This window comes from Phascolarctos cinereus, unplaced genomic scaffold, assembly GCF_003287225.1.
Source record: "Phascolarctos cinereus isolate Bilbo 61053 unplaced genomic scaffold, phaCin_HiC Scaffold_4;HRSCAF=312, whole genome shotgun sequence".
NCBI lineage: Eukaryota > Metazoa > Chordata > Mammalia > Diprotodontia > Phascolarctidae > Phascolarctos > Phascolarctos cinereus.
The window spans coordinates 456,179,251-456,323,429 of record NW_027555847.1 but is presented as its reverse complement, the minus strand read 5'-3'; the positions used below and the strand labels follow the sequence as shown (position 1 = coordinate 456,323,429).

At 35.8% G+C, this 144,179-nt stretch overlaps 1 protein-coding gene and 2 pseudogenes across 1 annotated transcript; 1 reads left to right on the top strand and 2 right to left on the bottom strand.

Annotated features, from left to right (window-relative positions):
* Window positions 1-33,351: 33,351 nt before the first annotated feature.
* On the bottom strand, window positions 33,352-33,440 carry LOC144457299 (U6 spliceosomal RNA; annotated as a pseudogene).
* Window positions 33,441-46,537: 13,097 nt separating this feature from the next.
* On the bottom strand, window positions 46,538-56,873 carry LOC144456559 (uncharacterized; annotated as a pseudogene).
* On the top strand, window positions 56,482-107,059 carry CRISPLD1 (cysteine rich secretory protein LCCL domain containing 1). The gene is made up of 15 exons (XM_020971059.2): window positions 56,482-57,007; window positions 58,410-58,735; window positions 82,471-82,589; window positions 82,909-83,041; window positions 85,254-85,369; window positions 86,041-86,141; window positions 88,474-88,617; window positions 89,759-89,819; window positions 89,917-89,983; window positions 90,347-90,477; window positions 94,213-94,256; window positions 94,348-94,420; window positions 100,675-100,750; window positions 106,046-106,176; window positions 106,797-107,059. The coding sequence occupies exons 2-15, from the start codon at window positions 58,478-58,480 to the stop codon at window positions 106,846-106,848; spliced, it is 1,506 nt and encodes a 501-aa protein (XP_020826718.1). The 5' UTR covers window positions 56,482-57,007; window positions 58,410-58,477; the 3' UTR covers window positions 106,849-107,059.
* Window positions 107,060-144,179: the final 37,120 nt, after the last annotated feature.

Here is a 144,179-nt window from a genome sequence, read left to right as displayed (position 1 = left end):
ATTGTTTTCTAATTTTTCATTCTTTTGGATTTGTTTTACAGTGTCTTGCTTTCTCATAAAGTCGCTGTTTTCCAATTGCTCTATTCTTATTTTTAAGGAAGTATTTTCTTCAGTAATCTTTTGGACTTCCTTTTCCATTTGGCCAATTTTGCTTTTTAGGGCATTCTTCTCCTCATTGGCTTTTTGGACCTCTTTTGCCATTTGGGTTAGGCTATTTTTTAAGGTGTTTTTTCTTCAGTTTTTTTGGGTCTCCTTTAGCAAGCTGTTGACTTGTTTTTTGATGATTTTCTTGCATCACTCTCATTTCTCTTCCCAGTTTTTCCTCTATTTCTCTTACTTGCTTCTCAAAATCCTTTTGAGCTCTTCCAAGACCTGGGACTGATTCATATTTTTCTTGGAGGCTTTGGATGTGAGAGCTTTGACTTTGTTGTCTTCTGGCTGTATGTTTTGATCTTCTTTGTTACCAAAAAAAGATTCTATGGTCTGATACTTCTTGCGAGGTTTGCTCACAATCCCAGCCAATTACTTGAGGTATAAACTCTTTATTAAGGTAGAGGTCTGCTTCCAATGTGAAGAATGTACTGTCCCAAGCTTTGGGGGTTTGTACAGTTGTTTTCAGAGATACTTCTAGGGACCTGTAAATTTTCAGTTCTTCCAAGGTGCGGTGTTTACTCCTTTCCTGGCCTGTGCTCTGGTCTATGAGTGACCACAACCACTCTTTCCTGTCTTGGAACTGTGAGGGAAATTGTCTCTTCTCTGCCACTATAAGCTCCACCACACCAGAGCTCCTCCTTGCCCCAGGACTGCCCCTCAGAACTGTGACCTAGATCCAAGCATGGGCAAAGCAAGAGATTCCTGCCTCAGCACTGGCAATGAGATCCCTGCACTGCAATCCCCTTCTGATCAGCCACCTGATTCCCCTTCAGTCTGTGGGCTGGAAGCTCAGGAGGCAGCCACTGCCCTGGCCATGCTCCATGCTCTGTGCTTGGGAACTGGGGCTGAGACCTAGCTTCTCTCTCTCACCACTGAAACAGACTTTTCCCATTGATCTTCTAAGTTGTCTTTGTCGTGTTCATGGGTGAAGAAGTCTGGAAACCACCACAGCTGCCTGCAATTCAGTCCTCTGCAGACTGTTCCTCGTTCACTGTGTCCTGCATGCCCATGTCAAGCTGTGCTCCTCTCCCAGCATGGTGTGACCTTTCAAACCAACCATCCAGGTTGTCTTGGGCTGGAAATTTGTTTCACTCTGTCTTTTGTGGGTTCTGCTGCTTTAGAATTTGTTTAGAGCCATTTTTTATAGTTATTTGGAGGGGTTTGGAGGACAGCTCAAGCAAGTAACGGCTTTACCCCTCCATCTTGGCTCCACCTCCAACAACAATATTTTTTAAAATGGCTTTTTGAAGTAGTGGTATTTTGGTAACCTTAAAAGCACTGATCATTTTCCCATATATGATCTGATCTAATCTAGGGGATCACAGCTTGGTGGAGTTGAAAGACTCCTAGATCTGGAGTCAGGAGACCTAAGTTCATACCCCAGCCCTGTCACTATCCTTAAGGAAATCACTTCACCACACTTGAGTCTTGGGTTCCTTATATGTAAAATGAATATTTTGTACCAAATGACTTCTGAGATCCTTTCCAGATTTTAAACTGTGATTCTACGATCCCCTCTGTCCTACTCAATGCTTGATCCAGTTAAGTATCTATCAGTAGCACCTGGTGGACCTCATTATATTCTACTTGTGTATCTCAAATTTTAGAGTCATGAAAGATCCCCACTCAGAGAATAATTCAGAGTGAAAGTTTAAATTGAAATAAAGCACTGAGTAATAATCAAGACATAGTCAGAAATCATATCTAGGTGTTAGTATTGCTTTAAGAATTCTCTTTATTGTATGCCATATTAAAATATCTTTATTAGGGATATCTGAAGTAAAAACGAAGATACCACAGTTCACCCAAATGGCAGTATATGCCAGTTGGAAAAAAGTATCTAAAGAAAATAACCAACCTTTTGAGTAGAAAATTTGAAAACCTAAACCTATAAAGGGATAGCACACATTATTAGTGACATGATCACAAAATGTGGAGCTGAAAAGGACATTAGATATAATGTAATCCAATTCCATTCCTCAAATGAGGAAAGTGAAGCTCAGAGATAATAAATGAATTTGTCAAGATCCAGGAAGAGAAATATGACAAAAATAGAAAATTTCTATCTAAAATTTTAATGTTTTCTTGCATTAAAATTTTAAAATAAAAATTTGGATTTCCAACCAGAAATATTATTAAATGCTGCTATCTGTGATGGTTAGAGGTTTCTAGGGGCAACTATAGCCAATAAAAGAAGGTATATAGTAATATTTTAAAATTTCAAATACACCTAATATTTTATATTTATATAATACCATACGGTCACAAAGTATTTTTCATGTGTTCTTATTTGATCTTAACAGCAGCCTTCTTATTTTGGTATAAAAATCATTATCCCCATTTGACAGATGAAAACACTGAGGTTTAAAGAAAAGAAGTACCCTTCCCAAGGGCACACCAATAGTATGTGGTAGAGATAGGACTTGAGCCCAATCTATGAGATGCTCTAATATTATTTCTTTTATATTACACTTCTTTATGAGACAATTATAACAAGAAGGAAGGGAGAAGTTTTGGTTGGTTTTTTTGTTTGTTTGTTTGTTTTTCCTTTTTTAAAGAGAAAGTAGAAAATGTCTCCCACCTTCTGGTAGTGAAAAGACAGCCTTGAAGGTTTATCACCATTAGTATAGAAATAGATAGTAATCTTTTCTGTTTGCAATACATGTAATAGAGATAGAAAGATAGATAGATAGATAGATAGATAGATAGATAGATAGATAGATAGATAGATAGACAGACAGACAGACAGACAGATAGACAGACAGACAGGGCAGACAGACAATTAGAGAGAGAGAGAGAGAGAGAGAGAGAGAGAGAGAGAGAGAGAGAGAGAGAAGGAGGGAATGGGAGAGAGAGAGGGACAGAGCAGAGAGAACAGCAGATCTTCCTAGTTAATAAGGAAACTAGCAAGGCAAATTAAGGTCATCCTTTTCATTTGCTTGAACAGCCTAAAGCAGATGAATAGACCACCTGTGGCTAAGGTGGATAAAACCCACTGGCAGCTCTAAGAAGTTGGAAGAGCTTTTGAAAACCACCTACATGAATGATATATCATTGTGCTGACAAAATGGCTCTTAGTACAGATTGAGTGAGGGTGAGTAGAGAACAGCAGGAAGGAGCTGTTCCTATAAAAACAGGGGACAGAATTTAGAAACTACTGTAATTTTCCTCTTCTTTCAGCCTTCCTGCTTTTTATCAAAATCAAGACTTGAACCATCTAAAAATTTCTCACTTCTCTCTGTAAGCCTCACTTTTCCATCCCCCTCATTATTAAAAGCATCCGACTCCATGTAATTCCCAACTGATTAACACTGCTCTTCTTTATTATCTCCCTTCTGCAAACACTGGAGTTCTCCCTGAACCCGTCAAACATGTGATCACAGTCAACACACTTCGATGGAGGGTAAGGAAACACCAAAAAATAAAGTACTGGCCAGCAACTGGGTGGTTTTCTGGCATTCAGTAAGTGAATAGTCAATCATGCCATGCTTTCTCTTGTTTTCCTTTGCTGAAACTACCTCCATCTTATCAAATACTTAAGTTGTTGGGGTTATTTTTTTAACTCAATTTCCTGAGAATTCAATCATTTCTGTAGCAAGTTGGGAACTCCCATCTAAGACAATGGTTACTAAAAATTGAGAGTGAAAAATAAATGTTATGAGTCATTTATACACTCATACTGTTAAAAGTAGAAATGGGTATTGGGAAGATTACTGCCAAAGAAAATAACATTTACATGAATGTTCTTTTCACACCTTTACCACTGCATGAAAGTCCTTCTTTAAGACTCAGAAATATAAAATCTTTGCAAGAGACTAAAGGGTTGTGTTGATGCAGAAATATTTGCAGTAACCCTGAACAACATGGTTTGTCACATCTGTAGCCCTGGCTTATAGTCCTTATGGAAATTATCTTCCTATGGTCAGAGCCAGTCCCCTCACTCTGAGAGAAGCCTACAGTAACAGAAAATCTACAGTCTACATTAATAGATCTCTTGTCTTTGGAAAGGGAGGGGGAAGTCTTTTGAGTTTAGCATAAAAGTTCTGCTAATCTGTGTTTATGTGGATCCTGCCTTTGGAAAGGATGTTGCCGCTTCAGCACTTGAGATAATGGGAAGATGTTCCTCAACTGTTCCATGTCTAAGAGATGATGGCTGGAGAAAAGAAAGGGAACTCCAAGCTGTTGTTACACAGTGACTACTCCACTGACTGATTTGACAATTCAACACAACATGCTTATTAATGACCTACCTGCTAGGTACAGAACAAGATCTTAAGCACTGAATCAAGTCTCAAGTTTAGATAAGACACAGTCCCCTATCTTGATAGAGCTCAACATTTAGTATCAGCAGCTGAGTATATAGTTAGTAGACAGCTATCCTTGGAGTCGGGAAGAACAGAGTTCAAATTCTGTCTCAGATGCTGTGTGTGACTCAGGGCAAGTCACCCAAATTCTCTCAGCCTCAATTACGTCCTCTGGAAAGTAAGATAACTCAAAGGGAAGTTGTGAGAATCAATTATGTAACAAATGTCACCTAGTTTTGAAGAGAAAATTTGAACAAGAAAATTTGAAGAAAATGGAACGTATTACTTATCAGACTTATGGATAAGTGAAAAAATTATGAATAAATAAGATAGCAGTGTGAGGTGTAAAATGGATAATTTCAATTACATTGAATTAAAAGGTTTTGTACAAATTAAACAAATATATCTAAGATTGGAAGGAAAGAAGAAAATTGGGGGGAATTTTATAGACAGTTTCTCAGATGGTCTCATATTCAAATATATATTAAAAAAACTTTGGCAAATCTATAAGAATATGAGGCATTCTCTAATTGATAAATAGTCAAAGGATATGAACAGACAGCTTTCCAAAGAAGAAACCAAAATAATTTATAGTCATATGAAAAAATGCTCTAAATCATTATTGATTAGAGAAAAGCAAATTAAAATATCATTTTATACCTATCAAATTCCCTAAAATTATTGAAGGGGAAAGTGACAAATGTTGGAGGGGATGTGGAAAAAATTGTGACACTAATTCACTGTTGGTGGAACTGTGAACTGATCCAGCCATTTTGGAGAACAAACTGGAATTATGCCCAAAGAGTTATTAAAATGCCCATACACTTTGACCCAGAAAATACTACTAATAGGTCTGTTCCCAAAGATGATTAGGGGGAAAATAAAAAAAAAAAAGAAACCTGTATGTTTGAGAATACTTAGGGCAATTCTCTTTGTGGTAGTAAAGAACTGGAAATTGAAGGGATGCCTGTCAATTAGGGAATAGCTGAAAAAATTGTGGCATATGATCATGATAGAATACCACATGTATATACTTGCATGGAATAATGAAAAGTGAAATGAGTGAAATGAGAATCAAGAGAATGTCGTATATAGTAACAGCAATATTGTTTTTAGAACAACTTTGAGCAACTAAGCCATTTTGACTATTTTAAACACCTAAATTAACTATAAAGGACCTGTGAGGAAAACACTATCTGCAACCAGAGAAAGAACTGATAAATAGAAGTACATATAGAATAATTATATATGTGTGTGTATTCTACATATTTGTGTTGAATGTCGAATGATAGCCATCTTTAGGGTGGGGGGGTGGGGGGGGAAAAGGGGAAAAAAAGAGTTACACAATAACTTCATTATATATTTAAAAAGGATAGAAAGTTATACATTATAGACTTGCAATTTCATATGCAGTCATCTTTTTAAATTCTATTATGTTATGGAAATGCTTGTTTTATTTCATAAATTAAAAATAAAATAAGCAAAATTTTTAAAAATTATATAACATTTTGAGTTCTTTGTAGACCTTAAAGTGCTCTATAAATGCTAGCTATTATTCTTAAAAGGATAAGCACAAAAGTAAAGGTTCATAAGTAGTGCTTTAGGGGAAATAGAAAACAAGAGTATGAGATGTCATAGGCAGTAGAGCTTCTAGGAAGGCTTCATGGAGGAAGTAACATATAAGTTGGATTTTAAAGAATGTTTAAGAAAAACAGGCAAACAGGAAGAAATAGAAATAAGTACCACAGAAATCAAGGCTATCAAAATGGGAATATGTAGACTGGTGTAAACCAATTTGATTGATAAGGCCCTAGCCCCCCAATATGCATGTTTGCCATTAGTCATTAATAATAAACATTTATTAGTCATTAATAATAAGCCTTTGTTAGTTATATACTATGTTCTAAGCACTGTGCTAAGTGTTAGAGGTATGATAAGGTTAAAAATCAAGAAACTAGGCATTACTCCTTCTTTACCCTCTTGCTGGACAGCACAGAATTAAATTCCCTATATCCTTTCACCTCTTTCTTTACTCCTTATTAAGCAATTTTAAAAATGCCCTAATTTTACTGATGTTGGCTATACTTCTATAGATAGCAGAGCATCATATTGGTGCCAAAGTGGCTTTTTGTACAAAACTCTAAAAATTTTCAGTTCTGAGGGAGTATAATCTTCAAAAATAGTACAAAAATAATTTCATGGGTCCATAATCTGAATGTTATGTGTGCTTCCCTCACCTCGGGCAATGAACACCTTACATGAAGACTGTCTGCTGTCCTCCTCAATTTGTTAGTATAATAAAATTTTATTACCTGTTATCCCTGGGTGGCTAGTCTGCTCTCCATGTGAAATCTAAATTGTTGTCAGAAATGGGATAAAGATCATAGTTAGATAATGGTTTGGAGGAAAAATTTCTTGGAAAAAGAAGGAAATGGGTATCTTCATTGTAGAATGAGAAGGCCAGGAGATCGTTACAAGGATATTCTGGGGTCAAGGATGTGCCTTGGATCCTTTAGAATTTTGAGTGATGGAATAATGATGGTGCCCTGATTTACTATAATGTAAAAACTGGGAAGAGAGGAAAGTGAAGCTGCAGCAAGAATGATAGCCTGGTAGAATAATGAGAGTTAGAGAGAATGAATGAAAGTCTTGGTGAAGATGAAGAATAGCTGTAAGAGGAGCAAGACATTGAGAGAAATGAAAGAAGAAAAAGTGATGATAGGATAAAAGAATTTTAGAGTTGTTGATCAAGGAAGTAAAACACTTGTGAGTGATGGTCATCAAAAAGGTGATTGTTCTAGTCTGTGACAGGGATATTGTGGAGGAGGTTAAAAAAGGTGAGGGTACTGAAGAACTGGGAGGCAGGAGCATTTGTTATTCTAGATTACATCTCAAAACCACTTGACAGTATTCCCTATTCTCCTCTCCTCCTTTTCTCCGATGAAGAGGAAACCCTTCTTACCAAGTCCTCAACTTGTATCCCTCTACTTGTACCCTTGACCAAAATCCTTCTTTCTCCTCGGTAGATTGTCCTCACAATCATCCCTTCTCCCTCTAATCTTCAATCTCTCTTTATTTACTGGTTTGTTACCCTCCACCTATAAACATACCAACTCTCCCCTATTTTTTGAAAAACAAAAACAAAACATCAAACAAAAAAACCCAAACCACTCACTTGACTATACCATTCCCTTCCACTCAAGTTTTTATCCTGTATCACTCTTCTCTTTCATAGATAAATTTTTAGACAAAAAGTTATCTACATACAATGTATACCTCCTCTTCCCTTACTTTTTAACTCCTTGCAATCTGACTTCTAACCTGATCACTCCACTGAAACTAACCTTCTCCAAAGATTCCAATATAGGAGTACAAAGAACATGGGCCAGGTGGTGCCAGAAGCATAGGCCATGCTCTTCATACTTACAGTACAGCAACACTAGCTTCCTTGCAGTTACCCCATCTCCCAACTCTATGGATTTTCACTGTTTGCTATGTCTGCAATGCTCTCCCTCCTCATCTCTGCCTTCTGGTTCTCCTAGCTTCCTTCTAGCATTGATGTAAATTTCACCTTCCATGAGAAGACTTTTCTGTTCTCCCTCAATTTTAGTGTCTTCCTTCTGAGATTACCTCCAATTTACCTTGTATATATCTTGTATGTACACAGTTGCTTGCAAACTATCTCCCCCAGTAGTTAGTGATCTCCTTGAAGGGAGGAATTGTTTTTGCCTTTCTTTGTATGGCCAGCATTTAGCCTGGCTCATAGTAAGCTATTGATAAATATTGATTGACTGCTTGATAAATATTTGCATGTACCTCTGGTTAACGATGATCTCCTAATTAACCAATTCAGGGGACTTTTCTCAAGTCTCATCATTTCTGACCTCTCTGTAACATTTGATTCCATTGACCATCTTCTCCTCCTATGTGTTCTCTCCTCTGTTGGTTTTAGTGAAATTACTTCTTATTTCTCTTCATCTAAGTGTGACCACTTCTTAATTTCCTTTGCTGAGTCATCATTCATGTCCCATCCTTCACTACAGGTATACCAAATCTCTACCATTGGCTTTTTCCCCCCCCTTCTTTACATACATTCTTTCTCTCTCAGTGAACTCCCGTGAGTTAAATTATTCTCTCTACACAGATGACTCCCAGATATAAACATATAACTCTCTTTTCTAAGATCTAGTCTCACGTCACTAACTGCCTATTAGATATTTTGAAGTAGATGTTCTATAAGAACCCTGAACTTAGCTCCAAAACAGAATTTATTTATCTCTCTGTCCGAAACCATACCTCTTCCAGACTTCCCTTTTTTTGTTGTTGTTGGGGGTACCATCACCATCACCACCACTCTTTCAGTCATCCAGGTTCACAATTGCAGAATGTTTTTTGTGCTCTCTTGCTCTCCCTCTTCTTTCTCCCATGTATCCAATTAAATGCCAACTTTTATTGATTTCACCTCCATAACAGCTCTCATTTCAATTCCCTTCTTTATACTCACATGGCTACTACCATAGTTCAGGCTGAAATAACATTTTGTCTAGGCTATTAAAATAATTTCCTAATTGGTTTCTCTGTCTCTGTTGTATCCCCATTCTAATCTGTCTATCTAATGATGATGATGATGACCACCAAATAAGTTGTGGTTTGTAATTGTGATAAAATGTGACTGTGCTATAAGAAATGATGAGCTAATTGATCTTAAAAAAACATGGAAAGATTTGCACAAAATAATGAAGAGCAAAATGAGTAGAACTAAAGGAACATTGTATTCAGTAATAGCAATGTTTTAAGAATGACTTCGGGGGCAGCTAGGTGGCACAGTGAATAGAGTGCTGGCCCTGGAGTCAGGAGGACTTGAGTTCAAATCCAGCCTCAGACACATAACACTCACTAGCTGTGTGACCCTGGGCAAGTAACTTTACCCCAATTGCCTCTCATAAAGACAAAAACAAACAAACAAAAAAAGAATGACTGAATGAATAAGGTTTTTTTAACTATTATAAATACCCAACAAAAGACATGTAAAGAAAGATACTATTTTCATCCAGAGAGAGAACTGACAAATAGAAGTGTGTATAGAATTATTTACATATATATATATAATACATGTGTATGTATATATGTGTGTGTAAACATACCTATTTGTGTCTAATGGTGGTCATCTCTGGGGGGAGGGAAGGGAAATAAAAGAAATTTACATGCTATTATATGTTTGTAGCAAGTAGCAAGTTATACATGGTGGATCTGGAGTTTCATGTTCAATCATCTTTTTTATTGTGCTATGTTGTGGAAATATTTGTTTTATTCCATGAATTAAAAATAAAATAAATGGGGCAGCTAGGTGGTGCAGTGGATAGAGCACTGGCCCTGGTGTCAGGAGGACCTGAGTCCAAATCCAGTCTCAGACCAGACACTTGACACTTACTAGCTGTGTGACCCTGGGCAAGTCACTTAACTCCAATTGCCCTTCAAAAAAAAATAAACTTAAAAAAAATAATAACAGCAATAATAACTAATAATAATAATGATACAACTAACATTTATAGAGAACTTTAAGTTTTGCAACATACTTTGCAAATATCTCATTGTCACAACAACCCTAGGAAGTAAGTGCTATTATCATCCCCATTTTATGGATAAGGAAACTGAGGCAGGAAGTGTTTAAGGGATATACTCAGGGTCACATAGATAGTAAGTGTCTGAGGCCAGATCTGAACTTAAGTCTGCCTGATTCTGGGGTCAATGTGCCACCTAGCTGCCTCACAAATACCAAAGTGATATTCCTAAAGCCCACATCATTCCCCTATTCAGGAAACTCTGGAAGCTTTCAATTGCCTCTAGGAACTGGTCTGTTTGTCATTTAAAGCCACCTGGCTACCACATACCTTTCCAGACTTGTAACATATAAACTCCACATTTCAGTTGAACTCTTCAACTTGTTTTACCTTCTTTCTCTGTGCCTGCATTGAAATTGTATCTTATTCTGGTACCCCATGGCAACACTTCCCCCTTTTTAGTCAATATAGTAAGTAGCCAGTATAAAGTAACAATAGCAGGAAGATTGCAAAGGGGAACACAGAAGTCACTTATAGCTTGTCCCATAGATCCAAGGAAAATGACAGCTACTTGCCCGACTGTATCATATAGTAACTAAAAATCACATCCTGAGACTATATGCTAAATTAGGGGAAGCCAACTAGGACTTACTGGCAGAGCTTTTAGTCATGCTAACTGCCTTAGTGTGTAGGCCTTGTCTAAGTTCCCTACATCCACAGTAAGACCAGCAATAACACCAGCTGTTTCTAATAACTTTGAGATGATGTGGCTCTGTTAATGAACTAATCCCATGGTGGCATATTAAGAGTTAATCTATCCCTCCACCAGAACCTTATAAAAGTGAGAACTCAAATTCCCGCCTTCTAAACAGTTTTCCATTTTCTTTTTTTCTTATTAATTCATTTATTTTTAGTTTTCAACATTCACTTCCACAAGATTTTGAGTTCCAAATTTTCTCCCCATCTTGTCCCTCTCTCCACCCCAAGATGGAATGTATTTTGAATACCCCTTCCCCTAATCTGCCCTCCCTTCTATCTCTCTCCCCTTTCTCCTAACCCCTTCCCCTTCTATTTTCCTGTGGGGCAGGATAGATTTCTATGCCCCATTGCCTATATATCTTATTTCCTAGTTGCATGTGAAAACAATTTTTAACATGTGTTTTTAAAACTTTGGGTTCCAAATTTTCTCCCTTCCTCCCTCCCCACCCACCCTCATTGAGAAGGCAAACTACTCAATAGAAGTTATACATGTGTAGCCATGCAAAACACTTCTATAGCACTCATGTTGTGAAAAACTAAATATACTTCCCTTCATCCTATCCTGCCCTCTATTTATTCTATTCTCTTTTGACCCCATCCCTTCTCAGAAGTGTTTGATTCTGATTAACCCCTCCCCCAATCTGCCATTCCCTTTATCATTCCCCTGCTCTCTTATTTCCTTCCCCCTATTTTCCTGTAGGGTAAGATAGATTTCCATACCCCATTGAGTGTATATGGTATTCCCTCCTTAAGCCAAATCCAATGAGAAGAAGATTCATTTATTTCCTCTCACCTTCCCCAACTTCCCCTCCACTGTAAAAGCCTTTTCTTGTCTGTTTTATGTGAGATAATTTACCCCATTCTACCTCTCCCTTTCTCCTTCTCCCAGTATAATCTTCCTTCACCCCTTAATTTTATTCTCTATTTTATTCCCTGTGTCCTCTATCTATCTATCTACACACATACTTATAATTTTTTCCCTTAATACTAACAAAGGTCTCATGAGTTACAAATATCATCTTTCCATGCAAGAATGTAAACAGCTCAACCTTAATAAGCTCCTTATGATTTCTCTTTCTTGTTTACCTCTTGATGCTTCTCTTGAATCTTATATTCGAAAGTCAAATTTTCTATTCACTTCTGGTCTTTTCATCAAAAATGCTTGAAAGTACTCTATTTCACTGAATACCCATTTTCCCCCTGAAGTATTATATTCATTTTGTGTTGGGTAGTTGATTTTTGGTTGTAGTCTTATCTCCTTTGCCTTCCAGAATATTATATTCCAAGTCCTCTGGTCCCTTAATGTAGAAGCTACTAAATATTGTGTTATCCTGATTGTGTTTCCACAATACTTGAAGTGTTTCTTTCTGGTTCTTTGCAATATTTTCTCCTTGACCTGGGAACTCTGGAATTTGGCTACAATATTCCTAGGAGTGTTCCTTTGGGGATCTCTTCTAGGAGGTGATTGGTGGATTTTTAAAATTTCTATTTTGCCCTTTGGTTCTAGAATATCAGGGCAGTTTTCCTTGTTAATTTCTTGAAAGATGATGTCTAAGGGGCAGCTAGGTGGTGCAGTGGATTGAGCACCAGCCTTGAAGTCAGGAGGACCTGAGTTCAAATCTGGCCTCAGACCAAACACTTGACACTTACTAGGTGTGTGACCCTGGACAAGTCACTTAACCCCAATTGCCAAAAAAAAAAGGATGACATCTAGGCTCTTTTTTTGATCATGGCTTTCAGGAAGTCCAATTATTTTTAAATTCTCTCTCCTGGATTTATTTTCCAGGTCAGTTGTTTTTCCAGTGAGATATTTCACATTGTTTTCTATTTTTTCATTCTTTTGAATTTGTTTTACAGTGTTTTGATTTCTCATAAAGTCACTAGCTTCCATTTGTTCCATTCTAATTTTTAAGGAAGTATTTTCTTCTGTAATCTTTTGGACTTCCTTTTCCATATGGCCAATTTTGCTTTTTAAGGCATTCTTCTCCTCATTGGCTTTTTGGATCTTTTTTGCCATTTGGATTAGGTTACTTTTTAAGGTATTATTTTTTTTCAGTATTTTTTGGGGTCTCCTTTAGCAAGCTATTGATTCATTTTTCATAATTTTCTTGCATCACTCCCATTTCTCTTCCCAGTTTTTTCTCTACTTCTCTTACCTGTTTCTCAAAATCCTTTTTAAGCTCTTCCATGGCATGGGACCAATTCATTTTTTTTTTTGCAGGCTGTGTTGTCTTCTGGTTGTATGTTTTGATATTCTTTGTCAACAAAGAAAGATTCTATGATATGACTACTTTTTTTTTGCGAGGTTTGCTCATGATCCCAGACAATCTCTTGAGTTATAAATTCTTTGCTAAAGTAGGGGTCTGCTTCCAGTGTGGAGAATGTACTGTCCCAAGCTTCAGGGGTTTTGTGCAGCTGTTTTCAGAGATACTTCTAGGGAACTGTAAATTTTCGGTTCTTCCAATGTTGTACAATCAGGGGCAAGGTGTTTACTCCTTTCCTGGCTTGGGCTCTGATCTGCTACTGACCATAAGTGCTCTTTTCTGTCTTGAAACTGTGAGGAGGATTCCCTCTGTACCACACCAGCACTCCTTCTCACCCCAGGACCAACACCCAGAACAGTGACCCAGGTCCAAGCACAGGCAAACCAAGAGAATCCTGCCTCAGTACCAGCAAATAGATCCCTGCAATCCCCCTCTGAATAGCCACTTTATTCCCCCTCAGTCTGTGGACCAAGAGTTCAGGAAGCAGCTGCCACCCCACAGCTGTGCCAGGGACTGGGGTTGGAACCAAGCTTCTCTCTCATTGCAGTCACAGACTTTTTCTACTGACCTTCTAAGTTGCCTTTGGTGTTTGTGGTTGAGAAGTCTGGAAACTGCCACAGCTACCCCTGATTCAGTCCTCTGAGGCTTGCTCTAGGTTAGCTGAGGCCTGGATTTTGCCTGCGCACCCACGCTAAACTATATTCCTCTCCTAGCCCAGTACGATAGACCTTTCTAATCAACCATCCAGGTTGTCTTGGGCTGGACATTTTTCCACTCTGCCTTTTTGTGGATTCTACTACTCTAGAATTAGTTTAGAGGGGGCAGCTAAGTGATGCAGTGGATAGAGCACTGGCCCTGGATTCAGGAGGACCTGAGTTCAAATCCAGCCTCAGTCACCTAACACTTACTAGCTATGTGACCCTGGGAAAGTCACTTAACCCCATTGTCCAACCAAAAAAAAAAGAATTTGTTTAGAGCCATTTTTTACAGGGTTTTGGGGGAGAGCTCAAGCAAGTCACTGCTTTTACTCCACCATCTTGGCTCTGCCTCCACTCTTCCATTTTCTAAGGGTTCATGCTGAGTTTAAGTGCTCCCAACTGTAATCTGTGGTTACATTAGTGATTCTCCTCTTTCCCATTCTCTTGCCCATGCTGCCTGCCTTTCTTTAGCACCTCATTCCCATCCACACATTGCTTGCCTTTGTAACCCTACTTCATTTGTTTTTGTACTTCCTGTGCCATTTGTCCCTGTGACATCTATGCCTTATTAAAGTGTGATTGAAGCATTACTCTCCACTGTTGTTGCGGTCTTTCCTGGCAAGTATCTGAAACACAGGCATGCCTACTCCCATTTATAATTGGACAAATTATCATTCATTGCCTTTATACAAGATAACCCCCATGCCTGAAATTCATTCCCTCCTCCTCATCCTCACCTTTTAAAATCTCAAGTTTCCTTCAAAATTAAGTTCAAGTAAAACTTCTTAAATGAGGTTTCTTGTTTTTCCAGCTACTAATTACTTCCCATACCCCCGAATTTCCATTTATTTTATATGTATATTCATTGTCTTTACCTTCAACAGAATGTATCCACTTTGACAGCTGTTGTCTGTTACATTTTTGTCTTTGTACCCCCAGTACCTACAATAATAAAAGCTTATTGATTAATTGATTGAATGGCAAAAGGGACCTCATCAAATGTTTTGCTAAAACCGAGGTAAACTTCATTTATAGCAAACAATTGAAGTTTAGTGACCCTATCAACAAAAGGAAGCTTGGTTTGCATTCTGGCATGGAAATTTATTGAAATTGTATTCCCTGTTCAAAACTACTCCTTCCTAGATGTTCACTAACTACTCTCAAATGATTTCAAGTTCCACAGAAAAGATTTCTATGGGTCAAGTAACATATTGGGATACCCTATATCAACTCCATACAAAAATCTTCCATAAATTATTAGGTGTGCTAACTCTTTTATGTGCCTTGGTTTTCCTTTCTACTCATGTTGAAATAAGTAATACTGTATCTATATGATCTGGAAACATATCTAAGTATAAATTTAAGTGACAGCTATAGTATCTAAAGGCCATTTTAGCATCTTCCTTAAATCTTGCTGCTGGGAATAAAGCAAGGTTCTCTCAAACTTTTGGGCAAAAATTTCAAAAACACAAGTCCAGTGCTGAGACAACCAAGTAATGCCAGGTAAAACATTTGTAATCTAAATGAAAATGTAGGCTGGCAGTTCAAGGGAAACAAGAATGTGTACTTACTCATAATTTATAGCTTATGCTTTTCATAGGGAGATCTTAATAATCTAAATTCCAGTTATAAAATAGAAAGTTACAGAACATACCATCAGTTTTAAGAAGATGTTCAGTAAAGAGATAACCACTGGGTAGCTATACAATACTGCCCCACTGGACTGGATGAGTTGACGGCTGGAGCTTCCCCATTTGTTGAACTTGGAAATGCTTGAAAATATCTACCTTGAAATGCTCACTTTGTATTACTAAATTTTGCAAGCTTCCCAAATGGGATCTCTGACCATCTCCCTTGATGGTTAACTTTTAGGTTTCCCAACACACTCCTGGACAGCTTACTGAACAAACTTGGCAACTTCCATTGGCAGCCTTCTGTTTGATTAGGCCTTTTTTAAAAAAAAATCAACAAAACCTTTAATTCTCACACATTTTCTCCTAAGCCCTTGCTTCTTGTGATAGTCAAAAGAAAAAGAAATGTTGAGCATTTTAGACCTTATGGTTCAGTTCCTGTCACCTACTTAATTCTAGAAAGGTTGAATATAAAGCTTTTTTTCATAAATTAAATCATATATCAAATGCATTTGGGGTAATTACTTATTTAAAGAATCCTTAAGAAGCTGTATTTGTAAAGGAAATAGCTTTTTGAGATAACAAAAAGTTCCCAATAAAATAACCATGCAAATTTAGATTTGTCTGCATAGAATTGTCTATTTTAATTCTTAACGTCATAATATGTGATAAGACCCTTATATATTATAATACCAATATTTTGCTCATACAGATAAAAATTTATGCCTGACCCTAAAATCCTCTATAGCAGATATTGTCATAAGCCCCAGTCAATTTAGCAGTCAATCTAATTAAGAGCCATTGTTCTTTTTCAATATGGTATTTACATAGGGGAAAAAATTTACATAGGAGAGAATAAAAAAAATAAGAATTTATATTAAAAAAACAAACTAATATATTCCAGGCACTGTACTAAGTGCTCTACAAGTATTATCTAATTAGATCCTCACAACAGTCCTAGGAGGTAGGTTAAATGATTTGCAGATCTCCTAACTCCAGAGTTAATGATCTTTCCATTGTACCTCACTGTGGCACCACATAGTTCTTGAAGGCTTTTCCAACAAATCTAGTATTTGCATTGATTACAGACCCATTCTGAGTTATTTTACTAGTGAAACAAAGACAGTCCTTGCCCTCAAGGAGCTTACATTCTAATGGAGAAAGATAATATATAAAAGGAAAGTGAAAGGGAGGGGGTTGGGGGTGAGAGAAGGAAAGGTATCTATAATGGGAGCATTATAGAGAAAGTCCTGGAGAAGAATGAGACATTACTGGCTTGGGCAGTCTCCTTATATGGAGGTTCTGGAAGGAGTCATCATTCAGAGGGAAAGGTGACCAAGAAGGAAGGTACTTCCAATGTTTGAATTCTAGAACTGAAGTGAGCTTTCGGATGAAGAGCTGTGGCATGAAAGGGGAAGATAAGGAATGCAACATGGGGAGAGGAATGAGAGGATAAAATTATGCAACATTATAAAGCACAAATCTCATACATATGATTGGTTTCAGTAAAGGCAAATTAATTTTTAAAAACTGAGTCCCTCATCTCATGGATGTCTATGCTGTAGACCTATTCTGCTGGCATTTATATTCTCTCAAAGGTTTGAAGAGGTTTTTATATTTGTTACCTTACTTAATCTTCACAACACTACTATGAGGTAGGCACCACACACAAAATATACATACATACATATGTGTATTATGTATGTATGTATGTGCATGTGCGTGTGTGTGTGTGTGTGTGTGTGTGTGTGTGTGTGTGTGTGTATAATCACCTTTTTACAGAAGAGGAAGCTAAAGCTTAGAGAGATTAAATGACTTTTATGTGGATAGGAAGTGTCAAAACTTGGATTAAAACCCAAATGTCATCTGACTCCAGGACTGGAGCTTTTACCCCTTCAGCTAACTGTGGATTTAGATACCAGTGTGCACCACTACAAGTTTGCACACCAGAGCTACTACTGTGCAAGCCCCACCATAAATCTTGAACGTGAGAGGTGAAAGGAGGTAGGATGAAAGGGGGCAGTGCTAGGCCTCTGTACTTTGTTGAAATAACTCCAGCAATGGCACATATGTATCAGAGTATACTAATATACTAGACCAGTGTCTTGCCTATCTCTCTGAAAAATGTTTTGCAAACTATCATGCAATCATACTAACTACATGACTGAGAACAAACTATTATCATAATTATCATCCCTCCCAAAGCTTGCACTACACATTGCAATATTATTTTTATATTTTGTAAATGCCAACACAACTTTACAAATACCTAAGTATAAAATCAGTCTCTAAGATGTACTTTTTAATTAAAAATTTCCATGTCATTTCACCTAATCACCAGTTTTTTCAGAGAAGTGCTAACTTTTATTTTTGGCATAATCTCACTCCAAAAACCACATTGTGACATATGTACCAACTGTGCTCTAAACTTTTGCTTTACTTTGTACAACATTATTTCACACTGTGGGCTGCTTTGAAATTTTCATAATAAACCAAGTTTATTTGAGGAAAGGGGATGGAGATATAATGTGAGAATAGATTCATAATGTAGACCTGATTATTGTCTCATCTGAAATATTATCATAAAGTTAAACATAATTTGCTAATTCTAGTGTACTGTGTATGGACTGCTGTAAGTACATTGTGTTGTTTTGCATTTTCTAAGGAGTAAAATAAAGGCTGTCCTATGTTTATTATGTATTGTTACCTTGAGGGCTTCCATGGGACCTAGTAATCCTTTAACCTGCATCAGTGAATACCTAGGCACTAGATTTATTCTGAGTTTCAAAGAGCAAATTATTGGTGGGAACAAAACAAAATGAAGACATAAAATTTAAGAGACCACTCTAAAAACTGAACCTAGATTCTGTCAGTAAAGGGATTGGGGTGCTAGGCCACGGCTTATATTTGTAGAGTGTTTGGGATCCCCATGTGCTGTTGGTTAATAGGGATAAGGTTCCTTGACACATTAGCAACCCCAAGTGCTTTTCCCTTTAGTGGAAAAGCTTGCAATTTTTTTTTTGGTTAATCATATTTCATCTGTGATTAATTTTTTTATTTGCTTTTCTTTAGGTCCCTTGCAAGCACCAAGGCACCTAGGAGCACAGTGTAGAAGAAGTTTGTACAATTATATTTTTGGGGTAAGCTTAAGCATCAGTCTCAGCTAACAATGGGAGCTACAGACTCTCACAAAAGACTGTTAAATTTGGAGACACCTAAGAATTGTGCCTCATGAACACTGCTATGTACTCAGATAGCATCTGGGGTCTTTCTAAAGAACTCTCAAAATTGATTTCCAGTATAGTTTTCTTTTTAATGTGATTAATACAAGGAAGTTAGGTCAGAGCAATGGCTGTTTAGTCTTTGGTGGCACTTTTAAACCTCTTAATAAAAGGTTTGTAAATTAGGAAAAGGGTGAAAGATGATATGAAAGCATAGGATACATGACAATTAACATTTGGATTACATGTTAAGGCCTACTAAGTATTCTTAGATTACTTGGGGAGATCAGTAGTACAAAAAAGTTGTTAGCCCTATTTCATGGATGAAGAAACAGAGACTTAGGTTTTGACTTGCCTGTTTTCACATTCTTATTAAATATATTTTAGACTCACTTTCTACTCTATAGCCATACTTCTCAGTGTAGACTAGAGAGTACATGAGGAAATAAACGCCTAAACAGTAGATTGAAAAAAAGAGAGAAAGGGAGGCTGCTTTGAATTCCTCATGGTCATATTTTTAAAAAAGAGAAAGTGAGAAGGGCAAAGACAATTAAGACAAATAGGTTTGTTTTCTAGAGAACAGGGCAGTGATGACACCCAAGATAGCTTATATCAGAATCTCTATCCAGCAGTTTCTGAAAGTTCTCAGTTGAGAGGTGGAGGGCAGAGGAGTCATGGGAGAAAGTATGAAAAAGTTTGGAAAAGAGTGATCAACACTATCAAAAGCTGCAGAGAGGTCAAGAAAGATGAGGTCTGAGAAAAGGCCTCTAGATTTGGCATATAAGAAATCACTGGTAAGTTTGGGAAGAGCAATTTCATTTGAATTATTACATCCAGAGCCAGATAGCATAAAATTAAGGGAATGAGAAGAAAAGAAAGAGAGACATCAGTTGTAGACAGCCTTCTCAGAGAGTTTATCCAGAAAAAGGAAAAGTGTAGGACAATAGCTAACAGAGTATGGCTGTAACAAGTGAAGTTATTTTGAGGATGGGGAAAACATGGACATGTCTTTAGGTAGCAGGGAGGCAGCCAGTACATAAGAAGAGATTGGATTTAAGTGAAAGAATGTGGATGATGGAAGGGACTATCTAGTGGAAAAGACAAAATGGAATGGGATCACTTATACATATAGAGGGTTTAGCCTTGGCCAGGAGAAGGACCACTGCTTCATATGAAATGAGGGAATGAGGAGAAAATGGTAGAAGGCATCTTAGTGATGTAAGGTGAATAGGAGGGAAGAAGAAGGAGCTGTTACGAATAATCTCAATTGTTTCATTGAAACACAAGGAAGATTCTCAGCTGAGAGGTTGAAGGCCAGAGCAATCATGGAAGGAGGGATAAAAAGATTTGGAAAAACTTAAAGATGTGTTAGGCATTTCCTATTGAATTATTTCTTTTGTGAAAGCAGAATGGGACACCTCCTACAAAGTCATTAGAGAAATGCTCTTCTCAGGGCTTATTTTACAGAGATAATATTATTCTTGTCACTTAGCCAAAAGGGAGACACTCTTCCATCCCCAGGTCCTTGATAAATTTTGAGATGTTTCTTTTTCTCTTCTATCATAGGCAAGTTATGCAGTACCAGCTTTCAGGGAAATTTTCTCTTGGGTCCCAATCTAAGCTTCATAACCCAACTATTTTGAGAAGCCTGAGAAAATAAATTATATTCCATACATTATCTAAAAAACCCCCATGAAATATTGTAATGTTTATAGGCTTAAAGGATTCAGAGTTGGAAGGCACTTTGGAGATCATCTAGTCCATCCCTGTCTTTCCTATCATTTGAAGTGATTGTGAGGATCAAATGTGCTAAAGTGTGGAAAGTAATTTGAAAATGTTAAATCACTATACAAAGTCATTATTACCACAAGTTTTTTGGTTATCTTAGAGAAGAAGAAACTTAGAATCAAAGAAGTTAAGGGAAATATTAATATCATAAGGATAAGAGCTGGTATTGTGGCTAGAGAATCATAATCATAACTATATAGTAGGTCATCTAGCCCTTCCTGAGCTCTAAATTTATTGTTTCATCAATCTGAAGGAATGTAAGTTTCTAAAGAGATTGACATGTACCTTTATTCTTTCTGGTATTTCTTATTCCTTTCTATTTATAAGCCAGATTCCTGAAGGAAAAATATAGCTGCTAGATTGAAGAACATTTTAATAAATTTTCTACCTCCTTTTTTTTCCTGTTTTTAGTGATTAAATCTTCCAAAAGAGAAATAATACAAATTTGCAGTGGATTTAAAAAAAGTACAATATTCCGATCTACCAGAAGAGGGAGCAATTTATCTACTCACATTTTTAACAGCTCAAACTTGAGTTCATATATGATATATATTTATAGAAAAAGAAAATATCCATTTTATATAAAAATATTTCCCACAGTTTCTGTTTTGTTTTTATTTAAATCACAGTGGGGGAAAACAAAATAGATGAAAAGTAGCAATTTATGTTAAGCAACTCTAAAACATTAGGGGAATTTTATTATTATGATTACTATATTTTTACCTAGCAATGCTTGATAAAGGAAGTAAAGGGTGGTTGACATATGTAAGAGGTAATAATGATGGAAAACATGATGTTAATTAAGATGCAATCTATTGTCATGGAATTATTGCTCAAAATATCCTTTTTTTGATAGCAAAGTTAACCATTAAAAGTATATATTTCCTCCTCAACTTCTCTCAGAATTGTTAACTTCCTTTCAGGTGAGACTTGAACTCAATTCCACCGAGCATAAGTTTACTGATCTCCCTAATTTAAAGTACTATCTCCAATCTCAAAATGTATTTATTTTCCTATATTTCCTTCGTAGTACCCCATCTTGGTTTTATAATCACAATGTACAGGGCAATATTATCAAAGACAACAAAATTGAAAAAAAAAGTACTAGAGACAAGAATAAGGCCAAGTTACATTTTTAGCACATAGTCTGGGATAACCATCCTAATTACTGCTGTAATTGATGAATCTTGTCCTCAAAGTATGGCTACTTCTCTTCTTCCTTCTGGATTTTAGGGTAAGCCTAATGGGTCAGATTTCTAATGTTATATCTTAATAGCCTTCACTGGTATGTTTCTCATCATCATTATCAGTTGATATAAATTAGTCTACAAGACAATTCAGTTTTAGAAAGGAGTATTTATTGAAGGGTATAGTAAAAACATTAGTTAGAAAACATTCCTCTCTCCCTGGAAAAGACTGGGACACACTCTCCAACAAGTACATATAGAGCTCAGGGTAAGGTGGGGTCAGCTTAAAGCAGGTGTGGCAAAAGGTTATCTCAGAGCTCCTACAAGTCTTTTTAGAGTCTAAGTGGAATGCTCTCCTTCCCTTTGCTTCAATCTCCCTTGTCTAACCAGCTCAAAGGGTTCATTGAAACCCCAGAACACGTGACCACGTTTCTCCCAACAATCCAAATAAACTTTATGTTGTAGCTGGACAAGTGTTCAAAACTTGTTCAAACCTAGTGAATAATCAAGATGTGTTCTCACCTGATAAAAGAATCAGGTAGGTAGAGAGATTTTGACTCACTCTTTTACTCTTCTAAAAGGGAAAATTCTTCTTTCAGATTAGTGAATTGTATCCTGATAAGGTTATCTTTTGTACTGAATAAATGAATGAATGAAAACACAATCATACAGTGCTTATAGGGGCCAAGAACTTTGATAAGCACTAGAGATACAAATGGAAAAAGCCATAAAGTCCTTCCTCTCCAAGAGCCCACACTTTTACCAGGAAAGACAATAAATTAAAAAAAGAAGACGAAAAAGCCAGAAGTTCTCTGATTCAGCAGTAGGACAGATGGCAAGACCCAGAGGGACTCAAATTATATAAATATTTGAGATGATGACATGGGGTTGTAGAGCACAGAGACAGGGCAAATGGTAGGGTCTAGAGGATCTTAGGTTAAATGACTGTTGATCCACTATTTCATTAGAAGGAATTGAGTCTTTCACTGTCATCTCATCTAAACCCTGTAAAGAGAATAGCAAATTAGGGAAAGGGGAAAGACAAGAGGCGGAGGTGGGGGAAGGGAAAGTTGGGATTCCCTGGTAACAGTGGTTCTTCTCACAGCCAATCCTGAAGGTGTTCTGGAATGATCCAGGGTTATTCATAAAACATTATGTAACTTTTAAAATATCCAAAACAGATATATCATTATAATGGAGGGGGGGGGAAGTAATCAGAGTAGAGTAAGTTGAAGATCATTTTCTCTACACTTACATAAAACATTACATAATTTTTTAAAATCCAACAAATATATATCATTAACAGGGGTGTGTGTGTGTGTGTGTGTGTGTGTGTGTGTGTGTGTTGGTGGGGTGAGAGAGGAGGAGGAGGTTTGCTTATTAGAAAGATTTATCATGAAACTTCTTTACTAGCAAATTATCTGAGTGCATGTAAAATATAATTTCATGATGTTTTAAATAACAAATTTTTGGGAATATGCCTCAAATAAGAAAGGTTTTACAAAAGGAAAAAAAAGATACATGTTTTAGAAACCAATTATCTTGTGGATAAATTTTGTTATTCTCAGATTTGCATCTTTAGTGGTGTTTGTAAAACCTTAGGACGTTTGAATCTTTTTTCTCAGAACAACTTGAGGCCTTTTGATCCAAAAGAGATAGTCTATTCCTTCGAGATGCACACTGGGTGAGTTGATCCACAGCAATCCACAGCCATGCCATATTATTGAAGGCTACGCTTCTGTGTCCCTTTACAAAAAAGGAGCTCCTTGGCTCAGGAAGTTTCGGGAGAGAGCCGTTGGGAAGGATGGATGCAGTCCAAGGGTGTTACTGGAATTAGGATTCTACAGGGCCAGGTTAGTGTGTAGATGGTTGTGGTTTGGCTTTTTTTTTTTCCAGTTGCCTTTTTTCAAGTGTAACTGTCCCTACTTGAACCCCTGGCTCTCTGTTCTCTCTGTCAGGTAGCCTCTTGGCAAAATGGCAAAAGTGAAATGAGTTTCACATTGAAGCTAGTTTTTTCCAGTGCCCAACTTACTCTCAGATAGCAGTTTCTCACTCTTCCAAAAGTTATTCTGCATTGGCCTTACAGTTCTAACATAGACAGCATGGCACAGTGAAAATAGTACTCATCCTGGAGCCGGAGGAAATCTATTTTGATCCTGATTCTGTAATTTACTACTTAAGTCCTGTAACATCACTGGGCCTCAGTTTTCTTATATGTAAAATGAGAGAACTGGACTAAATGATCTAGGATCATAGACCTGGAGCTGGAAGGGACCTTAGATGTTATGTAATTTAACTCCTCAATTTTTTAGATTAGGAAACTGAGGACCATTGACAGTACATCACTTACCCAAGAGAGCATAGGGAGATGTACAGAGAATGGACTCCATATTTGGAACCTTATCTTCACTTAGAAATTTATAGAAGCTTTCCAAATTGTGGGGAAACCATGAGAGAAAGAAATGAGAAGTGGACACACAGTGAAGCCTCAGCTATTTTGATGCCAATTTATAATTAATTTTATTTTAATTTAATTTAATCTGACAGGAATTTTTAAGTGCCTATCATGTACTGTTCAGGTACTGGGAATAAAGAGACAAAAAAATCCACATAGTTTCTGCCCTCAAGTAGTTTACATTCTGCTGACAGAGAAAGAATATGGTCAGCAATAAGCCAATACAAACTATATACAGGTGTCCCAAAAGTCTTACCACAATTTCAAGCTTTAAAGGTGGGATTTAAACCTAGATCTTCTTAATTCAAAGTGCAATCCATTATTCTGTGGTTCTTTCTTTGAAGCTTTTGTAGCTTTACACTGAAATGAGACTTTTGGTTTACCCTGTAAAAAGTAATTTCAGGGTGGTAGGAATATAAATACCCACAACAGGGTAACCAGGAGTGACCTTACATTGGAGAATGGCACTTGAGGTGAACCTTCAATGGAGCTAGGGATTTCAAGAGGTGGAGCTGAGAAGAAAAACAATTCCAGGAATGGAAGACAGCCTATGGAAATACAAGAAAGTGGGAGATGGCATGGCATGTAAAAGCAACAATATAGTGTGTGTGTATGTGTGTGTGTGTGTGTGTGTGTGTGTAGGGGAGTAATGCAAAATAAGTTTGGAAAGATAAGTTGGAATTAGAGTATGAAGGACTTGCAAATGCTGAATAAAGGACTTTGGATTTGATCCTAGATAGTATGGAACTACTGAAGCTTTTTGAGCAGGGAAACAGTACCATTACACAAGTATTTTATGAAGAATATTATTTAAGAAGAATATCAACTGTGTGAAGGACCAATTGGACAGAAAAAGACAGGAATCAGATTAATCAGGGGGCTATAGCAGTAGTCCAGGGAAGAGGTGATGAGGACCTGAAAGGAAATGGCTGTGTGAGTAGAGAGAAGGGGACATATGTAAGGGATGTTATGAAGGTAGAATTGACCAGATTTGGTAATTAATTAGATATATAAAAGGATGACTCAGAACAAGAGATAATAAAGGGTCCGCCACGTCAAATCTTTATTTCAAAGCCAAGGATATCAATAGCATATTGTGGAGCTTCTTTTATATTCTTTAATGCAATATAATTCATCAAGTCAGTATATAAGACTAAATCCCCATCAGACTAGTCTTCCCCTTATAAGTCTATCAACAGCCTCAGTGGGTATGTAACATCCAACCCTTTGAAAAATGTGCTTCAAAGCTGAGTAGTCATAGTGCTCACAATCTTTTTTCCTTATTTTCTTGAAAGTGTGATTCTGTAACAAAAGATCACATCATCCTATGATTCATTCATTCAACTAACCTACTGTCTTCTAGACACTGTGCTAGGCACTGAGGATTATTACAAAGACAAAAATGAAACAGTCCTCACTCTCAAGGAATCTACATGCTGTTAGAAGAAAACAGGAATCAGAAAAATCTCCTACATGGGTCATCCATGTAGATTTACTCCATCAAGCTGTACTGACCACAGGCACTTCACTGTTAAACTAGGATGTGCATCTAGAATGCTTCGAGACTTTCAAGAGATCTTGACCCTAGGATGTACATAATGATTAATCCAATCTTTTAAGGGCTCTTGGCACTCTTGGAGGAAAAATCCACAGTAGGTTGACTCTGGACACTTTCAGGAAGTTGGTCATCAAGGTGGACCATCCAAGAGTTAATTTTCTATTTAAATGAATTATTGTAAAAGAGGGATGCACCTTCTTTTCCCTTGATTTAGGAAACATTCTAGTTTGGAGACTGGGCTGCTCTTTGTGAGGGTCCATCACTAAAGGTAACTATAAGCAAGCATAAAAAACACTATTGTGAATCATCTTAGTAGAACAGTCACAGAATCTCATAAGCAGAAATTAAGAGGTAGAAAACTCATAAAACCCTTAGCCATGCTTTCTGAAGACCTACCATATACATATTTTGAATATTACTTCTAAGATTATTGGGTTCTCTTTCATGATTCTGCTTTGCACAAAGTGTCTATATATGCCTATATAAGAGAGTGGTTGACTGGATAGGATGAGCTTTTTGTAATCCTTAGGATCTTTCAAAAGTTCCTAACTAAAGGGAAAACAGCCTTATTCTTATAGCTCCATTTTGATATAGATAGGAATATTATTCCACTGACTACTGAACTGATCATTAATTTATAGAATTATTCATTGTGCTTAAGGGAATGGAATTACATGGGAGTTCTGGGTTGAGTGGGGGATAGGCATGCTTAGTTCTTTGGATATTCATGGGGAAATACTGTAATAGCAAGTGAGGAGTAATGCTTCATTCACATCTTAATAAGTCACAAAGAAATCAAAGGGAAATGGTATTGGGGTACAAAGACAGTGGGGACAGGATTGGGGTGGTGGAGAGATGCAGGTAGTATGGGGAAGAAAATAGTAAAAGGAGAGGCACACTGAGTCTTTTCATAACCATGGATTGGAGTTGGGAACACTGGGGCATCATGGACTCATAGCAGACGGACGAGTGCTGGGTGTGGGTCACATTTTTATAGAGTTTTGATGGGGGATAGACTAACATATCTGGGCCACCCCTAGCATTAATTCATTAACATATCCACATAATCTCAAAGTTATTTGCAATACTTTAGGATTAATTCATTACCATAACATTTTCTAGTATGCTTCTGGCCTTAGTGTAGATACCTGGAGCTTATCTGAGGCTTACAGGCTGGTTAGTTAGCAGGACTGAGGGGCCCTTACAGTAAGTCTAATTGGTTTCCTTTGATTTAGCACATAGTCTCAGGATATGGTGTTAATTAATTTATGAGACAGTTCTTAACGACTCCTATGCTCCCCTAATTTATGACACAGTTTGCAAGTAACCATTATGCTTCCTTAAATTATGGGAGAGTCTGTAAATGACTTCCAGGTTTCCCTTTGCAATCTTACTTCCCACTATCATTACTTTATACTAGCTACTTATAAACTTACTATACTAAATACAAGGGAAGGGGTCAAATAGAGAACCAGAGCAAGATACAATTTAACACAACCAGACATAGCAATCCAAAATCCAAGAATGTGAAAGCTAACACCCTACATTCACATATTTGGAGCAAGGGAACTCCTGAACAGGGAGCAATGGTGTTACTCGTCTTGCTCTGAAGCCATTTGAGAAAAAAAAATTAAAAAGCCTTGGAGATCTTAGATCTTAGAATCATAAAATTAGATCTGAAAGGTATCTACAAGATTATCAGTTCCACTATTCTCTGTTTACAAATGAGGCAACCAAGGCTCAGATAGGTGAAATGAAATGGTTAATGAGTTACTGTGGTGGAATATGAATCTAGGTCTTCTTGACTCTAAATGCAGTTCAGTACTCTGTGGTCCCTTCTTTTGCCCAATTACTAAAATCTTCTTGATAATAAACTTATCCATTTGGACCAAGCCCATACTTAGCTACTATTCATTTAAAACACTCTCAAAATCAGATGTTACCCATCATTTGAGTGTTAGGGGATACTATAGTAGGACATAAAATGCTATATAGACTCTGGCATTTTTTAAAAGCATATACAATTCATTTATCCATTCTGGGCCCCAGTTTCCTCATCTATAAAATAGATATTAATAGTACTTACCAGAATTCATGGGATTATTATGAAGACCAAATGAGATTATTATAAGTATATATTATATTATATATATGTATATATACAATATATATACATAGCAAGTGGATTACTATAATTATATATTACATACAATATGTATTATATAATATGTAATATCTTATATATAAATATAAGATAACATAAGTTTAAAAAGTTGAAAATTCCATGGAGCAATACAAATGTAAGGGTTTTTTTTAATTTTAGAGTGGGTTCCACCTAATCTCACAATTTTGGGAGGTGCTAAGCAGATTTTGCTTATCCCAGCAAAATTCTTTTCTTCCATTATTGATTTTTAATGACTTTGTCTTAAGAGTACTTGACTTGGAGTCAAATGACACGTTTATCCCAGCTCTGTTATTTACTACGTATATGACATTGAGAAAGTAGCAACTCTCTGAAAGTCACATCAATTTCATTAGTAATATGAGTGGGTTAGGCTAGAAGATTGCTAAGGTCTCTAACAGTTCTCAGTCCTATAGAAATCCTATTCCTTCTAGCAACGAGTAAATGTAGCCAGCAAGGTCCTGGACTTGTCTTCTCTGTAGGGATTAACTTACCTCTGTTAGGGGTTAAATGTTCCTTATATTAACTCTCAGAAACAAAATAACATTCTCAGGATCAAAACCTTGTTTTTGCCCAAGTTAGTATCATAATATAAACCTGAAATTTAATTTGTATGGTGAGCCAACTCAGTGAGAAAACATCTATCAATTCAGACTGACAACAATTCTTCAGGTTAGTTTTAGAGAGTTAATTCTGGGGCACTGCGAAGTAAAAGGATGTGTCCAAAATCACACATTCATCATGTATCAGACACAGGTCTTGAACCTAGGTTATCTTGACTCTATCTTTTCTCTATCCACTATAGTGCACTTCCTTATAGTCATCATAGGCAATATTAATCCCAATATTCTCCTTCCCCTCTTTTATAAGCCTATTTTAGTCCCTATGTTGCTGTATTCCATGGATACACTCAATTAGCTATGATATTGACTCATTCAGGGCACTCTGATTGGGGCTTAGATATTTGGAGTTAGGTAGCATAGCATTGATGGTACTTTTTATTAATTTGGCTTTGAAATTTAAATAGAGAATAGGTTGAATTATAAAGAGTATGAAAAGATAAAGAACGGATCTGTGTTCAGAGACCTTAGTCTTACTAGTTCACTAATGATTCTATCAGATTTCAAAAGTAAAACAAAATCCAAGACTGCTACTGGGCATCTTCTTGTAATAGTTACAAGCTTAAAAGGAAATAGTGTTAGTGGATTGGCATAGTGGATGGAAATCATAACTCATAGTACAGAACCAATGTCCTAAGTTGTCCTTAACAGGCATTGTGATATTTGAGGTGCCATATTTAATTGAAAACATAATAATGACATTGATAGCCTAACAACTAGCTGTCCCTCAAAACTTCTACCATCTATTGTTAGATCTCAAGACCACATTGACCTTTGGCATAATACAAATTTCCATAATCATGAAAAGCATGTTTCTTAAACTTGAGAACAAACCAAAGCAAGCTAAATTATAACATGTCCTTGGCAAAAAGTTTTAAAGTTAGTAATGTTTTAATTAAAAAAATTAAATGGGCTTGCAGTGATGTTATTGTTATTATTGACACCATTGCCAACAATTTAGCTTGGTAAGTCCATTGGCCACAAAACCAACAGTAAAAAGTTATTTTCTGTTAACTGACCCTACTCCTCAGTAAATTTGAACTAATGCAGAAAGTGTCTTTTTAATATGTATTTTCATGTGCCATAAAGTCAACAAAAATGTGAAGTTGTTCATTTCTATATACAATGAAAGGTGTATTCAGTCTGTTATTATAGAACAGATGAGTAAGTGAAAATGACGTAAATGGATAAAGTACATTTCCCGAGGTCTGTTGAGATTCACTGTAGGGATTTTCATGGTGCTGATTACCAATGGAAAGTAACCAAAGTCATGTAGACTTAGGAATCAGTAAGTCATAATTACTCAGTATTCATGAAAGGACAGAGCCACTTCTGTGTAAGGGTTCTATATTCCCTGTTAGAGAGTTAAGGCAGCACACAGATGACATGATTATGCCACAGACCAAAGATCAATTGCAAGATATGTTTTATCAACCTAGATAGCAACAAAACATAGCTTCAATAAATTCACAGACTGATTCATGACTAAATATACACTTTAGATATTATATAAATGTTTACATTAAGATTAACAGAATTGACCTCTGAGAATTGCTTATGACTGGATAAGGAAGTTGATTTCATCTGGACTTTTTGAAAGATAAGTTTTCAGTTGTATTTGAAAACCACTGCAGATTACTAAGAAGAAGCACTCCAGAATACTGACAGAGTACATTGTATGACTTAAATTATTTTTTAATGCTTGAATTCCTTTAACTTTATTCCTGCCCACTTGATTTAACAAAGAGAGCCAAGGGCAAGCTTCAGACAAGTTGTAGTAAGCCAAAAGTGGATCAGGAAACTTGGTTTGATAGAGTAAAGGCAATTTGTTCAACACATGGGAGCAGTGCTTCATCGTGTTAATAGATGCTCTGTAAGCTGAATTGTTACTAACAGATAAGCTATTAATTTAAAAAAGAAATTGAATCCATCTCATGGGATTTGCAGAAGGAATAGGTTCCCTTACATATTCTCTTCCGTATGCTCTTTTTAGCCAGAGGCAGAGTCTTAATTTTCAAATATTCCAAACGTATAATTAAAGTTACAGTTTCACCTCAAATTTAAAATATTAAATCTTGAACAGACATGGGCAGGCTGCTGCTTTGGCAAAAAGAGAAATGTGTATTGAATTCCTGTGATTTCTCGTTTAGCTGTTATGTCTGCCATCTGGAGGGCTACATACTTCCTTCTCCAAATCCAGCACACCTACTTCTTCCTTCCTGGCACCATGGACCTACTGTTCAGATCCCAACTTCCTTCACACAGTGTTGTTGAGGCCAGCAACTTGTAGGTGATTTTCCTTTTCTCCAGTGTCAAGAAGTTTGTGTTACCCTGGATTTAGTACTATATACTTCCTGTTGTTCACTTTTGTGACTGAATTATTTCTTCCTATTGCATGAAATCCTTCTAGAATAAAATGTTGACACATTTACTCTAGTCTGTCTCTTATATTCATGCCCCACTTATTGAAATATAGCACATTTTAAAATACATGAAGTTAGAGATTTTTTTTTCAGTTTGGGAACCTCCTCGAAGGTAACAACTACTAAGTAGGTAAGACTTAGGGAATTGCCTGAGATTCAGTTAAGTGGTAAGTAATTTGTTCATGAACACATAGAGTGTTAAGAGGCAGAATTTGTATTCAATTCTTCCTGGCTCTAAGTCTCTATCCCCAAGGTCATGCTACCTCACTTAGTAGAACAGAATTTAGATATTAAGGGATTTATGAATTGGTGTAGGTTCACTTTAAGAAATAGCACCTTTAACGCTTAGATAATTTGGGGGTCTAAGGCTTCCACTTTTCTTTCACTTTTTTCTCCATTGCTGCTATCAGCTTGACTGTCCATTTTCTATTGCTTATGCTACCAGAATGTAAGTTCCTAGGAAGGGGCATCTTATCTCAGTCTTATTTTCACTCACAAAAATGATTATCTCCTCCAGAGCTTAGCATACAGTAAGTGCTTAGTAATGTTTACCATTTTTGTTTATTGTAGCTTGGGGAATTGTGAAATTAGCTGTAGTTTTAAAGAAAATATCAATTTATCCGACTCAAAAAAAATTTTTTATATGTCAGCAGCCACTAATTAGGATATTAGCTCTCAGTTGAATAAATGAACCATAGATAGGAACAAAATAGTTCACATAGACACAATCTACTAATTTACTATTTCTTATCAGATCTTATCTCATTGTAAAAGTTACATTAGTCCTTTGGTATATATTTTTGTTGTTGTTGTTGAGTCAAGTCTGAATCTTCATGACCTTGTATTGGCAGGCCTTTCTGTCCTCCACTTTCTCCCAAAGTCTGTCGAAGCTCACATTTGTTGCTTCCATGACACTATCTGTCTCACCCTCTGCTGTCCCTTTTTTACTTTTACCTTCAATCTTTCCCAACATTGGGGTCTTTTCCAATGAATCCTGGCTATTATGTAGCCAATGTGCTTAAGCTTCAGCTTTAGTATTTGACCTTCCAGTGAATAGCCTGAATTAAGTTCTTTAAGTATTAACTGATTTGACCTCCTTGCTATCCAAGAGACTCTCAAAAGTCTTCTCCACCACCACAATTTGAAGATGTCAATTCTGCAGCACTTGGCTTTCCTTATAGTCCAACTCACAGCCACCCATTGCTACTAGAAAAATCATAGCTTTAACTATATGGACCTTTTTCAGCATGGTGATGTCTCTGCTTTTAAGTATGCTGTCCAGATTTATCATAGCTTTTCTTTCAAGGAGCAAGCATATTTTAATTTCTTTTTTTTAACTCATTTTAAAAATTTAATATTTTATTTCCTCCAATTATATGTAAAAGTAATTTTAACCCTTTTTTTAAAAATTATGAATTCCAAATTCTCTCCCTCTTCTGCCTCCTCAAGAGGGCAAACAATTTGATATAAGTTATACATGCGTAGTCATACAAAACATATGTTCATATTAGTAATGCTGTGAAAGAAAACACAAACCAAACAAACAAGAGTAATAAAGAAAGCAAAAAAGAAAAAAAAAGTTCAATATGCATTTAAACTCCATTAGTACTTTCTCTGGAGATAGCATTTTTTATCATAAGCCCTTCAGAATTGTCTTGGATCAGTGTATTGCTGAGAATAGTTAAGTCATTCACAGTTGATCATCATACAATATTGCTGTTACTATGTGCAGTGTTCTCCTGGTTCTGCTTGTCTCACTTTGCATCAGTTCAGGTAAGTCTTTCCAGGTTTTTCTGAGACCATACTACTCATCATTTCTTATAGCATGATAGTATTATATCACAATCATATTCCATGACTTGTTCAACCATTTCCCAATTGATGGTCATCCCCTCAATTTCCAATTCTTTGACACCACAAAAAGACCTACTTTAAATATTTTTGTACATATAGGTCCTTTTCCTTTTTACTTTGTATCTCTTTGGGATAGAGACCTAGTAGTGCATTGCTGGGTCAAAGGGCATGAATGGCTTTATAGCCTTTTGGACATAGTTCAAAATTGCTCTACAGAATGGTTGAAACAGTTCACAACTCCACCAACAGTGCATTTGTGTCTTAATTTTTCCCACATCTTCTGCATCATTTGTTACTTTTCTTTTCTGTCATATTAGCCAATCTGATATGTGCGGAGTGGTACCTCAGAGTTGTTTTAATTTTCATTTCTCTAATCAATTGTGATTTAGATCCTTTTTTCATCTGGCTATAGATAGCATTGATTTCTTCATCAGAAAACTGTCTGTTCTTATCCTTTAACCATTTATCAATTGGAGAATGACTTGGTGTCCTTATAAATTTGACTCAGTTCTCTATATATTTGAGAAATGAGGCCTTCATCAGAGAAATTTGATGTAAATTTTTTCACAGTTATGTCAATATTCCAGAGAATATTGGCAATTTGGTTTCTAGTTCCTCTACCTCTTTGAAAGCCAGCCTGTTCTTCTGGTAATCTCATTTTACATATTGCTAAAATTTTCCACAGTCTTTCCCAAAAATATGGAACGTTTCACAAATTTTCATGGGCCAAGCTAATCTCTGCATCATTCCAATTTTAATGTATGTGCTGCCAAAGCAAGCACAGTGTCTTGATTTCATGGCTGAAGTTGCCATCTGCATTGATCTTTGAGCCCAAGAATATAAAATCTGACACTGGTTCCATTTCTTCTCCTTCTATTTACTAGGAAATGATAGGAATAGTTGCCAAGATTCTAGTGTGTGTGTGTGTGTGTGTGTGTGTGTGTGTGTGTGTGTGTGTGTGTATGTTAAGCTTCAAGTCAGCTTTTATACTCTCCTCTTCCTGAAAGCAGCCTTAATTCTAGCTTTTGATTTACCCAGACTGGCATTTAGCATTATAGACTCTCTATATAAGTTAAATAAATAAGGTGACAATGTTATACCCCTTTTCCAATCTTAAAACAATCAGTTGTTTCATGTTTGGTTCTCACTGTTGCTTCTTAACCTGCATACGGGTCCCTCAAGAAACAAATCAGATGATCTGATACTCCCATCTCTTTGAAAGACTTGTCATATTTGTTGTGATACAAACACTCAAAGGCTTTAGTGTTGTCAATGAAGGAGATTTTTTTTTTCTGGAACTCTCTCGCTTTCTCTATAATCCAGAGAATATTGGCAATTTGGTCTCTAGTTCCTCTGCCTCTTTGAAAGCCAGCCTGCTCTTCCGGTAATCTCATTTTACATATTGCTAAAAACCTAGCTTACAGCATCTTAAGCTGTAAAATGAGAACAATTGTTCAGTAATTTGAACATTCTTTAGCTTTGCCCTTCTTTAGGATTGGGTCATAAAATGATCTTTTGTATTCCAGTGGCCACCAGTGAGTGTTTTCCAAATTTATAAGAATATTGAGTGCTGAACTTTAACAGCATCATCTCTGAGGATTTTAAATAGCTTAGCTGGAATTCTGCTACCTCCACTAACAATTCTAATGTGAAAGCTCAAATTCATTGGCTTAATTTGAACTATGCATTGGCATATAAACAAAGTCAAAATGCATCAGCTGCAATTGTCTCATTCCTAAAAGTTGTGTCCAACTTTTAACAACAATTTAGACAAATGTTTTTTCTCATATTTTTCTTCTAACTGACCCATATTGGTGTTCCAAATGTCAGGTCCATTTACAAATATAACAAATAATGATAGCATTATGTGTTATAAATCAGACACCCTGAATGGGACTCCTTAATGGCTGTTAGAAGCCATTAAGAGGGAAACAGAATCTAGGCTTTCATTGTTCCAAGAAAACCTTATTTTAAAAAATCCTCAAAATTCAGAAGGCAGCTGAATCTAAAATATTTATCCCTCAGGAAGGATTAGGCCAACTGGAATCTCAAAAGAAAGAAAATGAAACTAAATAGAGTCTCTCAGAGATATGAAGGATCTGAGGAGCTCAAGAATTTCTATATTAGCAATGCACAGGCACACACATAAACACACACACACAAGCATGCAGGCACACATACAGGTCCTAGAATTTGATCTAAAAAAGTACTGTCTTGTGTACACACTAAATTATTTTTAAGGACACTGTAGTCTTTTGTCTAACTTTGTAGAGTGTTTATTGTTTGTATTTGTGTGTGTGTGTGTGCGTGTGACCGAATAGAACTAGTAACACAAATGAGAGTAAAATCCTATTATCAGCCCTATATTTATTATTATGTGATTCTATGTGCTTTTCAAATACCTGATTCAGCAGAAAGCCTAGCAGGATTGAGGTTTAAACCCACCTGTCCTGTTAGCAGGGGATTAAACCTCTAGGGAAGGATAAGGAAGAACACTTCCAGTAAGAACCTCTGTGTCCTTTTTATCCTATTGTTTAATTCAAACAAGCCTTTTCCCAAAGCCACTACCATACACTTTTGAGGGTTTTCTGTGTTTGTCCACTGTCTCACAGCTATCAGTGTGTTTGTGTGTTTTTCTCCCCCTGTGTTTGTGTGGTTCCCAGAGCCTGTGTCAATGTAATTGTGCACAAAGCCTTAGAAGAAAAACTTTGCCTGTAAATCTGTGTCTTGCTAACCACTCTGGAAAGCTTTAAATTTTCCAAAAAGATCCTCCCTTTCCCTTTACTTTTCTGAACTATGGCCAGGTTGATAATGTAAGGACTGGGTTAACATTCTTTAGAGTTGTTTTAAGGGAGATAAGAGCACCCCCCTCCCAGAATAACTGGTTTATGGTTTTACAACTAAAAGAGATATGTAATCTTGCTGATAAGAGAAAAGTAAGCTTAGAAGAAGTATTAGAAAATCTAATTGTATACTAGAGATTTTGACAAATGAAAGTGAAGTAGGAATCAATTTAGGAATAACTTTGTTGTGTGTTTTGAACTTAGAAATTTTGCTGTAAATTATGTGAGACTCCTACTCATTTTTATAATCCATTAAGATTTATTATTATTATAGCCAAGAAGGAAGGAGATATGGTCTCCAGCCCCCCATTAGCTTATGAAGTAGGGAGATTTATTATGTATCCTGCACCTTTAATTCTTAAAGGGCAGACCACCTACATCTCAATTGAAATTGAGGTTAACTGATAGACTCCATCCACACTAAAGAGGGATTTTTGGCCACTCAAAAAGCCAAATTAGAAATTAAACTGAAAGATTGAAGTCTAGGTCAGCTTCAGCATTTTTACATATAATAGAAACTAAGAATAACAAAAACAGCATAGCCAAAGGGATTCCCTTAAATGACTCAGAGAACATAGAAAATGGAAAGGTAACTAGGTTATCTAAAAACTTCTTCCCTTTGCTTAATCAGGATGTCAATTTTATCAGATGATACAAACCTTTCTCTTCCTCTTATCTCTCCACCTAGAGAAGGCAAGAAGAGGGTGAGAATCCTACATATACATATAAAAGTTCTAAACTATATTCAAGGCTAGACCCCTGTAGTTCACAAGATACTTACATTGTTGCAGTCGGGAGGAGTTCAGAGACCCCTCAAAGCCTGGAGTATAGGATAGGGTCATCTGGAATGAATTCACAGACTCAAGTATTCTTAAAGTGAAGGTGCAAAGATTTATTGTTATGCTATATAGCAGGCAAGGATTCTTAAGGAACCTGCTATGGTGGGCAGCACTCCTTAGGGAACTTACAACCTAACAAGAATGATTCTAAAGCTTATAGAGGAAAAGCAGTGGATTATGTGCCAAGTATGCTAATTAGGTGATAACATAACCACCTTGGTCACAGGCGTCATTCACTACCAGAACGTTGGTGGAATTGGCGGGGGTGGAGGGGGGTGGGGCGGTGGAAGGAGGAGAAGAGAGAGATACTAAAGAGTAGATTTTTGGTCTGTTATGTCTGTAACAAGATAGTTTCAGGAGTTGACATCTATAGCTTGACCTCTGGATTGTATACAGTAACTGTCGGCATCAGTACTTGATAGTTCTGCTGGTACAAGACAGTCCTGTTCATACAAGGGAAATTTGTACAGGTCAGCTTGTTCTTATACAGGGAGAGATAGTTTGCCTCACTGGGCCCACTCATGAGTTATTGCCAGAGACAGGGTCCTTGAGCTGGAGGGAAACTGCCAGGGATAGTGTTTCTGAGGCCAGGGAGAAATTAGGGTCCAAGCACAGGCACCCAAGCACCCCATCAATATAACCTATAAGCATTGTTAAGAACATTTCTATGACCCATACCAAGTTGGTATAGTGTGCCTATTGGGCACATGAAAAATGCTGCTTTATACAATTTCAGTGGGGAAAAGTAAAGTCAGGAGAAAGGAAAAGAGGGGCAGAAATTGGAGAAAGATCAGGCCCCAAAATCCTAGACCCAGCTTTTTTCCAGATGTTCCCTCCACCCTCTTTTCCCACCAATTTTAGAAGTTAAATAATTATGCAATCGATAAGGTATCCAGTAGAAACTTAATAAATGCTAACTGACTAACTGAAGCTAAGTATGGAAAGGAATTTTGTTTTAATTCAGAGAAGCAGCAACTAGAGGATAAATTTCCTTCCTGCTTTTAAGATACTCCTTTCTCATTATTCCCAAAATCACCTGTGAACTATTGGGGACAAGATTTCTTGGGCAGGCTTAGGGATACCATCCTTCGCTGTCATGGTATTCTGTTCCCTACAATTGCCCAACCAATATCTGACATCAGGGCAATGTGTTTGAAAGTGCAAAATGCATTTTTTTTTGTCCTTTAAGGCACAATTTGATCAATTTTTTTCTATAGTGGTCTTAAATGCAATCAATTTAGAATTTCAGCAATTTATGTTTAAAATGTATGTTAACATTGTAAAAGTTGTTTGTATAAGAAATGTTGGTAAGAAATGAAAAATACAAATCTCTTGACTTATGAGTTACAAATGTTAACTCTCTCCAGATTCTGAAAAGTGAAAAGTAAGTAGAAAAGAGAAAACAGTAAGTATGATTTAATTTGGAAAAACATTTTGAATTGATCTTTGTAGACAAAATGACAGATGAAGATCGTTAATTAACTATGCCAAGTTTTTTTCTATGTCATTAATGAGTGCTGGGAGAACCCATAATCCCCCTTCTGTGCTTTAATAAGAGCCTAAGCCACTTCAGGCTTCCTAGAAGTTTTTGTAATTATTAAGAACATCTTAATGGATTTTTTAAAAAAGGGATTTGTCCCACAAACTTGTTCATATACTGGGACTAGGAATAGGCAGTACAGGTTTCATCCCTGTTTAGGAGAATGAGAGAGACTTGAGATGCTTTCATTTCCTAGAGGATACCTGAATTCTAACTAATCAAGCAACAGAGAATAATTGTGATAGCTAAATTAGTAAAGAAAATCACCTGGGCTGAATTAACTACACAGCTTGTGAAAGTAAAGTTTTATTAAGTCATTGGGTATCACAATACTACGTGCTAAGATTATGAAAGAAATGTTCAGTGGAATGACTACAATCTGGAATATGGCTGAAATGTAGGATTTGAGCAAGCAAAGTTGTGTAGTCTTAGTAAAGGGTTTTGAAGACTTGGAAAGAGAGAAATAAGTAAGGTTTGAGGGAAGAATATGAAAGGTAATAAAGAAGGTTGGGTTTTCAAACCACAAGATGTATAAAAATGAAAAGAAGTTTTAAACATATTGAGAAGACTTAAAGAAGTTTGACTTTGTTTAAGTGGAAAGGTTGTGAGCTATAGTAATAATAAAAATTGCAGCTTGATTTGAAATCCAATAGAGAAAGTTATAGCGGGCTAGGAGTAAATTGATAACCACTGGGTTCTTTCTGAGATTTTAGAACCCAGATTTGAACTAAATTACTACCACTTAAAAATCTTTGGTAATAGAGTATCTGAAAATAGTGGATCCCTTATGAAATGGTTGAAGTAAATAGCCTTTGCATAAAATATAATACTAAGTAACTGAAATTATAAATTGAGATTCTGTATTATACCAATTGGAAAATGGATCCAGGTGTAATTTAATTTATTCTAGTTTCATTTTACGTGAAATATGTCTCTCCTAGAATTGATCATACTATTTGGCATTAAGATAAATTGGAAAAATGTATGGGTCAGCAAACTTTTTAACTGCGTGGTCTTAAACCAAGTTACCTCAGCTTACCAATTTGTTAACTACATGAAAATAGTGCCTATATAAATGTGATTAAAAAATATGGCTTAGGAAAGTGAACTCTTCTTTGATTCTTTAGGGTTATAGATTTAATTGTTAAAAGACTAATGTAAAAATGTTTTTTTAAATACTCTTTAGAAATACAGAAAATTGTAACAATGGTTGTTAAGTTGGTATAGCAATGATCTGTTGTCTGTGAAAAGCAGAATATTGAGATCATACCAACCCAACTAAGAGTTTCAAGTAATTAGGTTTGAGGTTTTAGTTGGGAACTAAAAATTACAAAAGGAAAACAGGGGGGAAATTAATTCTGTTTTAGGCCTTAATTTGAAATGTCTATAGAACATTCAGTACATATCATCTTACAAAAATTTGGTGAAAGTTATTTCATCTGTATAGTGAATGAGCTGTGCAATTGGGGATTTTTTTTTGTAAATTCTTTTTTTATTGATGTATTTTGTTTGTCCATCACACAAGTCTTTTTTTTTTTTTGGTGAGGCAATTGAGGTTAAGTGACTTGCCCAGGGTCACACAGCTAGTAAGTATTATGTGTCTGAGGCCAGATTTGAACTCAGGTCTTCCTGACTTCAGGGCCTGTGCTCTATCCACTGTGCCACCTAGCTGCCACCATACAGTTTCTTAATATAGCTTTACAAAACAATCTATCCCTTATAAGAAATTTTTAAAAAGAAGGGGTAGAAGAGCAGTTTAGCAAAACCAATCAACACAACAACCATGTTGGAAATCATATGCAATATTAGCTACCAGTAGTCCTCAGTCTCTTAAAAGAAGGAAAAGAGGTTCATTTTCTCAGCTCTTTTCCAAGGCCAACCTTGCTTCATTATAATTGCACAGTGGTCAGTTTCATTTTATTGTTCTTTCCACTTATATCATTGACACGGGCAATTATATTGTTTTCTGGATTCTGGTTATTTCATGCTTCATTGTCATATGTCATCATATACTATTCTGAATCCTTCTTCACTCTTTATGACACAATAATATTCCATTACATTCTTGTACCATCATTTGTTTAGCTATTGTAGGTACATAAATTATACACACAAACACATATAATTGTAAATAAATATTTTTAGGTAAAAAGTTTGTCTTTCTGTGGAATTTAGATATTGATTTCTGTGATAGTTCAATTTTATATTTCTGTGAAGGCTGAAAGCCCCTGGTTACATATAGAATGAGGGGGAAGCATTTTTAAAAATATTCAGTGAAGTGCACATAAATGTCTTGAACAATGTCTGATTCCTTTATTAGATTTTTGGAACTTTTGTGTTATGTTCAACTGTAGTAAATTGAATGTTTATTTAAATATAGATGCCATACAAGGCATTTCTAACAACATAAGGGATCTAATCTCTGTTAAGTAGGTAGGTAGTTCATTACTTTATAGTAACACAATTTGTCTGGACTTATATACTTATACTATATAACTGACAGACACTTCTTCCCCAAACTACTCCATGTACACTCAAAAAATTTCATTCCTAAATTACTAGAGAATATAATTCTAAATTGCTTAATCTTTCTTCAACAAATGTAATTACTGTTGTATTTCTGAAAATGGCCTTTTGTTCAATAAACTGTGCAAAGACATAATTACAACAACAACAAAAAGAAAGAAAGAAAGAAAGAAAATAATTCCTTAAAAGTTAGAATGGAGCAAATGGAAGCTAACGACTCCATGAGAATTCAAGAAATTATAAAACAAAACCAAAAGAATGAAAAAATAGAAGACAATGTGAAATATCTCATTAGAAAAACTGACCTGGAAAATAGATTCAGGAGAGATAATTTCAAAATTACTAGACTACCTGAAAGCCATGATCAAAAAAAGAACTTAGATATCATTTTTCAAGAAATTATCAAGGAAAACTGCCCTGATATTCTAGAACCAGAGGTGAAATAGAAATTGAAAGAACCCACTGATGACCTCCTGAAAGAGATCCCAAAAGGAAAACTCCTCGGAATATTATAGCCAAATTCCAGAGTTCCCAGGTCAAGGAGAAAATATTGCAAACAACCAGAAAGAAAGAAACAATTCAAATGTTGTGGAAACACAATCAGGATAAGGCAAGATTTAGCAGTTTTTATATTAAGGGACTGAAGGGCTTGGAATAGAATATTCTGAAGGGCAAAGGGGACAGGATTACAACCAGTGTCCTCAGTGAGGACTGGGAAACTGGTGGATACCAGCTTGGAAAACTACCAGGTGCCTCTATATTCTACAGCAACTGGGTCTCCCAGTGCCTCAGCAAAAATAAGGGAAGCAGCACTGCAAAGGGCCCCAGGTGGATAAACACCCTGCAACATCCATCTGTAAGGAGCTGAAGAAAGGAAAAGGAAAGGAAAAGCAGGCAACGTAGAGTTACCCTAGAGTTCCAGCCTTGCTGATTCCAGCCCAACACCAGGTAAGCTGCCAGAACCCTACAGCCTCCAAGTGGCAACATTGGAGACCCCACCCCACAAAGCCAGAGACCAGGACCTAGGCTCCCAACACAAGAAGCTTGGGTCAGTGCCCTCTGCTCCCCAGTAGGAGAGCTCAATATCTTTAAAGGACAGAAAATAAGCAAACACCATGAGCAAAAAGAAACATGCCATAGATTCATATTATGAGAACAGTGAAGATCAAGGTAGAAATTCTGAAGAGGACAACATTGTCACAAACCCACATCTGCAATATCAAAAGGGAATATGAACTGTTCTAAAGCCCAAAAAGCCTTCTTGGAGGAGTTCAAGAAGGATTTTAAAAACCAAACGAGAGAGGTAGAAGAAAAAATAAGAGGTATGCAAGAGAGAGTCAATAGCCTACAAAAAGGACAAAAATTAACTGTAATAAACAAGTCCTTAAAAAATACAATTGGACAAATGGGGAAGGAGGTACAAAATCTAACAGAACAAAAGAATTTGTTAAAAATTAAAATTGGGCAAATGGAAGCTAATGACTCTATGAGAGAGCAAGACTCAGTCAAACAGAAACAAAAGAATGAAAAAATAGGTGAAAACATAAAATACCTTACTGGTAAAACAACTGACCTGGAAAATTGATCCAGGAGAGACAATTTAAAAATTATTGGTCTACCTGAAAATCATGATGAAAAAAAGAGCCTGGGCAGTATGTTTCAGGAAATCATAAAGGAAAACTGCCCTTTGGTCCTAGAACCAGAAGGTAAAATAGCGTTAGAAAAATCTACCTATTATGTCCTGAAAGAGATCCCAAATTGAAAATGTCAAGGAATATGGTAGTCAAATTCCAAAATTAGCAGGTCAAAGAGAAAATACTACAAGCAGCCAGAAAGAAACAATTTAAATATCATGGAACCACAGTCAAGATTACATAAGACCTTACAGCATCTACATTAAAAGACCTTAGGGTATGGAATATAATATTCCATAAGGCAAAGGAGCTTGGATTACAACCAAGGATCAAAATGAGCATGATCTTCCATGGGAGGAGATGGATATTCAGTGAAGTGGAGGACTTCCAAACCTGCCTGATAAAAAAAAAAAAAACAAAGCTCAACAGAAAATTTAATCTTCAAATAGGAGACTCAAGAGAGACATAAAAAGGCAAATGGGACAGAAAAATACATGTTGTTAATGAGGGCAAACTGTTTACACCCCTACAAGGGAAGATGACACTTGTAACTCTTGAGAACTGTAATGTTATTACACCATGTTCAAGGGGTATAAAGGGGGTGGATATAAGTTGACTTTGATGTAATGATAAAATTATATGTAATAAAAGGCCATGGGAAGATAGACTAAAAAATAATTGGACACTAAATAATCTAATACTAAAAAATGATTGAGTCAAACAACAAATCATAGAAATAATCAATAACTTCATTCAAGAGAATGACAATGAGACAAGATACCAAAACTTACGGGATGCAGCAAAAGCAGTTCTTAGAGGAAGTTTTATATCTCTAAATAGTTATATAAATAAAATAGAAAAAGATCAATGAATTGGGAATACAACTAAAAAACTAGAAAAAGAACAAATTAAAAATCATCAATTAAACATCAAATTAGAAATATTGAAAACCAAAGGATAAATTAATAAAATTGAAATTAAGAAAACTATTGAATAAATAAAACTAAGAGCTGGTTTTTGGACTTGACAAGATACTTGCTCTTGAGTTTAAAAAAAAGTCAATTTCACAATGCTTATTATATATTAGTTGCCTTCACAAACTCTTTGGCCAAGGAAGACTAGCTTTCTTTCTGTTTCTCACATATAACATCCCATCACCCCTATCTGGAATGTGTTCCTTGGAATTCCACGTTTCTTTCTTTCTTTGAAGTTCCCTTTGCTAAAAGAAGTCATTCTTAATCTCCTCAGATGTTATTGTCTCCCCTAGACCTCAATCTACTAGGATTTATTTTGTATACATTTTTTATCTGAAGTAGCCATAGTATAATGGATAGAGATTTTGCTTCAGAGTCAAGAACTGGGTTTACTTCCTATCCCTGACATGTACTGGGAGTCTGAGGATGGGCAAGTCACTTCTAAATGCTCGAGAGCAGTGGTATTCTATTAGGATTAGGGGGAGTGAATAGTGGGGGGTGACACACTAACCAGTACATAATGATTCCTGCAGGCTGCATATTGACTTAGTTTTAAAATGTAGTATTATCTATGTTCTATTATATTTTTATTTATTTTGTTAAATAGTTCCTAATTACATTTTAATTTGATTCAGGCAGCACTTGGGAGTACTGCTAGACAATGTACCTGCGTGTTTGACATCTGTTCTAGGCAACTTTCTAAGACTCTAAGTGGCAGAAAAGGTGCCAATCAATATTGGTAGGGGGAGTTTTCTTATCAATATTTCCCTATTCCAGTGCAATCACAGCTCTAGTCCCCACTGCTAACATAAATACAAGTAGTTTCTCCAGATAAGATACATTCCTCTGATGTGTGGGCATTGTTTTGCTTTTGCTCAGCATTTAAAACCTGGCATACAGTAAATACTTAATCAATGCTATTGATTAATTGAAATAAACCACAATTGACCAATTCTTTAACACCTTTTAAACTTGATCTTTTGAATGCAAGTTTCAGATTTTACATTTATACCTTTTAATTTTTATGTTATTAATTTTGGCTTTATGTTCTGGACCATTGAGATCTTTTTGGATCCTGACTGTTGTCCAACGTATTAGCCATCACTCTCTGCCTTGTTATTTGTAAATTTGATAAGTCTGCTTTTATCCATGTTATTGATAAAAAAAAAAATTAGTCAGGCAGAGGTCCACAAAATGTTCTATTACATATTTCCCCACTATCCACACAATTCCCAAGAGGTCAATGGAGCACAGGAGAATGACCATCACTAAAGTGAGCAACCATCTGTCTTTGAGAATAGCTAATGGTTTCCTTATCTCTTGCTTCCTACCCTTTCAAGAACCTATTGCCCTGGGATCTCCCACTTCTCTTCTCCTACTTATTTTAACAAGTTTACAATTCCCCATGGCTACTGTGCCAATAAGAGGCAAAACTGTTACTGTTAGACCAGATACAGTTCAGTATTAAGGCTTCGGACACTAGTTATCTCACCCTATGACAGTTTCCTGGACCTATTGCCCTCAGAACCTTATCTACTGGCCTCTTATACTAGGCCTGATCTCACTTCTTGCCTAGTGCATGAGAACAAATTAACTAAAGCTGCCCTCTAATATCACAAGAATCAGTCAAACAGTACCATACTTTTATTCAATGGCTAGCAAAGTCCCACTCTTCAATGTCCTATTCCTGAAGAATAACTGTGTGCCTTGGCAAAAATATGCTTCCTCTTATACCCCTCTCCACAATCTTCTCCACATCCCTCCTCCTAAGTGTCCTGTTCTTTCCTCCCTCTTAATTGTTCTTTCTCACAAACTTCTTTTCCTTTTCCAATAAACTTACTGTCATTTTGCACATTTCTCCTTGCATCTTCTTGCATTCGAAAAATCCTGAATCCTTCACCCCCCAAGACAATGTACTGGATACAAACTTTTTCTTGCTCCCCCCAACCCCCCCAAAAAAACCCAACAAAAAACCACCAACCAACTAATCACTTTATCAGGAGGAGGCACATTCCTTGATCTTCACTGGCTGAGAACCAAGGCAGCTGACAAAGTATCTCGTTCCCCTTTTTCTTTGTGACATATTTTTTAAAGACAGAACTTTATAAAGTTGTTTGTTTGATATTTTAAATTTCTATCAGATCAAGCCCATTTTTGATTTATGTTCTATTCTAATTGCTTTTTTTTTTTTGAGCTGTTGGTTTTCTTTTTTTGTGAAGAGATTTCAGCAGAGAGGAAAAAAATGTTTGATATTGAGAAACAAGGATTTAAGAAAGATTAAGGTTTGATTTCTGGGCTCCCAAAGTGTCAGGCTTTCTCTTGGTTAGTGGTTGAGCTAAAGTGAGAAAAAAAATCTTATGATTTATTTTTATAATCTTGCCAAAAATATGGAAATGAACTGGATTAAGATTTTGTTTTGCTTTGTTTTTCTTTGTTGTAGGATCAGAAAGACTCAGAGCATTATTTTGGCGTCTGGGACAAGATGTAAACTGAGTCATTTCTTCACTTATGTCTTCCCTTTCTTTGTAGAAACGGAGTGCAACATGGTAACAATGGAGTAAAAACTACCAAGCAAGAGGAGGTAATAGGTGCTTGGACTTGGTCTGCAATGCCTGTATTTTAAAGCAGAAGTCAGAGACAGAGCAGTCTTTGATCTTCTGTCCTCAAACAGAAAGATGTGAAGGGTACCAATATATTGCCCTATCCAGCTCAGTAGCAGTTTTCTCCTGGTTATTCTTTCTCCCTTTTAATGCATTCTAAGCAAAGTTTCTTGCTCCATTCCAAACCTTGCCCTCATACTTGGGGACTTAAATATAAATATTAATGGCACTTCAAGTCACTCTGGAAGTTTCTCAAGTCCTAAGACTTACATCTTCAACCTCAGCCCACACTTGAATTATCATAGCCTAGATCTCACTTTTCCTTCCCAACTATCTGACCATAATCTTCTCTCTCCTCATCTCTCCTTATGCCTAATTACTCCTAAACTTCTTACCTTGAGCTCAAACTTTGTTGTGGAATCACATTCATCTCAACCCAGTCTTAACTCTATGGTCAACCCATTCAACTATACACTGCCAAAAAATCTTAGACCCCTTACCCTATAAAACCAGTGATTATATCCTTCTAAACTCCAGCTTTGGGTTATCCCTACCATCTGTTTTTTGTCCTCTTGTTTCTGAAAATTTACTAATCTCTATTGAGTCCTCACTGCTGCTGGGCATTCTGCTTTATTGGTTTTATAGAGTCTCTTCCACATGTTTCTACCTTTTCTAGCCTAAATTTTCTGTCATTAAAATATAAATTCTTAATGTGCAATGGTACTTTGTCCTCTCTTCCACTCCGTTCATTTTAACCAACTCTGTTCTTTTTAAACAAAGTATATGCACTTCCATTTCCACATACCAGTTATGAACATCACCTTACCTATCTCATGAATACCTAGGATGTCATATTTGCTTCCTTGTAATTTCTACTTGTTTGTTAACAATGTTTTGGGAATCCTCCCCACCTCCCCCAGACTTTATATAAATTTAAAAAGCAAAAAAATAGTACTTTGGCCTCACAACGCCCTGTGAGTTTAGTTTGTTATGCCCATTTTACAAGTAGAAATACGGGCTTAAATAATTTTGTCCATGGGAACCCATCTGTTAAGTATCAGTGGTGGTTAGATTTTACCTGAAATAAAAAGCATTACACTGAAGGATGAAAATACATAAACTTATAAATGCAGGAGTGTTGAATACAAGGGTAAAAATTCTCCTTTACTGGTAAGTTCACCTATAGCAATCTACTCTAAGACTCAATTTACTACTATGTCCAATGTTGCCTGAAGTTTAGACTGCTGTTCCCCTCTCCATTTTTTTTTAATTTCAGCAGTATATTTCCATAGAATCTTTCTGCTTTCTTGTTGAACTTGGCATTTTTCATTAAGGTAGTCAGTATCAGAGTCATCATTATACTGACCTCTCTGACTGTGTTTTTCTCCTTTTTTAAATTCATTTTTCTAGATTTATAACCATCCTATGAATTTCCTTTGTAGAAGGTACATGTATTTCATGCAGAAGACTATTATTGGGTAGATGCTGGGTTGAATTCTTCTCTCTGTTTTTCTCAGGTTTTTTTTTCCTTCAATGTTTCCATATCAGGTTTGATCTGCTTGGTCAACCTATGATACTGGCTTAACTAAGGAGCTGCACAGTCCGGGTTCTTCCTCTTCTTCCTTTCCCATCTTTCTGTGTCTTTGGCACCGATCTCCAGTGGTTTCGTTCGTTCACAATCTTTTCTCCTTGCAGCACATTCCTATTTCTTTGTTTGACTTTCATTTCCCATTTAGTCTCCCAGTTCGCGGGCAGCTTAAGCCTTTCAGCTTCCTCCACAACCTCCTGATGATGTAACTTCGGGGCCTCGTTCCTTTCCAGGGGCAGCTCCAGGACTTTCCTCAGTCTCTCCATTCGCTTCCGGGCAGCCGGGGCCTCGGCCCGCGGTCGGGGGTCTCTCCCCTTCCTCTTCCTCTTGTTCCTCCTCCTCGTGCTCCCAGGTCTCCGTGTGGGTCTCCTCTGCCTCCACGAGGCACGGCCTAGCTGCGAAACCCTCCCTACTCTGCCGACCTCCCGAAAAAACGAACAAGGAAACGACTTCACAACTTCCGGTCTGCTCTGCTTTTGGAATTACGTATTTCCGGAACGGCTTCGCGCCTTTGTGTATGAAACAGTATCCCTGATCAGGAGCTTACCATTTTTACATTTAAAGCTGTAGCCCAGAAATTGAAATCTTGTTCTCTGGAAACTTCTTAACTGGCTACTTTTGTCTGATAAATGCCTGTCTATTCTGAAGCCTTTGTCTTTTTTCAAAATACCCCTTGAGAGATAAAAATGCCGCCTGAGGTCCTAAAGTCTTCAGTTTCTTGCCCAAGACCCAATAATCTTTAGCAGTGCTCTATAGGTTTCTTCGGGTATTATCTGATTTCCACATGAATAAACAAAAGATAGAAGTAGTCACCAATATTTAAAAATCTTGGGAAGTTCTTCATCACTCACTAGATACATATTCCAAGAAGACAAGTAACTATTTTTTATCAGTTTGACAAATAGCTAAGTTGTACACCATAACAGAGCTCACCATTGATTACTACTTGTCTCTTCTTCCTCTGGCCCTTAGTGTATAGCCTTTCATCTGACAGTAGCTATAGATCCACACCAAATATTTTTTTCATTTCCCACCTACCACACTGTATTTGACTCAACCATCATCACCCCATCTCCTTCCAGGAAAAGCTCATCACTAGAAAACTCATTATCACTGAGATTGCATCAGCTTTAGTGATCATACTTCATTAAGTACTCTGTTGCCTCTGCCACTCTGACGGATGGAGGATAGAGTAAAAATCTCCCAAAGCCTTCATGTAAAGAGGTCTTGGAAGCCCAGCTTATTTTTTATTTTATCTTTGTTTCGTGGCTTGTATTTGATTCTACCATCACCCTTCCCTCTCATTCTCCCTTTAGCTTCTTTTTGAAAGCTCCTTGAGAGCAGGGACTGTCTTTTTTTGTCACATTTGTATCCCCAGAACTTAGCACATGGCACGTCATAAGCATTTAGTTAATGTTTATTTTATTGTATTATTGGAAGACAAGTAGCTGCCGATTACTTAGAAGGTACATCCCCTTCTTTTTTAGCTAAACTCTCATGCCTTTTACTTCACTCCAAATGTTCAGTGGTCACTTTCTCATAGGTATCATGGTCTTCCCTCTGCCAATCTCTTAATATGTACTATTCCCTTATGCCTCTTTAGAAAATTTTTATTTTCTTCTTGGTTTTTCACAATGAAGTGCTGTACCTCAGTTTTTAAAAGGAAGGCTTAATTCTACCTGATTACTGAATGGGGTGAACAGGTGTTCTTCAGACTCCTTTGTCTCCTCTTCTAGGAGGGAGTCTAGCCTTTACTTTGAATGTAGATAATTTCTTGCCCATTTTCAGAAAGACAAACTTTGCCTACTCAGTGGCAGTCACTACATAATTTTCCCTTCTCACCATACTTTTTGGAAGCAGGATCCTCAGTCGTTTGTTGTTCTTGCTTAAATAGAAGGAGTTTGCACTACTTTTGAAATGTTACAAGACAGGGTGGATATTTATTTTCTGTCTTAAGGACTAACTTGAAATGTTTCTGATTGAAGCTATGAAAATCTCACTTTTCTTTTTGAATTTTGTAATTCTCTATAATGAAATTAAAGATACAGCATGGCATAGTGGATAAGGAGCTGGCCTTGGAGTCATAATGACCTTGTTTTAAGTCTTGCCTTAGATATATACTAGAACCAAGTTACTTAAATTCTCTGTGAAACTCTCCAAGAATATATGTTGGAGAACAGAGGTGTCATAGGGTCCACAACACTCCTGAGTACAGCTGAACCAGTTTAAAATGTAATTGGGAAAAAGTTAACAAAATAAATAAAAATACAATAAAGCATACAGAATATTAGCATATGGTTTTCTAAGTCAACATGTGGCCCACAGGGATCCTAATATATGGTTTAGTGGTTCCCATTTATATTTGAGTTTTAACACCACTACTGCAGACCATTGCCAATCTACGTTAATAGGGAGCATTTTCTTACTGGAAACTCCCTACACCCATGCTATCATAAGCCTGAACTAAAGACAAAACAAGAAAAACAAACAAACAAACAAGAACTTAGAAAATTGGGTTCTGCTGTATTGTAGGTACTTGCTTTCTATTTACATGCTGCACTTGCCTCATATAAATTGTTTACTTGTGCACTTTCCACAGATATATTGCATTTCCTGCATCAATATATGATTTCAACTTATGTTCAAAAATTGTACTTGTTATTTTGAAGGGATTCCCACCTATAACATCTGGGCTAGCTAGGTGGCATAGTAAATAGAGTGCTGGACCTGAAATAAGAAAGGCTCATCTTCCTGAGTTCAAATCTGACCTCAGACACTTCCTAGGTATGTGACCCTGGTAACCCTGTTTGCCTCAGTTTCCTCATCTGTAAATTGATATGGAGAAATAAGTGGCAAACCACTCCAGGATCTTTAGCAAGAATATCCCAATTGGGGTCATAAAGCCGACATAACTAAAGAGCAAGGGAAATATCTCATGTGGAAATGCCTTTCACTGATATAGATTGGAAACCTGTTTGTTACTTCAACTTATCTGTCTGGGTTACTGAGAAGTGAAGTGACTTGATTATGCGTCATGCCCCTTGTATGTATTGGTGTCGAGATATGAACTTCAGTCTTTCTGACTTTCTCCTTCAAACTACTTCTGGCATTTGCTTTAATTCTAATAGTGGCCAATTTTCATTTAACTCTATCACTTTTTATGTCTTTAGTCTTTTTATAGTGTTTCAGAAGTAATTTTCAATAACCGAACACATTATTGAATTAAATGTTTTTTTATGAGTTTTGCATTTGACTGTGCCAAATCTTTGCTTTACACATATTGTTGAAATCTTGCAAATATTCTTTTAAATATTATTTTAACATGTGCATGACACATTTTTTACACAAGAACTCAAAGTAAATGAATAATTGCTCTTTTCTTAAATATGGGGATTTTTTAAAAAAAACTTAGTTTTCACAAACTCTCTTATTGCAGACTATCTAATATCGCTTGAGCATTCTGTCAAGCCCTATGACACAGAAATAGCCACTTTCTGAGAATTAATTTTGAAGTTGAATGTTTGGACACTTTTCCTTTTAGAAAGTTCTGTTTCCAATAGGCCTCTGTAAATTCTAAAAGCAATCTCTAACTTAGACCCACTGAGAACTACTTCTCTAAATCAATGTCTTCTGGAAGTAGGAGAATTCATAAAAGAATGCAGTCACAATCAGCTTTCAAGGCTATGATTTTCAGTTCTCCAGGTTTTTCTACCATCCTGATTGTTCCTGACTATAAAGAGTTAAAAAAAATAATTCTTCTTTAACATGGGATGCATAATTTTGCTCTTTTTTTATATTTTTCATTGCTAAGTAGCAAATTTTAGTTTTATACCTTTTATGCCAGCTGTGTTTGGCAGTCACAGAGGCTAGTTCATTCATGATGCAATTATTTGCACATATTCTAGCTAGAAGTATGTGAATTGGAATACCTGATGAATGAAATGTATTTCTTAGAAATAGGCTGAAACAAAAAGTCATTTGGGGATAGAATCTTACAAATAAGCATTTGATTAGTCTGCAATGAGTGACTTTCCTTACAGATTATATGCAGATAATCAGTGGATAGAATGCTAGACCTAGAGTTAGGAAGATCTGAGTTCGAATTCTGCCTCAGACACTTACTTGCTATGTAACAACCTCAATCTGTCTGTTTCCTCATCTATAAAATGGAAATAAAAATGGCACCTATCTCTCGGGACTGCTGTGAGGATAAAATGAGATAATGTTTGCAAAAATACTTTGCAAATCTTAAAATGCTATATAAATATTACCTATTATTACTAGAGAGAAATCTCATTTTGAAAAAAATTACATGATTTTAGAAATGTCACTCTCCCTTCTCTCTCAGGCAGGTACCTAAGTGCTACATCATAAAGTGGAAATGACTGAATTCTTGTAGGTCATGCCAATAAATCAGACATTTTTTCAAGTCTTACCAGATCAGAAAGGTTTGAAGTATGAACATGGTGATAGACTTTATGTCTGTTATTGGAGGAATAAACAAGTAAGCCTCAGGACAATTAATTCTTCAGAGGAACTCACAATTATTTTTTAACCAAGACCAAGGGAGTTTGCAATGTGTCTCAGTAGAAGCATCAATCCTGATAAAAACAGATTTTTGAACAATTGAAAACCAATCAAGCAATCAATCACAAGCGTTTACTAAATTTGTTATTAGGCATTTGTGCTAGGCTAAGAAGATGAAAAGGCAGAAATGAAACCCTTTGTTGATAGAGAGCTTGCATTCTATCAAGGAAAGATGTACTAAAATATAATTTCCACTAGTGGTTCAGGATGTATAAATAACTCTTCTTGGGGTGTTTCTGAAATCATCAATTTCCTTATTGTATTTAATTCCTGTCATATTTAGTGTTAACATCATAGACCATTTGAAATGCAGCCGTGCTGTAACAGGGCATTGGTCAACCTCAGTTCTAGCTTTCTGCCTTTAGATAAATTCTGTCAGTACCTATAACGTGCCATGCACCTTGGCTTCCTAATTTTCTGAGTGTTTGTGAATACCAAAAAAAAGTATTTTCCATAAGACTTAGGAAAAAAAGTGATTAAAACTAGTTATTTTTTAAATAGATGTTTAAATCAAAACCTTCTTTTTTGGAGTAGGGAGGAAACTTATAGAGTCTACAGCATGTCTACTCCACGCTATGTTGTATTCAATGATTACTTCTCGATTTTCAACCAAGTTTAAGGTCTGTGAATGCTAGCTCTCCACAGGTTTCTTCAAACATTTTCTCAATGAGAGCTCTAAGAAATATAAGATCTTCACAAATTCATCATACACTTTTAAACTGGGTAGGAACAATCTGTAAGTGACATTTAAATGAAAATTTATAAGTCACAGAATCACAGAATTTGAGAACTGGAAAGGATCTCTGTGGCCATCCTGTTTTAACCATAAAACTCTAGGACAATGTTATAAAATAAATAATAGTATAAAGAAATTCTAGAAAAAAATGGGAAATGGGGCCCAGAGATATGTTATATTCTTTCCTGAACACAACTGAATTCCACATCAAATGGTATTCGAAAGACTAGTGTTTCTGCCATGTTTAAAACCTGTTATTAAAGTTTTTATAGTTTACAAATTAAGCCTTTAGGTAATGCCTTGAATATAATATTAATATAACAATGAGATAATCAGCAATTAGCAGGACACATTTAACTAACACTGATATGATTCTTGCTGTGATGCAACTTAGGAAATCTTGGGCAGGAAATCTTTCAGAGGGCAGATGACAAGAAGAGATATACAATACAGTAAATGTGTTAAGAGCCTACTATGTGTCAGACACTGGGGATACAAATGAGAAAAAGAAAGGCAGTCCCTGACATCAAGGAGGTTACAATTTAATGGGGAAAGTAAACACACAAAAGGTGAAAAGTGGGGTGGGGTGAGGGTGGGAAGAAGGTACCCTGGAGCGGCATGATGATGATAGAATTGAATATGAGCAGTGGAGGGATATGAAGAATTCCCTGGGCTTCTGAGCCCTTTTTAAATAGAAACTTTGGGAGAAGGTTTTGCTCTACCTTTCAGCCATCCGATCAGAGGACTAGAGGCTACTAAGCTACTGATAGAGTGTTAGATAACCTTTTTTACCTTATCTTTCCAGGGCCCTGGTATTCATACCACTTTATAATAAATATATATACAGATGCATACATATATACACAGACCTACAATACATACACATGTGTGTATGTGTGTGTGTGTGTGTGTGTGTGTGTGTGTGTTAGTTCCCTCACCACAATCCTGTACTAGTACCTTTCTTCTGCTTCCCAGCATTCTAGCACCTCTCTATGGGTCTTCTCTCATAGGAATGGGTGATCTTTGAGGTTAGAGATCATCTTGCTAGGTTGTATTTGTTTCCCTAGTGCTTAGCACAGTGCTGGCGCATAGTAAATATTTAATAAATGCTTACCTTAACACTATCTCTTTTTCTTTATTTCTACTGTTATGTTTAATTTTTTTAAAGCTATAATACCACTACATTCAATATTCTATACACATTATAACTCCAAGATAAAGACTCTGAAGGGAGACAGGGAAACAGAGCCAATCTAGTGAAGTGGTATGTGCATAAAGATGTTTAAATATCTTTAAAGTACAAACAACTCCATGTGAGCACAATCCCTAGCTCAGAGGTGCAGCCTCAAGGCCACGTGCAGCCCTCTAAAGCCTCAAATGCGGCCCTTTAAATGAATCCAAACTTTATTTGTGAATTGTGAATTTTGTGAATTCACAATTCAAGAACACAGGTTTCCCCACCTCTGCCCTAGCTTATAACAGTGGAAATAGCAATACTTTTGGAAGCAAACAAAGCTGTGTATTCCTCTGTAAGTTGCTTAACTTTTCTAGACTGTTTGCAAAATACCCTCATTTGTACAATGAGAATAATACAGATGAATATGTCTCAGAGCTGTGGTAAGGAGATTGCTTTGTAAGCCTTAAGTACTACAGAAATGTGAGTCATTTTGTTTATATTATGTGTGCAGTTAGGTGGCACAAGATTTTAGTCCTGCCTCAGATACTGACTGGCTAAGTGACTCTAGGCAAGTAAGTCACTTTGCTTCTGTCGTCCTCATTTCCTGGATCTGTAAAATGGGGATAATGTTGTTGTTCAGCCATGTCCAACTCTTTGTGACCCCCATGGACCATACCACTCTAGGCCCTTCCATCCTCCACTATCTCTTGACATCTGTCCAAGTTCATGTTTGTTGTTTCCATGAAACTGTCTATCCATCTCATCTGTCCCTTTTCCCTTCAATCTTTCCCAACAGTCTTTTCCAATAAGTCTCCTGTTCTCATTATGTGGTCAAAGTGTTTTAGCTTCAGTTTTAGGATTTGACTTTACTGTGAATAGCCTGAATTAATTTAAGTATTGATTAACTCCCAGGTTATGAGGATGAAGTAATAGAAATGTAGAATGCGTTGTAAATTTTAAGGTGCAATTAAAATGAAAACTATTATTATTATGAATGTACCAGTCTAATATCTTACACCCTACTCAAAGGTCTCACCTTAGGGCCCTTCATTTTCAAGAGGAAACAAAGGTTATTATAGGTTTTGAGTTGTTGGAGGTTGGTTCTGGGTCTGCTAGGCAAAAGAGGGTGGATCGGGAGGCACAAGGGGGAAGAAAGGTAACCTATTAAAGGGTAAAGAGGATACTATTTAGAAAGTGACTCAGGCCACTTGCTTCTTCCTGTTTCTGGATTTCTTTCGGGATTTCCAACAAAGGAAAATACTTTAATCCAGAGTTAACCCCCAAAATGTGCTCCAAAGAGTTACCATCAGGCCAAAGACTATGATAGGCAGTGAAATTATATATAGGCTTGACCAGTGATTTCATTGATATAGGGAAGAGACCTCTACCCCATGTAGGTCAGCAGCTTCTCTTGGCAACTGGTGGTGTTAGAGTTACCTCACATTATATGTGGTATATACACATATATGAAAAATTTCATTCTCCCATAATGTATTAGAGGACGGAGTCGTCTTGCATTTTTCACATTGTTAAAGTTGAAACTACAAAGATAATGTAAAAACTAGATAAAGATTGTAAAGAAGATAGAAGAAAAAGGGTAAAAACTACAAAGAATCAAATGCAAGCTAATGACTTTTTTGTTCCTACTTATCGAGAACTAAGGGCTTAATTTGCTCCTGGCTTTGTTGTGGTCAGCTTTCGCAGTCTGTAAGAAGAGGGGCTTGGACTAGATAACCTTTAAGATTTCTTTGGAATCTTTTTAATGTGGTTCTGGAAGCAACACAAGACATGGGCATTTCGGATGGGTTGGGCTTTCCATTGGCATCTCTAGTGCTGTGCTCATCGTGGGGGAGGGGAAAAATTGGTTGCCAGGGGAAAGATGCAAGTATCTATCCATTCAATGTTCTTTCTAGAGTTTAGGGCTTTAACCAGTCAACTGAGCAACAATGAAATAGTTTTTAAAAGGGTTTCATACTTTACTACACATTCACACGTACAAGCGCCCAATAGCTGGATTTTTTTTTTAAGTACATGCTCAGGCACTTTGGGGAGCGCTGCTTAGAGATCTAGTGGGAGCCAAAGGCAGAGGCGCTTGTGAAGGAGTCTGAATCTTCAATCCTCGGAGATAATGTATCCCCACGGACTGCCCCTCTCATAACTCCCCTCCTCCAATCTTCACTGTCCTGGTCCGCTTCTCCTGTTCACCCTGCAGGTTATCAGAGTGGAACGAAGTCACATTAGGCAGCTTTCCAGAGTTACCATGTTGCAGGAGGCTGGAGTGCGCTCCTGTTAGAGCTAGAGGAAAAGAGGGGCGACTTTCCCTCTTTTAGCAGTCTTTCTCTGGTTCCCACTCCCATTCCCTGGGGTCCATCGAGTCTCTTTCCATAATTCCCCTAGAGGCCAAGCATTTCCGTTCAGCCCCAGTGCGAGTCGGAGCCGCAACTTTCCAGGGGAGGGGCGCAACGGAAGACTAGCCTACAGCTGCAGAATTCTTCCAGATAGACCTATTTCTCACCTCCCCCTCTCTTCACTTCTCTCACCTCTCCTCTCAGACCTCCCCCTCCCCAATTCCAGACCTCCCACGCTTCCTTCTTCTAGCCCACAGCCAACCCAACCAGTCGGAAGCTAAGAGAAGAGGTCCAGCCCCGCGAAGGCGGGAGTGAGCTCTTTGCTCCCGGAGGCTGGCAGGCTTGCGGGCGGACGGGCAGGAGGGCAGGCGGCCAGGGCGCGGGTTGGAGGTGGAGGTGGAGGTGGGGGTGGGCGAAAAGGGTGAGTGCACGTCACGTGCACGCTCCCCGGGCCCAGATAAATGACCGGGAGCAAGAAGGGGCCCCGGAGAAGCGCTCAGAGCAGGGGCTGGAAACCTAGGAGCCTGAGTGAAAAGAAGCGAAGTGAGCCGCTCCGGCTTACCCAGGCCCCTGCCTTGCTTTTTCCCCGGGGGCCCTCAAGATATACAGCGCCCAGGAGATAGGGGCGTCCATCCTGGCAGCCTAGCCAAGCAGCCTCGCTCCGCCCCGACTTCTGACTTTGAACTTCCGAGCACTTTTCTTCCCAACCAACTTCTTCCAAGGCTGTCAAGAGGCGACTGAGGGCGCTCCCCTCCTCCCCGGGAGAGCACGGCAAAAAGCCCCTGCCTGGGCTTTCACTGAAAGAAGAAGGCAGCCTTCTCATAGTCATTTGTGTGCCTTCAACCTGGGTCACTAAGGAATCGGAAAGCTCGGCTGTAGTTGGGGGAGGCAGGCAGGCAGGCAATCTCACAGTAATTCAGACGCCTAGCTCCTAACTGTGGACTTCACGCTGGAGAGGTAAGGGCTTTTTCTGCTATGTATTCCACTAACAGTGTGGAGGTAGCTTCTTCCTACACTTTAATGCTTACCTTTATTTTTTATATTTTTAAGGTAGTTAATCTGTAGGAAATTAAAAGGCAACGGAGGGTGCAGTCCTTGGAAAATGCAAAAGGTGAAGATTTTCAGGGGTTTTCTCATCTTGGAAGAGTGGGTCTCGGGCTTCTCTTTTGTCTTGCTCTTTTCATCCTGAATTGGTTATCTCAGGAGAGCGCCCATGGGAGTACAGAGGAAAGAGGGGATCAGAAGCGATCAACTGCCTTAGAGAAAGCTAAAGCTTGTGACACGAGGAACCCACTGGCAAACTCGGGTGCAGAACGCAGGAAAGGAACACACTATCCAGGGAATAAGGACTCTCGATTCTTTGGGGAGTAAAGGAACGATACACGTGGGTAGGAAACAGTGCTGATTCCTGCTCTTTGAGTTGGTAGTGGTAGTTGTAGGTAGTACAATTAAAACCCACATGCAAGTGATGTAAAAACAGCACTATGAATTTGACAATTTCTTTCTCCAGTTCCCCCAAACAAAATGTTTTTGAAAATTGTCACCAAAGGCTTGGTTTTAAAACTTTTTTTCAAAGCTTCCCCAAACAACAAACTCCATCCAATAATTGGGTCGTCGTACTCATCCTCCTCCTCCTCCTCCTCCTCCTCATCATCATCATCATCTTCTTCTTCTTCTACTACTACTACTTCTTTTCTTTTCTTTCCTTCTTTCTTTCTTTCTTTCTTTCTTTCTTTCTTTCTTTCTTTCTTTCTTTCTTTCTTTCTTTCTTTCTTTCCTTCTTTCTTTCTTTTTCTTCTTTTCAAATTCAGAACTTTGGATTAGCAAAGCCAACATTTAATTTAAGATCTCTATAATGGGACTGCTCATATTCTGGTGCATCCTTAAAAGGAATCTGAGAATGTTACATTCTTATTGCTGATTCTAGAGTGTTAGAATTTAAATATGACCTAAAATAAAACTATTTTGGTTGGTGATACAGATGACCATATCTTGGTTTACTACTACCCTAACCACCATTTTGTGTTATCTGAAATCTTACAACTAAAACTTCATTTTTTTTGCTAGCTTTTCACTTTAGAGAAGAATCTGTTTAATTTTTAAACTTAATGGTACATAGTTTGGCTCATAACTGCACAAAATGGATTTCTATGTATATGTTAAACCTACATTTATATAAAGTTGTGGTAACTAGAATAACTTATTTAGAAACCATGAATAATGGGTGTCCCTTTCCTGTTTAAGCTACAAGGGCATCTTTCATTCTTTTCTAACTACAGTTTAACTTTAAAAAAATAATGAAAATTAGTTTCATCCTGAGCTTTTACCTTAATCATTGAACTCTCATTCCTGCCTTTAGGGTCAAAAGGAGTGGAAGGAAGACTTTATCTTGGAGTTTATCATAGGGGAATCCTGAGGTCATTCACAATGAAGTGTGCAGTACAAGTGTGGCTCAGAATAACTTCGTTGCTACTCATTGCTAATGCCATCCCAGCAATGGTTGTCCCCAATGCTACAGTTCTGGAGAAACTTTTGGAAAAGTACATGGACGAGGATGGTGAGTGGTGGATCGCCAAGCAAAGAGGGAAAAGGGCGATCACAGACAATGATATGCAGAGTATCTTGGACCTTCATAATAAGTTAAGAAGTCAGGTGTATCCACCAGCTTCTAATATGGAATATATGGTAAGGACATATTGTGAGTGGTTTTCACAGAGAAATGTTCATTGATGCTTTCTTTCAGCACCACAGTTAAATGTCCTAGTGTTGCTCCCTAATTTTCAGTTTTTACCTGCTTTGTAAGAAGCATGAAAGCCTTTCTATGGTAACCTCTCACAGTTTTTTCATATTAACTTTTGATAGGATTTTTGTCATTTGTATTAACCCCTAAAATTTCAAAATGGATGAGGTAAGTTTTATCTGGCTAAATTATGTGAGTCTTTTGTACCTGAAGCCACTGAACATCTGGCCTGTTTTCTGTTTTACTCACTCAGTTGAGAGGCATTTTCCCCTAAGACTTTAAAGTAACTAGAACATCTGAAAATGTCAGGGCTCTGTAATACGGATATACATGCATATATACATACAAATATATAACATATATAAGCTCAAATAGACATATACATATGTGTATATATACATACACATTTCTAGATATAGGTCACTAATATGAATCTTCAATAGATTATAAGGAATATTTATTTAGAAATGTGTCAAATTGATGTATCTATCTACAGCAATTTTGCTACAAAACAGCAAATATTTGTTTTGTGAGAACACCTCAAGTAAAGCATCAAATACAGAATCAGGCATTGAAGGCTAATTTCTTTTTCTTCCCCTATAAGTGTTTAACCCATTTTTAAAACAGAATAAGAAAGATTAGGAAACAGATTTAACTCTATAAAGCCACAATGGTACCTGTAAATAAAGAAACTTAGAGCATTAGGCACTTTCTGAAAATATTATTAGCTAGAGGATAGTGTTAGCATTAGAAAAGTTTAAAAATAACCTTTAATTAGTGATAATGAGGCTTAATTTGCACCTGGTTTCAGTGCACAGTGGGTTAACTTTTAGATGACCTTTTTTAAGGTCTGAAGTTGAAGGTATTTAAAGTCATTTGCAATCATCCTAAAGTAACCTCAAAACTAACTTTGATGAACCCTTACCATTCAACTATTAATTTAACCAGCTATGAAGTAAGGTTTGTTTTTATTTAAAATATTTTCTAAAAAAAAAGACTCAGTCAAGAACACCGAACTATGTTATCTATTTTAATGTGTTGAAAACAAAAGCCAAGTTTTTTTTTTAATTCTTTATGGATAGTATGTATTACCTCAATCTTTTGCTTATTTGGCAAATCTTAAAATCTACTGTTTATTTTGTATTTTATTGTACAATGCCAAAAATTGAACTTCTAAATGTGAAAAGAAAAACAGGAATATTCTTTTTGACTCATACCACATATGCTTTTGGGAATCGGAAGAATCAGTTGCTTTCCAATGGAAAGAAGATTGTGGAAACTGGGGAAGGTTGAGGAAGACATCTACAAAGTTGATATCAGAAATCTTAATATAGGTTGCAATTTTGTGTTACAGAAACATACAGAAGTTATAAAAGAGTATTTCTTTCTGTGTGTATGTATATGTGGGTTTTACAGCAAACTTTCAAAATTAACAAATGTCTATTGTAGGAAGTCTGGCATAAGATGTTTATATGCCCTTCTTTTTTAGTTTCACTGGTTTCATCCTAGCCCTGAAATGGAGATCCAGAAACCAGACAGGATTTATGTTGTGTTGCCCCTAGATACTATTAGCTCTGGAACCATGACTTGGCCTTTAGCTTGACTGCTGAGGAGTTCATTGGCAAAGCAGAGACCAGGTTTTAATACTGCAATATGTTTTCCAGACTACAAAGTTAAGGAAAATTCTGACAGCACTTGTGCTTCTGTTTTGAGACACTTTGGATTAATACTAAATAAGTTTATAGCCACAGGTGTTGATCCACTGTGAACACATTTTTTTCCCTTAGTTACGTAATAACTCATTTATTTAAAAGTAGGTTAAATGAGGATTCCATTTTTAAAACTCTATTGTAATATACTTAATATTTATTTTAGCCACCTTGTGACCCACTTTTAACCTGGTGGATGACTACTATCATTCTAAAAATTATTACTTATTTTAGACAAATTTAGGCCCTCAGATGCATTTGTAGTCAAGATAGACCTGTACTCACTATCAGTGAGTTGAAATCCAACTAGCAACACTATGTACTGAGAAAAATTGGCAATTATGTGCTGTTCTTAAGAGTCTGTAACGTAATTGGACAGACTAGACAAGCACACATGTAAAAGATGTCAGAAACTTTGGATTTTTTTCAAACTACGCTTAAACTACAAAGGGATATAGAATGACAGAATGAATAACCCACATAATCAGAAAGTTTTCTAGAGGAGATGGGTTTTAGTTTGGGTTTTGAATGAAGAGATGCCAGATGGTTAGGGAAGAATTGGAGGAAATTGAATAAATAACTGAGTCAAAATGAGCATGTATTTTGCAGGGCACAGCAAATAAGTTGTCTTGGTTGGATCACAGCATTCCATGACAAAGATATTAAGATAAAAGGGAGAGACTTAGGACTATATTTATAATGGATGCTGTGGAACCACTGTTGAATGTTGAATGTTATGATCTATCTGAGGAAGAAAATTCTTGAAAGAATATGTAGAATGGATTGCATGGAGAGAGATTAGAACAGTTAGTCTGTCTCGGTGGTTTTTGCTAGAATCCAGAAGTGAGGTGATGTTGACTTAGACTAAGGTAGTTACCATGGTGTTGAATAGAAAAAGAGATTTTGTGGGGAAAAGAATTGGCAGTACATTGCATGCAGATGACAGATAAGAGAGGGATATTAAAATGATTTTAAAAGTTATGAACTTGGATGATGGACATGATAATGGTGTTATAGATAGTGAAAGAAACCATTTCAGTTTTGACTTCTTTTGTGGGTCCATGGAGTTAAGGTATAAGTTGTTAACCTATAATTAAGTAGAGATAATAAGCTTACATTCTAAAAATAATCATTTGAAAGTAATTTGTGAGTTTTGATTTCAACACTGAATTTCTAAGTTCTCCCTCCTTTATTCCCTGCATTCTTACCAAGAATCAAAGCAATCACAGGTCATAGATTTGTTACAGTTCAGATGATGGGTTAGACCTGAATCTTAACATACACATTATCAAATTATGCTGGGTGTATTATTGTAGACTGTTTCCACTGACAGTTCTACTTATCCATCCATCATTTCTAAAACCCTACTGCCAGCCTCCCACCTGGGAAAGATATTGACTGGCACATACTCCACTCCCATTTGCTTTTATGGCAGACCTGGAGGAATTGGGTTAGAATTTTGGCACACCATTTTTCAAGGATATACAGACACCTGATTCCCAATCCGCCATTCTTCTTACTAGTTAACTTTCTATTGTAAGCCCAACAGCCAGTCATGTATAAATATTTGTTGAATTGAATTGAATTCAGCCCAGGGCTCATGTTGATAGATCTGATGGCTCAGTTAGAACTCGAGTGTTTCCAAGTTACTGTGGGGATCATTTCCTTCTTATGCTTCACAACCCATCAAACAATCCTAGAAGCTTAGTGATGGCACAAGGTGGTGAGCTGAGCTTGGTGTGTGCCAGTGTGGGTGGTATCTTGCCTCTGGCTCAATGTGGCATCTGCCCAAACTTGTGAAAGTTTAGCCTTTGAGTTACCCTGTTTCCTCTCATCAATTCAATCCCTTTTTGACACTGTTTTTCATTGGTATGTTTACCTTGTAGGACAAAAACAAACAAAAAAAGATTGTTAAATCATGCCTAGTTAATGCAGATTTTAGAATTTTATTCTTCACTGACTGAAACCTGCAGAATATTTCATTGAATTTTTTAATAGATTTTTCAAGTTTTTATGGCTTTCCTAACATATTTTGGCATATATCCTGTAGTTTTCAGGAATGAAATATTTGTCTCCCATTGAGGTTTAATGTAATATAGATATAGATATCAATACAGATATCAATCTAACAAGTCAAAATAACATTTCTTAATTCAGTTAAACATTTGCTGGATGCCTACTATGTGAAAGGCACTGTGCTTAATGTAGTAGTTATTTTCTTCACTAGTCAGAAAATGTCATTACTTAAATGGAAGCTAATTCGTTTAGTTTTTCTTTTAAGTTGTCACTTTGTTATCAGTTGTTTAGTAGTAATAGAGGTATAGGTCCTTAAAAAAATAAACCTGTTGAAACAAGATTTAAAACTCTGAAGAACTGCTAAAATAGTACAGGAATTCATTTTATGGAACCTGAGGACTTTAAGGAATTTTCAGATTATGTTAAATAATAAGGTAGATGGCAACACATGTTGGCAAAGTTGTGTGATTATAGCACAGTTCTGTTAGATATAAACCCCTGAACAATGGAATGAATAGGACCAAAGGTAAGTTCCAGTTGTTTTAAGCAGTAGGCAGTGATTGCTAGGAAATGGGAGAGATTCCTGTGGTATGGACTGGGAAAGGACAGGAAAGAAGCTGCAATGATAGAGGAGAAATCCAGAAACATGTTGTAAAATTCTAAAAATGTTTTGAAAGTATTCCCATTGCTACAGTGTTAGCATGACACAAAGAGGTCCATGATCTTAATCTTTCTCATGAAAATATTCTTAATTAATGTAGTCTAGGAAATTTCCCAAGGGAATATATTAGTATTCTTTTTTAAATGGCAGTTGAAGGGAAAATAAGATTTGCTTTGAAATAATTTATTTCATATTTAGCTTTACTAAAATTAACTAGTCCATAAAGCAAGGAATATTTTTACCTCTAGTTAAAATCATAATGAGAGGAGGCATGTCTTACTGGTTAGAGGACTAGAATTGGAGTCAAGACCACATGTTAGAGTACTACATCTGATGAATACTACCTGTGAAACCCTGGGCAGGTCAATTAACCTTTGGGTTCCAGGCAACTCCTTAACACTAAATTATAGACAAGTTACATAACCACATCTGTGGAAGGAGTTTCCTATGCCTGTCAAATTATTTGGACCTCCCACTCCTCAAAAAAAAAATTAACAATGACAAATTCTTTATCATCATCATATGTCAATGTTCTCTCCTACTCCTAACTCCTATAATTATTTAATCAAATCTGTAATGAGCCCACAAAATCATTACATTCCTTTAAAAGATAATGTTGTTTGGTCATTTCAGTTCTGAACAACTTCACGATCCCGTTTGGGGGTTTCTTGGCAAAGATGCCGGAGTGGTTTGCCATTGTGTTCTCCAGCCTATTTTACAGATGAGGAAGCTAAGGTAAACAGCATTATGTGACTTGCTCCAGGGTCACACAGCTAGTGTCAGGGCCTGGATTTAAACTCAGGTCTTCCTAACTCCAGGCCTGGTTCTCTCTATCCACTATTCTACCTCACTACCCAAAGAAGGATGTACTGAACATCTAATATATCAAGAGTTTTGTAGTTGACAACACAGCTACCACTGAAAAGAAATATTTTTACTGAGAATAACATTGACACTATGATGGAAATTATGTCTTTTGTTAAGACCATGTAAATGCATTAATTTACATTACAAATTAATTCTTTTAAGTATAAAGTCAGTATCTCAAGGACAGCAGTATTGCTTTTTCCTTGTGTTTTGAAAATATACTGTAAAATCTAGATTATGCCAAAGGACATATCCTGGAAGTGCATAGTTGATCCTATTGATACCCTATTGATATAATTCTTCAAGGTTTTAGACATAGCCCTGAACAATTTCAGTTTTCCTTGTAAATCATTATAGCTTTGTCATTATGAATTTATCTAACCCTATCTGGAATCTATTTATATATTCCATCTGTGCAATCTCATAAGATGGTAAACTACCTAACACATGTTATAGAAATAAAAATTACTTTTGTTTTCCCTAAAATTTCTACATTTAAGCTTCATCATTTTAAATTAATTACTTTTTTTATTTTCAAGAATTTTTTTCTCCCTCTCAACTCCTCTAACCCACTAAAAAAGAGAATACAGGACCCTTATGTCAGATAAGCATAGTCAAAGAAAACAAATTCCCATGTTGGCCACATCCAAATATGTGTTTTTCAGTCTGAATGTTAGTCCATCATCTCCTTGTCAATAGTTGGTCAGAATTCTTCATCAGTCCCCTGGAATCATGACTGATCATTGCAGTGATCAGAGTTTTTAAGTCTTTCAGACTTGTTTTTGTACTGTTACTGCTGTAGTATACGTTGTTCTCCTGGTTCTGCTTACATTTAACCTTAAGAAAGAATCCTTTGCTTTAGAATTTGGTTATTATGGGATTTGATTAATAAGTACATGTTTAACAATTCCATTCTTGACATAGCAGATGCTAACTACATGTACATTCAGTTGTTGAGAAGAAGGCTAATTTAAATCTTTCTGTAACAAACCCTCCTCTCCCTTGGTCATTTTATGGACATTTTTTGTTTGTTTTATTCTATCCTGAGGTATGATAGGCAGAAGAGCGTATTGTCTTCCAAAGTTCATTATAACAAAGATTTGCCTTGGAGAGGATCTAAGATTTGTTTATTTACTCCAAATATGAAGATTTCTATTGAAGAATTTCTACTTTTTAAACGTTTTGCATAGTGAGGGCCCTAAGGAGGCAGATTTGGCATAATGAAAAGAGCACTGGATTTGATATCAAAGATCTCCTTCCTTTATTGCCTAGTCCTGGTATGATGACACTTTACTACTCCAGATCTCAATTCAGTTCTCATTTGTAAAATGAGGGACTAATCTCCAAGGTCTATTCTAGTTCTAATGTCTAATGAACCAAGGAGAGAATTATAATGAGGTTCTTTAGTGAATGTGATAATTTATTTTTCTTCACACATTTTAGGGGGGAAAATCACATATTGAGGAGGAAAGAAGGGAAGAGGAAGGAAAGGGAAGGGAATAAGCATTTATAAAGGGCCTACTATGTGCCAGGCATTGAGCTAAGCACTTTACAAATATTATCTCATTTGATCCTCACAACATTTCTATAAGGTAGGTACTATCAGTCCCATCTTTCATGGAGCTTACAATCTAGGAGTGATATCTTTCCAACTGAATGCACATTAAATTTCTGATAACAAAGAGTAGATTATTTCAGTTTTTCATATATTAATCCCTTGCAAGAGTACTTGGTATGTTGGGTTTTGTTGTGTTTTTTGTTTTGTTTTTTACTTTGCCAGTCAAATGTCATAATCTTTTTCAATATACTTATTTTGGGTCACTCTTTCACAGCTGTCAAAAGAAAAAAAATAGAAGTAAAGATTTCTTAGAACCATGAATCTGCATTCTCATGAATGGTTTTATCAGCAGACATTGCATATGTAGAGAGTACTGTTAAGAAATATAGAGGTGAGTTGATGATCTGTGCTTATAATGTAATCCATAATGTTTATTATCTTGGTGAGTTTCCAGTATAGCAATTCCCTCTATCAAAATAGATTATAACCTTTATGTGCCTTAGTAAATAATTTCTATGGAATTGCTTTGGGGCATATAGTGGTTAATTGACCTGACTAGGATCATACATGGTCAGAAGTAGGATTTGTAACCAGCTCAACAATATAAGCATTGTACCATGCTGCCTCCATCAGGGCATTAATACCTACTATTAGATCTTAGAAAGAGAAGGGGAAGAGGGAAAGGTATAAGCATTTATTAAGGGTGTACTATGTGCCAGGACTACGATAGGCATTTTACAAATATTACCTCATCTGAACCTCACAACAACTCTGTGAGTTATCCCCATGTTTACAGTTGAGGAAACTGAGGAAGATGAAGATTAAATGACTAACCCAGGGTCACACAATTAATAAATGTCTGAGGCTAGATTTGAACTCAGGAAAATGAATCCTGACTATAGGTCTGGCAGGTACTCTAACCACTTCACCACCAAGCTGTCTCGAAGAGAGCTTAAAGCTATAGTTCATTCATTGCACAGATTCTTTTTTTTTTTTGAGTTTTTAGGAAATTGGGGTTAAGTGGCTATGCCAGGGTAACACAGCTAGAAAGTGTCAAGTGTTTGGTCTGAGGCTGGATTCAGAGTCAGGTCGTCCTGACTTCAGGGCTGGTGCTCTATCCACTGTACCACCTAGCTGCCCACATTGTACAGATTCTTGATGGAGCTAAGGCTGATATCCATTTCTGCCTAATTTCTGCTTCACTGTTTTCCACTTTATCTGGCTTCCTGAATTAGTGCTGTCTTATAATAACACATTGGCATTATTCTTAGTTACTTTAAAACATATTTTAAAGGGGGTTTAAATTTAATGGAGTCATCAGTTGCTACAAGTGATGAGTTGCAAACAACATAGTGCTACGCATCAAGTACCTTTCTGTGTTTGAAGAACAATTATTTAGTATAAGAATTTCTTTTCTGGCCTAGCATTGTTATTTTTTTCCAAGTCAGTGTCATTAACTGAGAGAGAGCAAGTTCTAATGTATTTTAAAGTTTAAACAAATTATCAAAAAATGCATCATACTAATCAATCATTTCCCTCTATCTTTAACATAGTGTGCTTCATCTCCACAGTCAAGTTATTGATTATGGATTAATTCTGTTTGGTGTAGATTTCTACGATGGTGGTGGAATCTTGCCAGACGTATTTTCCCCAGTGTAGAAATAATATTTTCACCACAGATGACTTGTTGGCCATGAAATCTCATAAGATTTTGCTGCCAACAGAAACATATGTGGGTGGTGTATACAGGCCCAAGGCCATTTTGGCCTATCTGCCAGTAGGATGTATTTTTTTTTTGTTCCCCTTCTGATGAAGTTTCCATCCATAGTACCTAACAACTTAGCAACCACCTGGGAAGCAATGGTATACGATCATAGATTCAAATGGCACTACCAGCATTGATGTATTCACATTTAAAACACCTGGCCTGTTTTCAGGTGATTACAGTTTTATAATCCCATTGATACACTAGTACAGTAGTATTTACACGGGTGCATTTACTTCTTTTATTATTGTCGGCTAAATCATCAAGGCACTTAAAAAAAAGGTTCAGATATTACACAGTTGTTATTTGGAACAACACAATTCTGCCCTATCACTTGACACTATGTCCCTATAATATTATTTCATAAAGCCAATTGACAAAAACATTTGAAGATAATAAAATTTGTGACAGTATTCTTTCTAAAAATAAATCTCTTGTCATCAGAGAGTTAAAAATGTTTTTTCAAAGTAAGACAACTAATTTAAAACATTCTCACTATTAAAGCTATCCTTTTTAAATCAATTAACAAGCATTTATTAAGCATTTACTATGTCAGGCTCTGTGCTAGAGATACAAAGAAAGTTTAGAAAAAAGCCCAGCAGCAACAAAACAGTCCCTGTCCTCAGCATACATTCTAAAGGTGTTTGTGTGTGTGTGTGTGTGTGTGAAAGGGGGAAATATAAAACTAGGTAGAAGAAATATGAAACTGCCAGTTTTCAGCTAAATGATTATTAATTGGTTTTAACTATAAATTAACAGCATTTATTAAGTACCTACTATGCGCAGAGCTCTATGCTCAGTGCTGGGGGAACACACATTTTTGATAAGATTGGGCTCAGCTGCCATGGCATTTATAATATGGTGGGGGGTTGGGAGGGGATGGGTAGACACAATCATGTATTATTCGTATTCTTGTTATTTGTGTATAATTGCATTAGAAAGTAAAAAGCCATTCCAGGGATGGAGGTGGTAGAGAGATAATGAAAGTCTTGACTGACTGTATGTAGCAGGGAGAAGTCAGAGAAGAAGAAGATGGTATTTATCCTGCCTTCTGAGGATAGATCAGATTTCAAAAGTAATAACTTTTGAAGACAGCTGTCTTAGAGTCAGGAAGACGACAGGCCATCCTCAGACACTTACTAGTTGTGTGACCCCCTAAAAAGTTACTTAACATCTGTCTCAGTTTCCCCATCTGTAAAATGGGGGTGATAATAGCAGTTACTTCCTAGGCTTGTGAGGATAAAATGCAATAACAAATGTAAGGCACCTTGTAACCTTAAAGCACAATATAAATGCTAACTATTATTGCCTACTATTAAACCATAAATAATATTAAATTTAGCATGCCATTTTCCATTCTTTCATCTTCCATTCATCAGGATCTTTTATGCTATGAAATGCTCAATGAAAGTTTTAATGTATCCTCACTTTTTGACTTACATTACTCCCACTTCCTTTCCTTTCCTTTCCTTTCCTTTCCTTTCCTTTCCTTTCCTTTCCTTTCCTTTCCTTTCCTTTTTCCTTTCCTTTCCTTTCCTTTCTTTCCTTTCCTTTCCTTTCCTTCCTTTCCTTTCCTTTCCTTTCCTTTCCTTTCCTTTCCTTTCCTTTCCTTTCCTTTCCTTTCCTTTCCTTTCCTTTCCTTTTTTCTTTTAACTTTATCATGAAACTCTGAGAAAGAAGGGAGCAAATTTATAATAGTCCTATTATTACAGAAGACTTTTTTTTTCTTATTTTATTTCTCTCTCTCTCTCTTTTTTTTTTTAGTTTCCACTCCTACTTCAACCACTTATAATTCAGGCACTTACAAGTGCATAGACCACTCTGATGATGTACTGACTGGCTTTACTTACTCGGGAAGCCGACTGTATTCTTTCTCTAATCCTTCTGTATGACTGTCTAAGCAAATTTCTAATGCTCTCAAATCTGATCATATCAGTTCACTCATTTTGAAAATTTTTAGTGGCTCCTCATTGCATACTGAATGAAGTGTAAGCTCATTATCCCAACATTTTATCCTACCCTCTTCCTCCAATTTTGACTTTATCCTTATCTTATAGTATTCTGTTCATGTATTCTGTATCCTAGCCAAACTGTACTATTCACTCAGACTCAGCATTTTTCTCTGTTCTCAACCTGTCCTTTCTTATTCTCATGCTTTTTCTTACTCTGTCCGTCTTGGATAGAATTAACTTTCCTTCCATGCAAAACTCCTTTTCTTCTTCTTCTGTTTAATTTCTTTCTTTCAAGATGCAACTAGAGTTCATCTCTTCTATGAAGCGTTCTTCAATTCTCCTTTACACTCTGGCTGAAAGTATTTTTACTTCACTCAACTTTCTTGTAGCAACAAGTTGAGAGATCTTTTTCTTTACCCCATTCATATTTTAAAAATGAAAAAAAGTCATAAGTGTACAAGTAGCTTCCTCTCCTATTACATTGTAGGTTCATTGAGAGGTATGGTAATGTTATACAGATCACATTTTTTTTAGCACTGGTGTAGTGTATGGTTTGTTATAAACTGAACCAGTAAAGTGTTAGCTTAACTCCTCCCATGGAAAGAGGAATAAAAGGAAACGTTCACATTAATAATTATTCCTTGCTAATGTATAGTGATAACCATTGTGGGGGGGTGATAGAATCAGATAATAGAGCAAGAATTGGAAGGGACCTCTGAGGCATATGGTCCAATCCACTCATTTTAAAGAGAAAAGTTAGTACAGGTGATATGACCAAAGTCGCACATGTAATAAGTCTATCAGATGGGATTTCATAGAGGTTCTGACTAGAGAACCAACACTCTTCTCACTGTACCACTTATATCTTAATTTATTGAAAATTTAAAAAATTGCATTTCTTCTGGTTCTTTGGCCAGCCAGTAATGGCATAAGATAGGAGTTATTCTGGATGTTTTCTAAATTATGTATGTCTTACTTGTCATGAGGGATGACGTTTAATGTTTTATTGATGCTAAAAGTGGTTGCAAATGTCTACATCAGGGGTAAGCAAATTATAGTTTACAGCTTTTGTCAGGCCACTGAGGTAAGAATGGTTTTTACATTTGTAAATAAAGTATTATTGTATTTAAAAATGTAAAAAGTATCCTTAGCTGGTAAGCCATTCAAAAATAGGCAGCATCCAGATTTGACCCCTCAGCCGGTTATTCTGCCCCACCCCCCTTTCCCAGCATATATCTACCAAAATCACAAGTTATGATGGGAGTGTGTGTTTAACTTTAAAAGTGCTGTCTCAAGTATTCTGAAAAAAAAGATAATAATGCCTTCTATTTAAATTGGATGGTTTTCCAGGAAAATATTATTGGGGGTCAAAGGATTAACAAATATTTATTTTGACAATAATGCTTTATTCTATGAAAGTGTGAATTATAGATGCAGTTATGAGATGAAGTTTCATTCAGGTCAGATATCTATTGTGACATAATTCTTAGAGCCTGGTCGGCTTTAAAATACATTTTGGTGAACAGCTGGGAGAAAAAGTCTTTCTGAACATTTTGTCTGAATTTGCAAACCTACATTTAAGCAGGAGTTGGTGGGGACTAACCAGCAGTTAAATGGAAGTGGTTAGGAGCTATTGGTAGCTTTAACCTACAGTATTATATGCAACCAAAAAGGGAAAATTTCAAATACTGTTGCTGACTTACAATATTATAAAAATATTTCAATAAAACTTTATGTTGGGCACTATTCAAAATATTCTGTTCATGTATCAAAGGGCAGACACATTTAGAGTTTTTACTTTCAAGACAGGTGATCAAGGTAGTTTTTTCTATCATGATAGATGATATTCAAATGAGGAACCATAAATAAAATAATTAACAGGAATGGGGAACATAAGATAAATTAGCAGAAAATAAAAGCATTTAGCTGCTTTCATCAAGTAAGGATGATCTACATGCCAGGTCACTTGATGGATTTTTGAATGTATTGATGTCCATGGTGTTTGAGGAATCTTAAAACACTGAGACTAAAGATGAGCAAATATTCTAATGTTTAAAAATGAGCAAGAAGCTGAATACTTTAAATGATAGGCCAGGAAAGTTAATATTGATTCCTGGTAAGATTACTAGAGAATAAAGGATAGAAGAGGAATTAGAACTTATTCCTTAAGAACAAAGAGTGCCAGACTAACTTCATATTTGTTTGCTTGTTTGTTTGGGGTTTTTTTGACCAATAAATGAGAAGAATTTCAAAGCCATGTTATATCTAGATTTTAGAAAAGCATTTGACACTCTTTGAAGTGTGATAAAGTGAGGTGGATTCAGAACTACCTTAATGAACCAAGACAAAGATGATTTATTAGGGAATCATATTGAAGCAGGAGATATCTGTAATGGACATCTGGATGCTCCTTCCTTGGCCTGTTATGTTCAGTGTTTTGGGAACACATGGAGGGCAAATTTGTGGATGGTTCAAAGCTTGGAGACATATACTTCAAGGGAGAGGTAATAGGATTAGGATCCAGAATGATTGAAATAGAGCCTTGGGAAACATCTGTGGTTAGGGGGGAGATATGAATGATGATTCATAAAGGCAGATTGAAGTGTGATCAGGCAGATAAGAGGGGGACCAAAAGACAGTGATGCCATAAAAACCAAGAGCTGGAAGAGTATTCATGAGGAAGGGTTGATCAAATGTCAGATGTTTCAGAGAGGTCGAGGCAGGTGAACAGTGAGAATCATGGGATTTGGCACTAAAGAGATCATTGGGTTAAAAACATATTAATTGCACAAGCTTATATTAGGTATGATAAGGTGAGCAAGCAGTTCATGAGAAAAAAGGCTCCTTTTGGTACTGCCAGAAACTCAGTGAGTTAGTTAGCATAATGTGGCAAGGAAAGGCAAGAGAAAGTTGCATTAATAGAGATGTAATGTTTTCATTAACAGAAAAATGATCATTCTACTGTACTGCCTCATAGAAAGACCATTTCAAGAGAATGTGTCCAATTCTAGGCACCACATTTTGGAAGGAATATGGAAAAGCTGGAGTATATCCAGAAAAGGGTAGTGAGAAAGCTGGAGACTGTGCTATAAGAGGATTGGTTGAAGGAACTAGAAATGTTGAACCTGGATAAAAGACTTAGGTAGGACATGATAACAATCTTCAAATTGTTGAAAGATAGTCACATGGAAGAGGGATTAACTTTTCTTCATCTGGCATTAAAAAGCAAAATTAAGACTAATGGGTGGAAGTTACAAGATGATAAAGTGTGAATCAAGATAACAAAATACTTCATATCAATTAGAGTTGTCCAGAAATATATTAGGTTGTCTCAGAATGGGTAATGAATTTTCACTAGAGGTTTTCATACAAAGGCTATATAGACAAAAGGCATGATTTGGATAAGAATTGAATCAGATGACTTCTAATGACCCTTTTAGTTCTGTTAATTAATAATTTTGGAATAATTCTAAATTAATATTGAGTAAATCAGTAATGTTGCTGAAGCATTAAAATGAGTCCAATATCAGTCTTAGTTTGTTTAGGGACAAAGATGCTGGCCCAAATCCTCTAACAGTTTGCCTCCAAATTATGATAAATTACTTACCAATTCCTATTTTTGTAGTTACCTTGGCTTTTTGTTTTTGTTTGCTTAATAGGTAATCACTTGTCAGGTATTTTTAAAAATGAAAACTTGCCTATAACATATATTCAACATTTACACATTTAAAATCAGACTTTTAGGACCAAAAGGGTTAGGGTTTGTTGTTTCAGATTTATTCTACTTAGCTAAAGTTATCATATAGAATTCTAACTTCGAATTTTTAGTATTTTATTTAAATTACAGTTGACCAATCAATACAATTATTAGATTGTAGACTTAAACCAAGAAAATGTAGGGGAATGGTCACACGCAAAGATTATTTAGTGGTTACTCTATACCCAGAGAAAGGTCTTTAATTGCTTATTGTGGCTCCATCATTGATTTTGGCCTTTTCAACACTTTTTTCAATGTTTTTCATGAAGGCCTGGAAGTTATTATTATCAAATTTTCAAATGATACCAATTCAGGAAGAGCAGCTAAATGAGAAAATCAAAAGTCCTTCCCCCTTATTATCTCACATCCCCCTAAAAAATCTCAATGAGTTAGAAAAATTATGCATTTGTGGTCAAAAAGTCTTACGTGTTGGCCTGTGTTGCAAGATTCCTCACTCAGAAAGCAACAAAGAGCTGTTTACAATGATGATTTTGTGTCATGAAGTTAATAACAACTATATCCATGACAACATCTTCTAATGTCTTCTAGGCATACCTGTTTCAGATACATAGGGACCTTAATAACTCATTGATGACTTGTTAGGAACCCTGATTTAGGCTAAGCCCTCTCTGGTGTAGTTGTGATAATTGACTGATTGCTCTATTGTTATGGAAGCCAATTGATTTTGCTATAAAGAGACTACACTCACTACTATGCCTGAAGGATTTCTCCTTGGCTCTTTAAACTTTGGTAGATTCCGGGTTGTTGAGCCATGATTTTGTGTACTGACAAATCTTTACATTGGCTTCTGGCATTGTCAAACAATTCAGTGTTTTCCCTGACTTTCCAAAGTTGACCGCCAACAAGGACACCATTCTATATGCCATATACCTGTCTATTGGTGGCCTAGTAGTACAGAATGTTAACAGTGTCACTATTCTCTTAAACAGACAGATCACAGACAAAGTATTGAATACAATGTCACATTCCAAGAGGGGAAATTGAGAATTTGGAGTGAGAACAGAGGAGGGATTCAAGGATGGAATTTGAAAAACAGGAGTTTGAAAAACTTGCAATTCTATCAATAATTTACAGAATCATAGATTTTGAGATGGAAAGGACCTAGGTCTTCTGTTGTTTGTCCTTTTTTTTCAAAGGGGACCAATGACATTACAGGTGATCTTGATTTGTGGGTGAATTGGATTTGAGTGAGGCAGGACAAAAGTCAAGATGACAGTGGATAACCTTGGCATCTTTAATGTCTGATCAAGTTCTAAGTGCTCCACAGTGCTTGCTTTGGCCACTTTCATTGCCCATTGGAAAAAAAAATGGTGTCATCTGCCCATTCTTTTTTTTAAAAATTTTTTTATTGATTTATTTTGATTTATGAACAATCACTTCCATATGCTTTTGAGTTTAAAATTTTTCTCTCCCTTCCTCCCCACCACCCTCCCCAAGACGGTGCACAATCTGATATAGGCTATACATTTACATTCCTATTAAACATATTTTCACATTAATGAAGTTGTAAATAAAAGTTAAAACCAATAGGAGGAACCATCAGAAAGAGGAAACAAAACTCAAGAGAAGAGAAAAGAAAATTCACATTCACAGTTATGATTACTATCTGTGTCTTTTTCTCCATCCTTGTGTCCCCCTGTTTATGCTTTTCTTTTTCCTTTCTCCTTCCCCCCCACTAGTGTTTTGCTTTTGACCACCACCTCCTTCTGTCTCTCCTCCCTTCTATCATCCCTTTCCCTTTTCTTCCCCTTTACCCTCCTACTGCTTATAGGGCAAGTTAGATTTCTATACCTAACTGATTATGTTATTCCCTTCTTGAGTGAAATCTGATGACAATAAGGTTCAAACAATGCTCCCCCCCCTTCTTTCCCTCTGTTGTAATACGATTTTCTGTCTTTTCCTCTAATGTAATTTACACTTGTCTGCCTCCTCCTTTCTCAGTACATTTTCTAAGATCAGACTAATCAATTTACTTGGATCCATTTAACCCACTTGATTAGTTTTTTTTTATCATTACATCAATGTCAACTAGTACCCTCCCCCTTTATGAATGTATCCTTTAACATGCTGTAATAACAATAAAGTTCTTAAGAGTTGCAAGTGTCATCTTCCCTTGTAGGAATGTAAACAGCCTGCCCTTATTAACAACATTTTGTATCTTTCTGTCCCACTTACCTTTTTATGTCTTTCTTGAGTCTTGTACTTGAAGATCAAATTTTTTGTTGAGCTCTGGCCTTTTTATCAGGAAGGCTTGGAAGTTCTCTATTTCATTGAATATCAATCTCCTCCCTTGAAAAATCATGCTCATTTTTGCAGGGTAGTTGATCCTCGGCTGCAATCGAAGCTCCTTTGCCTTATGGAATATGATGTTTCATGCCTTGTGGTCTTTTAATGTAGAAGCTGCAAGGTCCAGTGTAATCTTGACTGTGGTTCCATGATATTTAAATTGTTTCTTTCTGGCTGCTTGCAGCACCTTCTCTTTCATCTGGTAATTTTGGAATTTTGCTATTATATTCCTTGGCATTGTCAATTTGGGATCTCTTTCAGGTGGTGAGTGGTGTATTCTTTCTATGGTTATTTTACCTTCTGGTTCTAGGACTTCAGGGCATTTTTCTTTATGATTTCCTGAAAGATACTGTCCAGGCTCTTTTTTTCATCATGATTTTCAGGTAGTCCAATAATTTTTAAATTGTCTCTCCTGGATCGATTTTCCAGGTCGGTTGTTTTACCGATAAGGTATTTTGCGCGTTTTCACCTATTTTTTTCATCTTTTTGTTTCTGTTTGACTGATTCTTGCTCTCTCATAGAGTCATTAGTTTCCATTTGTCCGATTGTAGTTTTTAACAGATTGTTTTCTTCTGTTAGTTTTTGTACTTCCTTCTCCAATTGGCCAATTGTATTTTTTAAGTGATTTGTTTTCTTCAGTGTACTTTTTTTTCCCAGTTTGCCAATTCTGCTTTTTAGGGACTTGTTTTCTTCAGTGTACTTTTTTTCCAATTGGCCAATTGTATTTTTTAAGGACTCTTCTACCTCTCTCATTAGACTTTTAAAATCCTTCTTGAACTCCTTGAAGAAGGCTTTTTGGGCTTCAGACCAGTTCACATTCCCTTTTGATGTTGCAAACGTGGGTTTGTTGACAATGTTGTCCTCTTCAGAATTTGTCTTGATCTTCACTCTTCTCATAACGTGAATCTATGGTACATTTCTTTTTACTCATGGTTTCTTTGTTCCCTGGCCTTTAAAGAGATTGAGCTCTCCTGTTGGAGAGCAGAGGGCACTGCCCCAAGCTTTTTATGTTGGGAGCCTAGGTCTTGGTCACTGGCTTTGTGTGCTGTGGCCGCTTGTGTTAGCAATTGGAGGCTGCAGGATTTTGGCAGCTTACCTGATGTTGGGCTGGAATCAGCAAGGCTGGAACTTTCAGGCAATTCTAGGTTGCCTGCTTTTCCTTTCCTTTTGCTTTCTTCAGCTCCTTTTAGATGGGTGCTGCAGGGTGTTTATCTCCCTGGGGCTCCTTGCAATGTTGCCTCCCTCGTTTCTGCTGATGCACTGGGAGATTCCTTTGTGGTAGAGTGCTGAGGCACCTGCTAGTTTTCTGAGATGGTTTCCACCGGTTTCCCCACCCTCACTGAGGCACTTAGAGGTTCAGGTATTGGTGTTTGCCCACTCTACCCCCCTGGGCTTCAGGATCGCCTCCTGGTTGCAAGTTGGAGTCTGTAGGGTTCTGACAGCTTACCTGGTGTTGGGTTGGAATCAGCAAGGCTGGGACTTTAGGAAGACCCTAGGTTGCTTTCTTCATCTTCTTTCAGATGAATGCTGCAAAGTGCTCATCTGCCTGGGGCCCTTTGTAGTGCTGCTTCCCTTATTTTTGCTGAGGCCCTGGGAGACCCTTTTGCTGGGCTGCTGTACTGCTGTTCCCCATCTTTCTTGTGGTTCAGCTATTCCAAGTTTTCTTTTTTTCCCTGCAGTGATATTTTCTGGGTTTTCAGAGGTTGACAGGAGAGGGTGAGAGTGACTACCTTTTTACCCCACCATCTTGGCTCCTGGAAGTGGAAGTCTGTCATCTACCCATTCTGATAGGGAAAGTCTTCACAGTCTTGGGGTAGACATCCCCTTAACTCAACAATAGATTTGGGGCCTGTCAATTACACACCACTATAATTAAATGCTAAAATGTGGTTAGGAATTGGAGTTGTGATTTTTTTTTTCACATAGAAAACTTACAGGTTAGGAAATAAATGCAGGTCAGTTCCCTCTCTGCAACTCTTAGAGAGCTGTCTAGAATGCTGAGAGATTAAATGACTTGTTTTTGTCACACATCTTATATATATCAGGATCAGAACTTGAAGTCTTTCTGACTGGTTTATTTAACTATTATGGCACATCCCCTCTCAGGAATATATAGTACAGAGTTTAAATGCAGAGAATGAAGTGATCATTAAGGCCTAAAATGGGACTTGGCTGGGACTTCAAAGATGGATAGGATTTGTATAGTTAGCAAAAGAGAGGATATTTAAAGTGGTAGGACTGATAACAGAAAAACATACTTGGAGATATCATGGCATGTTTTAGAGGACAGTAAGGAGACTAACATGATTGGTCTAACGTTTGCTTTTGGAAAAATAAAATAAAATTAGATAGGTAATATAATGCCAGATTATGAACAGTCTTGAAAGTCAGCCAGAGAAGTACATGGGAAAGTTGGGAGGAACTGACATTTTTGAGCCAAAGAATAACATGATGAAAGTGGTATTGAAGAAAGAATGGTTTTGTGGCCAATGCACACCACATTGAAGAGGAAGAAGAGATTGTAGCGAGGAAAGAAAGTTATGAGGCTACAACAGTAGGAATCCAGTAGTGAGATATTACAATAATGAAAGTAGTGGGAACATATTTTGAAGGAAACAATGGTGGGAAGTGGTGACTGGATATAATGAATGAAGGACATGAATAAGTTTCCACTAATGCTAAGGTTTCTATTCTCAGTAATCAGGAGAATAGTGATGCCATCGAGGGGAATAGAGAAATTGAAGGCTGTGGCATTTGTGAAGGAATGGTGTTTACCAGCATCTCAAATCTTGTGAAATGTCCATATGGACATTTTAATAAGCAGTTGGAGACTAGAATTCAGGTAAGGAAAATTGATAGTTGACATGTAGATTTGAGAATAGTTAACATTGAAGTGATAATCAAAGCCATAGGGATGATTGAAATCTTGGGATTAAGGAATAAAGAAGAACAGAAGGTTTAGTACAGGGGTGAGGAAACTTGTGGCCCTCTAGTTCCCCAAGTGCGGCCCTTTGACTGAATCCAAACTTCATAGAATAGGACTCCTGGTTTAGGATATAACCTTGGATTATAAAAATGAAAATTGAGGTGATAGATGGGAGAAAGAAGAGAAACCAAATAACCCAGCAAAGCAAATAAAGAAGTAATTGTCATAGAGCCAACGCAAAAACCAAGCAGTGTTGTAGAAGCCAGATACAAAAAGAATGTAGCCAAGAGGTCAAAGATGGTGGACTTGGAAAGATGCTAGCTGGGAAATCGTAGCACTAGATTTGGCACTGATTGGATAAACTCATTGGTTCAATGCCAGCTCTGAGGAAGAGCTCCCACAAAGTGTCCTAGAGGTGGCTATTTGCCTTCATGATGTTTTAGCTTCTTTTCTTTTTAGATTAGTGATTTAAATAAAGGCATAGGTAGCGTGCTTATAAAGTTTTCGGATGACTACAACTGTGGGAAAAATATCTGACATACTGCATGATGGGGAAGGAGGGAAGAAAAGGGAATAAGCATTTTTATAACACCTACTATGGGCCAATCACTATACTAAGAACTTTACAAATATTATCTCATTTTCTCACAACAACCCTGCAAAGGAAGTGCTGCTATCACTATGTTACAGTTGAGGACACTGAAGCAATAGAGGTTACTAGATCAAACAAAGTATTTGTTGGGATTAAGAACTGTTTTATCTGAGTGCTAGACATGGAAACTATGTTACAGGAAACTAATGAGGGAATATTTGGGGAAATGGAAATAGGTATCAATTGCTTATTTAAAAATACTGGCATTGAAAAGAAGAGAAATAACTTGATAGTTGGTCTCAAAAATACTTTTTAAAAAGTAGAAGTTTTATCTCTTTTACTTGCCAAGTAATATGTATTTACAAATGATCTTATTTCATGAATTTCAAAAGTTTCGATTAGAAACAGCTAAGATATTTTATTTTGCCTAAAGATCTGATTTGCAAAAGCAAACTAATTGAAGTCATTTCAAAGTATTTGGCACAGAAAATGTCTGAGAAACTTAAATAATTTATTTTAAATGCTGATTGCACTTATCTCTGTAGTTGGTAACACTGATAAGAGAACATGCTTATTTAAAAAAGATGCAAAATTGTATATAAAATGTGTTATTTTCCCCCATAAGAAAGTAAGCTACTGGAGGGGAGGGGCTGTATTTCTTTTTGCTTGTATTTATATTCCAAGTGCTTAGAACAGTGCCTGGCATATAACAAATGCTAACAAATTTTAGAAATTAAAAATATAATCTAACTTATATGGAAATAGAAGAAAGGACTTGGGGATTCATCACTTTGTCTCTCTGGGCCTGCTTTCTGATTTCTGAAATGAGGTAATCAGACTGAATGACCTCTAACATCCCTTCTCAGCCATGACACCTATGATAAATATGATAGAAACATTCAAAACAGTGAAAGCTGTATTAGGCATCCTTCATTATCATGGATACTTGGCCATTCAGGTGTGGTCTAACGAGTATTATACAAGTTGTATGTAAGAGATCTCATTGATTATGGTATTTCTTTCCAGTGACACGAATCCTCCAATAATTTGGTAGATAGTTGTAGGAAAGTTATGTGCCACAAAAATTGATTAATCTGTAGCTAAACCTAGTAATTAATTAATTAATTAATTAACATTACTATTAGATGGTGACTTTTAAAAGCTGAGAATTGAAGGAAGCCAGGGAAATAAGAGGCAGAGTTGAGGAGGGATAATAGTTCAGACATGGGAGACAGACAGTGAAATTCAAGACATTACAGTCAGATGATCATGGGAGCATTCTCAGCTGATAGGGATGGAATAGGGAAAAGATATAACATTTGAGCTAGGTCTCAGAAATGATGGCAGAGGGAATACCAGGAATTGGAAATGTCCTGAACACAGGCTAGAGACAGGAAAGCATAGTCTTTAGTGGTTTCTGGAATCAAGACTGCCATTAATTTTTAATAATAATAATAATAACAATGATAGCTAATATTTACATAATACTTACTGTGTTCCAGTCCTAAGATCTTTTTAATTATCATATCATTTGATCCTCACAACAACCTTGGGAGGTAGGTGCTATTGTTGTCCCCATTTTACAGTTGAGGAAACTGAGGCAAATAGGGTTAAATGACTCATCTAGGGTCACACAGCTAGTAAATGTCTGAGTCCAGACTTGAACTTGAGCCTTCCTTACTCCAGGCCAGGTGCTCTACCCACAGAAATCATTAACTGCATCACACATTCATAAATTAGCGATTGCTGATATAATCTCTGGGAAGGAATTATTTTCTAGACAAATTCCAAAAAGTCCTTAAGAAAAAGATATATAGTCATATTTGTAGATGGAAATTTAAAGGCAGAAAATTATAGGAGACACCAACCTTATTTACTTATGTGAAAGAATTAGATATAACCAGAATGGTGTGTTTTTATTTCCTATATCCTTTTAAGATGGAACAAGCAATTGAGTAAGATTTCTAGAGGAATATTTATAGAGCCTTGCAGATAGACCACAAGGGATTGGAAATGCTTGAATTATACTCTTCTATTTATTCGGGTACTTCAATGATCTGTGGTTTTTTTTGAGCCAATATTCTCTAGAGAACTGGGCTTGGAATCAGAAAGACTCCTCTTCATGAATTCAAATCTGGCCTCATATACTTACTAGTTGTGTGACTCTGGGCAAGTCACTTAAACCTATTTGCTTCTGTTCCTCATCTGTAAAATGGGCTGGAGAAGGAAATGGCAAACCACTCTAGTAACTTTGCTAAGAAAACCTCAGATGGAATTACACAGAGCTGGACACAACTGAAAATGACTGAACAACAACAATTCTCAACTAATGCAGATTACACCTTCTTAGTGTCATTTAGACAGACTAGATTTTTTTTTTACAGCTGCTGTTGCCTTAAAGTTCATTACGCACCATATGAAATAGTCTGGAAATGATTTACAAACCTAACTAGGTTGCTTTTTGGGCCTATATTTGAAGTTTTCCAGGTTGGAACATGCTGAAGCTTACATTTCCCTGGCAAAGCTTTCTAGAAAACTGGGTCACTTCCACACTGAGACGAGACATTTCAGAGACTTTGTGAGGGTTTGAGTCCTATATTGGAACCAAAACTTTGAATCTAAACTCATACTTGTTACATAAAATGTTTAGTTCATAAGCTATTCATTTAACAGTGCACACTGTTTTAAAATCTGCTGTATCTGACACTGAGTAACCACAGAATTGTGTCCAAAAACCCAAATATTTTATCTATCTAAAATCTTTCAATTACTAATAAGTACATGAGGTCAAATTAAAAAAAATCCCTAATTAATTGACTTCCATTCTACAATGGCAAAAGTAACTTATGTCATTAACTAAATTATATTATTTAGGTTTTTAAATGTTCATTTGTGTGTGTATATATGCATATATTACACTGAGACCTTGGGAGAAGTATTTTGTAATGGATTTATCAGAAAAAGCCAAAAGATTTGTTCTAGTTTTCCTTTATTATCGCTAATAATAATGTTGTTGTTATTAGTAACATTAATAATTAGCATTTATATAACATTGAAGATTTTCAAAATACTGAACATATTTCATTTGATCCTCACAACAACCCTTGGAGGTAGGTGCTATTACTACTGCCATTTTACTGATTGGGGAACTGAGGCAAACAAAGATTAGGTGATTTTCCTAGGGTCATACAGCCAATAAGTGTCAGAATTGGAATTTGAACTGAGATCTTTCGTAATAGAAATTCAGTGTTCTTACACCCTGGGTTACCTACCTGCTGAATAATATCAGTGAATGAAGAAACCTTGGTAGCCTTTCTTTATTATGAAGAATCTATTTCTATAATTTTACACTATTTTTTTCAGATACATTTCAACATTTTAAATATTTATTCTCATTGAATGTAATTCCCCTACCCATTTTTGAAAAATAAATTCTTCCATTTGGAACACTCAAATTGACACCTCAATGCAAAAGATAGAAGGATGGGAACTGAGTACAACCGATGAGTTCTTACTAAAATCTCCAACTCCATGTATACACATACATGTAACTTTTCTTTTTAACTGTAGACATGGGATGTAGAGCTGGAGAGATCTGCAGAATCCTGGGCTGAAACTTGCCTGTGGGAACATGGACCTGCAAGCCTGCTTCCATCAATTGGACAGAATTTGGGGGCACATTGGGGAAGGTAATTTAAAATAAAACTTTTAATTTTACAAAATGTGAATGTTTTATATACAAATTTATATTAACATATCTCTGCAAACTAATATAATCTTAGGGCCAAATTAAATTAGACAAACAAGTAATAATAGCAGCCCCTGAATAGCTACACTGTTAGATAGGTTTAATTAGTGACAGAAAAGTGAAACTTTTTTGAAACATGATTGTAATTTCTTTCAAAACTCTATCTTTAAGGCTATTAAATGGCTCATTACAATATTTGATTAAGTATTTTTCCATACTTAGTTTAGAGTTTTAATAAATTCTGATTTTATTTAATATAGATACAGGCCTCCAACATTCCATGTCCAAGCATGGTATGATGAAGTGAGAGACTTTACCTATCCTTATCCACATGAATGTAACCCATATTGCCCCTTTCGATGTTCTGGTCCAGTTTGCACACATTATACTCAGGTATGTTTATGGCTGTAGACTAAATCTCTACCTCTAGTGTTGGATCAATGTTATTCTAGGAGCAATAATTGAATTTATGATATGGTGGGAAGGGCATTAGATTTGGAACCAAGAAATTTAGGTTCAATTCCCAGTTCTGCCATTTAGCATTACCGCTGGAAAGATTTTCAGGGATTATTTATTCCAGCCTTCTGTTTTTACAGATGAGTACTTTGAGTCCAATAGAAGTGAAATGACTTGTTCAGGGTCATAAAGATAGTAAAGAACAGAGCTGGGATTGGACCTCAGGTACTTTGACTCAAAATTTAGTATTCTTTCTATTGTTTGCCACACTGCTACCTTTTGACTTATTACTATTGAAATGTTAGAGATATAATTTGAAATGTACATATTATGTATGAACCAATGTGGATTTTATATATTTCTCTTTCCATTATTGTTCATTTACCATAATAGATATTTTCATTTATTTATAGCACTTATACAAAACCAAGAGTTTCCATTTCTTTTTTTTCCCTGATAATGTAAAAAAAAATGTTTAGATATGTGATGGTCACAGTATACTAAGACTTTCATTTATCATTGCTCTGATGAGTTTGATGGCTAGCCTCTTTCTTTTTCAAATAATTTTTAAAGAAGGCAATCTAAGTCTAAATTTCTGTAGGCCATTTTCCCTTCATTACCCTCACAATATGCAGAATTGAAGATTGGACCAGGCAGTTATATCTATTCAAAATGAGTGTTGGTCTGTATTCTGAGACCTGATAATGAAACACACCTTCTTTCTTTCAATAAATAGGTGAGGAAGTAGGAGAGATTAATGTAACATAAACTATCAGATGTGATCTGTATGTTGGTTTTGCCTGTGTTTTTCTTTATTACAGGAGAGTGCTCAACGGGGTCAGGGATACGTCAAAAATGGTCATGGTGTTAAAAAAAACCAAAAGGAATAAATAAAACTTTCTGAAATAGGATGGAGAAACATGATTTAGTAGAAATAATGTGTTAAGCTGGTAGTTAAGAAACCTGTGTTCCAGTAGGGATGTATATGTATCTACACAGTGTATCCCAAAAGTCTTAGTACAATTTTAATCTGTTAAAGCATAACACTGCACTAAAACTTTGTAGATAACACATATACATGTGTGTCTGTTTACCTGTTTGTCTCTTATGAATGGACAAGTGTATGTGTGTATGTGTGTGTGTGTGTGTATTTTAATTCTGCAACTAATTAGCTTTGTGCCTTTGGGCAAATTATTTTTCTGTAGTTCTTATTTTTTCTGATCTATCGAATAAATGTAGTTGGTCTAGAACATCTATAAAATCTTTTCTGTATTTCAGTTTGGTGGCCTATAAATCAGGAGACTAATCCTTAGGGTTTTTTTTCTTTCCTTAATAGAAACTTATTTCACCTCCTTCTGTAATCTTAGAGCATTCTGTCTAATGGACAAAAACTGAAGGGCTGTTTTCATTTATTGACTTGTTTATTGATGCAATATTATTTTTTTTCTGTAACTCTTGACCAGTTCAATGCATCAGCCATTCATTAAATACCTACCATAGATGCTAGATGATGGCAGCACTATGCTAAGTCCATAGAAGATTTCATCTATTGGTGTCAGTCTTTTCAATATTTAATAAGTTCATTCCTCTTTTGAAGCTCAGTAGGATAAGAAAACAATTATAAAAGCAGCTACAGATGCTTCCTAGAACATTTTAATATTTTGTCAGCATCATTTCCACTGACTTCTTCTGAAAAATGTTGTTAATTTAAGTAACAAAGTGCACTATGTCTTTAGATAGTAACATTTATAGCTAAATCATTTAAAAAGTTCATCACTCATTAAATCTTATGTGGCAAGGATCCAATCAGTCCTTGTCCTTGGACATAGGGATAATAGTTGTAATAACCCTGCATTAATATAATCTTCCACAGTTTACAAAATACATGTACATCTATTGGCTTATTTGCTTGTCAGAACAACCCTTAGAAGAAAGCACAGAAATATTATCAGTCCCATTTCACAAATATGAAAATTGACACTTAGGAAAGATAAGGGACCCAAAAGTCACACATAGCTCTTGATTAGCAGTCAGAATTACATGATTAATACATGATTGCTTTTCCCACATTTCATTATTCAGGAATTCATTCATAGAAATGTTGGTGTTCTTTATCTAATTGGATGTAACTTTGTCTCCTGTCATGTAGGTTGTTTGGGCTACAAGTAGCAGAATAGGTTGTGCTATTAATTTGTGCCACAATATGAACATCTGGGGACAGATATGGCCTAAAGCAGTTTATTTAGTGTGCAATTATTCTCCAAAGTAAGTATAGAAACAGGAATGAATTTCTAAATTTATGCTTAAAACTTGAAAATGCTTTCATTTGTCAGACTGCTGTTCTTAGCTTGTACTCTTAAAAATGTTTTCAGCATGCTCATATTATACAGATCTTAAAAGGCAAGTGTAGTTACTACTTTTCAAATTCAGTAGGTTTAGTGTCTTTAGCAAAATTTGAGAATGTAAACTCTATGAATACAGAGACCATATTTTTGATCTCTTTTCTCTTACTCAGTGTATGCTGTGCTCCATAATTATTCCCTCATGTTAATGCAATATATGTGAATAATTTCACAAAGAACATGAACAATATTTGGAAAACAGTTCAGTATATGTGACACAGTCACATCACATCTAATTTAATTTTAAGGTAAACAGATTTTGTTGCAAGGAATGGCATGTAGGTATATATTTCATGGCAAGATTTAATCCTTTGGTATCTAATTGGAATATATGTACTCAGATTATTTTGCACATTTTCAAAGGTATAAATAGGGCAATTATCTATATTTTATAACTGTATAGTGAAAGGTTAAGAGTATGAACCAACTGACAGAATTTGGTCCATTGACTTTTGGAAGAATTTCAAATATTAGGTTGTTCAACTCTTCACAATTATAAGTTAAACTTTTGGTAAGTTATATTTTCTTTTTAAGGGGTAACTGGTGGGGCCATGCACCTTACAAACATGGTCGGCCCTGTTCTGCGTGTCCACCCAGTTTTGGAGGGAGCTGTAGAGAAAATCTTTGCTACAAAGGTATATTAATTACTATTACTATATTGAGGGGGGGTTTTGCCACTTCTACATTAAAACAAAATGCAATTCGGACTTTCATATTATATGCTGACATGAATGCCACAAAAGCGACTAGAGCTACACTATAGTAACTGTATGGGAAAGTTTTGTAAAATAAACACTTAGTATTATCTGTAAACTATCCAAGTTCTAATAACTGTGAAATTGATGGATGGAAATTCTCATGGCTATTCCAAATGGCCAAGAGAGATACATTTACATACTTCAATAAGTCGGATGTTGAGTTTACTTCTTTTTCATGTCAATTTGATTTATTGTTAATTTTCATTGTTCTTGTAATATTGTGGAATTGGGTTAACATAATATTAATTTGGGCGGTTTTCTTTTGCACTGTTACCCACAATTTCCTCAACATAATTATCAGATTGTAGATTTTGTGCTCAGCATCTCATTCAGTGTATATTTTAGTGTACTAGAGTGTACTAGAGGCCAGAAAATGGTTCTGCATGTCCCTTTGCCCAAAGAATAAGAATACAAGATGCTTAGTGTTGAAATATTACAAGTAATAAGCATTAGTATAAAAGTTTTATCTTTTAAAGAGTTGCAAGAAGTTCTGAGCAGAAGTAAAGTTAGCAAAAAAAAATTAGTGTTAAATTTATCTAATAAAAAGGTGCTATAAAATGAATGAGTTAAAATATTTCATTTAAACCAATATTTAAAAACCTGTATTTTTGTCAGTGTTGCAGTCCCCTTGGGTCTATAACTTGCAGCCCTAAAGTGCTGCCAATTGAAGAGGTTAAGTGATTTGCTATGGTCACCCAAGTAGTATTAGAGGAAGACACTGGAAACTAAACCTTCCTGATGCTGTGCCCTAAACTGACCTACCACACACCCTTTCCCTGAAAGAAAAAGCCCACACAGAAGTTAACAGGTTATGTTATTTCAATTCAATTAAATACACATTTATTAAGTGGCTTCTGGCACTGTGCCAATACAGAAATAAAACAACCCCTCAAAGAATTTAGGTTCTACTAAATGATTTGTGAAAATATTCTTTACTATATTAAAAAAAACAGATGTAGAATTTAAACAGCTTTAGAAAAAAAAACTAGATTGTAATTTTAAAATAGAATTCATAATATGCTCATTTTTACAAGTAACTTAATCTGATATTTTTGTACACATAACCTGCCTTCTAATTTTTGCTGCTCACCAGACATTAAGAATAGGGAAGGATGACTGGCTTCAATAGATGAAGCCCATTTTCTATTACTCTTCAGGAGGGCTTAAGGTATTTATGGTTAGACTTTCTTTAACTAGAGAAGCACAATAAGTCACAATGAGTTTTCCTCATGTCTCGCCTGTTCTAATAATAATAATGATAGCAATTGACAGAATTTATACAGAACTTTGGTTTGCAAAGTCCTTTACAAATATCTCATTTTATTACAACAGCCCTGGGAGGTAGGCGCAATTATTATTATTCCATGTTTCTAGATGAAGAAACTGAGGCAGAGAGAGGTTGAGACTTGCCCAGGGTCACACAGCTAGTAAGTGCTTGAGGTAGGATTTAAACTCAGGACTTCCTGACTCCACTTCAGTGCTCTATGCACACTGTCACCTAGTTGCCTTTTGTGAACAATGGCTTCTTCTTTTCTAGTGCCTTTTGCTTGTTCTCTTCATGTCTTAAATCGGTGATATCAAACTCAGATAGAAATGGGGCCATTACTCCACCCATAAGGATCCATGCAGTCCTCATTTTGACTTACTTTTAAAATGCAACATTACCTATCATTTCTTGTATTTTTCTTTATTTTGTGAAATACTTACCAATTACATTTTTATGTTCTGGGCTCCACTTGGGAGGATTGTGGACTACATATAGGACACAAGCTGCTTGTTTGACACCTCTGTCCTAAATATTTCCCACAACTGGTAATTTTGTGGTTTGTAACTCTGAAAACTAGTTCCCTGAGGAGGGTTATTGTGGGAATCAGATGAGAAGATTTATGTAAGTTTAATGCATTATTTGAATATCCATGTTCTACAGATAAAGTTTATAGAAGTTGAGTGACTTGTCCCTGCTTGTATGGTTTATAAGCAGGATTTGAATAATGGTCTCTCTAAGTTGATTACAATTTTAATTATTTTTCTGTTTTACCATGCTGTTTCTCAATAACTACAGTTGAGTGACAGATTTTTCAGCTAGTTTTTCCTCAGATTTATCTTACTCAGTATTTGTAAAAATATCCTTACAAAGCAAGTTTCTAGAACTAATATAAATGTAAAACGGGCTTTTGTTTCTCTCTCTTTAATTCATTCTATATAACAGAAGGCTCAGAAAGGCATTTCTCTCCTCGTGAACCAGAAGAAACAAATGAAATTGAACGACAGCAGTCACAAGTGTATGATCCCCAGATTCAAACAAGAGCTGATGACAGTAACAGAAATGAAGTTATAAGTACACAGCAAATGTGTAAGACCTTTTCTTTTGTATTAAAGGGAATGATTTTAAAAGACTTTGATACTTCCCATCAGTATGGAGATTTTTTTTCCACTGGCAAAAATCAAAATACCTTCCTAATTTTTCATTTTGTGCAATTACTACCTACTTCCTAATATGTCTGTTTACCACAATAATAATACCAACATATGAAAAACACTTTCAAATTTAGAGTCCTTTTTCATAGGATCTCCCCAATATGTCAGATTCATCCTTTGTTTGTAATTGACTCACCTCTGGTTCTGGTTATACCTGGACTTAATGATGGGCTTTACAATAGTTTTGATTTGGAGAAATCCTGTATGCAGTTTAGATATACTACCTGTCTTTCCTCTATCCTTTGGAATTTTGATTCTTTTGAGATTGTGGTGGTGGATAATTCATATCTACATAGCCTCAACTTTAAAATATTGGAGTCATACAACCAAAACTTTAAGAATGCTATATTGAGTGCCACTGACATCCATATCGTACTTTTATTTTTCATTTTTCTAGTGGGTACAGCTCAGACCACAGATTCTGAACTCTGTTTTCTCTTTCTAAGAATAATATATAGTGATTTTTAAAAAAAATTTAGGTTTTATAGTAAATGAAAGAAATGAAATACATAATCAAGGATATATATAACTGGAAAAGACACTGGGACATTCTTAGAATCTATGGTAAGGGGAGTAGGTAGATGATTCAAATGTTGTTGTAGTATCTACATGACACAAAAAATCCAGAGAAGACCTTTAGTGCAGTGAACGGATCTTCTCTCGAGAATTTATGAAAGGACCTTGACAGGCTAAGAAGCTATAGATGGATTATGTATGAGCTATACTGTTAGAGGGTATACACCTGTAATTGAGGTAATGGATACATTGGAATTCTGAAATACATTAAGTTGAAGATTTAATTCTGATGTTACTATTTGATAATGAACTTTTAATCCTCATATTTATACAGGATTGGATTTTTTGGTTATAGGATGGATTTTTCACAAAAGATTCAATTATTTGCTTGTAGGCATTTAAATGTTCTTGAATCAAAATGCTCTTATGTCTTAAATAAAAATTTTGACCTCTGTTCTATTACTTAAAATAGTTTTGTAATGGTTTATTCTTATCTTTAGCTCAAATTGTTGGTTGTGAGGTGAGATTAAGAGACCAGTGCAAAGGAACAACATGCAATAGGTACCTGTTATGTTTTATTCTCAAGATTTTATGGAAAGCAATACAAAATCATTTTCAAATTCAAGTAATTTAACTTCTTTCCAAATGTTCTATTTAGATATGAATGCCCTGCTGGTTGCTTGGATAGCACAGCCAAAGTTATTGGAAGTGTACATTATGAAATGGTAAATATGATCAATAGAATCACTTAATGATTCGATATTGAAAACAGTTGAAATGGCAGAAGGAAGTATGATATTAGAAGGCAGAGATTTTTGTTTATTTGTTTGTATCCCCAGTGCCCAGCATAAGCACTTAATCAATACCTACTGATTAGAATTAAAGAGAAGAGGAATTTCTATAAATGTTCATAGACACTAAACTTTTTAAAATGGAGGTTACATATATCCGATCATTTTGCTGTGTGAATCTATTCTTCTTTCTCAAGTCATGTAAATAGGTTCATGTTCTTTTCAACCTTAAAGTGTGATAATGTTTCATCACAAAAATAATTTACTCTATGCCTTTCCCTTTCCCTTCCCCCCAAGCAATCAAGCATCTGTAGAGCTGCAATACATTATGGAATAATAGACAATGATGGTGGTTGGGTAGATATCACCAGACAAGGAAGAAAGCACTATTTCATCAAATCCTATAGAAATGGCATTCAATCAATTGGGTAAGTATTTATTTAGAACCAAATTATTGTGTTATAAAATAGAATTTATCTTTTTGGAAAATCTCTGCTGTATGTTAAACAAACTTATTTATTTTCACATTGAAGTATGCAGAAATACTACTCTAAAGCTGATGTCTCTATATATAGGGTATGTGTGTGTGTGTGTACACATACATATCCACAAACTAGATGTCTCTGGTGGAAGCTACAGAAGCATACAGAAAATATTAAAAATCAGAATATACTTTTCCTGTTGAATACTAATGAACCTATTTTTAAAGAGGTTAGTAGAAGATAAATTAGATTTTTCATTTTAAGGGATAGCTGCTTTAATTTTTCTATCCATGGTTATGGCAGATATGATCTATATAATGCTAAATTGTAACATATTTATTTCTAAATTGTGCTTATAGGACAACCTGATACTTTTATTTTTAAGAGAAATAGTTTTAACAGAAATAGTTATCTGTGCAAAACAAGAATCCACATGTCCAGTATTATGACCAAACTTTTGAACTCGTTTTCAGAAATTAATTTTGAAAATAAGATTCTTCTCAGGTATAAGAAAATGTCCATCTTTAATTTCAGTAGCAAAGTATGATATTTTTACAAATTTTATTTGAAAGAAAACTTCTCATGTTTTAATTCAAAATTATACTTCAGGTTTCAGATTCAGATTTGGTTTTCAATTTTTTGAAAATTAGTTATATATTTTGCTTTTCATGATGAAAATAATTGAATATTCAGAAACATTTTAAGGAATTTGCTTTCTGTATGCTAAGAAGAAAGTCAGTTTTTAAAAGATTTCCATGCCTATAAACTGTCATAAGTTCAGGTATAGTCTTGAATTTTCCAAACATCATCATTTCAAGGTAATATTTAAGATGTTCTATTCACTGCATATATAATATATTGGTATTCAAGATATTGAAGAACTGGTAGTGATGGATGATTTTATCATAATTTGATATGCTTTATCAGAATATAATTTGCCTATAATGTAGAATATAGAGTAGCTTGGGGAAAAATTCTCGTAAAAAAGCATGTTATCTGGAAATACCTTCTTTGGGAAGAATTGCAGGGTTTTTTTTGTTTGTTTTAGGAAACAGTTTTTCATTTGGATCACAGGATCATAGATTTAGATCTATAAGACATCTTAAAAGACATTGAATTCTTCATTTTAGAGAGGAGGAAACTAAAGCTGAGAAAGGTTAGGTGACAAAGTCGCACAGCTTGGAAGGGTTGGAGGCAGGATTGAAACCCGAGTCTTCCATGATTCCGAGTCCAGGACTCCATTCACTATATTGTTTTCAACATTTTACCAATAATGTGTTGTCTTAAATACCCAAATACCAAGAAGTTTCATTTGAAGCCATGTAAAAAAAACTGAAGTTTAAGCACAACTTATTTGGATGCCATTTGAGTTTATAACTTTCATAAAATAGCATTAGAGAATTCTTTTAGTATTTCCTTGCATCTGTTTTCAACCCTGCTTAGAATTCTGTATGCCACAACAACAAAAAGTTCTTTTCAATATATTAGTGAAACATAAAAGATGAATAGATGTGAAATGATAGATATTAATAGACATGAAAAAGTTTAAAATTCCAGTGATAAAAATGTAAGTTGCTTATCATACAGAATTTATCATAATTTTAACTGTTCAGTTAATTCATATTTAATATAGTGCAATGTATTCATTTTTACTGATTTAACTTTAGATTCTTGTTATTAGTATCAAATAGCACATTATAAAATATTAAATATATATTTATATGTATATAGTGTAAAAAGTAGAATAAAATACTGCTTCTCAAACAAATTTGTAAAGAGGTTTTTTTTCCCCCTTCCTACAAGGTATATTGTGAAAATTTTTATGATCATATAATAATATCTTCTTCATGAAATACAAAACAGTTCTATTTTTGCTCCATTCACATAGGATTGAAATACCCACAAATGTTGCTTAGATGTAGTGCTTAAATAATTAGACTACATTTTGTGCAGATTTTCTTTTGGGGGTATAGAAAGCTTCAGAGATTTGCTATTTTGTATGCTAGTAATCATAATCCTTATTATTTATGTTGATTAAAATAGATCACCTTCATTTGCAAAATAAAAAAGTTTTCTTTTTATATTAATGCTTATAATAGAGTATTTTCACTCCCAAATTCAACCCCTACCCTGAGATCTTTATCTGTATTCAGTAGTTGGTATTTGTTTGTTTATTTGTTTATTTTGCTTTTTTGGTGAGGCAATCAGGGTTAAGTGACTTGCCCAGGGTCACACAGCTAGTAAGTGTCATGTGTCTAAGGTCAGATTCGAATTCAGGTCCTCCTGACTCTGAGGCCAGAGCTCTCTCTACTGCGCCACCTGGCTGCCCCCAGTTGGTATTTCATTTATGTAAAATTGAGGTCTTTTTAGTAAAGGTTGGGGAAAAAGGGTAACATTATGCAATATTGGACACTATGCAGTATTTAGGTAGATAGAAATGAGGGTTTGGGGAGTTAATTTTTTTCATAATTAACGTAATGCACTTTTACTATATGGTATGTTAATGTTTCTTTTCAACTGTAACTTTGTATAACAGCTATGTTCTTGAAAATCGGGTTAATCAAAACCTATTTATTGCATACTAGGGAAGTTTGATACTTAATGAAATCTTTAATGGAACCTTTTGTAAGGCAAAGAATGCTTTCATTTATTATATTCATATCTCGATATGAAAATATTGGATCTACTTGAAACAATGTAGGCCTGCATGAAGTTCATGAGAGATCTGATAGTTGAGATTGATTTAATATAGATTGCGATCATTTTCATATTACATTGATGTAACAGCCTGTTTCTACAAAACTTAGATTTTGATGACATACCTGTCCAAAATACTCCAAGAGGTTTCTGAATAACTTCATTGTCACAAAGCCTTATCTAAGTTTTCAGAACATACAAATGTGGTCTAAGAAATGATACAAGGTGTGTTATAGTATTAGAGACTATATTGATATTAGGCCCAGTATTTGGGGTATTGTTTGCATCATCTCATTCTTCTTGTAGTTTTTATTAATCTATTGTGAGAAAAATGGCAAGAAGGAAAGAACCACTGTTCTCAGCTATCCTGTATCCAAACTCCTTTCTTCCTCCCATCTTTCATTTCCAACCCTATACCCCAGGTTATCTAACACTTTCTGGGATGGCAAGAAGAGCAAAGGCAAGGGAAAGTGTGTTGGGGGGGAAATTAAATGTTCAACCAGTACTTAAACAGAGGGCTCTGAATTCCAAAGTTGGTGTTATTTCAATTCCATAAAGTTGTTCCTTGTGATAAGATTGTAGATAGAGTTACAGTAAAAAAAAAAACTGGAGATTTGTAGTGACCTTTGGTTTCCTTTGTAGTGAAAGTTCACAAATATAAATTATTACTATTCTGTTTAACACCTATTTTTAAATAAACACTAAAAGGAATTTTACTTTTGATATCTCATGAACTTAGTACTAATAAGAGAATCCTAAATTCTGCTTTTTATATCTGACTTATTGTTTTAAATTATTCTTTATGTTGTGTTCCCATTGAGAATTCCCAAACATGTCCAGATGAGTTTTTGTACATGATGTAATTCACTTACATTTTAGTAAGAAACTTTATCAAAAGCTATGTCAGTAACTATTGTCAGAATTAATGACAGTCTTGATATGCCTAAGAAAATTATTGACTCATTCTGTCTTTTTTATCTTCAGCAAATATCAATCTGCCAATTCCTTCACAGTCTCTAAAGTGACAGGTTAGCACTCATGTTTTTAACCTAATTTTTAATACTACTGATTTTGTTACTTTTTCTATGCATTTATTGATTTGTATTTATATTTCTTTAGTTCAAGCCATCACTTGTGAAACAACTGTGGAACAATTATGCCCATTTCACAAGCCTGCTTCCCACTGCCCAAGGTAACATTCTTGAAAACTTGATGATAATTTATATATTTGGGACTGGATTTGTGATTCTAGCAGTACAGATAACTTCCCTAGGAGGGAACTTCATCTATCAGTAGAGGTTGGCACCTTCTCTGTAACTTATAGACTTAGAAATTTGCCTTGAACATTTCTAGAGTTCAAGAATTATTTTTCCTTTTACTATAAGTATGTTATAGTATAAATATTATTAGTGTTTATTGTTAACTAGAGGCAGCTAGATGGTTCAGTGGATGGAGTACTGGTCCTGGCATCAGGAAGACCTGAGTTCATATCCTGCTTCAGACACTGGACTGTATGACCCTGGACAGGTCACTTAGTCTCTGTTTGCCCCAGTTTTCTCATCTGTAAAATGGGGGCCATAGTAGTGTCTATCTCCCAAGGTTGTTGTGAATATCAGATAACATAAAAATTATAAAGCACATAGCACAGACCCTGTCACATAGTAAGCACTATATAATAATTATTATTATTATATGTGAATTTTATGGATATTGTTGTTCTAAACTTGTTACTATCATTTTGACTGTCATCAAGTGTTTACTGTAAAAGCTCTGTATTGTATAAAGCACAAGAAAGATCTAATTCTTGTTACAATAGAGGAGTTGTACATATCTTTGTTGTGATTATTGAGATTGTCCATCACTCTTATGTCTCCTAGAGTAACATCCATGGTGTATACCATGGAACTCCCAAGCCATATGGACCTGTAGCTGTAGTATCTCTTATAGATAGCTCTTGGGTACATACATGTTGAACTTCTTTGTATCATTACAGTACTACCCTGAACCTACTGGAAAATTAAGATAATTCTATTACTGTCATGCAAGACCTAGCATATGTAAGACTAGGCTGTATGATGCCATTTATTGAATGACCTCTCCACAAATTAGTGTCTTTTCTTCGGGTTTTTGTGGCACTTCTCTATTGGTTCTTCTCTTCCCTGTCTAACCTCTACTTGGTTTCCTCTGCTGGATCACAACCTTGAACTATTTCTCTCTCTACACTCTTTATGTTTGTGAGTTCATTATCTTCTATAGGTGTAACTGTCATCTATGTACAGGTGATTCCTACATCTATGTATCCCACCCAAATCTCTCCTGACTTCCAATCTTACCTAACCAACTGACTTTTGGGTATTTCAAAATTAATGTCTTGTCTAAAACTCAATATACTCCAACTGAACTCATTTTTTTCCCATCAAGCCAAGCACTCTTCTACTTTGTATTTCTGCCAAGGGCATCATTATCCATCTAATTATCTAGTATCACAATATTGAGTAATCTTCAATTCCTCACTCTCTCTCATTCCACAAATCCATTTACTAGTTGTAAAGTTCTTTGATGGCAGGAGCTATTTCATCTTTCTCTTTAGCACACTATTCTCACACATAGCAGGAGATCAATAAATACATTAAGATTGATAGGTTTTTTTATGGCATTTCTTGTTGTTGAGTTATGTCTGACACTTTGTGATGCCATTTGGGGTTTTCATGGCAAAGATACAGGAGCAATTTGCCATTTTCTTCTCCAACAAAACTGAGGCAAACTAAGTTAAATGACTTGCCCGGAGTCACACAGCTAGTAAGTGTCTGAGGTGAGATTTCAACTCATGAAGATGAGTCTTCCTGACTCCAGGCCAAGCACTCTATTTGCTATGCCACCTATCTGCCATCTTACAAAAGTCTGTTTCTGAAAGTTATTTAATTGTTATGTAAGATCAACTATTTTACCATCCTATCTTTAATTCAATTGTTCTTCTGTATTTTGTAATTCCAAAATATGATCAAATTTAACTCTTATTACAAAACAATCAGAAAGTGTAAATGCCCACTATCCTCTTCTAAAACTTAGGTGGAGGAAAAAAGGTTATCAACTAGTATTTGTTAAGTATCTACTATGTGACAGGAATTATATAAAGGGCATTGGTGATTCAAAGACAAAAAAGAAATAATCAGTGCCCTGAAGGAGCTTACCTTCTAAATAATTAAAAATAATATTTGTGCAAAGTGTTGCACTGCACTCTCAGTATTGAGTTTTTTCATTAATGTTTAATTTCACTCAACAACTATTTATTAAATGAATACCATGTACAAAGAACCTGGCATAGCAATGTACTTAAAAGTGTATTTAATAAATATTCCTTGAATTGAATTAGTTTCTACAGTAAATATCAAAGCCCCCAAACTACACATTTTACTTAGATTTTTAATTGGAGATATTCGGTTGAAGATGCAAACTTTAATGTATAGGATATAAGTGTTTTGTTTAAAAGTACAAACATAAATGAAATATAGTATACAATTTTATAATTGTCTTTCTTTTATTTAATTCATTGAATATAATTAATGGATAGTAAGTATGCTGAATTAGACATGATAAATCATAACTATCTACCTAGTTCTATAAATCTTTTGCATACCAAAAGAAAGGAGCTCTTAGGGCCATTTCATAATTATTACATAGCTAAGCCATTAGTTTTAGTTGTTGATTGAAATTTTTAAAAATTTCCGTATTAGTCACATTGTGAAAGAAAACACAAGATAAAACAAAATAATAAAAACAAAAAATAAACACCACAAGAAAAATAAAGAAAGTAAAAAATAGTATGCTTTGTTCTGCATTCATACTCTATTAGTTCTTTTGCTAGAAGTAGAGAACATTTCATCATGTGTTCTTGGGAATTGTCTTGTGATTGAAGTATTTAAACTATAATCTCAGCTTGTTTTACATATATGAAATTCTGAATTGAGTTTATTGATTTTATGTCTTTAAAAAACACTTAATCAGGAATAAAAGTATCCTTTGGGTTGCAGTACTCTGGGACTAAGTTGAAGGATATATGCTAATCTAAACTGGTAGAAGAAAATTTTCTCATTGGTAGTTCCATATACCAATGAAATCACAATTCCTGTCCCTGACAAAATGTAGTATATAGTAGGTTACATAAAACAGAGAAGAAAGGTATTTTTGTTATTTTGTAGTCACATCATATATGTTACTAAGGTAATGGAAGATTCAGGTAAAGAGGACGTGCATTTTAGTAGGTAATCATTCCTTTTTTTGCATTTCGAATATTGTGAGTAACCTTAAAAAAACCTATCATCCTTTAGATTCTTTGTGGGGTGGGAGAATAATGTCACAAGGAAAGAAGACTCATGCTCTTTGGTACTTCTATGTCCATATTTGGGTGGGTGGAGCACTTTTTTGTGGGTAGCAGAGAAGGCATCAATATTGAAGACTGTCTTGACTTTCTGCATGGTTATAAACATTGCTCAACCACTGAAGTACTGTGTAGCTACAATCAATTTTATCTTAGACTATTTTGAGTACCCTGAAGCAGTGGGGTTTTGAAATCATTCCAACAAAGCTGAAAGTCTTAAATGATGGTGGCTTCACTGTTCTTTGATTTCTTTTTACCCCTAGTCATTCCCTTCCTTGAAGGCTTTCCTTACCTGTAATTTATTCTAAAGAAATAACAAAATAAACAAGTTAAGGGGTAATTTTTTTAAATGACAAATTTATGCCACTTTGGGACACACATTGAAATGATTTCTTCAAATTGCCATTCAGTCATTGTAATCTTGATGATGGAGGAACTTGTTTTGTCCTATTGAAATTTGAATATAAAATTTTTGACTTTTTTTAAATAAAATTTTACCATAAGAAAACCTAAATTTAGGGAGAATCAAATCAAGTGTTATATATTATAAAGTTCTAAGTATCACCTACCTTATTTGTATAAATCCCTACCTGCTCTTTATAAGTTAAGAATAACAATTAAAAATGGAGCCCCACCAAAATACCATAGATCTCAATTATAAAACAGCTAATTAGCAAGCATTTTTAAATATAACGTGAATCAAATCATGTTTCCCAAAGTATAACTACATAAAGGAAGAGTGTAATATAATCTGATTAACTTTTAAGTCAAGTTAAAGTCCTATTTCCTAATACCAGTGTAAGAAATCTATAAACTGCCAATAATGTCAATAAGTTAAACTGGTTGAAATATAACTTTAATGAAAAATCTGATTTACTTTTTGGGTGAATTATCATTTTGGTCTACGACTTTAAATCAAAGGAGACATCATACTACACTTGAAAATGAGCACCCTGATATTTTGTAAGAGTGATGACTATACTAAGAACTATATGTTATGTCTTCTGTCAGGAAGTTTTCTTATTACAGGTATATTATAAAGTGGTAATTTGTTCAAATAAAAACTTTCCCCCTTTTTTGCTTTGGAAAAAAATACTTTAAAAATACCTAGCTGTTATTTAAAAAGATTTATTGTTTTTAGTGATTATTTATCATGTGTTATATGTTTCCATCAAGATTTTGCTAAAAAGCGAGTATGAATTTTACAGGATAAGTAATTCAGTTCATTAAGCATTTCTTATGCACCTCCTTTGTTGTAAGGCAAAGTTTTCCCTTGCCCTCTAGAAGCTAACATGAGCTATGGATCGCATGACAACTATAGTTTGAGGAGCCACTGCTTTCATGCAATCTACCGTACATTGAAACATTTGCCAGGAAACCAGCACTCACCCAACCAAAGCAGAGTTGTCTGAACACCAGACACAAAGAGAATAGAGTAAAACCTGCTTTCAGATTCTGAACAGTGTTGATGCCCAATGAATAAGCTATAACCTGAGAATATTAGTGTTATTGATAAATCAAATGAGATAAATTTGTTAAAAAAAAAGGTATCTATCACAGTACCTGGCATGCAGTAGGCTTTATAAATGCTTATTCCCTTCCCTTCCCCCAACCTGTCTCAGTCTGGTTCTGACTGTAATTCAGGCCATTACCATTCTTGAAATTTATTCCTCAGCTGAATTGCATTGTTCCTTTCCTACTTTCACATCTTGCCTTCATTCCTATTTTCCGATCTTCCTTTCTTCTTCAGTCTATATGTCTCTTTACTTAGCCCAAGCCTAAAATGGACTCCAGCCTCTAGGACCCAGTTCAAATGCTACCTCCTTCCAAAACCTTGGCACAGCTTTCACCTGTCAGTAAAAGTGATTTCCTCTTCAAATTCTGTGGAGCAAATTCTTCTCATACAATTCTTCATAGTACCATGATTATTTGTTTACTTCCCTACCACCATTGTATTGTAAATTATCAAAGAACAGTGGCCTATGCCAGAGTTATTTGTGTTTCCCCAGTGACTTGTCCTAGTAGTTCTTAATAATTGTTTGGACAAATAGATAATGAATTAAGGAGAGGTCATTCAGTGCCTCATTTCCTCAAAATGACTTTTCTAGTAGGACATTATGAAAGATATCTCACAATATCTCCCTACAGGTTACCAAAAACTCGCTTTCCAACCCAAAGTTCCCAAAGTTAACTCATATTATTACATTTTGTTTTTAAAATTGCCTTAAAGTTTTGTCTGTAGATGCATATGCACAGAAATATATATACATACATTGAAGAGAAGTACTATTTGAATTTGAAAAATGAATCAGCCATTCCTATTGCAGAAGAATATTTCAAAGTATTATATAAAATATTTAGATTACTTATAATGGTTTTCTGATAAGATATTATCTATTTTTTTAAGCAAAATCTTTGGCATTTTAAGAATTTCCTCTTGTTTTGATGTCATGTCTGTGCCTCTCTATGAAAAGTGTGTTTGCTGATTTTTTTTTGCCTATTTTATACATTTCTCTTTTGAAAAATTAAAATTGGGGCACACCTAAGGAATTTACTTTGTCCTTGACAGCCTCTCACGCTGTGAAAACACAAGCCATCTATAACTTGGTGTGGATAATTGAGTGCTGACAATGTTTGTGTAAGCAGTAAAGACCTGCAAACTCTTTTTAAGCTGAGGCATATAACATCTCTCGGTCATGAGTGAGGCAGGCAGAAGTTTCTGAATTACTCCCTAGATTATATTCTTAGTGAATTTTAGAAAACCTATTAAGTTCCAAAGACATATGAGGAAACTACTTCTTTAATAATATGTGGAAGTTTATTTTTTTTTTGTTTGTTTTCTTCTTGACCCACAAAAGTAGAAAAAGGCTGGAAAAAATGGGAAAAAAAACCATTTATACCAAACTCTAGGGAAAGTAAAAATAAGTTGGACAAATTGTCTCTGCTGTCAGATTGCACACTTGTCATGTTTCATAAAAAGGAATAGGAAAGAAAAGGAAATATAGGTCAGGGTTACTTTTTTGTTATTTTATATTTATAAATGTATATTTATAAAATATATTTTTCAGGGTATACTGTCCTCGCAATTGCATGCAAGCTAACCCACACTATGTTCGTGTAATTGGAACTCGAATTTATTCTGATGTAAGTAGCTTAATTTATCCAACTCTAAAGTACTTATATATATATATATATATGAACTGTATGCCATTACCTTTTATATTTTCACATGACAAAGCAAGGGAAAAATTATAGGTTGATACACTCCCGTTTTAAACAAGTATACTTTAGAGTTACAAAATAATATTTATTTATAATTGTTTTTTGATTGTAGACACTATCCTCCTTTTAGTAAGCTATTTATTCCTGAGGATTGAATTAATCTATGTTTGGCTAAGACTAAGAATGTGGAGTAAAACTTCAAAAAAAATCACTTTTTTTTCTTGTTATCCAGTTACTCCATGGCTCATGAAGAAAAATTTCTTGTGATATTATTAGGAAAGAAAAAAAAACAGGTCATTTCTTGGTGTTATATGCAAGGGGAAAATGAAGTTTATCATATATTAATAATATTTTTATTGCCAATGTAACATTTGAGGAGCCTAGGTTCCAATGGAGACTGCAAGATCAATACTTAAAAAGAACAGATAGATGAGGTATGTAGAAATGAATGGTATAACTAGAGTTAGGGGGTCTTAGCTGTGGAGCTGTCATGGCAGAAAAAACAAACATTTAGGCCAAGTTTTGAAGTATGGTTTACATAAAAGGTGTAGTGAAGGCATTCTAGGTAAGGCTCAAAGTCAAGGATAAGCAAGCTATATACAGGGTTTACAACAAGGTGGTTTGCTTGTCCAGAACAAAAAGTATAAGCTTGGGTAACCCAAATATGCGTAATCTGAAGGCAGTTAGTTCTGAAGAGAAGGAGAGAACTGCTACCTTGAAACTTGTAGATGGAAGGTCTTTATGCCATACTGTAGGCTTTTAAGCAGTTAGAAGTCATATTAACAATAATTGAGGAAGATGATTTTTGCTGCACATGAATATCATGAAAACCTCATCTATCTTGGTAATCTTCTAGAATGTTAGAGCTCAAACTTAGGCAACTAATACTTTTCATTATGCAGATGAAGAAACAGAATGCCCAAAAAAGAGAAATAATTTGCCCAAGGTCACATATCCACTGAGAGTTAGAGCTGGGCATAGAACTTTTATCTTCTGATGATAAGTCTAATACTGTTTTACTTGTCCAACAGTATTAGTCATTTTTGACACCTTCTCTCATTCACTATACAATTGATTCCCAAGTTCTATTGGTGCTATCTTCTTACCTTCCTCCTCTTCTTTCCATTTCTAGTGCTACTGTCCTCATTTCCTGGAGTATTACTCCTTTTCCTTCTCTATACTTTATTCTAATCCCCACCACAAAATGAAAGCTCTTTTTATGTTATTCTTCTTCTAAAACCATTTTTTATGGGTCCCATTTTCCTACCTAGTAACCTTCTCAGACATCAAAAGCTCTTAATTATCTAGCCTCAGCCTAATTTCCCAAATGTACCTTTCATTACTGTCATTATGCCCAGGCATTTTGTCTTGTCCATAAAAATTCTGTAAATACAGGGTTTCCCAAAAAGTCTTAGTGCAGTTTTATATTTTAATAGGTTAAAATTGTACTAAGATTTTGGTACATCCTGTATTTGTTGAATTGAAAAATTTATCATCCTCAGAGAATGAGGAATTCTATAATAAAGTAAATATCCCAGATAACTACAACTTTTCTCTCTCTCTCTCTCTCTCTCTCTCTCTCTCTCTCTCTCTCTCTCTCTCTCTCTCTCTCTCTCTCCCTCTCTGTCTCTCTCTCTCTGTATGTATGTATGTATGTATGTATGTATGTATGTATGTATGTAGAAGGACATTCTTCCTTCTCTTTATATTTTCTATAGTTATGGGAGGATGTAAAAGGTACCAAATTGGGAACTGATAACTGGGTTTTAGTTCCAGTTTTGCTAATAGCTAATAATGTGATCTTGGGCAAATAGCTTACCTTTTCTGTTTCCTGGTCAATTACAGAGATTCATAGGCTTCTTATTCTTTCTACTTTCAGCTATGTTCTACTTACCACTGCAATCTTTATCTTTATTATATGGTACCATTTATTTTTATTCACTGTATTTGAGTATATATAGATGGGTGACTCAGCCACTCATGAATAAAGTACATTTCTAATTGAATAGGCTGCTTAGAAATCTTTTTGGGGTGTACTTATTTGTTTGTAGCTGTTTTCTGGATGATTGATTTGTAAAATATGGCCTCTAGCTGAGAATTCCAAATTTCTCTACAAACTCAGTAAATTATTTCAGTTCAGCTTCTCTTTAAGGTGAATTATGAATTCTTTTTTCTTAAATATACTTGAATCACAAAACTTTTATAACTTTCATATTGAAGTAATCTCAGGTACTGGTTTCCTAAATAAAATTTCCCTTTATAGAAATATCTATTTCCTTATTATTGTAATTTATAAAAAATTCTACCATTCTCATAGTATTCCAGTTAAATGAATAGGTTGAACACAGTATAAGTTCTTTTTTTTTTTTGGCTGGAAGGTTGAGACAGAGACATTAAGAACCCTATAAATAAGAAAATTCAACAAGTTTCAAAATATGCCATTCACTCAAGGAACACAATCTCACTTCAAATAAAGTATAACAGGACTAGGGGTAGGGGAAGGAGGGGTGATACAGGTAAAAGCACACAGACTCTAAGAGAGGCAAAGGAATTTGTCCTGCTTCTGGCCTTGACCTCTGTGTCCTTGGGCAAGACATTTAAACTCCATAGATCTCAATTGCCTCATTTGCAAAATCAGAGGGCTCTGAAGTTCATTTCATTTCTATATTTATGTCTGTCTTTCTATGAACTGAATTGCCTTTGATGTTCACTATACATGCAGATACACTTCACACATTTAATTCTTGAGAAAGGATTTTGGACTTTCATTCTGGTTAATTACAAGTTCTCTGTGTTCAATATGAGTGAGTACCATTGTTTCCACTATAAATTCCTCATTGTTTTCACACTGTGCATCTTTGTTCTGGTAAAGACTGGATATGAAGAGAAAATCCTTTTTGACCTTTGAACTTGATCAGGAATGCATGCCAGTTGCCCAGGCATAGGGGAAACAATTGCTTAAGAATACTCTAAAGTGCTTAAAGTTTAATGAATGGTATATCCAGGCACTTTTTATTGCCTTTGGAAAATGTTGATAATTCTCCTCTAACAGAACAGGATAAATTGTGAAATGTGTGCTGAATTACTGTTAATCCCATCTCATATGAATTATATCAAATGCAAATATTTCTTGAGTGAGGGGTTTAAAACTATGATTAAAATGCCTTTGTGGAGTCATGGTGTACATTTGTAGATAGCAGCCATTTCACAAAGAGGAGAAACGATTAAGGAGCTTGGCATTTAGATTCCTTGATAGGTTAAATACCAAAAGATAACACAAACTTCAGAGCATAGCAATAAAGTAAGGTTATGTAATTGCAAACCAAGTGTTTATGTTAATATATAATGCTCATGAGACAGACCATATGTGTAGAAAGTGAAAAAGGCAGGAATCTAAATCAATGAAGTTAGGATTAAAGAACATACATGAGGATGGAGGGTAGAGGTCTTATTATATTGTTTGGAGGTATTTGGGAAGTCTTCAAGCAAAAGATGTATAGTTTTATCTAACCACACTCAACTATAAAAATATTTTAGTAGAATATTTGGAAGAAAGGACATGTTAATCACAGGAATTTTGAAGAACTCAAAGATTATTGTTTAATCTTCACAAGAATTCTTAATCTGCTATCTGTGAATATAATTTAAAAATATTTTGACAACTATATTTCAGTATAATTGGTTTCCTTTGTGATCCTACACATTTTATTTTACATATTTAAAAATATTCTAAGACTAAATAGGTCCATATGCTTCACAGGTACCCATGACATGCAAAAAAGCTAACAATCCCCTGTTGCTCTAGGAATAGAATTGTTCTTATTACTTTGAAGGGATTTAAAACGCAAACATCTTCCATTCAACCAGTAAATGTTTTCCACATGAATTCTACCTCAGTATAGCTCTTTTTAAATAATGGATGATTAAAATATTATTAAGGGAACTATATATATAAATTCTACTTCAGGGATCTATAAGCCCCTCAGTATCATCACTCCCTTGAGTGATGTATGTTATATTCCTATCTACCTTAGTAGATAGTCTTCATGAATTGCTGTGGCTGTAAAAATTAACCACCTAATGACCAGTCTTTTGATGATAAGCCTTTCTACATTTAACCTATCTGGTCTTTGGTCAACAGTATTCCATTCTGTTTCTAGGCCTCTTCTTGATGGTTTTCCAGCAGAGTAGAACCTGCTAGACATTGCATTGTGCTGGCATAGCCTTTAAGTATCCAGAGTCACCTACATGCCAAGATGAGGCATCAGAGTAGGAGAGACAAGCAAACAGAGAGAAGTCTTCTAATTTTTCCATCATCACCTAATCTTTGATTCCAAACCCCCACTGTTCTTTACATAATACTATACTGCTTCCCAGAAGATTATATTGAGTTGAAAGCATTAATAAAATAGTTTATACCCAAAGGTCATGCAAATTATTGTGAAACTAATGATAAATGTTAATTTAATAAAATGAAATAATTAGTGAAAGGTACCAGAAATTCTACTGTACCCCGTGTAATTATAGGATATTTTTAGTATTCCGTTTCAAATCAACTATTCAGCCAACAGCTATCATTAGAAATTCTGTAGGAGCTGTGGCTATTCTTCCTTTCTTCCTTATTAATACTGCTACATATAAGAAGTGTCATGTCCAAATGTACCTTCCCAGAAGGAAAAATAAACATAGACTGAGTACATGAAAAATGACCAAACCCAGAATTCTTAGTTCTGAGCATCATTTGTTTGAATTAGTTAAAAATTTCAAGTCCAAGCCTGATGAATATTCTTGAAAGGAGAGCAAATAACTGCTTTCTGCCACTGGATCTCTTTATAGGGGGTGGTGATGCTAAACCATTTAGGCAGTAGCTACCTATACCAAATGGCTAGATTGTAGGATGGTTTACTGCATCATTTCAATCATTCCTATGTCTCGTTTGACCTTAGTATTTTCTCAGTTTACCTTTTTCATATCTCTGGACTTTAGTTCCCAGATTGGCTATAGAGCAGAGATAGGTAGGTGACCTTGAAGGTCATTTCGTGCTTCACATCCATGAACTTACGTAATTTGTTGATTTATCATTGCCTTTTGGATGCTCAATATACCTTGTCAATTACCTACTTAAATATACCTTTACATTTACTATCAGTTTACCAAATGTAATATAAGGAAATTTAATTGCAAAATGAGATGTTTTTTTTTCTTTCACCCTCTCAGGTGTCTAGTATTTGCAGAGCAGCTGTTCATGCTGGTGTAGTTCGTAATCAGGGTGGTTATGTTGATGTCATGCCAGTAGACAAGAGAAAAGTTTACGTTGCCTCCTTTCAGAATGGCATCTTCTCAGAAAGGTAAAACTTATACTTATCAACCAGTATAATTTACCTATTTCTTAGTTAATAGATTTCTGTAGTTGATATGTTTTAAAGGTCAGGAGACTAGGGCAGAGCGTGGGTTTATCATGCTTCTGTAACAGTTGGCCCTTAAATTACTGGAGAAGCTGCAGTACCAGAACTGCCTGTCTCCTGTAAGCTTATAATTCATAGCCTGAAAAGCTGATTACAAAACAAAACAACTCTATTGTTAATTGAACTTACAAGAAATATTTGATGAAAAATGTTTTCTTCACTCTCTAGGATTTTCTAGATTAAATTATTTGAAAATATTCTAGGTGAGAATGGCACAGAGTTATTTGGGTTATCTAAATTTACTGCAATCTATGTAACTAACATAGGTGTGTTTGTGTGTGTGTGTGTGTGTGTGTGTGTGTGTGTGTGTGTATGTTTAAAGTAAATAGTAAGCTTGATTTTTCTTAAGGCCCCAGTCACTCCCTGAGTGAAAATTAGATTCTGTTTTCCTTACTAACTTGACTAAGGAGGCAATTATGTAAGAATTTAGAAGCTATGATGCCATTCTTATAAACATTTATTTACACACACCCATAATTCATGCATTGTTTTTTCTTTTGCAGTTTGCAGAATCCTCCAGGAGGAAAGGCATTCAGAGTATTTGCTGTTGTTTGAATAGGACAAATGAAATGCAAAATGTTAAAAAGAGCACTTGGAAGGGGATGGTAAAGATGAATCAGAATGCTATGCTGTACTTCTAAATTGTATAAAGCTGTAACATTGTTGTATAGAAGATATCAACTATTTGTAGCCCCTCAAAGTGTCAGTGCATGTAAATCTGGATAAATTCTGTAAAATAAAAACATGGGATATTATTGGAAAAATATCTTGAATATGAAAGTTTCAGAAATCCTGTGTTAAATATTGCTATATTTTCTTAGCAATTATTTCTGTTATGGTTAATTACATAGTCATAAATGTTCTACCTTTCTTCTATCTGAATGTTATTATGTGGTGCTTTATGTATGCCACTAATATAATAAATCTAAAAGCATAAAATGGATGACCTCAGAGAGATCACCTTGTGCTTAAAAATGGCTAACCTGAAAATGAAGAAAAACTGTACTGTCACTATTTCCATTTTCCAAAGTCTGCTGTTACTTACTCAAATAAGCTTCACTGTTTTTCAAGTTTATTTCTGTACAGTTTTTCTCATCTTTTAGGTTTAGGCATGAGTTGAGTTCACACTTCATATTGGTTTTCTATTTTTTTTGGTAAACAGTCCCCTAATTTTCAAATACGAATCTATCTTAAAAGGTAGATAAAAAAAAACCAACTAGATGCCTCTAAATCTTTCAGATCAAACAGATAGCCCCAAATGGACCATGTATTTAATGGTAGATGGAATAAAACAATAGCAATGATGCAAACATATGCATAGTGGTCATGTAGCATACATAGTAGATGCAAGAGTAAACAGACTGAACATTTTATGTACTCTTGAAATTAAAATCATATCTCTTTGTTTTATATCCTGGCAAATACTCCTGCAGGCTAGGACGTATAGGGGCAAAATGTCTTATGAAGATGAATTCATTTAATTGCTTCACCATTGCCATTGATTTTCTTTACGGTGAATGGCCTCGTGCATTAATTTTTACCATATTATGGTACATGAAAAGCATATAATGGCAATATTATGTTTGTTTCTATGAAAAAATGTATTGTGCTTTAAGACTAAAAAGCTGTTAAACTTTATTTTTGGTGTTTTTTCTGCTCATGAATTTACTGTTTTTTTCTTCCCATAAATATATTGATATTCTTCATGTTTCAGAGTTGTTGTTTTTTTCCTTATCCTCATTTGCTATGTGGACTACCTCATATAGTCGAGCAAGTTTGTTTAGGCTTAGTAATGATTTTGAATAAAATGAATAAGGGTACTTGCTAACAGCAAATTCATAGGTATTTTCATCAGGTTTTATGTTAACATAAAAATCACACTGGAAAGGAACCAGGAGAGATATGAAAGACTCAAAAGTAGACTATATTTTTTTTGTGGATGTAAAAAAAGAAAAAAAAGGAATATTTAGAATAGTCCTAGTTATGTAAACTTCAAAAGACTGAACAAATGCACATTCACCAAGTTAGTCAAATTGTGGCAGAGAAAGATGTGCTCAGGTCAAGTATGGTCAGAGATGGAAAAGGAAGAGAATTGGATGGGAGCAAGTATTGTTCTTTGCCTTTCTTTGTATCCTCAATACTTAATACAGAGTCTGGGACATAGTAAATATTTACTAAATGCTTATTGACTGACTGACTGAATACAAAAGTGATTCAAATGGTGAAATGTTTGCTGGAGAACAAAGTTGTTAATAAATTGTGAGGAACACCATGAATGATAATGCTTTATCCATCCATCGCTGTTGAGGGATAAGGTGTTCTCTGTAAGAAGATTTTCTAGTAACTTGTATTTACCCCCAAATTTTTCACTGAATTTTTTTTGCTGCAAATATTTTTTTCTGAAGAAAAAATATAGATATGTGCATATATATGCATATATAACACACATATATGCATTTATGTATAAGTATATATAAATTTACTCTCTGTCATGAAGCAAAGCAAATAAATGATTGACACTCAAAAAAGCAGTCTTATCTTTGATAACTCATGATTATCTTCTACTCTAAGTATTTCACTGTGTTGTAATACAATGATTCATTTGGGGGCTGCAAAATAGGGCAGTGCTGCTTTTCTCTATGTTAAAGGGTAATAGGCTCCCATACTTTTAGTGATGTCTGTTTCTTAATTTTTTTGTCTCTTCTATTGTAGTCAAGCTTTTAACAATCACTTCTCCTTTATGTTTTCTGCATTTAGCTGGTTCCCCATCCTCACTTTCTAGCTGATTTGCTACTTTTAATTTGTTAGAAGCAGGAAAAACAAAACATGTAAACAAATTTCTTTCCATTCACAGCCAAGAAAGCTAATGTTGTTTTACAATCTGTTTTCAGATCATTTTGATCTACTGGATGTTATCTGATGTGCACTTATTTATGTGTTGTTTCCTCTATTAGAATGTATGCTTCTTGAGGGGAGGGACATTTTGAAATTGGTTTTTGTCTTCATTTTTGCCTTTTCCCCCCTCCAATACATAACACCGTCCTTGTAACATAGCAAACCCTCTGTTCTTACTATAATGACTGACTTCATCAAGAAACCCAGTTAGGACAACAGGGAAGTGATAATACAGATGTCCACTGTGCTGGTCAGACTACAGTTGGAATGATTGTGTTCAGTTCTAGACACAGTTTAGTGAGAGTAACATGAGTTGGATGAGATGAACAGAAACTAGAGAAGAGCTAACAGTATGAGAAAAGGTCTTCAGTTTATTCCATATGAGGATCCATAGAAGACAAGGGATGCACAGGATGTATCCTGCAGAAAAGAAGCTTTTTTTTTAATGTTAGCTGTCTTAAAATTCTTGAAGAACCATCATGTGGAAGAGGGAATGAGTTTTTCTGCTTGGGCCCACAGGGAAGAACTAGGAGATATAAAGACTCAAATGTTCTAGGAAGCAAGTTTTAGTCTGATATAAAGAAATTTTTCCTGGTGGTTAAAGCTGCCCCGTTCCATGGCATGGAATGTTCTGCCTTGGGAGATAATGGGTTTCCCTCTCTGGAATTCCTTAAGCAAAAACTGGGTGACCATTTGTTAGTATGTGGTAGAGGAGAATTCTTGTTTCATTATAGTTTGATCCAAATTATCTTTGAAGTGCTATCAGACTGAGACACCAGAATTCTGTACAATTCCTTTATGTTGACATCAAATACATTACTAACTTTCTAAGCACACAACTATCACAAGCACTCAGCCCTATCCTGATTCCGTGTTTATCAAACCTTGGTTCTATATCATCATCATTTCTTTTATCTTTCGTAGCATGTTTAATGACTCAAATCCATTTTTTTTTTCCAATTTGATGCTTGAACAATAGCCCACAAGCAAGTATCAAAGCAACACATCAAATGATTGGTGAAAGCAGGTACTCTATAAGTGTTCATGGCAATTGATTCCAGATACGTGAATAGAGTAAAAAGGCCAAATTCCTCCTAATATGATTAACTTTGTACATGAAGCTTTTTTATAATAAAATCAAATCAGTTTTTTTCTGAAACTATCTACTGAATATTGTTACTTATACATTGAAAGACTATTGCTTTTATTATTTTTTTATTTTAAAAAGTCTATTCTTAAGTATTTCTGTTACTATTTCAGAATTAACATATTCTGCTCATACAACTTCAGTTAAGACTTCAGAGCATGTGCAAGTTTACTTCTGGTCTCTTACCACATGAAGGAAAGGAGTGTTTTGATTGGCTTCTGAGCCAAAACTAAGAGTGAATTCAAAATACTAACCGGCCAAGACATCATCTCTTTCCTTCTAGATTTCATTTAAATGTGGAGACAAGAACTTTTACAAGACTCTAGGTAGGATAGAGGCCTTGGGCCTCTAGCTTCTCATTTGGACTACCATCCCTGATGCTGCTTCTTGGCTGCAGAGTCAATCTCGTACTGGACTGGGTTCCAGTACTCCTTGAAGTTGTGCTGGTAGATGGCAAACCAATCTGAACTCTGGCTCCTGGACCTCTAGAAGCGTACTTTCTGAATCTGTCAAAGCTTACAAGGTTACAGATTAGTGACCTCCAGACTATGTAAGACTGGAAAAGAATAGAGACAACAGAGACAGAAACTACAGTAGGGCCTTGTGCTAATGGACCATATGACAGGGGGAAGTCAAAAGATCTAATGCCTCTCTCACCACCTGGAGCCTTACAACAGTCCTTGACTACTTACATGAATGCAGTCAGGCAGGAAGAGAAAACATTTGGGTTAGTTAGTACTTTTGGAAGAGTCACTTACTTCTCCACTTATTAGAATAATAACAATCAACAAATAGCCCCTTCCAATTGCTCAAATAAATTTACTTTCTAATATTTCTTTTGGATCTTGGTTTTACATTTTAAAATTACTTCTTAAGTCTAGACTTTTTATCAAGAATGTTTGAAAATCCTCTATTTCATTAAAAGTATATCTCCTACCCCACTCCATAGGATTAACTCAGCTTTTCAGGGTCAATTATTCTTGGCTGTAAGTCTATATCTTTTGCCTTTTGGAATGTTAATATTACATGATCTGTCACAGAATAAACATTGCTGAGCCTTGTGTGATCATAACTATGTATTTTCTTGGAATTTGAAGTTCTTTTTTTTCTAGCTAACTATGGCACTTTTCATTTTAGATTTATAGTTTGTTTGCTTTTTCTTTCCAATTACACATCAAGACAATTTTATATAGACAAGGGCCCTAGTGCTGGTGTCTGGTATGTGCTGTTTAGCATTCATTTTTAAAAGGTTTTGAGTTCTAAATTTTTCTCTCTCTCCCTCCCTCTCCTCCTCTCTTCAAAAAATGGTAGGCAATTTGATATAGGTCATATATGTGCTATCATATAAAACATTTCCATATTAGTTACAGTTGTGAATAGGGAAGCATATCATGAGGAAAAAAACCCACAAACCAAATAAAATAAGTCTAAAAAGTATGCTTTGATCTGCATTCAGGGTACATCAGTTCTTTTCATTTTTTTATTAATTTATTTTGAATTATCAACAATCACTTACATAAGCTTTTGAGTTTTAAATTTTTCTCCCCCTCCTTCACCACTTCCCTCCCCTAGACAGCATGCAATCTGACATGGGCTATACATATACATTCCTATTAAACATATTTTCACTTTAGTGATGTTGTAAGAATTAGAATCCATAGGAGTAACCACCAGAAAGAGGAAACAAAACAAAATAGAAGAAAAAAATAGCAAATAGTATGCTTTCATCTGCATTCAAACTTCATAGTTATTTTTTCTTTGTGGATAGAATTTTCCATCATGAGGCCTTTGGAGATGTCTTAGATCCTCATATTGCTGAGAAGGGTTAAGTTTATCAATATTAGTTATTGCACGATGTGGCTGTTACTGTGTGCAACATTCTCCTGGTTCTACTCACTTCATCCTCAGACCATACAAGTCTTTCCAGGTTTTTCTAAAGTCAGCCTGTTCATCATTTCTTATAGCACAATAGTATTCCATTACATTCATATACCACAACTTGTTCCACTATTCCCCAATTGATGGGCATCCTCTCAATTTCCAATTCTTTGCCACCACAAAAAGAGCTACTATGAATATTTTTGTACATATGGGTCCTTTTCCCATTTGTATGATCTCTCTGGGATATAGCCCTAGAAGTGCTATTGCTGGGTCAAAGGGTATGCACATTTTTATAGCTCTTTGTGCATAGTTCTACATTGCTTGCCAAAATGGCTGTATCATTTCAAACACTGCATTAGTTTTCCAATTTTTCCACATCTTCTCCAACATTTATCATTTTCCTGTTTTGTTGTGTTGGCCAATCTGATAGGTGTGATGTGGTACTCAGAGTTGTTTTGATTTGCATTTCTCTAATCAATAGTGATTTAGAGCATTTTTTCATATGACTAGAGATGGCTTTAATTTCTTCATCTGAAAATTGCCTGTTCATATCCTCTGACCATTTATCAATTGGGGAATGATTCATATTCTTATAAACTTGACTTAATTCTCTACATATTTTAGAAATGAGGCCCCTATCAGAGACACTGGTTGTAAAAATTCTTTCCCAATTTTCTACTTTCCTTCTAATCTTAGTTGCATTGGCTTTGTTTATGCAAAAACTTTTCAATTTAATGTAATCAAAGCTATCCATTTTGCTTTTCGTAATGGTTTCTGCCTCCTGTTTGGTCATGAATTCTCCTGTTCTCTACAAATCTTATAGGTAAACTATTCCTTGCTCTTCTAGTTTGCTCACATTATCAGCCCTTATATCTAAACCATGAACCCATTTTGACTTTATTTTGTTATATGGTGTGAGATTTTGATCTTTGCCCCAGTTTCTGCCATAATCTTTTCCAGTTTTCGCAAGCAGTTTTTATCAAAGAGTGAGTTCTTATCCCAGAAGCTAGGGTCGTTGGGTTTATCAAATAATACATCACTATGGTCATTAACTACTGTGTGTTACATACTTAACGTATTCCACTGATGCACCACTATTTCTTAGCAAGTACCAAGCAGTTTTTGATAATTGCTGCTTTAAAATACAATTTAGGATCTGGAACATCTAGGCCACCTTCCTCTGCATTTCTTTTCATTAGTTCCCTTGATATTCTGGACCTTTTGTTCTTCCAAATGAATCTTTTTATTATTTTTTCTAACTCCATAAAATAATTTTTTGGTAGTTTGATTGGTATGGCACTGAATAAGTAAATTAGCTTAGGTAGAATTGTCATTTTTATTATATTAGCCTACCTACCCATGAGCAACTCACGTTTTTCCAGTTGTTTAGATCTGACTATATTTGTGTGAAAAGTGTTTTGTAATTGTGTTCATATAGTTCCTGGGTTTGTTTCAGGAGGTAGACTCCTAAATATTTTATAATGTCTACAGTAAGTTTAAATAGAATTTCTCTTTCTATCTTGCTGTTGGGCTTTGTTGGTAATATATAGAAATGCTGATGATTTATATGGGTTTATTTTATAGCCTGCAGCTTTGCTAAAGTTGTTTATTATTTCAAGCAGTTTTTTACTTGATTCTCTAAGTATGTCATCATATCATCTGCAAAGAGTGATAGCTTTGTTTCTTCTTTGCCTATTTTAATAACTTCAATTTCTTTTTCTTCTCTTATTGCTAAAGCTAATGTTTCCAGTATGATATTGAACAACAGTGGTGATAATGGATATCCTTGTTTCACCCCCGATCTTATTGGAAATGCTTTTAGCTTGTCCCAATTCCATATGATGCTTGCTGAAGGTTTTAGATAGTTGTTATTTATTGTTTTAAGGAAGACTGCATTTATTCATATGCTCTCTAGTATTATTAATAGCAATGGATTTTGCATTCTGTCAAAAGCTTTTTCTGAATCTATTGAGATGATCATGTGCTTTCTGTTAGTTTTGGTGTTGATATGATCAATTATAGTGATAGGTTTCTTAATATTGAACCAGTCCTGCATTCCTGGTATAAATCTTATCCAGTCATAGTATATTATTCTTGTGATAAGTTGCTGTAATCTATTTGCTAATATTTTATTTAAAATTTTTCATCTATATTCATTAGAGAAATTGGTCTATAATTTTCTTTCTCTGTTTTGACTCTTCCTGGTTTAGGCATCAGCACCATATTTGTATCATAAAAAGAATTTGGTAAGACTCCTTCTTTACCTATTTTCCCAAATAGTCTACAGAGGGGACAGCTAGGTGGTGCAGTGGACAGAGCACCGGCCTTGGAGTCAGGAGGACCTGATTTCAAATCTGGCCTCAGACACATAACACTCACTACCTGTGTGACTCTGGGCAAGTCACTTAATCCCATTGCCTAGAAAAAAAAAAAAACAACAACCAACCAACCAACCAACAAACAAAAAACCAAATAGTCTACATAGTATTGGAATTAATTGTTCTTTAAATGTTTGATAGAATTCACTTGAAAATCCATCTGGCCCTGGAGATTTTTTTTCCTAGGGAGTTCATCAATGGCTTTTTCAATTTCTTTTTCTGAGATGGGGTTATTTAAGTATTTTACTTCTTCTTCTGATAATCTGGGCAATTTATATTTTTGTAAATATGTATCCATTTCACTAGGATTGTCAAATTTTTTGGCATACAGTTGGGCAAAATAGTTCCTAATTATTGTCTTAATTTCCTCTTTCTTAGTGGTGGATTCACCCTTTTCATTCTTGATACTGGTAATTTGGTTTTCTTATTTCTTTCATTAATTAACTTAACCAAGGGTTTATCTATGTTACTGTTTTTTCTTAAAACCAACTCTTAGTTTTATATATTAGCTTGATAATTTTCTTCATTTCAATTTTCTTAATTTTTCCTTTGGCTTTCAATATTTTTAATTTGGTGTTTAATTGAGGATTTTTAATGTTTTTTTAGTTGCATGCCCAATTCATTCATCTCCTCTTTTTCTATTTTATTTATGTAAGCATTTGAAGCCAAGATGGTGGAGCAAAAAGGTAGTTGCTTTCACTCTCTCCTATCAATCTCTGAAAACCCAGAAAATATTACCCCAGAAAAAAACCCTGGAGGGAGCAGCAGTGCAGCAACCCAGCAAACAGGTCTCCCAGGGCCTCAGCAAAAATAAGGGAAGCAGCACTACAAAAGGGCCCTTCAGCATTCATCAGAAAAGAGATGAAGAAAGAAACCTAAAGTCTTCCTAAAATCTGAACCTTGCTGATTCCAGCCCAACACCAGGTAAGCTGTCAGAACCTCCAACTGTCAACCAGGAAGAGATCCTGAAGCCCAGGTGGTAGAGCAGGCAAACACCAACACCTGGACCTCTGAGTACCTCAGTGAGGGTGGAAGAACTGGTGGAAACCAGCTCAGAAAACCAAAAGGTGCTTTGGCTTTCTACCGCAAAGGAATCTCCCAGTGCATTAGCAGAAAGGAGGGAGAGAGCACTGCAAGGGGCCCCAGGCAGATAAACACCCTGCAGCACCCACCTAAAAGGAGCTGAAGAAAGCTAAAGGAAAGGAAAAGCAGGCAACCTAGTACTGCCTGAAACTTCCAGCCTTGCTGATTCCAGCCCAGCATGAGGTAAACTGCCAGAACTCTACAGGGTCCAATTGCCAACATAAGAGGCCCCAGCATACAAAGCCAGTCACCAAGACCTAAGCTCCCAGCACAAGAAGCTTGGGTCAGTGCTTGGCTCCCCAGCAGGAGAGCTCAATCTCTTTTAAAGAAACACCATTGGTAAAAAGAAAGGTACCATAGATTCATATTATGAGAACAGTGAAGATCAAGACAGAAATTCTGAAGAGGACAACATTGTCAACAAACCCACATCTGCAAAATCAAAAGGGAATATGAACTGGTCTGAAGACCCAAAAGACTTCTTAGAAGAGCTCAAGAGGGATTTTAAGTCTAATGAAAGAGGTAGAGGAGTCCTTTAAAAAATACAATTATTTATATAAGCATTTAGAGATATAAAACTTCCTGTAAGAACTGCTTTTGCTACATCCTGTAAGTTTTGGTGTGTTGTCTCATTATTGTCATTCTCTTGAATGAAGTTATTGATTGCTTCTATAATTTGTTGTTTGACCTAATCATTTTTAGGATTAGATTATTTAGTTTCCAATTATTTTCAGTCTATCTTTCTATGGCCCTTTATTACATATGATTTTTATTGCATCATGATCTGAAAAGGATGCATTTAATATTTCTGCCTTTCTGCACTGGATTGTGAGCTTTTTATGCCCTATCACTTAGTCACTTTTTGTGTGTGTACCATATACCACCAAGAAAGAAGCATATTCCTTTCTATCCCCATTCAATTTTCCCCAGAGGTCTATCATATCTAACTTTTCTGATATTCTATTCACCTCCTTAACTTCTTTCTTGTTTATTTTGTGGTTAGAATTATTTAGTTCAGAGAATGGGAGGTTGAGGTCCCCCACTAGCATAATTTTGTTGTCTGTTTCTTCCTGTAACTCCCTGAACTTTTCCTCTAAGAATTTGGATGCTATACCATTTGGTGCATATATGTTTAGTAATGATATTACTTCATTGTCTATGGTGCCTTTTAGCAGAATGTAGTTTCCTTCCTTATTTCTTTTGATAAGATCTAGTGTTTTTTTTTTTGCTTTGTCTGAGATCAAGATTGCTACCCCTGCTTTTTTTACTTCAACTAAAGCATAATATATTATGCTCCAGTATTTTACCTTCACCCTGTGTGTGTCACTCTTTTTCAAATGTGTTTCCTGTAAACCACATATTGTAAGATTATGGTTTTTAATCCATTCTGCTATCCACTTCCATTTTGTGGGAGAGTTCATCCCATTCACAGTTATGATTACTATCTGTGTCTTTCTCTCCATCCTTCCCCCCCATTTATGCTTTTCTTTTTCCTTTCCCCTTTTCCCTCCTCACTATTGTTTTACTTTTGACCACCACCTCCTGTCTTCTATTAGACCCTTCCCTTTTCTTCCTCTTTACTCTTACTGCTTCTTCCCTCCCTTTTATACCCCCTCCCTTTTCTTTCCCCTTTTCCCTCCTACTGCCTATAGAGCTAGTTAGATTTCTATACCTAACTGATTATGTTTTTCCCTTCTTGAGTCAAATCTGATGAGGTTCAAACAATGATCTCCCTCACTACTTTCCCTCTGCTGTGATTGGTTTTTGTGTCTTTTCCTGTAATGCAATTTACCCTTGTCTGCCTCCTCTTTTCCTTTTCTCTCAATACACTTTCTTAGATCACAATAATACTCTTACTTGGATCCATTTAACCCACTTGGCTAGATTTTTTTTTTTTATCATTACATCAAAGTCAGCTTGTATCCACCCCCTTTATGGGTATACCCCTTCAGTATGGTGTAATAACAATGCAGTTCTCAAGAGTTACAAATGTCATCTTCTCTTGTAGGGATGTAAACAGTTTGCCCTTATTAACAACATATTGTATCTTTCTGTCCTGTTTACCTTTTTATGTCTCTCTTGAGTCTTGCATTTGAAGATCAAATTTTCTGTTGAGTTCTGGTCTTTTTTATCAGGAAGGTTTGGAAGTCCCCTATTTCATTGAACATCCATCTCCTCCCATGAAAGATCATGCTCATTGTCACTGGGTAGTTGATTCTTGGTTGTAATCCAAGCTCCTTTGCCTTATGGAATATCATGTTCCACAACCTATGGTCTTTTAATGTAGAAGCTGCAAAGTCCTGTGTAATACTGACTGTGGTTCCATGATATTGAAATTGTTTCTCTCTGTCTGCTTGCAGTATTTTTTCTTTGACCTGGTAGTTTTGGAATTTGGCTACTATATTCCTTGGCATTTTCAATTTGGGATCTCTTTCAGGAGATGATCAGTGGAGTCTTTCTATGGCTATTTTACCCTCTGGTTCTAGGACCTCAGGTCAGTTTTCTTTTATGATTTCCTGAAAGACACTGTCCAGGCTCTTTTTCATTGTGATTTTCAGGTAGACCAATAATTTTTAAATTGTCTCTCTTGGACTGATTTTCCAGGTCAGTTATTTTACCAGTGAGGTATTTTATGTTTTCATCTATTTTTTTTCATTTTTTTTTTGTTTCTGTTTGACTGACTCTTGCTCTGTCATAGAGTCATTAGCTTCCATTTGCCCTATTCTAATTTTTAAGAAATTATTTTCTTCTATTAGATTTTGTACCTCCTTCCCCACTTGGCCAATTGTATTTTTTAAGGACTCTTCTACTTTTCTCATTTGACTTTTAAAATCCTTCTTGAGCTCTTCTAAGAAGGCTTTTTGGGCTTCAGACCAGTTCATATTCCCTTTTGAGGTTCCAGACGTGGGTTTGTTGACAATGTTGTCCTCTTCAGAATTTCTGCCTTGATCTTCACTCTTCTCATAATATGACTCTATGGTATGTTTCTTTTTGCTCATCTCCTGGCCTTTAAAGAGAATGAACTCTCCTGCTGGGAAGCGGAGGGCACTGACCCAAGTTTCTTGTGTTAGAACCCTAGGGCTTGGTCACTGGATTTGTGTTCTGAGGCCTACGATGTTGGCAGTTGGAAGCTGTAGAGTTCTGGCTCCTTAACTGTGTTGGGCTAGAATCAGCAAGGTTGGAACTCTAGGGCAACTCTAGGTTATCTGCTTTTCCTTTCCTTTTGCTTTCTTCAGCTCCTTACAGATGGATGTTGCAGGGTGTTTATCCACATGGGGCCCTTTGTAGTGCTCCTTCCCTTATTTTCCCTGCGGCACTGGGAGACCTGGTTCCTGTAGAATATAGAGGCACCTGGTGGTTTTCTGAGCTGGTTTCCACTGGTTCCCCAACCCTCACTGAGGCACTTGGGGGTCCAGGTTTTGGTGTTTGCCTGCTCCACCACTAGGGTATCAGGGTTTCCTCCTGGTGTGCTAGCTTTCTGCTAGCTTGCTGGGAAGCCTCTGGTTCAATACTGCTCCCCTTCCTCCAGGGTAAGAGGGGCCTTTCCCATTAATCCCTCAAGCTACATGGCCTACTGGACTGCTGTACCCTGTCTTTCTTCTGGTTCAGCTGTTTCAGGGTTTTTCCTGGGTTGATATTTTCTGGGCTTTCAGCGATTTATACGGGAGGGTGAGAGCTACTTACTTTTTATTCTGCCATTTTGGCTCCCAGAAGCAGAAGTGTTACATCAGTTCTTTATCTGGATGGGGATAACATTTTCCTTTATGAGTCCTTTGTACAAGACATGAGTCTTGTATCATTGTGTTGGTGAGAAGAGCTGAGTCATTCATAGTTGATAATCACAGAGTATTGCAGATACTGTGTAAATTGTTTTCCTGGTTCTGCTCATTTCACTTTGCATCATTGCACACATCTTTCTAAGTTTTTTCTTAAATCTGCATGTTTATTATTTCTTATAACACAATAGTATTCCATTATATTCATATTGAGCAGCTTCTTTAGCCATTCCCCCAATTGATGGTCATCCCCTCAATTTCCAATATTTTGCCAACATGAGAAGGGCTGCTATAAATATTTTTGCACATGTAGGTCCTTTTTCCTTTTTTTATGATTTCTTTGTGATCCAGACATGATCCATGTATGCTTTGGTTGCCCTTTGGGCATAGTTGGAAAATACTCTCCAGAGTGGTTGTTTTTTGCTCATCTTGTTTTGGCCTTTTTCCTTTCTTTTAATTTTGAGCTCTGCTTCCAGGGTGTAAGGGACACTATCTCAGGGTTCTTGTGCCAGGGACTGCAGGTCCTAGCCATTTACATGCTGCTGTACACACAAGAGACCTTATTGGCTGGTGGTGTGCTGAGGGCGTCAGGTGGGGGTGGCTGGCACTGCAGGAGGCCATAGGAATCTAGCAGCTTACCTGGTGCTGAGACAGGGTCCTAGTGCTGGTGTCTGGCATGTGCTGAGCCCAATGGGGTGTTTCTGCATTTCTCTGGGGCTACACTGAAGTATGTGGTGGGGGCCTGGTCCTGGTGGCTACCTGTTTGCTTAGGCATCTATGGGGCTGGCATCTTCCTGTTTGCCTGTGGTTATATTGAAGCACATGGAGGTCTGGCCAGTGGAGGCTGCCTGTTTGCCCGGGGCTACACTGAAGCACATGCATATGTATAACATGTGTATGTGTGTGTGTGTGTGTGTATATATATATATATATATATATATATATATATATATATATATATACACACACACACACACACACACACATATACATACACATATAACATGTGTATATGTGTATATACCCACACATATAACATGTGTGTATGTGTATATACACATATAACATGTGTATATGTTTATATATACACACACATGTATATATAATGTGTGTATGTGTATATACACAGAGACATATAATGCGTGTATATGTACATATATGTATACATACATATGTATGTATATAGATTTGTGTATTATCTATCTATATATCATATATAATATATGTAAACTGTTGAGGTGTTTAAGTTTAGCATTTATACTAAGACTTTGGGGACATCCTGGATAATAAAAAAATGTCCATTTTATCTTGGGTGAGCCACTCTATCAGTTGCTTAGTCACAAACTCTTCCTATTCATAGATCCAAAGGGCAATTTATTTGTTGCCTCCCTAATTTGTTTATGATGTGCCCTTTAATGTCTAGCTCATGTCCATTTGGAGATTATCTTGGTCCACAACAGAGGTATTAAACACGTAGTTTGTGGGCTGCGTGTGACCTATAATGTTCCAGAGTGTGGTGTGAACCACATTGAAATGTAATTGGAAAATATTTTTAAATAAATAAAAATATAACAAAACACAGATAATATTAACAGGTGATTTTCAAAGTTAATATGTGCCCTCAGGAATCCTTATTACAGTTTAATGGCCTCCATTTCTATTTAAGTCTGATATCACTGGTGTATGGTATGAGGTTCCCCACACCTGGCTGTAGACTTAATTTCTACCAGACTGTTGTGCACATTTCCCAACAATTTTTTCCCTAAATAGTGAATCTTTCCCTCACTAATTGGGGTCTTTGGGTTTATCAGACACTGTGCTACTGTGTTTATTTTCTTCTGTATGTGGTTTCTCTAATCTTTTTCACTCACTGAGCTCTCTCTTTTTTTAAAAGTCAGTACCAAATAATTTTAAATGATTACTCTCTTGGCTCACTTTGATATCTCTTCTGGATAGATCCCCTTTCTTTCCACTCCTTTTTTCATTATTACTTTTGAAATTCTTGTTTCTCCATGTGAATTTCACTGTTATTTTTTCTAGCACCATATAATATTATTTGGGGAGTTTGCTTAATATAGCATGAAATAAGAAAATTAATTTAGATATAGTTAACAATTTTATCATATTGGCTCAAACTAACAATGAAAAATGAAAATTTCTCCAATATTTAGGTCTGTATTTGCTCAAAATTAAGTGGATTTGAGTTCAATATGAGGGGGCAAGAGAGCATGGAAGGTGGCTCAAATGAATCATGTGCGTATACATTCTCCCCTAATAGAATGTAATCTCCTTGAGGGTAGGGATTATTGTTTCATTTTTGTCTTTCCATTTTTACACAGAATGACTGTCAGCACATGACAATAGGTGCTTTTGTTCTTCCAGATAAAATTTTTAAAATAAGCTCTAGCTCTATATGGCATGACACTGAATAAGTAAATTACCTTAGGTATATTTGTCATTCTCATTATATTGGTTTGACCCATTCAGGTTAGTTAATATTTCTTTAAATGTTTAGCTCTGTCTGTAACTATATGAAATGTTTTGTAAATGTGTTCATATAATCCCTAAGTTCCTTTCTTAGTAGGTAGACTCCCAAGTATTTTATATTGTCTGTATTTACTTTAAATGGAATTTCTCTTCCTATCTCTTGCTGGTGGGTTTTGTTGGTAGTATACAGAAAGCTTGCTAATTTATGTGGGTTTACTTTATATCCTGCAACCTTGCTGAAGTTGTTTTAACTAGTTTTTTTTAATTGTTTCTTCAAGGTTCTCTATAACATCATATCATCTACAAAGAGACACAGTTTTGTTTCCTTGTTGCCTATTTTTATTCCTTTTATTTCTTGTCTTACTGCTATAGCTAGCATTTCTAGTACAATATTGAATAATAATGGTGACAATGGACATTCTTGTTTCATCACTGATCTTATTGAGAAGACTTCAAATTTATTTCCATTACAGATAATGCTTGCTCTTGGTTTTAGATAAATACTGCTTATCATTTTATGAAAGGCTCCATTTATTTCTATGCTTTCTAGTTTTTTTAATAGAAATAAGTGTTGTGTTTTATCAAAGGCTTTTTTTGCATCTGTTGATATAATCATGATTTTATGTTGTTTTTGTTATTAATATAATCAATCACATTTATGTTTTTTTTTTTTAATATTGAATCAACCTTGAATTCTTGGTGTAAATCCCTCCTGGTCATAGTGTATGATCTACACAATGTATTGTTATAACATAACTTCTAGTATTTTATTTAAATTTTTGAATCAATATTCATTAAGATAATTTGCTTATAGTTTTCTTTCTCTGTTTTTGCTCTCCCTGGCTTAGGTGTCAAAACCATATTTGTATCATAAAAGAAATTTGGAACAACTCCTTTGTCTAGAATTCATTTTTAAATCTATCTAGTCTTGGGGATTTTTTCTTAGGGAGCTCATTTGTGGCTTGTTTAAATTTTTTTTTTAAAGATTGGGTTTTTTAAGTTTTCTATTTCCTCTCCTATTAATCTGGGCAGTTTATATTTTTGTTAATATTCATCTATTTCTTAGAGATCATCTGTTTTATTGACATATATTTGGGCAAAATAACTCCTAACAATTGCTTTAATTTCCTATTGCTTGGTGATACATTCACCTTTTTTGTTTTTTCTATTAATAATTTGATTTTGTTATTTATCTTTAAAAATAAAATTAACCAACAATTTATGTATTTTATTGTTTTTCATAAAGTTTTATTTATTAGATCACTTTTTTCCTTTCAGTTTTATTAATCTCTTCTTTGATTTAAGGATTTTCAATTTAGTGTTTAATGAGTATTTTCAATTTGTTCTTTTTCTAATTGTTTAAATTGGCATGACCAATTCATTGATATGCTCTTTCTCTCTTTCATTGATGTAAACATTTAGAGAAGTAAATTTCCCTCTAAGTACTACTTTGCCTGCGTCCAACAAATGTTTGCTATGTTATCTCATTGTCATTTTCTTTAAAAATATTATTGATTGTTTCTATGATTTGTTCTTTTACCTACTGATTCTTTAAAATTAGATTATTTAGTTTTTTGATTAATTTTTAATCTATGGTCTCATGGCACTTTATTAAATGAAATTTTATTGCATTATGGTCTGGAAAATGCACGTTTAGTATTTCTGCTTTTTTATACTTGGTTGTGGGATTTTTATGCCATACTGCATGGTCAATTTTTGGAAGGTTGCTACATACAGCTAAGGAAAGTATAATCCTTTCTATTCCCATTCAGTTTTCTCCAGAGAGCTATCATATCAAATTTTCTAAAATTCTATTCATCACCTTGAATTCTTTCTTATTTATTTTATTGTTAGATTTATCTAGCTCTGAGGAGAAAGTTGAAGACCCTCACCAGAATAGTTTTACTATCTTTTCTGTAATTCTGTAATTCTGAATTCTGATTTCTGTAATTCATTTAACTTTTTCTTTAAGAATTTGGATATTATGCCACTTGATGTATATATGTATATATGTTTAGTATTTATATTACTTCATTGTCTATGGTTCCTTTTAGCAAGATACAGTTTCCCTGCTTGTCTCTTTAAATTAGGTCCATTTTTATCTTTTCATTTGTTTTATTTTGCTTTGCCTGAGATCATGCCCTTTTTAATATTTCAAGTGAAGCATAATCAATTCTGTCCCACTCCCTTATTTTAACTCTATGTGTCTCTCTATTTCAAGTATGTTTCTTACAAACAACGTATTGTTGGATTCTGGTTTCTAATGTGTTGAGGGCCGGCTCTGAGGAGTTGGAGGACTTAGGCCAGCCCGAATCTTACCTGTAGATTGTACTAAGTCTGTGTAAACTCAGGATATCGGCTCACCACCCCCCCTGTTCAGTCTCTTGAGAATAGGATGCAGGAAAGGAGGCAATGATAGGGTACAGGACAGGAGGCAGGAAAGAAAGTAACTGACAAGGTACAAGGAAATAAGGAAATCACTTAATCAGGTTTGTGGTTTTCATGGAAAAGAATGTTACTATTGCTTGATCCAGTACTATATAAGCCTGAGCCCTCAGATCAATAAATGAAGTTTGTTCTTGACATCTCCCACCTGGCTCGCATGATTCTTTCTCCCTTCACACTCAGCCAACATCAAGCCATTGCCACAGACACAGGTGCTCTCAGCAGCTGGCACCCCAAAGGGGACCTGAAAGGAAGTCTTCCCCCCTGCACAGTGGCCCTGGACAAAGTGGGCTGTTTGGCCAACAGCCCTGCAGAAGGAGCTCCAGTTGTCAAGAGAAGAAGGCTAACAAGGTAGGGTGATAATTTTCTGTTGAAATCACCAGCTTAAGCGGTGATTAAAAAGAAATGAGACTGACACTTTTAGGTGTCTCCAATTTGTAGCGAAAGCAGCCTGCACAGGCGGATAAAGTGAAAGTAAACTGCACGGGCTAAGATAGCTAATATGGGTCAGAGCTTGTGGGCAGAACAGAGAGAGAGAATATTATTTGGAAGTGTTAAAATCATTAGTAAAAGACAGGGGACACAACTAAAATTTCAGCATGCAAGTAAGAACATTGTCTTTCTTTAAATTGTCAGCTGCATCTTTGTCATTTCTATTGAGAACAAACCAAGTGCCATTCTGCTACTGAAATCTCTTCATAAGATACCTATACTGTCCAACCATTGCATTGCAAGTCATAGCTGAAACCAGTCCAGTGTATCACCAAGATTCAATCTGCTGACTATTTTGCTCACCTATTCCAAGACTGTACTAATACCAACATTGATTACACTAGGAAATGGCAGTGTGAACTCAGTCTTTGTAGTGTTGCAGTTTTCATGTATCTGCTATTTTATTCATTATTGTTTAAAATAATAGTACTACATGAGAACTTAAAGATTATATCTTGGAATTATTTTGCATAGAAAATATACTTAGAAAAATGGTTACCATGCCTCTGTCCTGTTGTTGTTAAAAAGTCCCATGTGTACAAGTAGAGTTTCCTCATGTACAAGAGTCCTTTGTTTGGTGAATATTAATTATTCTTCAGATAACATTAAAACAGCATAATTATAGTAATTTTTAGTTGTTTAAATAGAATCTACCAGTAGCTCTGGAAAGCCTTTTTTGGTTTCCTGGGTGCAATTTTATGTAACATATATAAAAACTAAAGTGAGATTCATAAATATTCAGGACATTGGCAGCTGATCACATTTACGAAGTTAGTGTATAAGTGAAGTTACTGTTTTAATGTTAAAACCTAGAATTTTTAATTACTTGTGAGTGAAAAGAAGGGACACAAGGCAATTCCCTTTACTTTGTAAACTTTCCAAGGCTCCGAGAAACCGTCTGTGTGGGCAAGGTCATCTGCCCTGAGGAAAGAACTTGTTTGTGTTATACAGTTCCTAAACAATTAATTTGGCTTACTGAGAAGTTGCAACTTTATGTACAATAGATAGAAATGATTGCTAATAATTTGATTTTACATCAGACAAGTTTAAATTTATATATGTGAGTCATACTAAATCTTTATTACTTATTGTAACTCCATGAGAATAAAATTAACTGTATAGAGCTTTAAGCCGTGATTAGTGAAACTTGCTGTTTGTAGTAAAAGATTCTTAGGACTATAACTAATTTTGCTTTGAGTTTGATCCTAATCTTAATTCCCCAAGACAGTTAACTCCAGAAGCAGATATACAACTTTAAAGGGTAGAATCTGCAATTGAAAAATGTAAAACCCAAAGAATAGAAAAGGGTCTTCTTATTGAAATAATCATTCTGCCAACTCCAGAGATTCCTTTTGGAGCCACACATCAGCAAGCGGGAATCTTATAGTGGGTATTCCTGCCATTCCAAACCAAAAGGTCTGTAGCCCCTTATGCACAGCTTGTAGCACAACTTATATCAAAGGCGCAACAAGGATATTAAAATCCCACTTGACAAACAGAAAAAAGGGGGAATAGAAAATAGGGTAAGAAGCAGATTGGATCGGGTAATATATACCATAAATATTTTGACACTAGATGATCAGGGACATACTCCTGCACAAAAACATTTTGCAGGACAAAAGAACAGGTTGTTAGATGAGCAACCAGATGTCACGGTGGAAGGATCCAAAGATGGATAATTGGGATGGTCCAGTAAAATTACTAACCTGGGATCGAGATTATGCTTGTGTTTTTCCAGAACATGCAAGAGAATTGGTCTGGGTCCCCGAGAGGAACATTCACACCTGTCAGCATACTGACCAGAGGGATGGAGACCCTGAGCATCGAAGGAAAAACTGGTCGGGGAGACAAGCAGAGGAAGAAGGTGAGACAGAGAAGACTAAGAGCCAATAAAAAGATGTTGACTGTCCTTTTTGCAATGATGACTGTCACAGGTGTCTCTGGGATGGAGTCATGGTTACATTGGACTTATATGCCTTACCCCTCTTGGGTTAAACCTGTAACTTGAAATGTGATTACTGCTATACTTTTATTTGTGTAACTCCTTATTTGCTTTCTAATACTACAAATGTAACTCCTGATCAAATATTGAATAAGCTTTAGGGCACTTGGCATTCTGAAAATATAACATGGATGGTATTGATCCTCAAGATATTGCTAATAAGCTATTGTACTATATCAAACAACTTAACACTTTCCAGAATATATTGAGTTTGCTGTTGCATTTTGTACCCTGGATAGTATTCTTGTTACTCTTGAGTTTTCTCCTGGTGTGCATCCTACATTGTGGTTGAGCTTCGAACAGCCATCCACTATCTCAAGCTAGCATAGAAAAAAGGGGGAGATATTGAGGGCCGGCTCTGGGGAGTTGGAGGGCTTAGGCCAACCCGGGTCTTACCTATAGCATGTACTAAGCCCCACAGCTGTGTAAACTCAGGATGTCAGCTCACCACCCCCCTGTTCCATCTCTTCAGAACAGGATGCAGGAAGAGAGGAAAGGATAGGGTACAGGACAGGAGGCAGGAAAGTAATAGACAAGGTACAAGGAAATAAGGAAATCACTTAATCAGGTTTGTGGTTTTCATGGAAAAGAATGTTACTATTGCTTGATCCAGTACTATATAAGCCTGAGCCCTCAGATCAATAAATGAAGTTTGCTCTTGACATCTCTCACCTGGCTCACATGATTTTTTTCTCTCTTCATCCTCAGCTGGCATCAGACCACAGTCTAGTAGACACAGGCGCTCATGACACTAATCCATTCTGCTATTTGCTTGCATTTTATGGGTGAGTTCATCCCATTCACATTCACAGGTATGGTTACTAACTGCATTTCCCTCCATTTGCTTTTGTTCTGTTTATCCATCTCTTTCTTTTTATCCTGTTCCTCCTCTAAAGTCTATTTTGCTTCTGAACTCTATATTCTTTTCTCTGCCCTCCTTTTTAATCCCCACTTCCCTTTCCCTTGCCTTCTTCCTGTCCTCTTCCCTGTTGGGTAAGATAATTTTTAATTCACAGACACACACACATATATTGTATATTACATGTGTCCTTTATATTGCATATATATGTGTATACATACATACATATATGTATATGTGTGCATATGTGTATACAGTTTGAACAAACATAGACGTGAGTTTTTAAGGTTTAAGCTTTGCCTGTCACCTCCCCACACACTCACAGATTCCCTCCCTCCATTATATAAGATCTTCTTTGAATACTTCTTTATGTGAGATAATTTTCCCTATTCTTCCTTTTCCTTCCTTCTTTTCCCAAGCTATCCCTCTTTCTCAGCTACCCATTTTTTTCATCATCCCAATATAACCAACTCACTCCCACATCTTCCATTTATGTAGAATCTTTCTAACCAATCTAATAATGATATTAGAAATTATATGTACTATCTTCCCATATAGAAAGAAAAAATAGTTTAACCTTATTGAGTCCCTTATGATTTCTCTTTCACGTTTGTCTTTTTATACTTCTCTTCAATCTTGTATTTGAAAGTCAGATTTTCTATTCAATTCTGGTACTTTTATCAGGAATGCTTAAAAATTCTCTATTTCATTAAACATTTAGTTTTTTCCTTGAAGGATTATACTCAATTTTGGGGGGGTAGGTACTTCTTAGTTGTAATCTCAGCTCCTTTGCCCTCTGGTATATTATATTATAAGCCTTTCTCTCCTTTAATGTGGTAGCTGCTAAATCTTGTGTGATCCTGATGTGGTTCCACAATATTTGAATTGTTTATTTCTGGTCATTTAAAGCACTTCTCTCTGACATAAGAGCTCAGGAATTGAGCTTTAATATTCCTGGGAGTTTTTATTGCAGGATTTCTTTTAGGTAGTGATCAATATATTCTTTCAATTTCTAATTTAACCTGTAGTTCTATAGGATTGGAGCAGTTTTCTTTGATAATTTTGTGAAATATGATGTCTAGGCTCTTTCTTTGATGGTACCTTTAAAATAATCCAATAATTCTTGTTATCTCTCCTTGATTTATTATTTTTCTGATCAGTTATTTTACTGATGGAATATTTCCAATTCTCCTCTATTTTTTAAAATTGTTTTTAATTTATTTTTAATTCAGGGGACATAATACAGTACAATAGAAAAGATGATAGCATATGAAACTATAAATCTACCATGTACAACTTGCTATTCCCTCCAAATACACAACAAAGTTTTCAGGTGAATTTCTTTTTCCCCCTTTTTTGTTCTTTCTTCCCCCTGCCCTAGAGATGGTGGCCATTAGATACAAAGAGGTGTATAACACATACACATATGTAAAATTATTCTATACATACTTCTATTTATCAGTTCTTTCTCTGGATGCAGATAACATCTTTCTTTATATGTCTTTTACTTTTTATTTGAATATTTATGATATTCAAAATGACCTAGTCACTCAGTTGTTCTTAAAACCGTATTATTACTATATACAATGTTCTCTTGGTTCTGCTCATTTCACTGTTCCTCATTTCATGCAAGTCTTTCCATGTTTTTCTTTCTTTCTTTCTCTTTCTTTCTTTCTTTCTTTCTTTCTTTCTTTCTTTCTTTCTTCTTCTTTCTTTCTTTCTTTCTTTCTTTCTTTCTTTCTTTCTTTCTTCCTTCCTTCCTTCCTTCCTTCCTTTCTTTCTTTCTTTCTTTCTTTCTTTCTTTCTTTCTTTCTTTCTTTCTTTCTTTCTGGAAGTCAAGAAGCATTTATTAAGCACCTACAGTGCAAAGTACTGATTGTAAAAAGGTTCTAGTTTATAATAAGCACATCCATTCTGAGGAAATCATGGATATTTTAAAGAATGGAAGTAAGGTATTATGAAATTTACTTTAAACAGCACTAATTCCAATTAAGCTCCCATTTATAGCTAACCTATTCCAATGTCCACTGTCTTCTTTGAATGGTAAGCTTTACTGGAATAGAATAATGAGTGAAAGAGCAAAAATATCTAGGGTATAGCACATTATGGGAGAAGGGGGATATGCTCAAGCATGCACCACAAAAGGGCTTCTTCCAAATACATGATATGGAGGATGCATACTCAAAAGTTATTAATTGGTTCTCAATACAAACAATCTCTTCATTACTTTGCCTAGTACAAAACTTGCTATTAACTTATTGCTATTGCTAATAAGTTGCTATTGTCATGATGTATTAGAGGAATATAAAAATATGTCTGACATAACAGAGCTGCAGTGATTTTTCCATGAATATGTTTACCATCAGATTAAGGAATTTATGCCCCCATTGCAGCTTCCTGTTCCTGACAAAGCAAATGCTTGTCATTTTGGACTATTTTCCACAATAGTTGTAAACCTAATTAGAAGAGAGAAAATACAGATTCTCTTCTCTACCCTAAAGCCAGAAAGACTTTTGCATTACATGCTCTTGGGCTTAAAGGGAAGAATCAGACTCTGCATACTAGCTAAAAAGACTTTAAAAGAAAAGTCTTTAGAAGTGCAAATATTAAAACCTTTGAAAGTTGAGCAAATCTTCCAAAAATCCAAGCATTTCCTTATGAAAAACTTATTTGAACTTTCCCCATCTCTCTGACACTTACATTTTGTAAGGAATCAGACAAGAGTAAGGTCACTAATAAGATTCTGCCATGATTTCTGCAAATCAAGTTGGTGGGGGGAGAGGCCCAGGTTTTCCTCACCTCAAGTGCCACACCCTCATTTACTAACTGGGGAGAAGAGTTCTTTATAACTGAGTGTTAGTAAAGTCTCTGTGGAAGCTGTGGGTGGGAAATGGGGCAAGAGGAAGGGAGAGGAAAGAGATAGAAAGGAAGGCTAGTCACTTGTGTTAGTGTTCTAGCACTTTAAATTTCAGAGGCAGAAAACAGAGACCAAGTTTGGTACTAGACAAAGTAATGAAGAGACAGTTTGTATTGAGAACCAATTAATCACCTTTGAGTGTGCATCCTCCATACTGCGTTTTTCTAAGATCAGTGAGCTCATCATTTCTTATGTCACACTAGTATTTCATCACAACCATATGCCACAACTTTCATTCTTCTGAATTTGTTTTATTGCTTCTTGATATCTTGTGGAGTTACCACTTCCACTCACCCAGTTCAAATTTTTAAGGAATTATTTTCTTTAGTGAGCTTTTGTATTTCTTTTCCCATTTGGCCAGTTTTCCTTTTTAATAAGTTATTTTCATTAGTGATATAGTGTACTCCTTTCACCATTTGTCTAGTTCTGCTTTTTAAGTTGTTATTTTCTTCAGTAATATTTGTGCCTTTTTTATGAAGCTGTTGTCTTTCCATAATTTTCTCACCTCACTATCATTCTTTTCCCCATTTTTTATTCTACCACTCTTATCTAATTTTTAAAATTATTTTAAATTTCTCCCAGGATTTCTTGTTAGGCTTGTATCCAATTAATATTTTTCTTTGAGGCTTTGTTTGTACCTTTTTTTTGACATTGTATTTGTCTAAGTTTGTGTCTTTATCTTCCTTGTCACCCTAGTAGAGTTTTATGGTCTAGTTATTTTGTTGTTGTTTGCTCATTTTTCCACCTTATTTCTTGACTAATCATTATGTTAAAGTTGGGCACTGTTCCCAGTTGGGGGTGAGGGTAGGGAGAAGGTGGGGCACTGTCTCAAGCCTTAGGATTTTTCATTCTGCTGTTTTCAGAGTGTTTCTGGAGGGGGGATTTCAAAACTTTTGGTGCTTTTATGGTGTTGTGATCTGGGGTGAGGTGTGACCCCTGCTTTCCTTGTCTTTATTCTGTTGTTTACCCAAGAAGTTCCCCTATTCCCTTGGAATTGCAATCAATACTGCTTTTCAGGTCCCTTGTTCCCTTGGAACTGAAAACAATACTATTCTTCAGGGTCTCTGATTACCTAGGACCAAAAGTGATACTGCCCCTTAGCACTATTGACAAAAAGTATTCCTTTCCATCTTTTGAACTATGACCCAGAAGTGAGTATAGGCAATGGAGTTGCCCAACAGTGTCTGGTCCTACATCCAGTGCTAGCACAGGGGTCCCCTGTAATATCTTTCTAATCAGTTGCCAGGTTACTTTATCATCACTGGCTTGAGAGATCCCAAAGCTACTTTTGCTTTTGCTACTCCTACCTTGTCTCACAACTGATGTTATATCCACTTGGACTTTAGGTCAGCCTCCACCACTGTGTCACAGATAATCTCTCTTTCTGATCTCCTAAGTGTCTTGAGCTTGAATAATGTCTCACTCTGACCTTCTGTTAGCTCTGTCATTCCAGATTTCAATTTGAGAAATTCTTTTTAATTTGGAGGAGAATGTTGGAAGAAGTCAGCTGAGTTTTTCTCTACAACTCCATCATGGCTCTACCTCCAGAAGTCTAAATGTATATATTTTAAACATAATTGAACATATATTAAAATAAAGATGACCTTAAAATGAAAATTCTGTAGAATTTGTATAGAAAACCCAAGTTTGAATACAACCTCAGACATTTCCTAGTAGAGTGACTGTAGACAAGTCCCCTAATGTCTCTGAACCTGTTTCCTCATTTATAAAATGGGGATAATAACCTTTATATGAAGAAAATGGTTTGCAAACTTTGAAGCAACATATGAACACATTATTGCTGTTAATTAATTTCCATTAGGCCATAATGGCAGTTAGGTGGAGCAGTGAATAGAGCACTGGGCCTAGAGTCATGAAGGCCTGAGTTTAAATGCAGCCTCATTTTGCCTCAGTTCCTCATCTGTAAAATGAGCTGGAGAAGGAAATGGCAAACCACTCTTTGTCAAAACTCCAAATGGGGTCACAAAGAATCATTCATGACTGAAACAATGGAACAATAACAACAAGGGCATTGAGATAATTAAAAAATTCTTCAATATAAGTTCAACATTTATCAAACACTTACTATGAATATGGCACCATTAATTCATCTTATTTTAGTTTAGAAAAGAATGCCATATTTACAAGCCACAGTTTAGTGCACTTTTCCATGTTTTCATTTGTCATCAAAATCATGATATAATGTCTCAGTGTATAAACTTATACTGTGGGCCAAAATGAGTAAGCTCACTTATGAGAGAAAGAAGGTGCAAGATTTTCAACTGAAAGAGATGTATATGTGTGTGTGTGTGTGTGTGTGTGTGTGTGTGTGTGTATGAATCTTTTCTATCTACCTGTAAAATAAAGAATTTCCATTAAAAAAATGGATAGAAAAAGAAAGGGGGGAGAGAGGAAAAGAGGGAGGGAGAATTAAAAATCAGGGTATCCTATCAAACTCATTGGTAATACAGCCAAAATGGCTTTGCTCAATGAAAAAAAAAATAAATGTGTGAAGAAGAGAAATCACAGAAGGTAAGCCTATTCAATATTGGAGAAATGATTTAACTGAATTCCAAGTGGAATGGAATAGCTATTTTGGCAGTCTATCTTCCCTGTCTTAGAGTCATTCGTAATTCTATGCTGTCATTGTGAATCACGTTGGACAAAACTCAGCATATGGCACTAGGCACTTGAAATTAGAGACCACACCAAGGTAGGAACAGCCAAGAAATTGGAGTGGTTGAGCTCAACGTTTTTTGAAACCAAAGATTATGAATTCTACTCTCATGCCGAATACATTAAGCTAACTGGTCACCATGGTGTCAGCATACTTAAGTGTCCACGGATTATTCTCTGATGACATAGCTCCTATGTTTATGATCTCTCTGCATGACAAATGTCACTTAGTTTGGCTTTGTTTTAGATTGATTTTTATCTAATATTAAAATTTTCCATGCATGACATTCACACTCAGTCCTTCATTTTCATTTTTTCTTTCAAGGCCTTATGCAAGGATTGATATTTTAAAGAAAATGCATGAGATATTTACACTAAGTTCTATTGATATTTTAGATAAAATTAAATTACAATAACTAACTTTTTTTTTTCCATAAGCCTGAGAAGCAGCCATAGCTTTGTGGATAGAGAACTGTCCTGGAAACAGGATCTGGTTTCAAGTCCTATCTCTGATACAAGCTGGTTATAAGACCTTAGGAAACTCACTTAACATCCCAAATGTCCAGGTAATTCTCTAAAACTGTAAATTAAAAGTGCCAGCCTACAGTGGCAGAAGGTTTCCTCATCTAGGAATTCCCTCTTTTGGTAAAATCATAAGTCTAATCCCCACAATGACTAGATGATGACTAGACATTTTCTCCAATATCTACTAACTCTTAAGAGTTGCCCCAAAGGAGAGCTATGCACCAGAGTTACAACAATTGTAGCTGCACGAGAAAACAAACAGAAATCTGACAAGATAATAATTAACGTTTGAGAATTTCAAACCTTAAGACACTCACTGAGCTGCACTCTCCCACCAGTTTCCATACTCAAAAGTATGCACAACGGTATCAGAACGATACCTGTGGTCAGATATTTTGAGAACCGCTAAGGATCTCGCTGCTGTTGCAATACATGCCCACACACCCTACCTTGCCTTTCTCCCATTGTTCTGTTACAAGTAGTTAACTTCAACTCTACCAGGGTATTTGTTTTGGAGATAATAAAGATTCCTGATTCTTGAAGTGACCCCCAAGTTAGAGGACTTCAAGTTAGCAGGGACTCTGCCCCCAAACCCCATCTGATTCTCTCCATAACCCCATAAAAAGCAACAGATGCCGATTCAGCACAGTCAGAAAAGTAAAAATGGGAGGGAGCTGGGGTGAGGAACCAGTGTGCTTGGCTGCACCAGGCCTGCATGAAACGGAATTATAATCCAACTGGGGCCAGTCCTGTCCCTTCATTATCTACATGGGGTAGGGACTTCAGCTGGTGAAAAGTAAAATCATCATTTTGGAAGAATAATAAGATAGCTTTGAGGTGCCATCTGGGGACAGGGGGCAAGGGTTAAAAATCAAAGGGGAGGATTAAAAAAGTGAGTGTTAGGGGGGAAAAAACCTAAATAATGAATGGCATTTATTTCATTAACAACAACAGAAGCAGAAGCATCAGCAACAATAAAAACAGAAGAAATTTTAAAAAAAACCAAGGAAGTGACAATGGAGGATCAGACCTGAAATATCTTACACTAAATTTTGCAACCATTTTTACAGGTGAATCATTGTATTTTGTGGGATTAAATCACAGAGTATGGGGTGCATAAAAGGGGAGGTGAGATTTTTAGGATTGAGGGGCATATGCTATATCCTAAATAAATCCATGAAAACACAATGAAGGGAAGACACAGTCTTTCAGCAAGGAGAGGTCAAAGGAGAATGGAAGAAATGGCAAAGAGAGGTATAGAAATTGGAAAACAAAGGGGGAGAAGAAAGAGTTCCACTGAAGAACTTTAACGTGTCAGTACTCTCTAACATGAGAAAATTGTCTTAAAATGGATCTGATTTACAGAGATCTAGCAAACACTTTTGTTTCCTCTGAGAAGGTTGTGCTTCCCCGGACAATATCCTGTCTGAGGAGACTGGAAACCTGAGCTCCTTAGGGCAACCAGTATCCAGAAAGGTGGGAATACAGGGAACCTGAGAGGAAATTGCATAGCAAATACAAAAGAGAATCGTGATTTGTGACAAATTAAAATTTCTATCATGGGGTGAAGGGGGAAAAAGGAGTGAAGGGGAAAATTAAATAAAAATAAAACTAAAGTTAAAGAGAAAATAAAGATACAGATCATGAATTGATTAATAAAAGTTAGAAAGAAAAAAGAACAAGGCACAAAAAGTCCTTTTTATTAAATATGCAGAAAAAGAAAAATTTAATAATAGTAGTTGGAAGGAAGGAGAGGATGAAAGATTTTAATTAAGCCCTTTAAGGTGGGGGGGGGTGGAGTTGGGGAAAGGAGGATAAAGAAGAAAATAATTAAATAACAAAGTAAAAGGAACAAAGATTGATGCCAACAAGGTTCATCTGAACATGCTGCTTTTTTGGTAGGTGGAACCATTAGTGAAAAAGGCAACACAAAAAGCCTTAAGACCCAAGTCCTTATAGGTAGAGCCCTGTTGGGTTAGTAAAAGAGGGAAGGTATTATTAGGCCTGCGACTGGAACCTCAAAATCACAATCTGAACATAAATGCTATTTGCAATTCTATCCACTGGCAGTGTTCATGGCTTTTCCTGAACAATGTTGTCCGATGTTGGTGTCTGCTACAATGGCAAGCATCATTAGCTTGTATTAGCCTGTATCTATAATCATCTACATCTGTAATCTGTATTTCCCCAAATTTATCTAAGCACTCTGGATCCTAAATTTTCTTAAGATTGGTAGCCGTGTGTGTGTGTGTGTGTGTGTGTATGTATGCGTTATGCACATATATACACACATACACACATTTATATGCATATATGCACACATATATGTGTCTTATATATACACATATATATTCCATATGAGGAGGCTATATTTATACACATATGTGTGTATATCTATATCTATATATCTTTACCTATATATCTATACAGCCTCCTCATACTTTCTGATTTTGCCACTTTGCCACTGTGGCTTTGGCTGGCATGGCCAATATCATTGATGTAATTGTAGGCATCTGTGCTCTCAAGAAATTGAATCTTTTTCGGGCCTCTGCCTCTTAAACTATAGCAGGAAGAAAGAGAGAGTTCAGGTAGCTCTGGGAAAGGATGGTGAATGTATACCTAACCTCTTCTCAAAGGACAGTGAACTGCTCTGACTAGTCAGGAATGGAGAAAAAGGCAAATTTCACTGGTTGGCAACTCCATGTCTGCATGGTAATGAGGTAGAAGAGGAAACAGGTAAAGCCATTCAGATGAAGTTCTGCCCAGATGATCTCTGGCTTCTTTTATTTTTTGACCCTATTACGTCTTGTACCAAACACAAAACCCTTTACTTGGTTTTTGAAATCTTTCTTGGCCTGGCTCTGTCCTACATCTCCTTGTACTTTATAATTCAGTGACCCTGACTTTTTTGTTGTTCCTTGCAAGTGTCATTCTATCTCTCAACTCTTAAGTGGTTTTTTTTTAGTGGCTATTTTCTATACCCTGAATTCTTTTCCTGTCTTTGCCTCCTGGCTCCCCTGAGCTTCCTTCAAGTCCTTTCTTCTTGAAGAAGCCTTTTTCAGACGTCCTTAATCTTTTTTTTTTGAGGCAATTCAGGTTAAGTGACTTGCCCAGGGTCACACAGCTAGTAAGTGTCTGAGGCTGGATTTGAATTCAGCTCCTCTTGTCTCCAGGTCAGTTGCTCTATCCACTGCACCATCTAGCTGCAGACCTCCTTAATCTTGAATGAATGAATGAATGAATGAAGCATTTATTAAGACCTTACTATGAGCAAAACACTGCAATAATAATTTTAGTGCCTTCCCTTTGAGGTGACATTTAATATGTCCTGCATATATTTTGTTTGTAAGTAGCTGTTTGAAGGTTGTCTTCTCCATTAGACTGAGCTCCCTGAGAATAAGGACTATTTTTACCTTTCTTTGTATCTCCAGAGTTTAGCAGTATTCCAGTATGACTCTTTGTGACCCCACTTAGAGTTTTCTTGGCAAAGATACTGGTTTACTATTTCATTCTCCAGCTCATTTTATAGATGAGGAAACTAAGGCAAACAAGGTTAAGGGATTTGCCCAGGGTCACACAGCTAGTGTCTGAGACCTGATTTGACCTCAGGAAGATGAATCTTCCTGACTCCACCCCAGAACTCTATTCACTGTACCACCTAGCTGCCCTAGGCACACACTTGTCATTTAATAAATACTTGTTCACTGACTGTGGAATGACTGTGTGCCTGTGGGCTAGCAAAATGAAGTGCTAGACACATCTCTTAAAGGTAGAGACAACATCTGCTGACCCATATTATAATTGAATTGACCTTAAATAACTTTAAGAGATATAAATGCATAGTTATGTTCTACTACAGTTTAGTCATTGGAGACATATAAACATACCCTCACATTTTCCATAATTCTTCTCATGATTATTTCAGTAAAGCAGTTGCATTTACTTCTCACTTCTTTAAGAGTCCTAGGATTGAAGGCCTTCCTTGGCCAAGACACGTTAAGAGCAGTGCCCTGACTGCCTGTTCTTAATACAGAACATCTACCATTTTTCCCATCCATAAAACTCAGCAGGAGAGCTTTTAAAAACTAAATTAAATGGGCACAGGTACAGTATTTCCACATGAAGTGCCTCTTTGTTTCATTTTCCTTTTTCTAAACTTCACTATGAGCCTCTCTTTTCATATGATGCAGAAGCAACATTCACTGGACAGTAGTTGAAGTTTTGCTATTGTTCAAGGTCAGGGCAGATCCTCTTAATTGTTCATGTCTATTTGCCTATGGACCCACCGATATTTATTTCTTAGTGAGGTCCTCTAGTGGTGCTGTAGGAAACTGCTACTTTGAAGGGAAACATTTCCATGATATCCACCATGGTACTCACACGGGTCAGCTGCTGTTATTTTTATTGTTCAGTGTCCAACTCTTTGTGACCTTGTGGACCATAGCACACCAATATTGTTTATAGGGTTTTCTTGGCAAAGATACTGGATTAGTTTGTCATTTCCTTTTCCAGTGGATTAAAACAAACAGAGGTTAAGTAACTTGCTCAGTCACACAGCTAGAAAGAGACAGGATTTGAACTCAGGTCTTCCTGACTGTAGGCCCCGCACTCCATCCACTGAGTCACCTGTAGTACGGTGTAAAGCAGAAAATTTCAGGAGCATCAACGAGTTCTATTGGTGGAAAACCTTAGGGTTTTCCACCTAACTATCCCTAAAATACTGAAAGATACTATCACTCACATTTTTAAAAGGCACAACTTCAAAAGAAAACAAAAGAAAACAAACAAAAAATAAAAGCAGGGAAGATAGATCAGAACAGGAGGTAGAGTATATGCCCACTTTCCCTAGAGGTTACCTTAAAGTCTTAACATATACTTGAGATGCTTTCCAAGTTGATTTTGAAATGGAAACAATTATTTCTACTCCTTATATGCTGTTTGCTTTATTTACACAGAAGACCTTAAATCTAAAGCTGGAAGGAACCTCAGAGATCATCTGGCCCACCTCTTTTGTCACAGGTACATCTCTAAAGTCAGCACCCTCTTATTTCGGGTGATGTTGGGACAAAATGAGGCACTCACAAGGCACTAACCAGTTAACAAAGGAGGAGGTTTACTTTACTTTAAAACAGCAAGGATACGCAACAAGGATACAGTGGTACTTAGCTTCTCTATATGCAGTCTCCCTCTTCTCCATCTGGAAAATGCATCTGGTCAGTATGTGATCAGGGTATGGCAGCTTATGTGGTCTCAAGTATCCATCAAGTCCAAGAGGCCCCAACCCCATGAGGCTGAGAACTCTTACACACCTAGTACAGGAAGCTGCATCAGTGAAGATGGGGCCAATCAGATCGTGTTAAGGGTAAAAGCTGTGTCAGAGAAGTCCAGGAAACTGCATTAGGAAACCACTGATCCTATTACACCTTATGTTACAGATGAGGAAACTAAATATCAAAGATCACATGTGAACAATTTAATTAAATCTATATATTTTTAAAATGTAAGCTTAAAAACAGTCATGTGGGCATGACAAAAGAGTCTTTTGAATAATGGAAGGAAGAGGAGATATATTGGAGTATAAGCTAAATTATTTGCCAATTCAAAAATATAAATTGGATAGGTTTTGTAAACAAGCCATAAATGTGACCATGAAGTGATTTTAGTTAAGTTTCAATGGGAAACAATAAACGTTAAATCTCAAACTTTTACTTACTAGCTTTTTAGGACTCAGTGTCCTACATTGCTATATAAGAAGGTATTGTAATATCATATTATGCCAGGAAAATGCCAAATAGAGCCTTAGAGAATGGGCTGTGTGTGTCTTTTATCTGAGAACTATATTTGGAAACTTAGTGAATTTCATCATCAAAAGTTGGACAAGAAGTAATGAATTTTTTCAACCACAGAAACTCTTCTGTAAAAAGTCTTTTCTTTCCCCAACCAACATATTTTATTAGTGTCTTACTTTTGAGTTTCCCTTCCATATCATATACATACATACTTGTTTAAATTTGTCTTGCCCCCTTAGAATGTGAGTTCCTTGAAGTTAGTAATGTGTTTGTCATTCTTTGCATTCATAGCACAGAGCCTGGTGTATAATAAGTTATTAATAAATGCTTATTGACTGATTGACTGACTATCTATTACCTTCCTGAAGTGTCCTCTGTCCACATGCCTTCCCCCAAAAAAGTCTGGGACCAAATAAGAAAGTCTCTTGCTCAGGTACACAACATTATGTTTTTCATTCTCTCTACCCATCCAGTCTCTCTCTGTTCCATAGGCAGTCCACAAAATAGGGATGTCTGTCTCCCACCCAACTTGGTTGGGAGCTAGGCTACAGGAGTCTACAAATGAGCTTGACTTCCATACCTGGCAAAATTAGTAAATAACTAGAAAAGTAAGCAGTGACAGTAAAAAGACATCCGTTAATTTAGTTGTGTTCTGGAATCTTGACCCAAAGAAAAACATATTGTATCCTTTGGTCAGGAGTTCAGTACTTTAGCATCATGAATGTTGTTGTTGGTTCTGGGATGCCTGGCCTTGTAGTCTGATTATAATATCTGTGTTATATCTAATAAATGGGCTCTTATCTTCTCTTATTGACAAAGCCCCTAATTTGGATCTACTTCTGGTGATCAGGATTCTTGTCTTTAACTCCTTCATTTGAGAAACCATGTTGGTTCCTACTTCAGTGCTTCAGTTCTCCTGGACTATGACTAAAGTCCTGTGTCCCTAGTCACCCAGGGACTATAAACCTATTCTGAAGCCCAGTTCCCATGGGTAGATTCTTGCTATCTGTGAAACCTCCATTCCATTGATTACCTATCTGCTAGGGGTTCACCTAATTGACTACTCTTAGTCCTTCCTGACACCATTTGCCCATCTAATTGGATCTACTTCAATTATCCAACAATTGCCTGTACCACCCTTATAAGTATGCCTAGTTCTGCTTTCTCATTTGACTTAATTATTCCCAATCTGATCTATCACCTCGATATGACAGGTATTAATTCTAACTTGTCAGTCACTTGAACTGTTCTCTCTACTAGTCTGGCTCACTTCTTTGTACCTTAAAATATAAGGGACTGGGATAGTAATAATAATGGTTATAAGTATAACATACCAACTAAATTTGTGTGTGTGTATATTTAAAGCATTTAAAGTTTAAAAATTCACTAAAACATTTGGGATACTATATTAATAATAATTCCTGATGTTTATATAGTAGTTTACAATTTGCAAAGTATTTTATATATGTTACCTCATTTGAGCTGTGAGTAGTACAGGAATTATCACTCTCTCTTTTGCAGATGAGATTCCAAGAGGTTAAATGATTCTACCATGTTTAAACAGCTAATAAGTGCCAGAAGCAGTAACCTAACTACAATCTTCATGATTTCAAGTGCAGTACTTTAGTTACTATACCAGGCTGCCTACCCATATATTTTGTAATATATTAGGCTAGCATAGGATGCAAAGCAACACAATAATATCTAAGAGCTAGAAAAAAATCACAAGAATCATAGGATTTGAAACCCTAGAAATTGCCTGATATGAAGATGTGTAAACTGAGGCATAGAAAAGTGAAATGAATTGTAAGAGGTTATATAACTATTTGTGATGAGAGCTGTAGGTAGAGTATAGGTCCCTTGACTCTTCTGTACTCTCTCAACTACTCATACTGACCTCCTAGCCTACTCTGGAACATTGGTCCACAGCTACCTGTGTCCTGGTACTAACAACTGAGGCACCTTTTGAGCACACATGATGCCTTGACCATCACTGCCAAAAACAGTAATTTGAATTTATTGTGGGCAAATTTAACAAAAAAGCAAACTGAGGCACATGTCTTTGAGTAAGATAACATCTATTAACAGAGGCATGCTGCCTGTCAATAAATGGGTTAATGGATTACCTCCATTTATGTCAAAGACTCCAATCAAAAGGATAGCTTCTCTTTTATAGGTTTTGGGGAGTACAGAACAAAGAATAGAACAGGGTAGATGACATGATGGAATTGAGAACAACATGATTGGATATAGGGCTGAGACACAGGGAACAATATGATTGGTTGGAAGCTTGGAAATGGGGGCTAGCAATGAGCCCCTCCTTTTCTCCTGAGAGTCCAGGTGCAAGATAGTGAGCCAGATTTTTTGGACAGCAAACCAGACGTTCTTGAAGCATAGCTTGGTGGTATAAAAATATTAGACCCAACTCCCTTGTGCTCACACACATCCCCCAAGGTTAGTGAAATTCTTTGAGTCAAGAATAGATTAGTGGGGGCAGCTAGGTGGCGCAGTGGTTCTGGCCTTGGAGTCAGGAAGACCTGAGCTCAAATCCAGCCTCAGACACTTAACATTTACTAGCTGTGTGACCCTGGGCAAGGCACTTAACCCTGACTGCCTCACCAAAAAGAAAAAAAAAAAGAATAGATCAGTGGTTAGCAAGAGAGCTGGATTTTTAAGTTTAACCCATTATAGACCAGCAGAATCTTTTAACTAAGTTGAAAGAAAAAGAATCATGATTTAAGCATTTGAAGATCAAAAACAATCAATTGTAAATAGATCAATAAGAAGATGATACAGGATCAATTCAATCTTCTCAAATTGTGGGTATAGAATCTAAAAAGAAAATAGCAGCTTCATATGTGCTAATTTTGTAAAACAATATTTATAAAATAATGGCAAATGTTCTATCTTATTGACTTAGTCATAGATAAAGAAATAAAAATAAAAGCACATGCAAACATAATAGGTGAAGTGCATTTATGAGTTGTGATTGAGATTCTTTTGTAATCATCCTGTACTGTATGGGGGATGGGGATTTGGTAGGGGGAAGTATTTAGCAGATATTGTTAAATAATCTTAGGTAACCATCTCAATTCACTTAGTCTATTCTATGCTACCAGATGCTAAAGTCAAACACCAAAGGCTGAATAACCAGAGGCTGAATCACTAGAGGAAAAAAAATGGCAGCTTTTCAGACCTTGAAACTGTGAGCTAAGGAGCTCCTTAGGAAATAGCATCAGAGGTTTACAACTTTAAGGGACCTTGGAGGTCATTTAGCCCCAGATCCTTAATTTACTGAGGAGGAAATAGAGTTCCTAGAAACAGTAGCTTAAGAATGCATGACAGGTAGGAAGCAGTAGAGTTGTGATGTAAATGCTGGATTTTGACTCTTATTCCAGTGTTGCTATGCCAGAAGGTCAAATATCAATGTGTATCCTCGATTCATTACAATTCAACAAAGTTTTATTGTGCACAAATTTGAGGCACTCTGCTAAGTGCTAAACTTGTACATGCACATTTGACCTTACTTGAATTTGATGAATATGTATTTGAGAGAGTAGAAAGAAGAGGCTAAGAGAGAAGAGGAGAGAGGCAAGGGGAGGGGAGGGGAGGAATTGATGGAGTTTTGATAGTAAAATTTGCCCTAGGAGCTCATGTGTTAAGTCTTATTACCCCAAAACCTGATTATGGTGATGTTCATGTAGAATTATTGGAAAGTACAAACTTGAGCATGCACCTCCCCTCCTTAAGATGCTTCAGGAACTCCCTATGCCATACCGGATAAAATAGAAAATCTGTCACTTGAAACTCTAAACAATATGGCTTCAAAATGTCTTTCTAAATAGATTTTAAATCATGTCCCCTCTCCTACTCTATTTCCAGCCAAACTATTCCACTTGTAGTTTTCTGTATAGGTGATGTTATCCCTTGCCTCCATACCTTCACAAAGGCTACCCATGTCTGGAAATCTCTCCCTCTTTATTTCCTCCTCTTGAAATCCTTAGCTGCCTTAAAGGGTACTACCGCTGATAGGAGGGCTTTACTGATTTCCCAGTACTCATCCATCCCAAAAAGTATTTTGAATATTTTTTTGTTATCAGTACACATGCTGTATGTCATGATAGAAGGTAATCTCTTTGAATTCAAGGCCTGTTTTGTTTTGGACTTTGTATCACCAATGTGTAGCATGTTACATAGAAAATAGTAAATAATATATGCTTGTTGAATGGAAAGGAGAAAGTTTTTCAAATAAATAATCATTTCAGGAAGAAGTAACTAAGAAAATTTAGTATTTATCTTAAAATCAGTATCTACTTTCTGGCCTTCCTTGAAGCTCTAATTTTCCTTAGGCTATTTGAAGGAGGGGTGCTGGACAGAGTAAACCCAACTACAGAAGTTGGATCATGTCATAGAATCATAATGTAGATGTGGAAGGGACCTTAGAAGTAATCAAGACCAGTTCACACAGACCAGGGCCACACAGTTACTAGGTGTCTAAGATGGGATTTGAACCCAGGTTTTTCTGATTCCAAGT

Bases quoted from the DNA above. Each gene is read 5' to 3' on its own strand.
- CRISPLD1 (XM_020971059.2), top strand. From the start codon at position 58,478: ATGAAGTGTGCAGTACAAGTGTGGCTCAGAATAACTTCGTTGCTACTC. The intron at 58,736-82,470 runs GTAAGGACATAT...TTTTAACTGTAG, and splicing joins CTTCTAATATGGAATATATG to ACATGGGATGTAGAGCTGGA. The intron at 86,142-88,473 runs GTATATTAATTA...TCTATATAACAG, and splicing joins AGAAAATCTTTGCTACAAAG to AAGGCTCAGAAAGGCATTTC.